We start from the raw sequence: 144,179 nt of genomic DNA, 5'->3' as shown, positions 1-144,179 counted from the left end.
CAATTTCTAAACGGATATCAAAGGCTATTGACTTTATAATATTTTGTTTGTGTGGTTGGAGGAATTCATGTTCCATGCATCTATTTAGCTTCTACAAAAGGGAAACGTCTTGATTAGTTTGTGTATAAAAATGCTTCATTGTAAGTTACATCACACAGGGCTATTAAGTCAATCTCAATCAATCATCCTTAGCCATCCGACTGCTTGCTGAGCAAGCAGTGGATCATGGTGCCCTCTGCTGCACAGCACACTACATCAAGCTAGCAGGTCACTATTGTAGATGTAGAAGACATAGCTGAAACAGGTCTAATTATTTGAATTCTAGATATTGAAATTGTATTGTCCAATGAGCCTCATAAGTGGTCTAAGTTTTAAATTGTTTTACAGGAATTTGGAGATTGCAATGATAAATGTTCCATATATTTGACTTTACAGAGCATGTCCAATCATTACAGCAAGGAAGCAAAGCAGCTCAGCAAATGTGTGTGCCGATTGCACTGTACCATAGTGCTCTAAATAACCCTTTACAAGACGTCACATAGAACACTGCCGGAGCACTTTATTCCAAAAGGCTGTTTTTGAAGCTTCCGTGATTTAGCTCCACATAATTACCAAGGTAAACACTTGTTCCAGATACGTGAATTATTGAAGTCTAAAATTGTTCACAGTGAAAACGGAGGCATAAACGAACATTGCTCCTTTTCCACCAAATCACTGCATTCCAAACCACTGCTCCTGATCTGCCCATTGAGCAGCTTCACTGTCACTGCCCTCCAGGTCGCCTTCTTCTCCACTTCCTTCCATATCATCCACATCTTCCTCCTGAGTGGCATCTGTCGGACTCTCCTCTTTCTCCATTTTCTGCATTCCTTCCAAGGACTTCTGATCATTAGGATCCAAGCTAAGAAAAACAAACAAACAATGAAACCGCTAAAACATGCAGGCCTTAGAAGATATCGATTGATTAAACTTCACTCATACACACTATTTAAAGGCCGTTAATGTAAAGGTCAAATACCAAATACCTTTCTGGCTTGCAAATAGTGAAATAAAGTGAATATTGGCCATCAGAGAGCAAATGTTGCTACAGAAGCAAAACAAACAAAGAACTTAAAAGTGGCTATGAAGGTTGTAAACGAGCCCTAGGATCATAGTCTGGCATTTCAGACAATAATTTAGGACAAAAGTCTCAAATTAATTTATCATTTAATATCAAGAATCCTTACTTTCTTTGCATAAACAAAAGAGTGTAATGCACACATTAAAAAAGTACTTTCTGCAGGGAGCTCCATGGAGGGAGGGCCAGTCCCTGAAGACGCCAAATGGAAGAAAAATAAATATTCAGGCACACCTAGGGTTCCTTCTAAAAGGGAGTCTTTTTACTTGAAACAAGGAAGTGGAGACAACATTTCAGCTCCTTTCTTGACAAAGGCTCAGAGAGGAGCCTAAATGTTGTCTCCACTTCCTTGTTTCAAATAAAATATAAAAAAAACCTGCCTTTTAGAAGAAACCTCAGGTGTGCCTGGATATTTCCTTTTCTGCCACTGATCCTTACTTTCTGGCAGACTTGCTGAATATAGAGTCAGAGAGTCAGGTTACAACACAGCACGTTTTCAATATTACATTGCTTTGGTGTCTGGTTTAGTCTTTTTCTTCATTTAAGTTTTACTGCTGTCATGGTAAAGGAGTTGTGGAAATAGAGGCCCCATGCAAGCAACCAATGAGTTAAGGAGACAAGTGTGGAGGACTGACTTACATGATGCAGAGCTTACGGTTTCATGAGATGCTGTGACTGGCAGCTAAGTATGTTGTCAAGTCGTTTTCCCTGACACTGTTTGCCCTGGTAACTAGTCAAACCGTTTGTGCAAACAGCAAACTGTAGTTATGGTGCTTGTACAGTCTTTTTAAAGCATCAGAAACCATCTTAACAAGTCCCGTGAGTAATGTTCTGTTAAAGGCAAAAGTACCTTAAGGCAATGCTATACTGATCCATTGCTTCTTGAAATTCATTCACAGCCACCAAGAAATCCCCCAACATGCGATGTAAGACACAGTCACTCTGGTTGGCGAGTGTATTCCTCAAAAGGGCAATACCTTCATCATACTTCTGTTCTCGACCTGAAACACATTAAATAAAAAAAAAAATACATGACTGTGTCTCATAAGAGACAAAAAAATATCTCTGTGCTTAAAGATTAACTATTTTGGGGGAGTTTACGTATAGATTCCTGTCCTGAAGGGAAATGCATTGGCTGCTTAGTTATCGTATTGAAATATGAATGGGATGTTTTGCTAGGCAGCTAAGGAAGGTGATTACGGTTACAGCACCCAAGAATGTCTAAAAAGACAATTAGAATGAAATGGTGGAGGTAGATAACCATGAAATCAAAATTTAGCAAAAATCCTTATGTCACACTTAAGGATGATGATGATGACGACGACCCTAATTGGATATAGGGACTATGGGTAGAAAAGTGGGAGGGGTTTCAACAAGGAGATGCTGAATAGTTATTTAGTAAATAGAAAAAGGAGGAATATAATTGTCAACAAGACGAATCACATTCATACAGCAATGTTTTATTGTGACTCCCCCATGTTTTATAGATTAGTGGAATATTTCTGTTATGGTATACTATTGGTCTTATTCTAAGGTCAGAGACACACATTTCCCCCGACAGACACCAAATAGGCTTGAGCTGACTGACAGAGGTTTTCATGGAAAGATTAACTGATCTGTACAATAAATAAATCCAAAAAATGAAGATTAGGCTTATTAAAAGCAGAGCTCCAGCCACATGCTACTATCTTGGTCAGCCATCATGCCCGCCCCCAGTTTTTTTATTTCTATCCTGCCTTCATCATCATGCAACTGGCATAGTAAGAAGGGCTACAAACATGGCACCATTAATGCCTGTTTGTCCACTAGCCTATCCAGCCTCAGCATCCCACAGAGCTTAGAATTTTAGGATAGTTGACCTTGAGTATAGGTCAACTATGCATGCAGCCAACACATGTTGTGGGAAGGCCACCTTAGAGGAGGAAGTAATCTGGAAGTAAGTATGTATATTTTGTTCACACTGTTCATAATGTATAGATACATGCGTTCCTAAACAGTGATGCAGATTAGCTGGATAAAGATTTAGAAATTAGCTTCTCTCAAACCAAGTAAGGAACCTCAACATGAAAATCCGGTATTTTGAATACATTCAGTAACGGAAAACGAAAGATTCCATTTACAGTAGATGACTGCCAAGTTCATGAAAACACAAATTAACTTACTGAGCAGTTCTGATTTCTTCACCACTGCCTTTATATAATCAGGTCTTTGTAACAGTGCCTTGTCTAAAAGGGTTTTTGCTTTCTCTTGGGTTACAGGATCTTCCAGACACACTGTTGCCAGCAGAGTTAACGTCTGTGCATTGGCTCCTAAGGTTTTGTAGACATTGTTGGCCATCACCATGGCTTCCCGTACGCTATTGGATGCCAGGTAGCATTCAATTAGACCTTGGAACACAAGAACAAAGGCAAACTGTTAACGAGAGAACAATTTCATCATGGCAGACTGGTACACTGGCATTGGGACAGAGTACGGCATTACAAACCTGAATGAAAAAAAAATTATATATGCAGAGCAGCTGCAACTCTGAGCAAAGGAAGAATTAGAAATACGAAGACTATAAAATACGTATTATTGTAAGGTTCTAATTAAATAGAGGCCTTTTTTTTTTTTTTATAGAAATTCTCCAGAAAAAAAAAAATTTTTTTTTTTTTAACTAAACAACTAAAATCCGACTTTTTCTGAACCTGTGCTGTCCAGAATCAAATAGCATGTGCCTTTTATCTTGATAAAAGGAAGCAAGGATAGTCCTAAAAATAAAATGCAACCAAATAATAGCACATATGTCCTAGAACAATTCAATATAACAAGACACATTTGACATATGGGGACAGCCCTGCCCAAACAAGCTTACCATTTAAAAAAAATATATATAAATCATCTAGCCCAGTGAGCGTTTGTTAACTTGAAATGGGTCAAGAGGAGGGCTGCTCCTTACCCTGAAAGAAAGAGAACTGGGAGACTGGTGGCGAAGAGGAGTGTACACCAGACATTTTTAAAAACTATGGCCACCTTGCAATCAATGCAGTGCCCCAAACATCTACATATAAGTTGCCATAATCTTTTCGGACCTGTAGCATTTCCCGGCATGCTTGCTAAACCCTCAGACCATTTGGATATTGATTAAGGGATGACTGCTATTTTTGGCCTTGTACAATGCATTTTTCTAATTCTAGACATAAAATCTCAAAGATTTTGTGCAAAACCAGTTAATCTAAATCAAGAGAGAAAATATACAATATTTCCAATTTAAATTTTTTTGCTTTAGTTACAAAAGTATAATATGACATAACTTACCTTCACAGCAGTCCAAGCGGCAAGGAGCTAGCCTGATTGCTTCTCGAAAGTGAATGATTGCTTCTTGCACTCTCCCCATGTTTCTTAGAGCTGCCCCTTTCAGAAGCAAAGCTTGAACACTGTTGCTGTTTAACTGAATAGCTTTAGCTCCCAAATACAGAGCTCTGGAATGTCTTTTGGTGTAAAAACTGTGGCAGCTTAAAAGAAGGGAAAGATTGTATTAGAGAGAAAAAAAAAAAAGGGTGCAACTACAGGGATACTAAAAGTGATACAAAAAAAAAAAAGTCTCAATAATTCTGCAATATACGGTCATACATCATCTGCACATTTCAAGGAAGACTGTATAGTCTGCCACAGCAGCTCTGAAACCTTGTATTCACATTCTCCCAGAATGCAAAGATAGGAATTAACTTAAAGCTTAAAATTGTTGGAGAGTTGCTTGGAGTATATGCAGTGCAGCTAACAGCAAATATCCCATGTTGGGATGGGAACATGTAGGTTAGCATCTAAACATTGGGTGACATTAAAGACAACGTGCCCGTACTACTAAATCCCTTTATTTTGTCAAGATTTTAAATAGCCCTAACAGATTGAAAAAGCATAATAGAGCCCTATCTTTTTAAATAACTCCACTAGTGAAAGCAAATTATATCCTAAAAACATTTGTTAATATAGTCCTCACCCTGACACCACCCATGGCTCTGCATGTTGATCAGATATATTGAACAATCGGCAACCAAGATTCTCTACATCCTCCAGCCGCCCTTCTCTGGCCAGCAAATATCCATAAATATCCATTCCTAACAATGGGAAAATTAAAGTCAGGCAAGGGTAAAAACAAAACACCCGTCTCTTTCTACAAATCTTGCCAGTATTAAGTCCTTGGACTGAGATCAGTCTGATATACAAATAGACCTAAGTGGGTTCTGTTCTCAGTGTTCACTTTCAACCTGGTTTTAGTTGTGTGTATTCACAAACGTGAATCTGGATTAATTTGGCAGATATCTGGATTACTGTGAACCTAACAAGTTCTATACAATATCTACTGTGAATAATAACGCACAGCTGCAGTTCAAGGGATGCTATAAGAACCAAAACAACTTTAGCTTAAAGGGAATCTCCAGTGCCAGGAAAACAATCAGTTTTCCTGGCACTGGAGGGTCCCTCTCCCTCCCACCCCCCAATCCCCAGTTACTGAAGGAGTGAAAACCTGAGGTTTACTTACCTGAGGCAGCGACGATGTCCCTCGTCGCTGTCTCCTCCTCCGCGCCGCTCCTCCTTCTGTCTCCGTTGGCCGGTGGGCGAGACTGATCCCGCCCACCGGCCGAGGAGAACTAATGCGCATGCACGGCAATGCCGCGCATGCGCATTAGCGCTCCCCAATAGGAAAGAATTGAAAAAGAATTTCAATGCTTTCCTATGGGGAAATGAGCGAAGCTGGAGGTCCTCACACAGCGTGAGGACGTCCAGCGACGCTCTAGCAAAGGAAATCTTTGCTAGAATCCAGGAAGTTCCCTCTAGTGGCTGTCTAGTAGACAGCCACTAGAGGAGGAGTTAACCCTGCAATGTAATTATTGCAGTTTATAGAAAACTGCAATAATTGCACTTGCAGGGTTAGGAGTAGTGGGAGTTGGCACCCAGACCACTCCAATGGGCAGAAGTGGTCTGGGTGCCTGGAGTGTCCCTTTAATGCAGCAGTTTTGGTGTATAGATCATGCCCCTGTAGTCTTACTGCCATTTAGGAGTTAAACTACTTTTGTTTCTGTTTATGCAGCCCTAGTCAAACTTCCCAATATGTGACTTGCACAGACTTCCTAAACACTTCCTGTAAAGAGAGATCCAGTGTTTAAACTTCCTTTCTAGCATATTCTGTTTAATGTAGAAAATTTTATCTCCTGCTTGTTTAATAGAATTCTAGACCGTGCAGGAGCCACCAGAGTATTTTTACAAGTTTATTTTACAGTACAGGAGGTAAAATCTTCTAAAGTAAGTTAACATCTGATTCGCAATAAAACCATTATTAATGCAGAGTCACATTTAGGGAAAGTATAGTTAGGGCTGCATAAACAGAAACAAAAGAAGTTGAACTCTTAAATGGCAGGTAATTTAGCAGTAAGGCTGCCTGAGCATGATCTCTAAAGCCAAACAGCTTCATCAAGCTAAAGTTGTTGTGTCTAGTGTTCAGCAGTAGAGTGGTTAGTGGAAACGGAAATTACAGAAATGGATTCTATTTGTAAAATTAGAGGTTTAATGAAGAGAATTCAAAATTGTGTACTAAACTGGCTTACCTTTGATGAGATATGGGTCCAGCATCTGAGCCTGTTCAAATTTCAGGATAGCATTTTTATTGTCGCCCACTCTGAAATAGAGATCTGCCAAGCTCCCAAGAAGATCAACATTGTCCCTAAGTAAAGATTTCTTTTCTAGAGAACTGGGAAGAATGATTATTGCATTACAGTGAAACTCTCATACACAAAAGATTTAAGGCATACAAATTTAACTCATACATTGGTGTCAGTGAAATTGTGAGCAAATGCATGGAAATACTGCAGAGAAATGTGTAATAGACAATACAAAATAATAAAATATAAAAACATACATCATACAGCTGGAAAAGAAGAAAGAATCGCATGTCTACGGAAAACCGTTAAGTACTGCATTATACAAGGTAGGTGTGGCTTTGTGTATACCCACCCTCTCGCAACCAGAGTGGATACAGGAGAGTGGCCAAAATATGTCCTTTCTTCCTTCATTCCTTTCTTACAGTGGGCGAGTTTGTATCTGCGTGTGTGACAGTGTGCATGTATGTATAAGTATTTATTGGGTCTGTGAGAACACTCCTGCATTCAAACTTAACGACTACTCTCAGACACACTGTTGCATTCACACAAACGTCATACTAAAAACACACTTACGTCTACATACACAGACACTGCACAAACACAACCATGCAAAAATGAGAAGATGGCAGATCCTCGTGTTACAAAGCATTGTGGGATCCGTACAGCAAAAAAAAAAAAAGAAAAAAAAAGAAGGCCCTGTCATAATTTAATAAAAAGATTGCAAAAGGGTGTAGTGGTTAGAGTATGTAATTATTTGGCTAGCACAGTGATTTACTTTTTTTGACAAGGATACAATTATATGCAGGTTATTACATTGATGCCCAAAATTAAAATAGAATTGGCTCAGTAACTCATTCTAAAATTGGAACAGAATATGTTATACAGATTCAATACACTAAACAATTGTGAGCATTTGGCTTGGACTGGACTAATATGTGCTTGCTTCAACCAGTGGCAATAATAAAATGACACTAGGCTTAATTCCTGACCTTAAAGGAATACTATAGGTGGAGAAACGTCTGCCAGGCAAATCAGCATCTCCTCATAGAGATGCATTAAATCAATGCATCTCTACAAGGAAAGTTCAGCATCTCCATGCAGAACGTGGAGACGCTGTGCAGCATTTCCCCCGGAAGCACCTCCCGTGGCCATTTGGGAAGTGGCCACTGGAGGTGTTCTTAGGCTTTAATGTAAACACTGCCTTCCCTCTGAAAAGACAGTGTTTGAATGAAGGTGCCTGCAATGACAGACTATACTCGCCAATGAGCTAATAAGTGACACCAAATCATATATCATGACAAGGGCAAAAGCTCAATATGTCGCTAATTTCTGAACAATTAGCTTTACGGACTGTATTTATAAAGCATCAACATGGGAGAGGGGGCAGATATGTGCATGTACGGATAGTGTAAAAGGAAAAAGAGGTCCCTGTTGTGAGCATAGGCCTATCATTTACAGCACTTTTACACAAACTTCTTGAACAGGGTGCTTGCAATCTAAATGTTACGGTGGGAAACTTTGAGTACCATGTATAATTTGTGAGGGGATTCTCCTTACCAGATGGTATTAATAGCCCTTGTGTTATCTCCACTGTGTACGAAAGCATATGCTTTGATCCATGCAGAAAGCCAATCCAGGTTGGGAATGCTCTGAATGACATTGAGCGTCATGGATGCCACTTCTGCGCCTTTCACAGACAGCGACAATAAGCCTGAAAGAAACAAAGACAAAGACTTCATCATATTCTGACGTTATCTAACAGGAAAACCAAAAATTAAAAGCACATTAGTTCTTCCGCACAAGAAAATTGAGCGAGAGGCTTGAATCTACTTGATCTACTCTCAGCAATAAAAATGGTGACACTGAATGCCTCCGATTTAAGTACTTTAGAGTGCTTGTTTCTCTCCCTATTGGATTACATTGCAATCATGTTACAATAAGCTGCTAGGACCAAATACTTTGCTTTTCTTTGAACCGAAACTGAAACATCCAGGATTTCTAATATTCTGTTTATTTATCCCTTATGTTTAGCAAGTATGTGTTTGTGTTGTCTGGAAAACAAAATAAAATGTATCCTGCCACGAGCATCTCCATCTTCACTTCCTGTCAATCATCAGTATAAATGTTGCTCATTTATGCCTCTAAACATTAAATGAAAGAGGATAAACAGAAACAATGCTTCTGCCCTCCTCATTTCCATTGTTTGTCTTAGCGGTGAAGTTACTTGCCAACTATTTAACAAACATTTAAAAAGAAAACATGACCGAAAGGCCAAAAGCATCTTCAATTTTTTAGTTTTCAGACAGTGGCACACACACGATACATGGGGCCCCGGTGCGAAAACTAATTCTCCCCCGGCGGTGATGGGCCCGGTTGCAGCTGTGACCCCTGTATGTACGCCACTGTACACACACACACACACACACACACCTAGATACAAACACACACACACACATATATACAAAATATTTTAGTCACCCTTCTGTTTCCTACTTTTTATATGCAGGAGGGGGACTTCCCTGGGGTCCAGTGGTGGCTCAGCCTGATGGGAGTTAGAGATCCCACTCTGACTCCCTGCTCTCTTCCTCATGCATTAAGCTGGGAGGAGTGACAGGACAGTCACTTCCTCCCAGCTGTGATGTCATCAAAAAGGGCCCGGTCGCGCTGACCAGGCCCCCTGGAAATCCATAGCTATCGGGTAGCCCTTACAGCATGTGCCACCCGATGCGCACCTTGACGTGCGGCCCCTGCGGTTATACCGCAACACATGGCGGCGGGGACCCGGTCGCAGGGGTCCGCAGGGCCCCACTGTTTCCAGAGGAGTGACAACTCTATTTGCAATTATGCTTACTTATCTGTATATTTAACAAATGTGTATTTGAGAGGTATGATAAATAAAAATGAAATTACCAAATAAAAACCTCTTTATCCATCTCAGCTCCCTGTCAGTCATTGTTATAAACTATTCTTTACTCCTGGCTTTCAGAAAGTATAACAATGTCTCTAATTCATTTGCAATATTTACCATGGTTTTGTATAGGAAGCTGTTACCACTGTCTAAATAAGATAAGTGTCTTTCATCTCCTTGTTTTATGTGCAAGGGTGATTGTTTTTGGCTCTATATATTTACCATGGTTTTCCCTAGTCTGAACTGGATTAAAGGACCACTATAGTGCCAGGAAAACACACTCGTTTTCCTGCCACTATAGTGCCCTGAGGGTGCTCCCACCCTCAGGGTCCCCCTCCCGCCGGGCTGGATGGAGAGGAAGGGGTTAAACTTACCTCTTTCTTCAGCGCCGGGCGGGGGACTCTCCTCCTCCTCTCCTCCCTCTTCTTCCGTCACCGGCTGAATGCGCATGCAGCCAGTCTTCAGCTGGCGTCTTCTCAATGTGAAAATCACAGTGAGAAGCGCGGAAGCCCTCTAGCGGCTCTAGCAGCCACTAGAGGCTGGATTAACCCATGGTAAACATGGCAGTTTCTATGAAACTGCTATGTTTACAGAAAAAATGGTTAATCCTAGCTGGACCTGGCAAACAGACCACTTCATTAAGCTGAAGTAGTCCTTTAATAGGTAATCTGCAAAATCTTTAATATAATGTTAAAAGAAAACGGATCATAAAAAATAAAAAAAAATAAAAAATAAAGAAAATTATTTAATACATTTTGCATTCCATGGTGTAAAGTCGAGAAAAAAGACCATTTGTTTCCCTTTAAGTGAATCCTTTCTTATTTGGTTTCTCACGTTCTTTTTACCCCAATTATACCCTTTTATCCCAGTACACAATATCCCACAGAGATTCCAGCTCTACATCCAACTTATATTTTACAGACTAAAAATACATTTTATTTTGATGCCCGCAGTGTACAGCAAATCATGGCAGGCTGCTGATCCCACATTTGAAATAAAAGAATAGCACAGCTTCTTTGCAAATTAGGTGGGAAAAAACAGAACTTTCTCCATTTTGTTTTCAATTATTTCACACCATAAACAACTTTATGTGGAGAGAATAAAACTTTTGTTAAACGTCGATTGAAGCATACTTGCTGAGAAGCAGGCATTAGGGTCATGCAGTGAAACAGAATTCTGCCAAAACAACAAGAATTACATCTATTTATATCCTCCAGAGGAATCTAAGCAAAAAAATGTTCATTCATAACAAAATAAATAGCTGGCCTATAACATCAATTTTAATGTTCGATGATGGATGAAACTAGAGGTATGGTATCCTACAATTTTACAGTGGCTCATAAACGGTAGTTTATTCTGCAATAATCTATGTACAAAACTTTGATTGGCTCATAAAACATGTACATGTGTAGGTGGATCCTAGGGTTTCTTACTGGCCCCAAGTGTGTCAAGTCTCATTGCAGGGAGTATACAGCTCTAGGCACAGTGTTATCCCATTTGAATGAGACCTGGAAATATTGTGTGCAGGGAGCATGCACAATGGAGAACACTTTAACTAGAAGCTGAGTGCAGGTGTATGCAGGTCAATAGTACAGTGATCTTCCAACCAAGCCTTTCCTTCCTTTTATCAGAATGTGGCTAGTATGTTCCCCATATCATGGCACAGATATTATATTAATATTAAATATACTTAAAAGCAGCACACTGCACCAAAACCCTTACATTAAAAGGAACACTATAGTGTCAGAACACAAATGTATTCCTGACCCTATAGTGTTAAAAACACCATTTATGATGAGCACTGAATTGGCCCGAGATAATTACCAATGATTTCAGAAGATGAGTGGCTGCAAAAGAGGGAGTGGAGCAGCAATAGATAAAAAGACAGTTTAAAGAAAAACTCCAAGTACCATCACAATTACAGCACACTGTAGTGGTTATGGTGTCAGGAGTGCCCTGGCATCTTCGAAATGCAAGGAGTCAAACATTTTAGAACAGTTTGACTTCTTACCTGGGATCTGCAATGAGTAGTATGATGCAGGTAGCACCAATGCACAGACCATTACTATTATCCAAACCTCTGGGCAACTATGGAGCCTTTAGGCATAATGCTTATAGTGCACTTTAAGATGGCAGATAAGCGACACCTTGGATTGTGCATATTTAATCTATCTAAAAAAACAAACAAAAAAAAAAACACACCAGCAGTAATTTATTCATACAAATAAACTCCAAAATAAAATTTGGAAAAGTTCACATTTTATATGCACAAACACATCCCAAGAACAAAACCATAGATTTAAGTAGTCAAAATTATAAAATAATAGATACAGAGCAGCCTTCCACTCTTCTATTAGACATCTATTTAAAAAACAAAACAAAACAAAAAGGAAATATTAACCAGGAAAGAATTGAAAAGAAGAAAAAAAAAAATCAAATAAAAAAAAATGTTTTGTTGGACATATGTACTTTAAATCCATATATTACATTGAAGTTGTACCTATGATAGCATCAAGTGCTAATGGGCACTGTCTCAGCACCTCCTTGTAGCTTGTCACAGCTGAACGCTCCTGTCCTGCTTTCTTGTACAAATTAGCCAACATCATATTAATCTACAAATAATAGAAAGTAAAAGCATATAATTTACCAAGAAACCAAAACCAATTGACCCTAAAATAAATTAAAACCAATTAAATCAGATTTTAAAATGATTTGTATAGTTCTGTTACCTTTGGTGTTCTTTGGCGTGAAGGGATTCCATCCAAAATGGCTATAGCATCCTTGTCCTGCTTCAACATGGTGTAACACTCAGCCATCTTGTATTTTACTTCAATTTCTGAAGGCAAAAACTAAGAACCAAGAAAAGAAATGCAATATATATTGCACATTACAAAATACAGTCTTGGTGTAACAAGCTCTATACCTGTAACAATGGACCACTCTTTCCCAAATAACCTTGAGCAGGAATTCCAACCCATTTCATCTGTATGGTATATGTAGCAGATGTTTTTATGCACTTTTAAAGTTAAATTGTTTAATGCTTTCCAATGTTTTTTTTTTATTTTAGTTTTTTTTTATTTATTTTTTACATATTTCTCTATTCATTGTCATATTCTAAAGTTGTGTCCCTCTTCCCCTCCCCACCTCCTTTTCATCCTTTTTAATTTAATTAAAAAATATATATTTTTAAATTAATATGACGCCATTAATATTGTACAGTTTTAGTTATTTAATCTATTTTTTGTAGTGTTCTGATGTTGTATTGCAAAGTTTTAAGTCCGTGATATTAGATTATCTGAGGTGTTAATGTTTAATTTCAATTAAGGAATGGACTATGGGGTATACAAGTCCCATGTCTGTGATACAATGTCAGCCACTGATGAAGTGAACCTGTGTTTACAGAACCCATTACGCAGGACATTTGAACGGAAGCAGCAGAGTTGGAAGCAATCCAACAATACAGAGTGGTCCGAGCCTCAGTGGGATTCATATTGACATTGCGACACTACACACTCCTGTGCCTGGTTACTTCCCGGATTATCACATTAAGAAGCGCCCACTTCTCCTCAAACCGGCATGTGGAGGTAAACTGGGAGTGACTGGCACTTTCTAGGGGCTGGGTTCCCCAAAATGCAATTCCGAATTCACGGTCTTCAGAGTGTTTTTAAATCTATTTTGCATTTATTAAATTATTTTTTAGCTCTGTGAATTTGTTCTTTTTTTCTCTCTAATATTCACTATACATGCAGTCTATGCATTGACACACACACACACACATATATATATATATATATGGTTTGGATTTCATTTAGAAAAGGGGATGACGTACTAAATGGTGTTTTATTGTAGTACTATATAAATTCAGCAGCTTAATCCTAGTGACCACTGTATGATTCATCCAGGGGTCTGTGGACCACATTACATCTATTCACTGGACACTGTATTAATACCAATATTGTTACTAAACTCTGTTGGCAAGTGACTCAACGTATTAATTTTTCACATTGCAGTTAACCAATTAACTTGTCACTTGGGACTCATAGGTAACTGGTGTTGACTGAAACAGTTTCTGAATTTTTAATTGTATATTTATTTTTGATTCATTGCCATTCACTTCGGTTTTTATGGTTTATATTTTGACTATTCTGCAACAATGAAGATAGGAGCCACACTCAATCCCAGCAGTCACCTGGTGCTCCAGAGCAGGATCAGCAATCCCACAACAATAAAGCAAAAAAAAAATAATAAAAATCCAGGCTCTCAAGGTATTTAAGCCGCAGACAGTTTTAATAGAACAGAAAAGCTTGACAAAGACCTCTTAGCAGGTCAAAACGTTGCTGCTCTTTTCTGTTCTATTAAAACTGGCTGCGGCTTAAACACCTTGATGTGTTAAAACATATATTTTTTTATTTTATAGTTTTCGTCTAATATGACTGATTGCACTGAAAATGACAGTTACTTGTACCCTTACCACAGTAAATACTATTGCATAGAGTGGGATAAAAAACAAACCATGTTGAGCCACAAGTATCTGTACAATAATGCCATGGCCATACGTGTAAATGTGCACTCTAACATTCCTTCAACATTGGCAATTCTGTGCATTCATTTCAGTCATGTTCATGTGGGTTCTTATCCTATAGTATTTTCTATAGCAGCGTTTCCCAATTGGTGTTCTATGGAACCCTGGGGTTCCGCAGAACACTAATTAGGGTTGTGCCAAAAGTTAAAAAAAATAAAATGACAGCGGGCGGTGAGGGAGCAGTGATCTCCCTGCTCAGCTCCCTCGCACAGCAGTGATGCTGGAGCCGGTGTTCCATCAAAATCCCCTACCCGTAAAAAATTCCTCACACTCGTCACTTCCGGTGAGGGAAATCAGCTGGATCCTGTGCTGCACATGCGTGCTAGCGCTCTTGCTACTCCTCCACAGCTCAGCACACCAGCAGCCCCACTGGACCCCACTTCTAAAGGTAGAGGGGCTGGGTGGAGTAAAATGTAAAAAATAAAAAATAAAAAAAATAATTGTATGTGTCTGTTAAGGAGTTTGTACGTGTTTGTATGTCTGTCAAAGAGTATATGTGTGCTTGTCAGTGAGTGTGTTTGTCTGTGAGAATATATCTGTTCTTGTCAGATATAGAGTGTATATGTGTTTGTATGTGTGTCTGTCAAAGAGTATGTGTGTGTGTGTGTGTGTGTAAAGATTTGTGTATGTGTCACTGTGTGTATCTAAGTGTGAGTATGCATATCTGAGTGTGTCAGTGTGTGTATGTGCCAATGAGTGTATATTTGTGAGTCAAGATGTGTGTGTCAGTGTGCATTGAGTGTCAAGGTGTGTGCCAGATACACACACACACACACACACACTGACGCATACAAACACCTTGACACACAGATACATACTGTGTGTCAAGGGGTGTGTATCTGTGTGCCAGTGTGTGAGTGTGTATCTGTGTGTCAGATATAAACACACAGAGACACACACTGGCACATACAAGCATGTTAATACAGTATGTCAAAGGGTTCCACAGGAAAAATTAATTGGGAACCCTTGTTCTATAGGAACCAAAAAGATTATCCGCTTCTTATAGAAATGTAATACTTCGTTCTTAAAGAGACACTATAGTCACCACAACAACTACAGCTTACTGTAATTATTCTAGTGAGTATAGTCAAAGATTGCAGGACTGATGTTCAGCATCGCCATGATCTACATGGAGACGCTGAACGCTCCCCATAGAGATGCATTGATTCAATGCATTTACATGGGGAGACGAATCATTGGATTGGCTGAGATTGTCAAGATTGATCTCAAACGGAGAGGCAGAGTGGCAGTACAGAGACCAGCAAGCTGCAGGATACAAGGCAAGTAAATATGTTTTTTTTTTTTTTTTTTAAACCCTCACCGTATTCCCAACGCTGTACTGTTAATTTAGCATTTTAGTGTAGTCTGGTTTTTGGTATAATACAGTCAATGGTTTAATGTAGATGAGAACTTGCTAAACAATATTGTAAAGCGCTACGGAATCTTTTGGCGCTATATAAATGGCAATAATAATAATAATAATAAACACACATCGATCCATTTATATCTTTCTATCGCTATATAATTTTATAATGAATGAAAATGTTGGTAACTACTTAATTACATATATTCTATAAATTCCAGCTGTAGTAACCCACGTTGCATAAGATGTTCTTTTTCTATTTTCTTTCCCCATCACTAGTCAGCCTCCATTTACTTTTGTGTAGTAATTAAAGATGTAAAAAAAATTCAAAAAACATTTAATTTTTTTGTAGATTTATTATTACAAATTGACTGCAATCTTCCAAAACGCAGCAGAATAAAAAGTATCACCATGAACACGTTACTAGAGTAAGACCAGCACCTACTTTTAAAACAATGGGAAAGTGTATGTAGCACACTTGTAGCAAAGTAGTGAGACACAAACAATAGCACATTCAATACATTGTTTACAATTTTATCACATCACACAATTGTTGCGTTACAAAATGGAACATACAAATAATAGCAATCGTCCATGCCTCCACATGCAAACACTGATACATACTGCCAAATACTTTTTATATAAAGGTTAGGTACACAGAATTATATATATTTTTTTTAATCAATAACAAACAGGTGTAACTATTTTTTCTGGCAAATATCATGTATCATTAGTAAACCTCACTTCAATCGTGCAACCTGCTTAGAGAGAGTCGAACCCTCGAATAACTGGACTCTTCTCACCTATTATTTTAAAAATAAATAGAGTGAGAGATAGACATAGATAGAGGAAAGAAAAAAAGATAGTAGATGGGGCAGAGCCTGACCACTAAGCTGATCAGACGTGTGTAGCTTGAGTTCCTGCATTTCTTGCTGAAAATTGGCTTTTTGAGCAAGATTCTGGGGATTATTTGCTGTCATTGATATATATGCACAAGCAGGGGAGCCTGGGCAAGCGGTCTCATACCTTTCTTGAACATTTTTACCAACGAGTGTCCGAGGATCCTGTTGCGGCCTACTGGGGCCTGGACTGAGGAGAAGCGGACGATCTCCTTGTGCCCTGGCCCTACACTTGGGCCCACTGCACTCCCTCCCCCGGGATATCCCGGTTCTCTCAGTGCTGACAGATCTGGCTTCCAAATACCTATCACACCATGTGAGCAACAGTAAACTGTGTGCAAACCCACAACATGGCAGTCGTTCCTCTCACAGACTCATGTTGCATTAGTCCCCTCCAGAAGGCACCCAGCGACGCTGTTGCAGAGTTTCAACTGCGGCTCGTCCGCCATTTCCAACGCTTCTGGCTCACACTCCAGCAACGTATGGCAACTACCAAAGCTGAACAAGAGGGCAGAGCCTTGGGAGACAAGCAGCCAGAGACAAAGGGGCCTACTCCCAGTGAAAAGCTTCGGGGAAAACCCATGTATCCTGTTCCTCACTCACCTAGGCGACCACATGGGGCTTGTATACACTGCATCAGCCACCAGGGCAGAGGACTACCCGCGTTAAGCAGCGCCTGTCACCCCGATCCTCCAACCAACCTCAAAAGGAGATAGTCTCGTACTGTAATGGTATATGACTCAATAAAACTTTAAAATGTAATGCCCCAAAAGTTTAAAAAGAAAAGTAGAGTACTATAAAAGTAAAGTGGGAGTACTATAAGTTGTCATTTTACCTGTGAATGGAGTGTCTTTTTTTAAAACACATTTGTTGGTACTCTATAAATACTCGATGATAATTGTGATAAAAAATACATTAAGGGAAAAGACAGGCTGTTTTCTAGTCACAATGGTTGAATGGCTACCTGATTTTGTGGAGTTGTTGCAGTGTTTCCAGTAGACGGTCTAACTTTAGAAGTTTTGGTTAAGGATTTTTTCTGTTGGAGAGCCATGGTGTACTTGCTCACAGCATTTCTATATTCCTTGTCATGAAACAGGGAATCTGCATGATACACCAGCAACTGGTACTTTTGGGACGGTGAAAACATTTCTCTGAGAAAATATGAAAATAAGATTATTAATGGAAGCAAGCTAAATCAACACATACAAGTTAATAGTTTGAACCACAAGGTAAGAGGCAATTACTTTTTTTGTTCAACTTAAAAAGTGAACCAGTTTTAAACTTACCTAAAATTGCTCCCATATACATTGAATACACCATATATCAAAACCATACATGGCGTTTTCAATGTAAACTATAAATATTTACTCGCCTTTTCGCTGTTCCAGCGCCGCTCTGTGGGTGTTACGCTTTGTGTAACATCCACCGCCTTCTAGCCGTCCTCTGCTTTGTCCGCGCTCCTCCCGAAGTCTTCTTTGATTTGCCCTGCTTGGGACACATTCCCAAGCAGGGCAAATCTCGCCAGTGACATTGGCACGCTGTGATGTCATATCATTCTGTTCCTATGCTCCCAAGTCAGTGTTAGAAGCTCTGGCTTGGGAGTTTCCATAGCAACCACAGCGCACGCATGTTATAGAAGTTGCAGTTCTATGTTGTGAAGGATCTACGGTTTGCCACTCCCCAACTAGAGTTTAAAAAATAAATAAAGTAAAAAAAAAAAGAGTAGAGTTGGGAAAAAACTTGTTTATTTCAGCCTAAAATATTGCATGCCAACCCTCAAAACTACAAGAACAAGGTTGTTTTACCCAAAGAATGATGGACTACCAAACCCCACAATGCAATGGGATGGGCAGATAATGTTATAGTTATTCAACAACATTCTGGAGAAGCAGAGTTTGACAACCCTTCACGAGAATAAACATTAACACCATAACATCTCACATGACTGTTGGATGATCAAATCTATCCAACAAAATATATACACATACAATACAGTAATATACTTAATTGACAAAGGAGAGGGCTAGGTTTTCTATTTTCATTGCATCTAATAAGTGGACATGCTCCACGTATTACTCTGTGCTCTCTCTCTCTATAATGGCCCATGCAGTGTCTCTGTGCTCTCTCTCTCTCTCTCTCTCTCTCCCTCTAATGGCCCATGCAGTATCTCTCTCTCATGACCCATGCAGTCTCTCTCTCTCTCTCTCTCATGGCCCATGCAGTCAGTCTCTCTCTCATGGTCCCATGCCGTCTCTCTCGCTCATAGTCCCATGCCGTCTCTCTCTCATAGTCCCATGCCGTCTCTCTCTCTCATGGTCCCATGCCGTCTCTCTCTCTCATGGTCCCATGCCGTCTCTCTCTCTCATGGTCCCATGCCGTCTCTCTCTCTCATGGTCCCATGCCGTCTCTCTCTCTCATGGTCCCATGCCGTCTCTCTCTCTCATGGTCCCATGCCGTCTCTCTCTCTTTCTCTCATGGTCCCATGCCGTCTCTCTCTCTCTCTCTCATGGTCCCATGCCGTCTCTCTCTCTCTCTCTCTCATGGTCCCATGCCGTCTCTCTCTCTCTCTCATGGTCCCATGCCGTCTCTCTCTCTCTCTCATGGTCCCATGCCGTCTCTCTCTCTCTCTCTCTCTCTCATGGTCCCATGCCGTCTCTCTCTCTCTCTCATGGTCCATGCCGTCTCTCTCTCTCTCTCATGGTCCATGCCGTCTCTCTCTCTCTCTCATGGTCCATGCCGTCTCTCTCTCTCTCTCATGGTCCATGCCGTCTCTCTCTCTCTCTCATGGTCCATGCCGTCTCTCTCTCTCTCTCATGGTCCATGCCGTCTCTCTCTCTCTCTCATGGTCCATGCCGTCTCTCTCTCTCTCTCATGGTCCATGCCGTCTCTCTCTCTCTCTCTCATGGTCCATGCCGTCTCTCTCTCTCTCATGGTCCATGCCGTCTCTCTCTCTCTCTCATGGTCCATGCCGTCTCTCTCTCTCTCTCATGGTCCATGCCGTCTCTCTCTCTCTCTCATGGTCCATGCCGTCTCTCTCTCTCTCTCATGGTCCATGCCGTCTCTCTCTCTCTCTCTCTCTCTCTCATGGTCCATGCCGTCTCTCTCTCTCTCTCTCATGGTCCATGCCGTCTCTCTCTCTCTCTCTCATGGTCCATGCCGTCTCTCTCTCTCTCTCTCATGGTCCATGCCGTCTCTCTCTCTCTCTCTCATGGTCCATGCCGTCTCTCTCTCTCTCTCTCATGGTCCATGCCGTCTCTCTCTCTCTCTCTCTCATGGTCCATGCCGTCTCTCTCTCTCTCTCTCTCATGGTCCATGCCGTCTCTCTCTCTCTCTCTCTCATGGTCCATGCCGTCTCTCTCTCTCTCTCTCTCTCATGGTCCATGTCGTCTCTCTCTCTCTCTCATGGTCCATGCCGTCTCTCTCTCTCTCTCATGGTCCATGCCGTCTCTCTCTCTCATGGTCCATGCCGTCTCTCTCTCTCTCTCTCATGGTCCATGCCGTCTCTCTCTCTCTCTCTCATGGTCCATGCCGTCTCTCTCTCTCTCTCTCATGGTCCATGCCGTCTCTCTCTCTCTCTCTCATGGTCCATGCCGTCTCTCTCTCTCTCTCTCATGGTCCATGCCGTCTCTCTCTCTCTCTCTCATGGTCCATGCCGTCTCTCTCTCTCTCATGGTCCATGCCGTCTCTCTCTCTCTCTCATGGTCCATGCCGTCTCTCTCTCTCTCTCATGGTCCATGCCGTCTCTCTCTCTCTCTCATGGTCCATGCCGTCTCTCTCTCTCTCTCATGGTCCATGCCGTCTCTCTCTCTCTCTCATGGTCCATGCCGTCTCTCTCTCTCTCTCATGGTCCATGCCGTCTCTCTCTCTCTCTCATGGTCCATGCCGTCTCTCTCTCTCTCTCTCTCTCATGGTCCATGCCGTCTCTCTCTCTCTCTCTCTCATGGTCCATGCCGTCTCTCTCTCTCATGGTCCATGCCGTCTCTCTCTCTCATGGTCCATGCCGTCTCTCTCTCTCATGGTCCATGCCGTCTCTCTCTCTCTCTCTCATGGTCCATGCCGTCTCTCTCTCTCTCATGGTCCATGCCGTCTCTCTCTCTCTCTCTCATGGTCCATGCCGTCTCTCTCTCTCTCTCTCATGGTCCATGCCGTCTCTCTCTCTCTCTCTCATGGTCCATGCCGTCTCTCTCTCTCTCTCTCATGGTCCATGCCGTCTCTCTCTCTCTCTCTCTCTCTCTCATGGTCCATGCCGTCTCTCTCTCTCTCTCTCATGGTCCATGCCGTCTCTCTCTCTCGCTCTCATGGTCCATGCCGTCTCTCTCTCTCGCTCTCATGGTCCATGCCGTCTCTCTCTCTCGCTCTCATGGTCCATGCCGTCTCTCTCTCTCGCTCTCATGGTCCATGCCGTCTCTCTCTCTCGCTCTCATGGTCCATGCCGTCTCTCTCTCTCTCATGGTCCATGCCGTCTCTCTCTCTCTCATGGTCCATGCCGTCTCTCTCTCTCTCATGGTCCATGCAGTCTCTCTCTCATGGTCCATGCAGTCTCTCTCTCATGGTCCATGCAGTCTCTCTCTCATGGTCCATGCAGTCTCTCTCTCTCTCTCATGGGCCATGCAGTCTCTCTCTCTCTCTCATGGTCCATGCAGTCTCTCTCTCTCTCTCATGGTCCATGCAGTCTCTCTCTCTCTCTCATGGTCCATGCAGTCTCTCTCTCTCTCATGGTCCATGCAGTCTCTCTCTCTCTCTCATGGTCCATGCAGTCTCTCTCTCTCATGGTCCATGCAGTCTCTCTCTCTCTCTCATGGTCCATGCAGTATCTCTCTCTCTCTCTCATGGTCCATGCAGTCTCTCTCTCTCTCTCATGGTCCATGCAGTCTCTCTCTCTCTCTCTCATGGTCCATGCAGTCTCCCTCTCTCTCTCTCATGGTCCATGCAGTCTCCCTCTCTCATGGTCCATGCAGTCTCTCTCTCTCTCTCATGGTCCATGCAGTCTCTCTCTCTCTCTCTCATGGTCCATGCAGTCTCTCTCTCTCTCTCATGGTCCATGCAGTCTCTCTCTCTCTCTCATGGTCCATGCAGTCTCTCTCTCTCTCTCTCTCTCTCATGGTCCATGCAGTCTCTCTCTCTCTCTCATGGTCCATGCAGTCTCTCTCTCTCTCTCTCTCTCTCATGGTCCATGCAGTCTCTCTCTCATGGTCCATGCAGTCTCTCTCTCTCATGGTCCATGCAGTCTCTCTCTCTCATGGTCCATGCAGTCTCTCTCTCTCATGGTCCATGCAGTCTCTCTCTCTCTCATGGTCCATGCAGTCTCTCTCTCTCATGGTCCATGCAGTCTCTCTCTCTCTCTCATGGTCCATGCCGTCTCTCTCTCTCTCTCATGGTCCATGCCGTCTCTCTCTCTCTCTCATGGTCCATGCAGTCTCTCTCTCTCTCTCATGGTCCATGCCGTCTCTCTCTCTCTCTCATGGTCCATGCAGTCTCTCTCTCATGGGCCATGCAGTCTCTCTCTCTCTCTCATGGGCCATGCAGTCTCTCTCTCTCTCTCATGGGCCATGCAGTCTCTCTCTCTCTCTCATGGGCCATGCAGTCTCTCTCTCTCTTTCATGGGCCATGCAGTCTCTCTCTCTCATGGTCCATGCAGTCTCTCTCTCTCTCTCATGGTCCATGCAGTCTCTCTCTCTCTCTCATGGTCCATGCAGTCTCTCTCTCTCTCTCATGGTCCATGCAGTCTCTCTCTCTCTCTCATGGTCCATGCAGTCTCTCTCTCTCTCTCATGGTCCATGCAGTCTCTCTCTCTCTCTCTCATGGTCCATGCAGTCTCTCTCTCTCTCTCATGGTCCATGCAGTCTCTCTTTCTCTCTCATGGTCCATGCAGTCTCTCTCTCTCATGGTCCATGCAGTCTCTCTCTCTCATGGTCCATGCAGTCTCTCTCTCTCTCTCATGGTCCATGCAGTCTCTCTCTCTCTCATGGTCCATGCAGTCTCTCTCTCTCTCATGGTCCATGCAGTCTCTCTCTCTCTCATGGTCCATGCAGTCTCTCTCTCTCTCTCATGGTCCATGCAGTCTCTCTCTCATGGTCCATGCAGTCTCTCTCTCATGGTCCATGCAGACTCTCTCTCATGGTCCATGCAGTCTCTCTCTCATGGTCCATGCAGTCTCTCTCTCATGGTCCATGCAGTCTCTCTCTCTCTCATGGTCCATGCAGTCTCTCTCTCTCTCATGGTCCATGCAGTCTCTCTCTCTCTCATGGTCCATGCAGTCTCTCTCTCTCTCATGGTCCATGCAGTCTCTCTCTCTCTCATGGTCCATGCAGTCTCTCTCTCTCTCATGGTCCATGCAGTCTCTCTCTCTCTCATGGTCCATGCAGTCTCTCTCTCTCTCATGGTCCATGCAGTCTCTCTCTCTCTCATGGTCCATGCAGTCTCTCTCTCTCTCATGGTCCATGCAGTCTCTCTCTCATGGTCCATGCAGTCTCTCTCTCTCTCATGGTCCATGCAGTCTCTCTCTCTCTCATGGTCCATGCAGTCTCTCTCTCTCTCATGGTCCATGCAGTCTCTCTCTCTCTCATGGTCCATGCAGTCTCTCTCTCTCTCATGGTCCATGCAGTCTCTCTCTCTCTCATGGTCCATGCAGTCTCTCTCTCTCTCATGGTCCATGCAGTCTCTCTCTCTCTCATGGTCCATGCAGTCTCTCTCTCTCTCATGGTCCATGCAGTCTCTCTCTCTCTCATGGTCCATGCAGACTCTCTCTCATGGTCCATGCAGACTCTCTCTCATGGTCCATGCAGACTCTCTCTCATGGTCCATGCAGACTCTCTCTCATGGTCCATGCAGACTCTCTCTCATGGTCCATGCAGACTCTCTCTCATGGTCCATGCAGACTCTCTCTCTCTCTCTCATGGTCCATGCAGTCTCTCTCTCTCTCTCTCTCTCATGGTCCATGCAGTCTCTCTCTCTCATGGTCCATGCAGTCTCTCTCTCTCTCATGGTCCATGCAGTCTCTCTCTCTCTCTCTCATGGTCCATGCAGTCTCTCTCTCTCTCTCATGGTCCATGCAGTCTCTCTCTCTCTCTCTCGGTCCATGCAGTCTCTCTCTCTCTCATGGTCCATGCAGTCTCTCTCTCTCTCTCATGGTCCATGCAGTCTCTCTCTCTCTCTCATGGTCCATGCAGTCTCTCTCTCTCTCTCTCTCATGGTCCATGCAGTCTCTCTCTCTCTCTCTCTCATGGTCCATGCAGTCTCTCTCTCTCTCTCTCTCATGGTCCATGCAGTCTCTCTCTCTCTCTCTCTCATGGTCCATGCAGTCTCTCTCTCTCTCATGGTCCATGCAGTCTCTCTCTCTCTCATGGTCCATGCAGTCTCTCTCTCTCTCTCTCTCTCTCTCTCATGGTCCATGCAGTCTCTCTCTCTCATGGTCCATGCAGTCTCTCTCTCTCTCTCTCATGGTCCATGCAGTCTCTCTCTCTCTCTCTCTCATGGTCCATGCAGTCTCTCTCTCTCTCTCTCATGGTCCATGCAGTCTCTCTCTCTCTCTCTCATGGTCCATGCAGTCTCTCTCTCTCTCTCTCATGGTCCATGCAGTCTCTCTCTCTCTCTCATGGTCCATGCAGTCTCTCTCTCTCTCTCATGGTCCATGCAGTCTCTCTCTCTCTCTCATGGTCCATGCAGTCTCTCTCTCTCTCTCTCTCTCATGGTCCATGCAGTCTCTCTCTCTCATGGTCCATGCAGTCTCTCTCTCTCATGGTCCATGCAGTCTCTCTCTCTCATGGTCCATGCAGTCTCTCTCTCTCATGGTCCATGCAGTCTCTCTCTCTCATGGTCCATGCAGTCTCTCTCTCTCATGGTCCATGCAGTCTCTCTCTCTCTCTCTCTCATGGTCCATGCAGTCTCTCTCTCTCTCTCTCATGGTCCATGCAGTCTCTCTCTCTCTCTCTCATGGTCCATGCAGTCTCTCTCTCTCATGGTCCATGCAGTCTCTCTCTCTCTCTCTCATGGTCCATGCAGTCTCTCTCTCTCTCTCTCATGGTCCATGCAGTCTCTCTCTCTCTCTCTCTCTCTCATGGTCCATGCAGTCTCTCTCTCTCTCTCTCTCATGGTCCATGCAGTCTCTCTCTCTCTCTCATGGTCCATGCAGTCTCTCTCTCTCTCTCTCATGGTCCATGCAGTCTCTCTCTCTCTCTCTCTCTCTCATGGTCCATGCAGTCTCTCTCTCTCATGGTCCATGCAGTCTCTCTCTCTCTCATGGTCCATGCAGTCTCTCTCTCTCTCATGGTCCATGCAGTCTCTCTCTCATGGTCCATGCAGTCTCTCTCTCATGGTCCATGCAGTCTCTCTCTCATGGTCCATGCAGTCTCTCTCTCATGGTCCATGCAGTCTCTCTCTCATGGTCCATGCAGTCTCTCTCTCATGGTCCATGCAGTCTCTCTCTCATGGTCCATGCAGTCTCTCTCTCATGGTCCATGCAGTCTCTCTCTCATGGTCCATGCAGTCTCTCTCTCTCTCTCTCTCATGGTCCATGCAGTCTCTCTCTCTCTCTCTCATGGTCCATGCAGTCTCTCTCTCTCTCTCATGGTCCATGCAGTCTCTCTCTCTCTCTCATGGTCCATGCAGTCTCTCTCTCATGGTCCATGCAGTCTCTCTCTCTCTCATGGTCCATGCAGTGTCTCTCTCTCATGGTCCATGCAGACTCTCTCTCATGGTCCATGCAGACTCTCTCTCATGGTCCATGCAGACTCTCTCTCATGGTCCATGCAGTCTCTCTCATGGCCCATGCAGTGTCCTAGCTGATACTCACGGGTTGTTGTTACTCATGGTCAGTAAGAGACTGCTCAGTAACCTGACATTAGAGTGCAGGCCGGCCGCGGCCATGTCCCGGACATGATCTATGACATTCATCTTTCTCAGCTTTCTGATCTCCACAACAATCCGGCTCCACCTAGTTCCACTGCCAGCAATAAATCATGGCGCCAGCGCTGAACTGCCCTGCCAGTACACATAGCTGCCCTCAGCGTGCCAGCTCACAGTCACACAGTCACTATAACCCAGGGCCAGGCCGGAGCGGGGACACTCACACAGGATGGGGTATACCAGCACCTCTCCGGGGCCATTATTAATTATTATACATTCACTGAGCACTGTATGGAGCCCGCTCTCAGGGGGGATTCTGGGTAGTTGTATGTGTCTTCTCCAGACAGCGCATTTCGTTGTATTGACACTGCTAGTTGTACACTCAGAAATGTCTGAGAGCAGGCACCGCCCGGGACTCCTAAATACAGCGCCCTCGCCATTCTACGGCGAAGTAAGGCGTCCATTTTTGTTACGGGCAACAGGTTCCGACTTACAAACAAGCGTCGGATCCTTAACATGGCGGTCAATGTGCAGCTACCGTGCGTTTTAGTAATGAGTAACTGCCCACATCAAAGATGGCGCTATAGTTAGTTACGTCATGCGTTCCAGCCGAGTTCAGCACCTCACGTGCTCTGTACGGAGGACTGAGAGGCTATAAGGGCGGAAGTGGTGGTGGGAAAGAGGCGACTGAGAAAGGTTTTTGGATGAAAAGTGCCTGTTTGGAGGTTTCCTGGTCTCCCCTCACACCATGTCAGAGCAATCAGTCCTCCTGCTCAGGAAGCAGCTGGCTGGTAAGAGAGCAGCCTGGGTGCAGGCCTGGCAGGGCGCTTTGTTCTGGGCTCCCATTGTGCTGCCCTGGAACCCATAGGAAGTGATAGCTGGAGTTAACTTCACTCCCTTTAGCAGAGATTCCCTTCTATTATGCTTTGTGCCTATATAACACTGGGAAGCCATGGGACTTACTGTTTGTGGTTAATTATTTTCCAGATTACTTTTTATATAATTAAAAAAAAAAGCTTGTTTTAGAAACAAAACTTTAGAACATTCTAAAACGTCTTTATGTAGCACCCAGTGTAAATACTTGTGTCTGACTTCTGAACTTTTACTGTTGCTATCATATCTTATATGGCCTTTTGCTGTTACCAAAAAGTTTTCAACTTGTTTAGTCTTAAGTGTAAGGTGAGAACAGCTGGGAAATACGTGTAGGGTGCTGGCCATCTTGCCATCTTTGTTTTTGTGTAGATGGGTGGTAAAAGGGTTTGATATATTCATCCAGCAGAACTAGGATTTCTGTATTTTTTTTCTAGTACACTCTGCAGTAAATCGTCTTTTGTTGGGGGGGTTTTTTTTTTTTTGTTTTTTTTTAATAAATAAAATGAACATGTCCTTATTGACAATTTGATTACTTGTTCGTTTTTGTTTTTTCCAGAACTGAACAAAAATCCAGTTGAAGGGTTTTCGGCTGGCTTAATCGATGACCATGATATATTCAAATGGGAAGTGTTGCTTATTGGACCTCAGGATACATTATTGTAAGTTCTGTTGGCGAAAGTCTTGTTTTAAGAACTGGCCCTCTACTTTGTTTTTGCATCACTTTAATTGTTGTGCTCTTGGACTCCTAGATGGGCATATTTTATTAAGAAACTGAGGTGCAGCCTTTAGAATGAAATCTTTACATCTTCATCCGAAATCCATATGGTGTTGAAAAGGCTATAGTCCTCACTCTGCTAATAGAACATCCTAAGTGTTTGGTAAAGGGTGGCCAGAGTCAACTAAATTTACCATGTTGTCTCCAAAGAACAATCTTCATATAACGTGGGTGTGTTGTCAATCCTTCCATTCCACATATAACTCTTGAAAATGTCAGCCTATATTGTCCTGTTCATTCCATGAACTGTATGCCTTTAAGATCTTCTCCTCTTCTGTCTGTTAGCGTAAGCTCATTTAAACTCTCTCCTCCTCCCACCCCCCCCCCCCCCCCAAAAAAAAATCTACAAAGTACTGCGGATTATTATTCACATTTATATTGTGCTAAAGTACTCTGCAGCACTTTACAATTTTAAAATGGGGATATTTGACAAGTTACTTACATGCAGTATATAACACAAGAGGTTAAGGTCCTGCTCAAACCAGCTTAAAATCTATTATAGATGATTCTACCAGCCCTAATTATGAAATGTACCGGAGTGAATGAAACAGGGTTTTGCATAACCACGAATAACTGGGGCAATCAATTAACCCATATACAAGGCGGATAAGTGGGTAAATACTGCTTGTAGATCAGGTGCACTTTTTTGTCCCTACAACTGGGGCAGCACATGAAAGATGTAAAAATATGTAAATTTACTATTTCTACTTTAACTTGGGATAAGGACTACTCAAGTACTTGTTCATTAACTATTAAGTGTAATCCTCTTTTATTTTATGGAGTTTGTATTCTTACTTTGACGTCTGACACGTAGGATTGCCTTTGATTTACAAATCCTGCTTGCTTTGTTTATAGTGAGGGTGGCTTCTTTAAAGTGCACCTTACATTCCCAAGTGACTATCCACTGAGGCCTCCAAAAATGAAATTTATAACAGAAATCTGGCATCCTAATGGTAAGTACTGTGCATTAACAATTTAGTGGGCTTTTGAGCCTTTGAGGGAAATGCTAGTAATGCTACAGCACATGTCTTAAACACCAGTTAATGTTTGTGTAGGGCTGATCTTGACGTTCTACACTCCTGGACAGCTGAACTTTGCTGTTAACTACCTAAACAGTTAAAGGGTTACTCCAACCACCATGACCATTTCAGTGAGCCTGTCTAATATCGATTTTGTGGTGGAAAAACTGCATCTCTTCTGTGTGCTCCCTCTCTTGCTAAAATCTATTTTATTGATCTGTTTTAAATACCCTGCCTTGCCGATTTCGAACATTTGTATGCACTCAGACAGTAAGACTGTCCAATCAAACTACTTTCTCCAGAGATGTAAGATGGAGAGGGTTTCCCCCCCTTACTTTTTTGTTTTTAAGGGGGACCTACGTACTAATGCTGAGTAGGATGGATGTAGTTAACAATGGTTTATATCAAATTAAGATGAATCTAAGGGCCAGATCTTAAAAGAAACATTTAAGGTAATGGAGTTGTTTGGGGGAGCTCTGATTGCAGTCCAATCTGACATGAGGATGAAAGAGCCAACAGAGTAATGGAAAGGGGAAAAAAAAAAAAAACAGGCAGGTTTCTGACAGTCTGATACAAAACAATTGTATCCAAACTCAGATTCTCAAAAATCTCTCAGGAATGCAACTTTTGTTTCTAGTAGAACTTTCTTCTTCTGGTTTGGTATGTTAAATGTCTATACAGATGAGGATTGCAATATTGTTTTTAATCATTTTATGCTGGATAAACTGGCTTAAAGAGGGACTCTGCCATGTGTAGTATGTATATATATATATATATATGTGTGTGTGTGTATATATGTGTATATATATATATATATATATATATATATATATATATATATATATATATATATATATATATATATATATATATATATATATACTTTATTTTTGCAGTGCATATCAAGTGAACAGACGCATGTGAGGTGCCCCAATGGCAATCCTCATGCGTTATTGAGACATGTGTAACAATGGGGTAGTCTAGTATACATGCACTTTTTTATGTTTAAACTAGTAGTATTCACAAGCAATAATCAACAGCTGTAGCCAGCATGAACTGCGGTGTGTAGGTTATCAAGCCTAAGACATTGTGCATTTTCAGGCAGCTACATACTGGAAAATATATTAAATTGCAAGGTCTATAGCTTAACAGACTCTCATTCACTTCCTATACCTCCAGGAGGAGCTTCATTTACTGAGCTGTGTTTATCAGTAGGGAGTGAACATATGCATATTTAACTGGTGGTGTGATGAATAGAATGTTAAACATGGTGGTCCTGAGCAGCTTGTCAGATTATTTTAATCACGTTAACAGGCTGGTTTACCCTCGCTAATGTTGCTCTCCACTTATGTGTAGCATTTAACTTTAATCAAGGCCCTTTGCATAAGAAGACTAATGGGCTGTGAGCCCGGCAGGGAACACATAGATATGTGACTTAAAGAAAAACAAAAAGGAAGCATATGGAAAGCGAACTAAAGAGCATATATACAAGCTTGTTCATAGATGTGTAACATGAGTGGGGTCACCTAGCCTAAAAAGTAGTCAGGTGAGGTACTCCTCTAGTAGTCAGGTGAGGTACTCCCTCGGGAACAGGCATAGTATCAGATCAGTATGCCTGCTTGTTGCAAATGTCCCCATTCACCCTATCCCAGAGGACGGCAGGCTTTCGGCATAGGTCTGAGAACAGTCCAAGACTTTCCGTGTGGGAGTTGTCTCCTGTGTTGTGACTGTGCAATTCCGTCTGTGAGTAGCCGCTTGAGCTGGCCTCCCTGCTTGTGTACGTGCATTGAGGCTTTGCTGGGGCTGGGCCTTTGATTTTCCAGAGGCTCTCTCTGCTGATTGTGGATGTTTGAAAGGGTGAGTGCTGGCGCCTGAGGGGCATGCAGTCGCTGCTTCGCTCTCTGGCTTTGTCCCCTTCTGAAGGCTGCCCTGGGGGCTCGTTGTGGATACTCACATAGCTGCTGTCGGGTAGCCGGTCGGACCCATGCTGCTACTGCTTGGACCGCCTGTTTGAAGGGCCGGTCTTTATAACTGAGTTTTGACCATAAGCTGGTGCAGAGTCGGTCAAAGAACGTCTGGGTGGAGTGGCAAGGGTGCTGCTTGCTCCAGGTTTCACCTTCCTTATCTCTTTCGCTGTGTGACGTTCTATGCTGTGTTGTGGCTGCATCAGGCCACATGTAGTGAGGCTCGGCTTGTCTGCCATCTTGGGCGCCGCCGCTTCCATTCTGCTTGGAAGTTCAGCGGCGTCTGCTATGCTGTCTCTGCTTGTGGTTTCCCGTACTGACGGGGACCAGGATATCCCCCGCCGGTCCATGGGGGGGGGGGGGCGGGTGCGCGCAACGGTTTGCGAGTGTCCCTTTAGCCTGAGAACCGGGAGAGCGGCCGTCTCTCCACGGCTCCCACCCGTGCAGGCTGCAGGTTGTGGTGTGGGCTGTTCAGCGTCGGGGAGCCTCGAATTGAGTATCCCCGGACTCAGCATCCCCTTCTGGATATGGGAATAGTTGTTTGCTGCAGGCTCAGTCTGGTGGTCGGGCATAATGCCCAGAATCAAGGCTTCAGATATGGGAGCTCTCGCCATGTGCCTCTAGCTCGCTCGGCTGGTAAGCTCTGCCCCCCTCTAGTAAGAATATTTTGACATGACTGCCTTACCTATACTTTGTCCTTACAATACACAGATGATCCAGTGTAGAACCTTTCTATATACCAGTCTCTTCCAATTCTTGTCCTTGCCGATCACCCAGCATGCTTTGCACAAATTACAAAGCATGTCAGGAACTGCTGTAGCAGAATTCAGTAACTGCCTTATTTGTAATGTTAATTAATACCAAATTTCCTGTTCTGCTTTGCTGTAGGAAACCTCTCCTTTCTGTAAGTGTGTATCCATAGCCTTCATACCAATATTTAAATGCTTTTGTAATATTCTATGTGTTGAAGCAAACATACCTTTTCCTGTTTCCTCAGTTGCAAAGAATGGTGATGTGTGTATCTCTATTCTTCACGAACCTGGAGAAGACAAGTTTGGCTATGAGAAGCCTGAGGAACGTTGGCTGCCCATCCACACAGTGGAGACTATCATGATCAGTGTTATTTCTATGTTGGCAGACCCGAACAGTGACTCTCCAGCTAACGTAGATGCTGCCGTAAGTACAATTTGAGGACTCTCAGGTGATGTGTAGTCAATATATAGACTGGGAACATATACACTTTCCATAACCCCATGTATGCTTTTCACTTGAAAATTTAGCGATAATCTGGCTCTCCTGTCTTCTGTGTGGCTCCCTCTGTAGCTTCAGCAGCTAGAGAAGGGGCAATATCCATCAGGAGGCCCTAAGTGGACTTCCTGATGGGCTGCTCACCCCCGTTGTGCAGGCATCGGCAGTAGTTCTGCTGCTGAGTGTTGGTGTAATGCAGGTCTAAAATAAACTGGAGCTAAAAATTAAGGCAGGACAGTTTAAGAAGCATGGTTAGGTGTACAGTAACTGGATTTGTGTTCATAGATTACAATGGCTTATCAACGGGACATAGTGCTGCATGGCTGACCAAAGTTCCCCCTTTCTCCTCTAACATACTTTTAAGCCATATTTACGGGACACATGTCCTTTGTTTCATTGTTGACTTTGTTAATGTTATCACAGGGCTGTTCATTTAACTAGTGAGTTCTGACTGTTAATCCTTTTTCCTACAGAAAGAGTGGAGGGAAGACCCAAATGGTGAATTCAAGAGAAAAGTTGCTCGATGTGTTAGGAAAAGTCAGGAAATGGCTTTTGAATGAAAAGGTGGGTTGAAATTGCTCTACTTCCAGATGGCATGTCGTTCTTGACGAACTCCCATACAAGCATCCCATATTGCTGAAAAAACTAGTTGATGCATTCAGTCTGAGTTAGTATGGTAAAGTAGGTCATACTTGCATATTACCCTAACTCCAATATAATGTACAGTTGGTGCATTATTCATTAGCTGAGTGACAAAACTTTGACAATTTGTCAAGACAATGTCCCAACTTAGTATGAACGGGTAAAGTAAAGGGTTTTCACACTTCTGCATTTTCATACCAATTCAAAACAGAAGCGTGTGACTGTCACTGTTAAGCCATTCTAAAATGGTAAGACAATTTACCACTTTAAGTAGCGTATTTCTTTAAATCCCACATCCTTTTCCCAGTGTTTTGTGCAGATGGCAGTTATGTGGCCATTTAAAACACTATATAGCTTAATTGTATAGTATAATAGATATGGTGTCACATCTTGTGTGCAGTCCCTCAATGCTTTGAGTAGTTGATAAACCTGGTTTGAACATCCAAAACCTGTCTGCAGAGAACACATGTATGCATTTTGATAATATATGTACACCTAAATAAGTGAACATGTGTATAATTCTTTTTTTTTAATTAAAATTAATTCTAAGGCATGGCATTTTCTTTATTATATTTAACAGATTTACATGAAAACTGATCTTGACTTCTGAATAATATCATTATTTTTGTCACTTGCAGTGTTTCAAGCAAGAAATTATCCTCTGTACGTTTGCACCTAATAAGCAATAGAATTCACAAGCTTATGGCTACTCTTATTGGAGCTTGTGCAGAGTTTCATGGACTTCTCTCCCCCGCCCTCAGCAGACCGTTTACCTTTTTTATAAATTATGATCTACTTCTGTTTTAACTGAAAATGTTGACTTGATTGGTTTGCAATCCCAACGGAGCTCCTTTATTTATTCAGATATATATTTTTTTGAAAATGTATTTTATAAAGCTCAAGTCGCTCTTGCATTTTTTTTTTTTTTTAACCCTGGAGACTGCATAATGGGCTGTTGCAGAAGCACTGTAATAGATGGTCACGGAGTACAAGCTTTCAAAGTGTCAAGCTTGCTTCCTGCAAAGCCACTTGCCTAGCAATCAAATTTTGACCATAGTTTTTACTTTTTGTAGTGTTTAAGTACTGTGCTTGAGGAATTTAAACAATGAGGCTAACCCCACTAATATCCTTGTTACACATTGCCTTTTTGCAGTATGGGTTAATTGGATACAGCAAGATTTCCTGGTCAATTTAGATATGTGCAGTTCTGATACTCAATTACCCTGTTCTTTTTTTTCTCTTGTTTATGCTAAAGCAAAAACAAGGTTTTGTTCCATTTTATTTTTTCCCCTCCCTTCTGATCTTCCCAGCCGTTTTTGTTTTGCTTTTTTAAATAAAACATTTGGTTACAGAATGCAACCTTTTTGAGATGTTTCAATAACTTATGAGTCATGTTTTGAATATATTAAAGTTAATTCAATACAATCCTATTTGAGTGTTTCTTTACAAATGTAAATCTAAGGCTGTTACAGTGAAACTTGTTTTAGTTTTTTTAGTGGTGGGGGGTGTTAAGATTTGTGCATTACGATCAGTAACTTCTGTATGTAGAACTTTAAGGCATGTTTAGTCAACTGATATGCAAAATACTCTTGAAGAGGGAAACTAGGAAGTGGACTTTGTTGTAAGAGGGGTTGAGACCATTGGCAGGACATTTAAATACAAGATTCCTGTTACACCTGCATAGCTTGCTTTCTTAATCTTACAATTGTGCAATAGTCAGCTTTTTTTTTTACTTGCACAAGCTGTCTCAATAAGATTTAGATTTTATTGTATTTTGCAGATGTCTAGTCCAATTTCTCCAGATAAATGGACAAATCCGTTATTACTCCTTCTCCAAAACCGAGGGTGTCCTTTAGATCGAAGCATCAAGCCTGTAGTGAATGTGCCACTCCTTTACATGACTGTTATAAAGTCTAGAGATTCTACATCTGTGCATGATAGATTATTTTAACACTCAAACTCCTGCGTGTTAAATCATATCAAACTGAAACACAAGATTTCTAGAAGTACCTTATGCCCAATTCTGTTTTACGCACTCTTGGGTAAAACGTAAGCTTCGCTTGCCGAATCTCTTGTGTTGTTGCAAAAAGAGAGCGCTTCTATTACTCTGGCTAAAACAAGACTTGGTCTTCCGTCCAGTCTTGGATATAAAGCAAGTGAACACATGCATTCAATATCAAAGATTCTTGATGGAGACTATCTGATCAGTTACGCAGATGGGAATATATGGCCACCTTAGATTTAAAGGAGGCATATCTTAAGGTTTCCATGGCATTAAGCTCAAGGAAATACTGGAGACTCAAAATTAAAGTTTTTCTTTATTTTTCTTGTGCTTATGGTAACATAACAGAGACCTGTAGCGCCACAACAGCGAGTACAGGCATTTCAATGGCATACATAGATAAACAGCACATTTTTTTTGTTTGAGAGAAATCAAGCTAGAAATACTTGTTTGGTAAGGAATGTGCGTCAGATTATTACATGCTGTAGTCATAGTTAGTGAATACATTGCACTTTTGCTTTCATATAGGGAAATTCACAGGATTGTTTTGTATGCTTTAAATTTAACGTTTGGTACGTCATAGTAGTTGCACTTCGTTAGAGGAAGAAAAGAAAAAGGGAAAACAGTGAGCAAAGCTTAGTAGTTTGGGCAGTCGTCAGCTTATGGTTAGTCTTGGGGGATAGATACACCTGTTTGCTGGAGTGGTAATGACTTGGATATGTCATTCAGGAAACCCCCTACTGTTGGGTCTAACTTGTCAGCTATGGTATTGTTTGGGGACATCCCTTTCCAACCATGAGAGTAATGTGTGATGCAGTCAAGGCTTATCTGTGTGGTATGACTCCCACACGTCTCTTGTGAAGTACAGGTTAGAGATTGGGGAGACTAGGTGTGGCTTGCGACAGGGCTACGATACCCTGCAGGTACATATCCCTATGCCTGTCCAGAGAAAAAGAGCCCAACGGTCGCTGACAGGCGATAATGCTTGGCCCCATATAGCGAGTAGCCCATGGGTGTAGGGGTGATTTCTAGCCCCTTATTAGCATGCGATGCAGTGCCCAGTGTGGAGAGAAAGGGAGAATAAAGAAAATAAGAACAGCATAAAGTAGGTGAAGAAAGCGTTACAATAGTATGGACTGTGGCTGGGATGTGCCACTGGAGTCTCCCAAGGCAGGCCGCGCAGCCCTCCTGGCTCAGCTCTCCGTGAGTGCTGTGGATGGCTTATAGACAGTCCCGCCAGATCTTACTGCTTCGTTCCCGTCTCTCCTTGTGTCCAACCTACAAGCCCTATGAAAGATTGGGAGGATGTCAGCCCCATGGTCTGAGCGCATATCACCTGTGCCTCCGTTTCCTCTGCCAGGGATGGTAGTGTACAGGATTCCCGGGTAAAGTGTAGTCAGGATGCGGTTCAGGGATCGTCATCAGGGTGCTCTAGGCCCCGGTGGACAGTCACTGGGACCGGGCTGGAGTGCTGTGAACGAGGGCCGGTCAGCCGAGGCAGCTCTGCTGCTTAGCAGGGTGAGGTGCAACGATAGTCCAGGGTTTGAGAGTTGTGGTGGTTTAATCCAGTAAGCCGCATGGTCGGGCCCAGCGTATGCCACGCGGCTGCCCTCTTGTTGGTCGGGCGTTTAGGCCCACTTGGTGTTCTTCCAGTGGGGGCCGGGATAACCCCTGCTGGCCCATGGGGGGGGGTGGGGCAGGGCATCACAAAGCCGCAGGGTGCTTGTCAGGCGTGTGAACAGGGCAGTGGCAGTCTGCCCCGCTCCTCTCCCTGGTAGGCCGCATTCTCCAAAGTCTGGTACCACCCGTAGGGCTCCCGATCTAGGAGTCACCAATGGCTTCTTGCACCCTTGGGTACCTTTCACAGCTAAATTAGTTGCAGTGAGTATATTAGTTTCGCTGAAAAAGCCAAGCTCAACAGGAGCCTCTGCAGCATGCAACCGGTCAGCATGACTGCCAGGCCCCGCCCCCCAGGAAAGGATTTTTACATGTTAAATTAAAAGCCTTTTCACAGCTCCAAGAACTTTTACAAAACTTCTACTCCCTCTGGCAGCCAATGTTCAAGAGATTACTACGATCGTCCATTATCTGGACGATTTGAAGTTTGACTTTAATTGGCTTTTAGAAACTTCAACCCCACTTCAAACATTACAGGAACATGGGGGGACTGTACTGGGAAAAATCCCATCCTACTCCCTCCACAAGAACTGGTTTCTAGGTCTAGAAGTAGACTGTCTCTCTCAAGCTTCTGCTTTGGAGGATGAATATCAGAATAGATATGTGGACAAGTACAACATGCTCAGACAGGCAATGAGCATACTGGGAACACTCACTTCATGTATTTCAACAGTAAAGTGGGCAAGGGCACAAATTAGATCTCTTCAATGGGAAATTCTTCAAGCTTGGTGAAGTGGATCTGGGATCTGAAATCCTTATTTCTAGAAAGGGTATGGAATGAGTTAAGATGGCATATTCATTCAGATTTCTGGTATCTGGGTCTATCCTCCCACCAAAAAGTATAGGTCACCATCACTACAGATGCTTCAAAAACCAATTGGACTGCTCATCTAAATACTTCATTCCATCAAGAGTGACTGCAGAAGAGGCAGAGCATTCATGCAACTTTAGAGAAATGAAAGGGGTACAGAAAACTTTACATGCCTTGTGTGTACTGGATTATAGGAAACCTGTAAGGATTCAGACATCACAATAGTCACTTACCTTAAACTAGGGGAAATACAAGTAGAATTGCTTCAGAAAAGACTAAGTTAATTCAGCTACTTATGTCAGATGCATAGACAAGATGACCTGCGCAAAGAACAGTGGATACAGAGGGGTTTCTAGAACAAGAGGCTTTCTGAAGAATCATGAAAAAACTTGGCATACCAGAGGTGAGTGTTACAAGAGTAGCACCTGCAAATAAATGGTGTTGGATTTCTTGAAAATGTACATTGAATACATCGTGTATCTTTGCTACATGAGTTCAATGTATTTGGGGCAGATTTTAAGCAACATATAATTAAAAAAAAAAAATTGTCTTGCAAGGATAATCTTAATGAATTTTAAAACCCTCACCTGCTTAAATCTACTTTCTCAGTCCAAATTATTGCAGAAAAAAAACTGGAAAATAAACCAGTTTTAGGAGGTTTGAATAATGTAACTAAGCAGCTGATACAGTGGCACATGGATTACGAAACACAACTTTGTTTACGCTGAAACCAGCTTTCAACAAGCCTTGTTCCAATGTAGCTTAACATGCAATAGATTGGCATTCTGTTTTATCACAGGTTTCATTTAAAGCTTAATTTATTTATAAAAATGTGCATGGTCTAGCCTACACAATTATCCTTGCAGCACTAAGTCACTCAAAGCTGTCAATAAGGCAGACAAGGACAAAGTTACAGTTGCCTGTCCTCTATTCAGAGGAGAACTGCAAATAGCCCAGTTAAAGGACCACTATAGGCACCCAGACCATTTAAGCTCAATGAAGTGGTCTGGGTGCCTGGTCCAGCTAGGATTAACCCTATTTTCTATAAACATAGCAGTTTCAGAGAAACTGCTATGTTTGTATTAGGGTTAATCCAGCCTCTAGCGGCTGTCTCATTGATAGCTGCTAGAGGCGCTTGCGTGCTTCTCACTGTGAAAAATCACAGTGAGAAGACTCCAGCGTCCATAGGAAAGCATTGTAAATGCTTTCCTATGAGACTGGCTGAATGAGCGCATGGCTCTTGCTGCGCATGCGCATTCAGCCGAGGAAGAGGAGAGCTCCCTGCCCGGCGCTGGAGAAAGAGATAAGTTTAACCCCTTCCTCTCCCCAGAGCCCGGGAGGAGGGGGACCCTGAGGGTGGGGGCAAGTTTTCCTGGCACTATAGTGGTGCTTTAACTAAAAGGCAAGCTGACAGCCATAATATGGTTTCTAGAGCATTTTCACTCATGCTACAACTGTATGGAAATACAAAAAAAAAAATACATTGTCTATGGCACTAAAGTGAGCAGCTGATTTAGATAATGAGTGTGTGAAAACTGATATAAGTGCAATACTAGCAATATGGGAGTCCTCTTCATATGATGAACTAGACCACAATTGTATCCATTTGCACTAGAGACTGCAAATATTCCAATGCATGTAACATTGCCACATATCTTGATACAGCCAAGCAGTTGGTGCTGCATCAGCTAATATTAAAGCCTGTGACGTGCCATATTGGTAATAGAGAGGCCTCTTCACAAGAGGATAATCCGTAGTCACACATTTACAACCAGCATTTGTCATATTCCTGCTAAATATGTGTTTAGTCTGCTGTACCTTGAGGCTATAAACAAGCAAACAGCACATCAAACATAGAAACTCCAGAAAAGGTTAACTGCATTGACCATTTCCTTCTCCATAGAAGAGTGGGCCAGACCTCCCTGGTCACTAAAAGGGTAGATAATTCAGGTGAGACACCTTATAAAAGGCTGTACACTGTTGCTTCAGGAACTAGAGGTTTAACTTTCCTGGCTGGGGATTTTTTTTTTTTTTTTAAAGGCCTAGTGAGCATAAAATAAAATGCTGCTTGGCTTCTGCTGTATGAAGGATGGGAGAAAAGAATGAGTGTCACATTCCTTTTATTGCCTGTCCCATCTGATTTGTAAGACGGAGCTAACACATTTGTATATGGAACACAGACTATACATACTGCTATGGTTAGCCAGGAAAGGGTTTTTATAACGATTCTAGGGGAGCATGTGGGAAACATTATTAGAGCATATGAGAGTCATTCCATACTAGAATATTTTACAAGAGTGCAAATTAAAGACTGTTTTTACAGTCTCAGGCAATACATACAGTGAAAAGTTCTCTGTGCATTAAATTAGGCTCGTAAAAGAAATAAAATTTCTGAAATGCCACTTTATGAGCTGCTACAACACTGTTGTGGAAGTAGGCATACACCCTCAAAGCCCTTAACAATATTCACTCACCCTTAAAATTGGGGGTATGTCAAATCCAGTTCACATATATGAAATAATAATAATAAATAAATAAAAAAAAAAGAATCTAATGGTGAAGTACAAATGATACAAGGATTAAACTGTATATAAATATATAGAAAATACACTCACAAATAGAGAGCCAAGTATGGGACTGGCTCAAATCACAATCGCTGTGGTGTATTTAGGGGACACCTTTCCTTCTTCTCGTTGGTTTCCTTGTGCTCAAAGAGAAAGCAGAGAAAGGGACTTCTAGTGTAGTAAAAAAGACACCATGTGTGAAGAGGTAAATATAATATATTGTTAAGCGCTCCACTTAAGGGCTTTGGGGGTGTATGCCACCTTTTCAAACACCTTACTTGCACTGTATACTACGTACAGTAAAAAAGACCTGTATGGGAGGTATATATCCTATATAGACCTATATTTGTATTTATATAGGACATACATCTCCTGTCTTGCTTATAATGAGCTTTTTTATTGTAAAAACCTTGGTACTTATGTGGATACCGTTCACCTATATAAAGCCTGGCAGAGTTATTCACAAAAAAATCGATTTTTCTGGAATTCAAAATGGATTTCACATTTAAGGACAAAATAACCAAACTGAAAATAGAACGGACTTGGAAAGTGTTTCGAATTTGATACATTTCGAAAATCACTTTCACGCTAGTGAATAACCCTGCCAGGTGGCCAGTATCTCCATTTAAGTAAACCTATTAGGGGTTTACAATTCTTGCTATATTTTCCACATTGCTGTTAAAATGCTGCCATTTTGCATCGAAAGGTCTATGTTACTTTATATATCACCCCCCCTCCTCCATATTTAAAATCATGTTTGTGCCATTACAAAAAAAACACCACTACCCAGTTTTATGTTAAACATATACCGTTTTTATTAGCACACAAGAGAAGGCTGCGTATGTTAGGAGCTCCCCCAAGCCAGTGGAGTTACAGTTCTTGTATACTGCTTCCCTATCGGTAGACACCTTATACCAATGACCTGTGCATAACTTCCTGCCCAAGTCCACAAAACAAGCTCTGTGATTAAGCAAGGTTTATTTCCCCCCGTTGCCTTCATTATGCACCCGATTAACATTCAATTGGAACTTTTTTATATTTGCAAATGGTCATTCACATAACAACAGTAAAAAATATTCTTTGAAACTTTGCAAAACTTGCTGCGATGTACTAAAGAACTGGTCTCTTCTTACATTCTGATCCCCAGTTTACTGGCCCGGTGCAGAGAGAGATTTGTTCATAAATTGCTTTTTCACAAAACACGTCCACCACTACAAATAAAAAAAAACATTAAACAGTGTGATACATTGGGGGAATCGATTTGCAAACATACTCTCTAGCAGTAAGGGCCAGGATTGCTAGATAATGCATTGCAAATGTAATAGCAATAGTTAACATGGACAACTGCCCTTTACATCTACTGATGAGGGTGAGTGTGTGTGTTTTGCTGTATCTTACATCAAGTGGATGTCAATTCATCAGGTTTTCCAGGTAGACATAAAAGGGATCAGGTTGTGAACCTGACATTTTTCAGATTTTTGAAACTCTCTGACATTATAATCAATGGAGTTTACGACAATGTACAAAACATGTAATTTTTTATCATACAATCCACTCAGACTTGTTTCTACATTGATGTTTTTGAATATATATTCAGTGTAGAGTTAGCATTACAAACAGGGTCATGTTTTATACATTTTCCTTTAAAATGCTTTATTGTAATGGAGTGTGCATACAGAAATCAGAGGAGTTCTACAAAAGATATTAAATTGTCAAGGGAAATGTAAAAAACGGAGATGAAAACCAAAATGGAATAAGTTGCATATTATATTCATATTATATTTTGCCCAAAGTTTGTCTAATGTATTCCAAGTCAGGAGGGAGACTTTACTGCTTACATTGGAGAACAAGTTTAGTCAAGACAGGGGTATGTCTAATATAAGTACATGGACTGAGAAGTATGTACGTAGAGATTCACATATTGCACCAAGGTGCACGGACTCCACTATGCATAACGTTTGGTCTTTTCAGCAGCACTTAAAGTATACACTTTCAGGTTAATGCATCCATGTCAAATATTGTATTTTGTGAAGGCAGTGGCGAGAGTGTAATTAGCAGGGAGACCCTGCTTAGAGCTTGACATTGGTAGTGTTACTCAGAATTTTCAAAGAAAAAAAATAAAAAGGATAGCAGATCTGGAAACGTTCTCCTATACTATGGTCACAACTGGCTATTTATGCCTCTTGCCATTAGGATCTAATTTGCGAACATTTCTGGTTTAGTGTCTCGTCCTCGTTCATCCCCCAGAGTGTGTGGGTTTTGTGTGTGTGTGTGTGTGTGTATATAATGTGTGAATGCTGGCTGCATGTAATGCATGTGTGTGTGTGTGAGCGCTGGCTGCGTGTAATGCGTGTGGTGTGCATGTGTGTGTGATGTGAACTGTCCGTATCTAGAGTGTGTATATGCTGTGAGCCGTCTGTATCTAGTGTGAGCTGGCTATATCTAGTGTTTTTGTTGGTGTGAGCTGGCTATATCTAGTGTTTTTGTTGGTGTGAGCTGGCTATATCTAGTGTTTTTGTTGGTGTGAGCTGGCTATATCTAGTGTTTTTGTTGGTGTGAGCTGGCTATATCTAGTGTTTTTGTTGGTGTGAGCTGGCTATATCTAGTGTTTTTGTTGGTGTGAGCTGGCTATATCTAGTGTTTTTGTTGGTGTGAGCTGGCTATATCTAGTGTTTTTGTTGGTGTGAGCTGGCTATATCTAGTGTTTTTGTTGGTGTGAGCTGGCTATATCTAGTGTTTTTGTTGGTGTGAGCTGGCTATATCTAGTGTTTTTGTTGGTGTGAGCTGGCTATATCTAGTGTTTTTGTTGGTGTGAGCTGGCTATATCTAGTGTTTTTGTTGGTGTGAGCTGGCGTTATCTAGTGTTTTTGTTGGTGTGAGCTGGCTATATCTAGTGTTTTTGTTGGTGTGAGCTGGCTATATCTAGTGTTTTTGTTGGTGTGAGCTGGCTATATCTAGTGTTTTTGTTGGTGTGAGCTGGCTATATCTAGTGTTTTTGTTGGTGTGAGCTGGCTATATCGAGTGTTTTTGTTGGTGTGAGCTGGCTACATCTAGTGTTTTTGTTGGGGTGAGCTGGCTACATCTAGTGTTTTTGTTGGGGTGAGCTGGCTACATCTAGTGTTTTTGTTGGGGTGAGCTGGCTATATCTAGTGTTTTTGTTGGGGTGAGCTGGCTATATCTAGTGTTTTTGTTGGGGTGAGCTGGCTATATCTAGTGTTTTTGTTGGTGTGAGCTGGCTATATCTAGTGTTTTTGTTGGTGTGAGCTGGCTATATCTAGTGTTTTTGTTGGTGTGAGCTGGCTTTATCTAGTGTTTTTGTTGGTGTGAGCTGGCTATATCTAGTGTTTTTGTTGGTGTGAGCTGGCTGTGTGGAGTGTGCTGCCTCTATGTAGTATGTGTATCTGTTGTGCATTTGTTGGTTGTATAATGTGTACTGTAATCTAGTTGTGACCTCCAGTTTATGAGATTTAGCGGGGATCACTGGTGGTCCAATGGTGGGTCCTGAATCCATGGTAATCTAGTATGTGTTTGTGAGGTTTGCAAGATTCTTGCCCGGTACCCAGAACTACATGTCCCGGACATTTGGCTATACGAATTATATATGCTTGTATCAACCTGCTTTTACCAATATTTATTATGTCATTGCCCCTTTTCCTAACTGCCTTGTATATCTTCAATATGGACAAAAGACAGAATGGATCCTCTCTGTCCAATCTGTTAATCAGATAAGTCTGCATATAATGTGCATGTTATGTAATTCTGGTTTAGTGAAATGTTTGTCTTACCTTGCTTGGCTTGTCAGTTTGAGGGTCGAACACCTTCTCACAAAGCCTCAGACCAGTTTCCTGCCGCAGTTGCTGTAAGTAGCCTCTCATCATCTCTAGAATAACAATCCAGAGTATGATATCAAAGCAGTGCAACAGGCTTATAAAAAGTCCTTGAAGTTCAGAGAACTAAGGTATTAGTTAAACATAAGGGTATGCGTTTTAAGTTTTAATGTTTCTTAAAATTGGTTCTGCCTCTTCAGAGTTTAAATAAAGTATATATTATTGATAGATTGCCTATTACAAATTGCCAGTTTTTTCAGTTATGCACAAATTAACAGAGGCACTCTGATGGCAGATGACATTTTTGCACAGATTTAAACATTAGGCAGCTCGAAACAGAGTTCCAAGCTTCCCACGTCATGTGTGCCATGGGTGCAACTAGCTCATGACACTAAAGGATAGATATCTTAGCATGTGCAGTGTTTCAAGCAGAAATGCTGCACATACAGACTTCTACCACGTTAACCAATTCTAAAAGCAAAAGTGGCCATGGTGGTTGGACAAACCATTTAGGAGATGGGCGCACACTCCCACTTGTACATGAGTATAGAAGGTTAACGGCACAAAACAGATCGGTTCTAGATTTTAAAATTAGGTAGACATGTGGGCTACACTGGTTAGATATAATATTTTTACAAACACATTTCTAAATCTGTTGATGTGTAGTGCACATTCTTACCATCTTCCTGTTTGCTAGAAGGTTTCAAATACATGGCATTAAGGGGGAATCCAGGTTCTCCAGGGATTGGGAAATTTGTAATTCCTAATGTGTACATTTCCTTCTCCCCCTGTCCTTTTGAATTGCACTGGTGAAAAGAGGAACATACATTATTATTATTATATGAGCAGTTCAGGCTCCATGTAAATATCACCTTCAAAGTTTCCAGAAGAATCACCATTTAGTGGATAGGAGTGTGTCATTTTGGTCACTGTGGTCTGTTGTTATTCCATAAACTCCAGTTTAGCAGGGGTTTTTCTCACCAACAGAAGTTCCACTCATCAGAATGAAAGAGTGCAACTGCTCTGTAAATGGACAGCAGCCATGCAGCCTACAGCTATCATAAGAGGCATGGTTTATAGAAAAAACATATAGTACATGGAAAACCACTAGAGAATCGCCTTTAGTGAATGGGGAAGAGAGATGGACACAGGGTAGAAAAGTTCAAAGTACATCATAGAGAGGATGGTACGGAGGGAACAGGAAAGCCAAATTCCCCTTTGTTTTCCAGCTACTAGTGTCCCTTTAAGTGTTAGTAGGGTGTTATCTACTCGCTCCACGGCTTTCTCAGCTTATCACCTCTATCAAGTACTTGATAGGCTAATGAAGACATTCACCTCCACATTAGGAGAGATGGAGGCACAATAGATTAAATAAAATTGTTCCTAATAAATTATCTACCTCTGCACTCTAATATGCAAACTACAGCTTCTGTAACGACCAGAGTAACAGTGTAAGCACTAGTGGTAAGAATGGTTCGTACAAGATTCCCAAGTTAAAGAGGACCTTCCATTTGAATATGTTTGGATGAAAGGGTCTAGGGTTTCTCATTAGACAAAGAATGTAACATTTTAGGCCAAAACAGCCAAACTGGGATCATTCTCACAACTCTTAACCAATGCCTGATAATAGGACAATCCTGATTGTTACATAGCTGAAAAGAGACTTACGTCCATCAAGTTCAGCCTTCCTCACATTTGTATTTTGCTGTTGATCCAAAAGCGTATGTGATGGTAGAAGGGTACTTACACTGAATGTTTGTTTCTGGTGTGAGCTGCTTATACATTTATGCCCTACCACATTTATGCCCTATGTGTAATTAGGAAGTTATGAAAGCTCATGGATGCCTGCACACTCACACAAAGTTACACTTTCAATTTATATACTAATGATACGGGGTGCAGGCATAAATCCTAGCAGAACAATAACATTTTATCTACACATCTGAATACACACTGTTGTACAAATTTGCTATGTGGTGGCTATGGTACCTTCAGATGCCGGCCATTGCTTTATGGCAAATCTGTTTTTGTGGTTTAACCAACAATCGAAGGTTCCTAAGGCACCAGCAGCCTGGCCACAGCTCGTCAGAACTGGGTATTAGCAGTAATAATAATTGCCTGAGAGCATCATGTAACCAAGAACTTAGGGACCACGTATGCAGCTTTATGACACCAGTACGTAATGGTTATAGGGCTTTAAATAATTTTTTTAAGAGGCTAATATAGGGCATCAAATATATTTACAGTGTGAATTCTCAATTATACCTAGAATTCATAGATCTTACCTTCTGCAGCTTCTTCAGACACTCAGATATGTAAAGAGTGATGTATATTAATGTGCGGTCAGCTTCATTCTGTAAGAAAACAACATTTTAAGACATAAATAATAGCAAAATACATTATGCAGAAAAAAATTAAAGGAACATGCCAAACCTCTAAAGTGCTCCTTTAATGTGGATAAATAATGTGGTATGTAACCAAGATTAGATGTGTTAGAAATGCCAACACACCTAATATAAAAAAATATATATTTTACACTTTTAGAAGATAACAAAAACAGGGAATCGTGCGCCAAGGGAGAAAACAAATAATATAATAATACAAGTTTGGACAATATATATATATATATATTTTGTCATCCACAATGAAGGCTGCACTCCGCAGTCTTCATTACAATCCAAAAAACTGGGATTTTAATGTAGACCGTGGAGTGCAGCCTTCATTGTGGATACTCTATGTGAACCAGCCAGCAGGCTTTGGCAGCCGGCATTTTATCAATAAAGCGTGAGTGCAAGGAATTGTTTGTTTATATATATATATATATATATATATATATATATATATCTCAATATCATACACATACACAATTTTACACAAAAATGGCAGATATATTTAGTATATACTAACAGATTATGTAGAGAAATATAAGATGGGTAGTGCGAGTAGTTAGAAGCAATAAGGAATTGAAGGTTAATTGCCAGCCATCACAGAGGAAGTCCAAGTGGGATTAGTCAAGGATTGTATCTTCAGATATTGAAAAGATAATTACTATCATATTCAAGAAATATTTGAGAAAGAAAAACATAAATGTTGCTGCTTACCTTGATTTCATAATTTTTGAAGAAAACATTAGCCTTGAAATAATAAATAGCTTCTTCAATAATATCCACGTCTTTTGCTAAAAATAAAATAAAATATTATTAAAAAAAAAAAAAACAAGCGAAGAAGTTAAATGGACAAAAAATATCAAAATTGGCTTATTAATCAGACATCATTGTCGTTTTATATCTATAAAATGAGATCCATTGTATAGCTATAGCATGATTGTTTATTTTAACTTGTTATGGCTCTGGCCGCAATGTGTTTAGTCACACAGCCATTGTGTGTGCCTAACATGCAGTCTGTCCCAGAATGCTGTGTGCTCAGAGCAGATTGCAAAGAAGAAGTGTGTGTGAGTGTGTATATATATATATATATATATATATATATATATATATATATACACATATACACACATACATATACATACACAGCATTGTATGCATGACAGAACCCCCGTAACACAACACACAGTACATTTGAGCCTCCTCTTGTTCATGTAAAAGTTTTCTTTTGCCACACATTTTATTATCATACAAAAAGTTTTTACATCAGTTTCAGACTAAAAGTATCCTCAGCCCATTTACAGCAGTGGTAGATAGTTAAAGGATCACTATAGGGTCAGGAACACAAACATGTATTCCTGACCCAATAGTGTTAAAACCCCCATCTATCCCCCCTGGGCCCCTCATGCCTCCATAAATATAGCAAAATCTTACTGTATTCAAGCCTGAAGTTGTAACTCTGCATGCTGTTTGCCTCAAAAAGAACAAGTTGTCTGCTGACATTATCAGAAGTGGTAGCCTGATCCAATCACAGTACTTCTCCATAGGATTGGCTGAGACTGACAAAGAGGCAGATCAGGAGCAGAGCCAGCATGATTCAAACACAGCCCTGGCCAATCAGCATCTCCACATATAGATGAATTGAATCAATTAATCTCTATGAGGAAAGTTCAGTGTCTGCATGCAGAGGGAGGAGATACTGAATGTTTGGATGCATTTTAGGCAGCCATGGCCCAGGAAGGATCTCTAACAGCTATCTGAGGAATGGCCAGTGAAGTTATCACTAGGCTGTAATGTAAACACTGCATTTTCTCTGAAAAGACAGTGTTTACAGCAAAAAGCCTGAAGGAAATGATTCTACTCACCAGAACAAATTCAATAAGCTGTAGTTGTTCTGGTGACCATAGTGTCCATTTAATAAGGGATTCAAAGACAGACGACTGTGTGTAAATAATTAGATAGAAGCAGTGGTAAGAGGGATTTCTGCAGGTCTAGATCTTGTATCTGCTGGGAGGGAGGAACAACTACAGCAGAGTAAAGGGAGATCAACACATGTGATTACCATAGGCAGAATTAGTAAATCCCCCTGCCCAAGCACAGTGCTTTCACATACTATAGATATTGCAAAGCGTGGCAAGTCCCAGCTTGCAGAATGATTTCATGCAGAAAGAAGGAATGTATCTTAAATACTATGAATGAGGCTTTGCATTACTTACTTTCTCTGGGGGCTGGTCCTTTGAACTGGGTTCTAATTGGCAGCATTGCCATATTACCGACTAACTTGGTGTCAGATTCCTGTAGAGTGGAATGGTAGGCCTGGAACACACAGAAAATAATAAACATGTATGTAAGTACAACCAATGAGTGATGTGGTGCTTTCAGTAAAAAATAATACTAAATTACATGAATCAAAATAAATACAGAAAAAATATACATCCAAGATAAATACACACAATAATACAAATTACTAGTAATAGTAACACAAAGTCTTGAACATTTTAGTCTGAAATACTCATATGTACACGAGCCATTACCAGGCTCCATAGGTAAGTGCACAAGGGTGCCTCATTACACTTACACATTCCACTCCATATTGGGGTATATAAACAAGGACTCTGATACAATGCTTTTCATCTGCTTCTTCCAATTGCACCTCCAGGTTTTGATTTGTTTAAACTCACAAATGACCAGACTACTAGTGAATACTTATACGGAGACAATTAAAGGTTTGTTAACTAAACATATGTACTGAATTGAAAACTGAATAGCAAAATTTAGCCCATAATAGCCCGGAGGAGTTAGAGAATTTTTGCCTATATTAAGCAATTCTGTTTCCAATTCACTACTACGGTTTAGTGAATGAACCTGAGCAATCAACGCACAAATCACAGTAATCAATCATATAAAATCAGAGTAATCAACAGAACAATGTAAAAATGTCCTGAGTCCCGATAGGTCTCTGCAGAGCATATATGCTCCTACTAATTGAAACATGGACAGATGGAAGAATATATTGTGGGATTATCATTATAGAGAATTCTACCATTATCTGCTGCTTTTGCAGCGAATGATGCGGAAACCAGAAAGTGCCCAAGGTACCGCAGCCAATATTTACATACCTATTGATTTTAACAAAGGGGTAGATACAGCATTCTGCCTTAGACACTGTTACATCTAACAAACATTCAAAGCTAAAACTGAGAATGTTATGGCCATAATGTTGCTGAATATTATTTAAAGAGACAGTAAGGCTTCAAAACCTTGGCTTGTACAATCAAACACAATGTTCCAAACTGAATACTAGTTCTATTAAGACATCTATCAGAATGTTGCTTTGTTTTCAGATTGGTTAGTGTTTAGACATCTGTTAAGCATGTTATTACATTTTTAAAATAATCAAACTGAATATTCTTAATCATCAGGGCTGGGTCAGGTGTTTCAATGCTTCCCGAAATGCTTGTTTTAATTTTCTATGGCACAGTCTGTGCTGTTGGCATGAACTAAAAGATACTACCTTGAAGGATGTATAGTTAATAGTTCATATGCTGGAAGAGGAAGGCAAAAATAATTAAGTTTCTCTAAAGAACTATCTTAAAGAAATGAGGCCCCCTTCAGCAAGTGAATTGTACATGCTACAGGGCAGCACATTTCATGCCCTGCCCATCATCAGGAAGGTGAGTCCAGAAAAATAAGGTTGGTCTGCAATCTACCTGAGCTAAACAGGATACCAAATTAGTATCAAATAAAAAAAAATTTTGTTAAACTCTATGTTCATTTCAAATACATAGAACATTTACCAGTTCAATTTTCTCAGGTATTTTCCTAACAAAGTATTCAGGTATTTTCCTAACAAGTATAATGAAAAGTATTTGTAAAGTTTAAAAAAAAAGTGTTTTTTTTTTAAGTTATTCAACATATTGGGATTATACCACTGTTTTAGTGTACTTTTCCCCCCCACACCCTCTCCCCTATACAACTATAATGAAGATTGTTACATATAAAAACCAAGACAGTTTTTGAGATTTAAAAAAAACCCACAACTTACAAATAGTTTAACTTCAGGGAAGCCTAGCTGAACAAGCTCGAAAAACCACTTCCTCTATGACAAACCATGTTCCCTATTCTGCAAATTCTAGTCTTATAAGGTAAATGTGGCTTTTAACTGCTAACATACCAGTAGGTCCTTCATTGCCCCTGTTAATATAATTGATCTAAGGGACACCATGACATACAGCTCCTCACATTCTCCTGCAATAGGACAGGGGTAGGCAACCTTTGGCACTCCGGGTGTTGTGGACAACATCTCCCATAATGCCCTTACTGCCTTATTGCTGGCAAGGCAATCAGGGGTGATGTAGTCTACATCTGGAGGTTCGAAGGTTGCCCATAGGATGAGGTATTGTGCCAAAAAAGCCATTTAACCATTAGGTGGCTACTGATTACAATATATCACACTTTACTGACAGAATTGGTCATCAGGTGAGTGGGAAAGGACCTGCCATTTATACAGTAACTGGGACAGCCAGGAGACATGTCACCATTATCACACAATCCTTGCCCTATACAGAGTATTCACACGTAATACAGTCTCGCTTGGGCCTAACAGGCCCCTTGCAGGATGCAGTGCCAGCAGTGCTACCCTCACCCCAAGCAGCATCCTGGCACACAGGGCATACTGCTGTCCGACACAGTGCTCACTCACCGGCATGATGAGGGACTTGCTAGCTGACAAACCAAGATGAATCTTACAGACAGGGAGCCAAAGCTGCTTCTCTACTTCCGCTGTCCCACCCTGCTCGTCTAAACCAGGAAGTGTGAGTTGTGCATTACCGGCAGCGGCCACAAGGTGCTGCGATTTTAAAACTAAACCTAAGTTAAAGAACGACTTGTGCATTACCACGAGCGGCCGCCAGAGGATGCAAGTTTAACTATTGATCATTTATTGTAGTTTGTCACAGCTAGCAATCCAAGTAGAGAATAGAACGTGACGAATGCTCGGGTTCTAGTACACAGAATCCTGGGGAACTCTATTCTCTTGCTATAGTTGCAGAGGGCACCGAGTTCCTTCACTTCTTACTGTGCACTGCTTACAGTACAGGAGCATTCATATAGAGGACTGGGCAATTTAAAATGAAAGAAAAGCAAATTGGGAAAACAGGCCTACCCTTTTCCCACTGCAACATTTCAATTCCTAGTCCTCTATATGAATGCTCCTGTACTGTACTGTAAATTCTTAAAGGGACACTCCAGGCACCCAGACCACTTCTGTCCATTGAAGTGGTCTGGGTGCCAACTCCCATCACACTTAACCCCGAATATTTTATAAACTGCAACAATTACCTTGCAGGGTTAAGTCCTCCTCTAGTGGCTATCAGACAGCCACTAGAGGGATTTCTGGACTTTTTGGACGCTTAAACGACACTTGACGTTCTCACGCTAAGCATGAGGACCTCCAGAGTCGCCAGAATCCCCATAGCGAAGCATTGAATAATGCTTTTCTATGGGAAGGTCAAATGTGAATGCGCGCCCATTGCCGTGCATTAGGTCTCCCTCGCTGGCGGACATCAGCGGGGGAGAAGCACGTGTGGAGCCTGACCCAGCGCCACATGGATGAGGGGCAGAAGAGAGGGGGGCACTGTAGTATTCTCTAGTGCCAGGAAAATGGGTTTGTTTTCCTTGCACTGGAGAGTCCCTTTAATAATTTTGACAGAATGACACACACAATACACAGGGATGACAAGGCTTAACAGACAATATTTATAGTTTTATGATTTAACTAGTAAAATGTTTGATTTGCATTGCATAACATTTCAACTATACAGAAAATGGTTATTATGTTTTTAGGCAATATATTGTATTTATACTTTATTCACAAGATACCCAAATGCAGGGGCAGTCATCTATTTACACACCTCCTGAGTGTCCATATTTAGGAGGGACAGAACCTATTTTTGGCTCAAATCCATCTGTCCCTCTTATCCATCTTAATCTTTTCTGGGAGCTCCATATTGTTGGAGTATCTGCAATATAACAGAGCTCTACAGCAGTTATGTCTTTAAACTGCAATAAATGTGTTTAGAAATCAGTCTGCATAAATAAGATACATTATTCATGTACATTAAATTACATTCTAGTTGCAGAAATTAGTAAAGCACCTAAAACCTCCCAAAACAACCCTGGCCACACTGCCAACACCTAAAATGAAAGAATCCCTCTTGGCCCACTTGAAATGTTGGGATGTATGTATAACGAAGAAAAATAAGCAAAAAGTGTTAAGTTGCAGTTTGACTAGGGTGCTTTAATTACAAGAAATTGACCTTTTGCCTGGCAACAGTGAGGAGAGGAACCTTTGACAGGAGGGTATTATATGTGAAGACACCATACAACGGTTTCTCAACTTTTTTTGTAGAAATATTTAACTGTACAATTAAGGTTCCTTTTGCATTATTAATCATATAGGTTTGTAAGGGCAAGGAGTCCCATGGTGGAATTAGTATAGCATTGTGCTAGTTAAAAGTAACTATTTCAGTGTCCGTGTTTCTGCGTGTGTGATGGCTCTGCGGACATTGGTTGTGTAGATGTGCTGCACAGAGGAATTGATGAGTGGAGATTTGCTGGCAAAGGAATGGCTGAGAGAAGGGGTGTAGTACAAATAACTGGTAAACATATTGAATGTTTGTTTACTAGATTATTGTAAAACTTTCCAACACCACCATACCAAAGCAATGACAAACGACACAGTTTGTTCGAAAAAAATGTTTATTAAATATTGAACTGCAGAAAAGCCACTGTTTGACTTAAATAATTGTCACAGCATTTTTATGTTCACACATCAGCATAAGGACGAGATCAAACTGCATTTTAAAGGCTTTACAGAAATATAGCCTTCTTGGCGTTAAGAATGTTTTTTAAAAACCTCATCTGTACATTGAAAACAAGTTTAACAGTTCTAACACTTGCTCAACATGCGAATATGTATTTCTTGTACTCTGATAAAAACAAATATCAAACACGTGAGGTTTTATACATACCAACAAGAATTTTTTTTTTTTAAATAGAGTAATGCTAGAAAGTACATAAAAATGGTTTCATTTTCTGATGATCTTAAAGTACTTTAGAAGTTTTTATCTTCTACTTTGTAAAGTGAACTTTAACCACACAGGAGACTCCCAAAGGCTATTAATAGTGCTGGAGATAAATTATAAATTAAAACAGACTGCTATATAACAGATTGTGTTTTCTTTGCCCACCCTCAATATTAATAGGGTGATGTGGTAGTTGTTTTTCATCTCTTTTTTTATTGGGTGGACATCATTTTTTTTTGGAGTGGGGTGGACAATAGCATCTAAACAGTATATTTAAATAGACCTCCAGCCGCCATACATGGGTTGTCATTTTGTTTTCTTTTAATTTTCCAACAAGCAATACAAATTTATTAAGGAAAAAATAAACAGAGAAGCAAAGATGTTAATCAAAATATTAAATAAAAATAAAAATTTTAGAGCAGCAAGAAAGCTTTGTTGACTAAATCTGTATGAGGACATTTCTGATAACTTTTGCACGTTTAGGAATGTAATGGTCTCTGCTCTCCTTTATTGTACATAGACCTCTAATTTGTTTGTATTATTGCATAATTGCATTGTCTCTGCTCTTTTACTGTACATAGACCTCTAATCAGTTTGTATTACTGTATAATTGCTACAATTCTAGCAAATAATGAACTAGAAGTAGCACAAATCCTTGCCAGACAAAATTAACGGAAGGGGCAAGCAAAGTATCAGATTCGCTTAGGTAGTGGGTGAAGGTGCAGTATGGACTACTCCTGTTCTAGCCTCTAACCAATATAAGGCATATGACGTGCAGGGTAACCTGCCATGCGTGTTGTACTAATGGATGAATTTAATCCCCTGAACTTGACTCATGTAGCAGGACGATGTAATGACTTTATTGAAACCTTATTGTGTATTCCCCACACTTATATGGAGTGAGAAAGTTATCTCCGTAGTTTTAAGAAATGTTCAATAACATCAGCAACATGATAATGTCTTTTCACCAAAGTAAAAGCTATATTAATGTGCCACACCTTTAAATTAACACACTCTTCAGATTTACGAGCAATTCAGAAAGCCACCCAGACATAACCAGTTTAAGTTAAATGATATTTGTGGATGGAGCTGGCAGTATTTGAAATGTCGCCTTTTCAGCTGGTGCAGACTGGGATCTTCACATCCAGGGAAGCAGGAAACATTTTACATCTCATATCTATCACCACTATAGCAGCCCAGCAGCATGACTGAACACATGTACCAGAAACTGACACAAACTGTGAATAAACTCCACTTCCCAACAGGCCAACAGTCGAGAGTGGCTTTTAAAACACTGAACACTAATTAGAAAAGGGCAGATAATCAGGGTGAAGACTTATGATCCCTCAGATGTTGATGAATGGCAACTAATATAATCCTTTCCCAGCTATAGGTTGGTAGAAATAAGGGAACTGTAGTTCTAGAACGCGGTGGAAATTTTTCTCCCAAGACGTAAAATGTGCATTAAGAAAAAAAATAATAAATGGACAATAGGTCTATAACCTTGCTGTGTGTTGTTACAGGCACCACCGATGACCATTCATGGAATTGCAAGGAGCAAAAGAAAATGTCTCTTTTGTAAGTCGAGCCCCTGTCTATCAGGCAATTTTAGTTCTTCACGTCCTATGTAGTTTCCTTCAGATCAGGAAGTATATGATGGAGAAAGCAGTAGTGGAAACTGGTACCCACTAGCATTCACTTTGAAACTTTTTTTTTTAACATGTAATGTGGGTTACAATGTACCCGTTCAGCTTATAACACCAGGCACTAAGTGACATGGCAGATGTGTAGGTAACTCAGTTAAAGCCAATTCTCTGGCAGACTTATTGGAGATGTTACACCTTGTATCCATTACACAGTGTGAATGAGATCTGCTTAGCGAACACTTTGCTCTCTATGAAGAACTACTACCAACTACTATTAAACAGCCACTATCACTGCTCGTCTGCTCGGTCCTGGAAGAATTCATCAAAGTTTGAGGATGTATCCTCTTCATTTTCCTGTTAGAAGAAACAGCATAAACATCATCAGAACAGTTATATGGGGAGAGGCAATGATTATGAACATGTAGCATATTTTAAAGCAAATTTTAGAATAAATGAAAAACCAACTATGACATGTAGAAACACACAGCCACAGATTAATACAGTTTTAATAAACACAAAAACTAAAAGCAAATGTAAATTGCAATAATTTCTATTAATGATTGGACATATAAACGTATGTTTAACGTTCCCATTTTCTATTATTCCCAAACTGATCTAGAGGGAGAGGTTGCCTTCTTTAGTAGTTTTACTCTATGATCCTACATTGGGTAGGAGGTTATTTTTAATTTAAGGACAAGATCCCTACCAGTATTTGGACCATTTGGATCATTGTGGATCCACAAGTCCACCATTACCTACCAACCATCACACCATTATACTTTGGCTGAAAGAAAATGTAGAGGCTATTTGCTGGGTCTATCCCCACCCCCATGTCATTCAACACGCAACTCACAGTTAATCTTCGGCTGCAGATCATCCCATGCTCTGTTAGCAGAAAAGGTGGGAGTCTCACAAAACCTTGCACTGCCCTCCACTGATTCATGACATGGTTTCAGTTTACCCTTGCTGCTATGTTACGCATTCACAGTTATTGATATATTGTGTATTGTTACGATATCATTAGCTTACCTTGGGCTCTTTAAACTCCAGGTCCTCTCCGTATTGAATAGCAAAATCGATGTGTTGGAGCACAATGTTTATGCATTCTTCATCAGAACGATCAAAAGGTAAAAATCGAACCATGCTGTAATCATCAATCTGGAAAAGACGCAGCATGTAAGTCAGTGGAATACTAAAAGCCAATATTGCCAGTTTTAAAAGGTGAAAGAATGACATTTGGTTAGCGTTGCTCATAAAAAGGACAGTTAAACAGGCACATTGCCAAAAGCAGAGCAGGCAGCACATGATCAATAGAGGTTTCCATAATACAAACAAAAAATACAAAAAAAATCATGAACTATGCAAGAAAAAAAAAAAAAGAAAAAAAAACCCACACTTTATATAAATAAAAATGGACAAAAAAAAAATACTAATAACCAAAAATAAAACAGAGCTAATAGCAAGCACTCACCAATCCACAAATGGCCTTGGTCAGCTTCTTGAACTTCTTGCTTTTAAATCGAGTGCATGAATCGTCAATCATGGAATACATATCTGGATCTAAAAACCTTTCAAAGAGAATGTCAGTCATGAAATGTGAGGAGAATCAAAGCACAATAGAAATTAAATTACGGGGTCCTAGATAAGCCATTCAAAGAACATATAGGACTATTCACAGCATCAGCAGCAAATAACAAATGCAGCATCTCTTGATGATGCCTGCGGATTCAAGGCAAGAGAACAAGACTTGCTTACTTTTCAATTTCTTTTTTAGCTTTCTTGCTTAGCAAATCCATCTTGGTCATAATGTTACACTGGGGAGTCTCCAGAGAGATCATAGCACTGAGTGCGGCCATAACTCCAGAAATGAACTGCAGGAAAGAGAACAGGCAGTGGCACTTTAAGGATACCAGTAGATTTAGTGAATAGAATACTAAAAAAAAAAAAAAGCAAACCATCCAAAATATAGTTTTGTCATAAATGTATTGATACATAGCTTTACATGAACATCATTTTATATTTTCTTTTAACAGGTGTATACGTGAATATTATATGTTTTTGAATGTTGCGCTATTAGACTAAAGTTAGCACTAAAATCCTAAAAGATCTGTCAACTGTCATCTCATTACACTGCAAAACAATAGGATTCTAGCTAACAAATTACAACGTAAAGGCAAAGTTTTCACACTTTACCAATGTAGGTGATAAATTGGGCACTAAGCAGAGTGAGTAAAAAACGTATTTCATGTGAAACTTTGTGTTCTCTTCAACTATGTAAATACCAGAATTTCAAATGTTGCCAATAATCTAAACAGAATTGTGTTTCATTGTTCTCTGCAAATTGATATAGTAGAATATAGTAGGTGGCATTTTACAAAGCAAATATTGAGCATTTCTAATCAGGTCATGTGTTTCTCTTGATAATTTTCCCCCCAGATTTCATATTGCTATGTATTTATAAATATGGTCACTTGTACTGTAAAAATGAGATAATCACATGCCCTGCCTTAAGGGGGCACTATATGCTAAACACTAATGTTGTATGCTAACTCACCCAACACTTTCCAGATGATAAACGTTCTGGTTGATAGAAAATTAAATTGCCTTAAAGTGTTACTTCTAGATTATCAATGTGGCCAAGATGGGTGTGGTCCCTGGATGCCATGTAGTGCTCCATTTTATTTCAAACTTTTAATAATAAACCAGGATACATGTTTTATATGCAACGTAGAGGTATTTTTTACCATACAAAAACAAAAATGAAATGTAGTTCAATAGAGTAGAAAGGTCACAAATCTCTAAAATCTTTTAGACAAAAAGGCAAGACAACATACCTTAAAAGATTCCACCATGAACTGTGAATCCACAAGGAAAACTCCACAGACTCTGAACTCCCACTGCTGGAGCTGCTCAACCAGGTACTTCATGACTGGCAGGTGAGTATATAGCTCGATCTGGCCTAGGAAACACATATAAAGAGTTTTGAATATGCAGGATTAATTGGCAGAAAACTTTTTATAGACAAGCTAACCTACTTCCTACAACATATGCTGCTGCATATAGTGGGCAACATCATGGGTTTTCTTTTTTTGTTTTGTTTGCGCACTGTAGTAGTTATGGTGCTCTGGGGTCTGACTCCCCATGGCAGAACTTTACAGCCTTTCCTACTTTTGTTTACATTCACAATCATGCAACGTACAAAATAAAAAAAATACAACGGAGACAGGAAATACACAAGACATACTTTGCACCTTAATAATGCCAAGAGTCCACTGCTATTACACTCAAAGTATAAGCTCAGTCAATACAGCATTGATAACAACCCTATTGTTTGTGTTCACCAGGCTGTATGGCATACACTTAGAATCCATGATATGTGCAAACAAATTCAACCAACACAGCTGAAATGCTTGTGTATTTGCATTGCGAATTAAGAAATCTTATTAAAGTCTGTGCATTTATTAAACTCTCACCTGGACAGTCAAATAGAATGTAATCATCTTCTGTGTGGCCCAGACAGCTTTCCAGCCAATCAAAGTTATTTGCTAAATATTCCATACAATATACTAGACCTCCATTAGGCCCAAATCTTAGGGAACTGTCTTCCATCACATCATCAACTTCAATGAGCTCTCGTATATCTAGAAGGAAATAAATTGTGAAGACTGCTCATAACTGTTGTATCACAGTGTCAACAACAAATGTTATGCGTATCTGTATAGTAAGATATACAATGTACAGGATGTTCTATAAACTTGCATCTAGTGTAGGACACATTAAAACAAACCACTTACCAGCCATGACAGGATAGTCAAAATGCTCAGCTGCCGGGTCCAAATTAACCACTTGCACAGATCTTTTCAGATTCTCACAGTGTTGGACCATAGTGGAGCAGTATGTACTCTGAAACATAAAACACATCACAAACTCAGTGATCTGAACTGCGTGATCACGAGCTTATTGCTATGGCCAAACAGACATTTGGTTTAAAAAAAGTTTCAAATTGTATCTAAAAGTCCATCTACCACTTGTTTAAGATCCCAAATTTAATGTGCTATTGGTTAGGGCTAAAGTTTATATATAATAATAAAAAAATAAAAAAAAGACACTCCAGGCCCCATAATATCTTCATCTAGAGATGCCAGGTGGAGAGGGGAACCGTATTTAATATGTAATGGCAGTGCACTGCCGTTCAAAATTTCTGGGAACAAGTCCACTCTATATTTCGGATAGTGGATGTCACGAACGCACCCTACTTCAAGAGTGTGCATGACATAGTTGTGGTGGTGAAAGGGTTAAACCCCACCCACACTTAAAGGAACACTATAGTCACCTAAATTACTTTAGCTAAATAAAGCAGTTTTAGTGTATAGATCATTCCCCTGCAATTTCACTGCTCAATTCACTGTCATTTAGGAGTTAAATCACTTTGTTTCGGTTTATGCAGCCCTAGCCACACCTCCCCTGGCTATGATTGACAGAGCCTGCATGAAAAAAAAAAAAACTGGTTTCACTTTCAAACAGATGCCTAAATAGGGAAAGCCTAAATAGGGCTCTCTTTACAGGAAGTGTTTATGGAAGGCTGTGCAAGTCACATGCAGGGAGGTGTGACTAGGGTTCATAAACAAAGGGATTTAACTCCTAAATGACAGAGGATTGAGCAGTGAGGCTGCAGGGGCATATTCTATACACCAAAACTGCTTCATTAAGCTAAAGTTGTTCAAGTGACTATAGTGTTCCTTTAACCATAATAATATAACTATTACTATTTTAACGCTGCCACCACCAAGACAATTTATAAATGGGGTGCCTTGGTCCCCCAGGTAAATCAATAATAAAAACCCACCAAATACAACTTAGCACAATATTTAAGGAATTAGTCTCTTCAGGTAACGTGATTCTTTACCAGACAAAGGCATAATTTTATAAAGGAATATTTATTATGAGCAAAAAAAAATTGTTTTTGCATACAAAAATATAGATGACAATCAAATTGTTTACACCAACAACAGATAAAACCAAAAGGGATAAAATAACAGAAGTCCTAATCACTTACGCAGGTTCTCAAAGTAAAACTTCTGTCCAGGGGGTCTCTGGTAAGAAAGGTGGTGACTCACTTAGAATTAGATTCTGCCCCCCAAGCAAGTATAATCCACACTTCAGTATCATTAGATATATACCCTGTGGATTACCAAGCCTCGCCCAGAGGTGGAGATAAGGCGTACCTATAGTAACTATAAGTGACCACCCCCTTTTGTTCCAGACCAACATCAATCCAAATGGAAACATTTGGTTCTATCTCCTCTTATGTACTTGCCACAGAAATAATAATAATTGCATCTATGAATTTGTTACCATTTTTCAAATCCATAGATATGTCACACTCCTTACTTGTGACCCAATATAGCGGACATCACAATCCCTCCCCTATGGTTAAGTTAAGCAAATCATGTTTGGGCTTGATTAGAAGATCCTGCCCGTCCAATTCTAAATATTATAAAAATGAGGCTCAATTATTAATCTGTGGGTAAATATTAATGTTTCTTTTGGATATGATACTGGAACACAAGGCTAATGGCCATTAACATATCAAAGGACCCCCTATCTAAGAGGGAATCTAGACATATGGCAAATTAGAGAGTTAGTTTATATGTAAACCAGACTTCCAGGTCACTTATGTGTGACTTCTCACATCTTGCAGAGCCTTTGATTAATCAAATGATCAATCCATATGGTAAACCATCTGACCCCTTACACATTCTTATGCAATTTACATTACCCCTTCTGTCATCTGATCTCTACCAAGTGGTACATTCATGTCTGCACTACACAAATTACATTAAATTGCAATATTCTATTGTGCAACAATGAATTATGCACCCTTGAAGTGACAGTGGGTGATAATCCTGTCCTCCGAATACTGCCTGGTGTTTTTCTCATCTGCCTACGAATGTCCATATCCTTCATATACTTATACTCATACAATTGTGCATAGAGAGAGCCTGGAATTCTGTTAAAGGAGCACTATATTGTCAGGAACACAAACATGTATTCCTGACCCTATAGGGTTAAAACATCATCTAGCCACCCTAGTCCCCTCATGCCTCCCTAAATATAGTAAAATCTTACTTGTATTCAAGTCTTCAGCTGCTTATGTTGTCCCTGTTTCATTTAGACCTGCCCACTGCCTGCTGACATCAGCAGAAGTGGTAGCCTGATCCAATCACAATGCTTCCCTATAGGATTGGCTGAGACTGACAAAGAGGGAGATCAGGAGCAGAGCCAGCACAATTCAAATACAGCCTTAGCCAATCAGCATCTGCTCATAGAGATGAATTGAATCTCTATGAGGAAAGTTCAGTGTCTGCATGCAGAGGGAGGAAACACAATGTTTGGATGCATTTTAGGCAGCAATGACCCAGGAACGATCTCTAACAGCCATCTGAGGAGTGGCCAGTGAAGTTAGGATGTAATGTAAACACTGCATTTTCTCTGAAAAGACAGTGTTTACAGCAAAAAGCCCGAAGGTAATGATTCTACTCACCAGAACAAATTCAATAAGCTGTAGTTATTCTGGTGACTATAGTGTCCCTTTAACTCTCCCTCTTTGAGGCAAGTTGTAGATGGAGCCAACAGGCAGGCAAGACATGGGACACCAGGCCTACCTATTTAACTACTTCCCTATACATTAATATTGCATGGGAGGTCTGGGAAGGGGGAGGCTTTCATTCTAGAACTGCAGCACAAGCACACTGGATATTAGATGTTCCAAATATTTTCCTTGTGTTGTATGAAGTTTAATGGCTATACTTGTGGCACTGAGCTATTTTAAGAGTAGTTTTGCGTGCCCATTTTAATGCACTTCTTCTTATGCGTCACCTGTATGTATCATTTGATGTAAATCTAATAAAATACAAGTGAAAAAAGCATGCCAGCAGGGCATCTGGAACTGTATATTACAGGTTCAGGCAATAGGAATTTCCCACCCCTGCATATTAAAGACCAGGGCCGGCGCGTCCATAAGGCGGCACAGGCGGCCGCCTTAGGGCGCACCGGCTCCGGGGGCGCAAGATTTCAGTGACCGGCAGGAGGGAAGCTCTCCCTCCTGCCGGCCACCATCTCCGCCCCCAGTGCGGCAGTGCTGCGATCAGGCGCTGCGAGGGAGCTCTAACCTCTCTGCTCTGCTCCCTCGCGCGCTGTCTAGTGATGCCTCGGGAGCCGGAATATGATGTCATATTCCGGCTCCCGCGGCATCAGCAGACAGCCCGCGAGGGAGCAGAGCAGAGAGGTTAGAGCTCCCTCGCAGCGCCTGATCGCAGCACTGCCGCACGCCGCCCAGCAGCCCCACTGGACCCCAGGGAATGATCCACACCAGCTCTCCAGGTAGGGAGGCTGGGTGGATATTATTTATTTATTAAAATAATTTGTGAATGTATGTGATGTGTCTGTGTGTGAGAGTGTCTGTGTGTGAGAGTGTCTGTGTGTGAGAGTGTCTGTGTGTGAGAGTGTCTGTGTGTGAGAGTGTCTGTGTGTGAGAGTGTCTGTGTGTGTGTGAGTGTGTGAGTGAGTGTGTGAATGTGTCTGTGAGTGAGTATGTGTATCTGTGTGAGAGTGTCTGTGAGTGAGTGTCTGTGTGTGAGTGAGTGTGTATGTGTCTCTGTGTGAGTGAGTGTCTGAGTGTGTATGTGTCTCTGTGTGAGTGAGTGTCTGAGTGTGTATGTGTCTCTGTGTGAGTGAGTGTCTGTGAGTATGTGTCCCTGTGTGTGTGCGTGAGTGAGTGTATGTTACTGTGAGTGACTGTGTGTCTGAGTGTGTGCGTGAGTGAGTGTATGTGTGTGCGTGAGTGAGTGTATGTGTGTGCATGAGTGAGTGTATGTGTGTGCATGAGTGAGTGTATGCGTGAGTGAGTGTATGTGTGTCTGTGAGTGATTGTATGAGTGTTGCAGGTGAGTGTGTCAGTGTATGTGTGTGTCTGTCAGTGTGTGTTTGTGAGTGTCTGTCAAATCAGTGAGCGTATCTTTGTCATTGAGTCTGTGTGTGACTATCAATCAGTGTGTGTGTGTCAGATCAGTGAGTCTCTGTGTTTGTCATTGAGTGTGTGTGACTGTCAGAAGAACACTAAGGGACAGGGAAGGGAGGGGACCAATAATGGACAGGGAGAGGGGCTGGTTAAGAGGCACATAGGTGAAGATGTTATTTTTGAATGGGGGGGGGGGGGGGGGGGAATACATCTTCGCCTATGTACCCAAAAATCCTTGCACCGGCCCTGTTAAAGACATGTCATTAGCGAGATTTCTGCATAACTAAAGAGCTTGCATTGGTTGTTTAAAAAAATAAAAAAACAAAAAGAAATCTCACAAGTTTTATTTTAATGTATATGCGAAGCAGAAAACAGAGTTTCTCTTTGGATGCACTATGTATGACATGCCTGAAGCTTCTTTGCGGCATGACTGTCGCGGACAGGGTGGGAGTGCAGCTGAAGTTAGTTGTTTTGACTTATTCCCACTGCTTTATTCTCCCCAGTAAACGGATCAAGGAACTTTCACTCTACTCTTAGTGATTCAAAATAAGAATATAAAAAAATGTGGGTATAGGTTATCTTTCAACTTTCTATTCACTACAATTTCCGGTTTCGTGAATAAGCCCCAAAGCATCTGCTAAATTGCACCAATTTGCCACTAAATTGATAACTAATAATATACTCAGGATTTAGTAAATACACTAGTGGAGAGTATTTTTTTGTTTTAAAGAAACACACACCCCCCCATTTTGCAACTTCTTTGAAATATCTCTAAAAGTCGCAGTTTAGTAAATAAAATCTATAAACGAACCGTCGAGAATGGGGGAGAAAGAACTATTAAAGTTGACATTTTAATAAAAACAGCCAAAAAGGGGTATTTCTCCAGTTCACTTTTCCAGCTGGGCTTTATAAATTCTCTAGTCAATGATCAGTTTGGAGAATGACACTGACTGGCCCTTTAGCAATGTGTGCTGGGTGACCCTGCCTGCAGATATGTGTACATTAGTTTCTATATGAGGAAATTATCTATAATATTGAGTATTAATCCAACCTTGCCACTGCCGGCCGGCCCCATCACCAGCTGCGCATAGCGAGGCATCCTGCCTGCAGTATAATCACACACTGCGCTCCGGGAAGCCTCCTCTCACTCACGTGTACTCACTCACTTCCGGGATAGATACGGCAACTCGGAGTGTCCAATCTAATAAACCATTTTATTGTGAATCCATTTGCTTGTATTTTTTTAATTTAGTGCAGTTTTTTTTTCTCCCCTTATAAAAACGTGTTTACTCAAATCCACATCCTCTTGAAATCTCAGCTACAAATTGCAACACACCATTATTTTAAATAGTCTATAACACCTAATGATAATGTTTTTGTTTAATGTAATCTAAATAAGAACACTCTATGATACTGTAACTGTTAAACACTTAATCCTCATGTTCCTCAGAATAATTCGAAAATGAGTCCAGAGCTGCAAGTGCCAAAGGTCAGAGAATACTTTGAATTATCATTTTATTTTTAGTTCTAATTGTTTTCCTTTCTCTGTGGGTGACTTGTTACATAGGTAAAAGAGAAGCTACCTGGTGTCAGAGAGAGGGAGATATAATCTGCGCATGTCATGGTTTGTGTAGTTACTAGCAGCCTGCTCTAGAGATAATCCCAGATCCCCAATGTGTAACCAAACACTGGCTGTGGATACAGGTTACTGCCAGGTGCTGTGTATCAGGTAGGGCGGTGGTTTGGGAAAATGAAGAGACAAGCCACTTATAGTGGTAAGAAAAATCTTTCTGAAAAGAAGTTTGTAACAAGGTGAGAACCTGGTTTTAGCCTCATTCTGTGTATATTTCTGGTATCTGTGTGTTTTCCTGGTATATGTGTGTGTTTATGGTATCTGTGTTTTTATTGGTTCTCTGTGTGTATATATTATAATTGTGTATTTATTGGTACTGTGTGTATGGTATATGTGTATGCATTATAATTATGTGTATTTATTGTATTTATGGTATCTTTGTGTACTGTATTTATTGTATCTGTGTGTATTTATGGTATCTGTGTGTATTTATCATGGTGTCTGACAGTGAATGCATGTTGTCTTTCATGGGAATAATTTATGCATGAAAGCCACTTTAAAACAGGCTCCTTTCAATGTTGCAATGTGACATAATTGATTCGTATTTCTACAAATGTCTGTTCTTCTTCTTTTTTTTTGGTTACTTATATTATTGTGTGTTTGTTTGGAAATTCTGCACAACACTTTTATTGTCCTATACCAAGGTCACTTAACTTCCCCTGAAATCTCTTACAAGAAGAACAACAACTGTCCCCTCAAAATTATCTCTTTATGTAATAATCCATTCATCTATTTTTGAAAAGTAATATATATATATATATATATTTAAGTATATGTAAAAAAATTTTGGGGGATAAACTCATCCCTACATTTCAGCATCATTTGGCCATATTATACGTGCACCTTGGGTCAGACTGAGTTTGAAAATACACCGGCTCTATAGCCTTCCCAGTTTTGTGCAGGCAATAAAACAGGGAAAACCACAGAGACTGTCAATTTTCAAACACACACTGACCCAAGGTGCATGTATATGGCTGAAAAAAGTATCTGATCCCCTGCTGATTTTGAACATTTGCCCACTGACAAAGAAATGATCAGTCTATAATTTTAATAGTAGATGTATTTTAACCGGGAGGTCCATGGATGTCAGGGATAAGATTGTAGACCTACACACGGCTGGAATGGGCTACAATCGGCCAAGCAGCTTGGTGAGAAGGTGACAACAGTTGGTGCGATTAATCGCAAATGGAAGAAACACAAAATAACTGTCAGGCTCCCTTGGTCTGTTGCTCCATGCAAGATCTCACCTCATGGAGTTTAAATGATCATGAGAACGGTGAAGAATCAGCCCAGAACTACACAGGAGGATCTTGTTATTGATTGCAAGGCAACTGGGACCCTAGTACTAAGAAAACAATTGGTAACACACTACGCTGTGAAGGACTGAAATCCTGCAGCGCCCGCAAGGTCCCCTTGCTCAAAAAAACATGTGTACAGGCCGTCTGAAGTTTGCCAATGAACATCTGAATGATTCAGAGGAGAACTAAGTGAAAGTGTTGTGGTCAGATAAGATCAAAATTGAGCTCTTTGGCATCAACTCAACTCGCCATGTTTGGAGGAAGACAAATGCTGCCTATAACCCCAAGAACATCATCCCCACTGTCAAACATGGAGGTGGAAACATTATGCTTTGGGGGTGTTTTTCTGCTAAGGGGACAGGACAACTGCACCGCATCAGAGGGACGATCGACAGGGTCATGTACCGTCAAATCTTGGGTAAGAACCTCCTTCCCTCAGCCAGGGCATTGAAAATGGGTCGTGGATGGGTATTCCAAAATGACAATGACCCAAAAAACACAGCTAAGGTAATAAAGTAGTGGCTCAAGAAGAAGCACATTAACCTCCCTGGCGGTATTCCCGAGCGTGACTCGGGGTTAATTTTCGCTGTCAGAAGCGGTAACCCCGAGTCACGCTCGGGGTAGATAACAGAGCCCCCGTTGGTAAGATGTACTTACCTCCGCCGCGATCCGCTTCGGGAGGACTGCCTCACAGCCCAGGCAGCCCTCCCACGGCAAATCAGGCCCCCGGGGGGCCATGTGATCGCTCTCAAAGAGCGATCACATGGCCCTCTATAGCTGGCTGTGGATCTGCCAGCAGGGGGACTGTTTGAAATATCAGACAGTCCCCCTGCTGGTGGGAAGTATAAAAAAATAAATAAAAGACAAGTGTAAAAATAAATTAAATATATATATACATACATATGTAACGTCATACAAAGTGTATTTTAATATTAATATAAGTATATATATTAATATTAAAATACACTTAGAATGACGTTACATATATATAATATGTATATATATAATAGATGTACATATATATATATATTATATATAAATACGTATAATTAAAATAATAAATAAATAAAATAATAAAATAAAATATTGAAACAAAATTTAATATAAATTATATATGCATATGTAATTTCATTCTAACTGTATTTTGTTATTAATATATATATATATATATATATATATATATATATATATATATATATCTCGGTAACAAAATACACTTAGAATGACATTCTATATATATATATATATATAACCGCAAATATATATATATATATATACCGTATTTTTCGCTCCATAAGACGCACCTCACCATAAGACGCACCTAGTTTTTAGAGGAAGAAACCCAGAAAAAAAATATTCTGAACAAACTGTCCCATAGTGTTTCTTGCTATGGGACAGTTTGTACAGAATATTTTTTTTCTCCCCTCTCCCATAGTGTCCCCCCCTCCCATAGTCTTCTCCTCTCTCCCATAGTCTTCACTCACCCCCTCCCCATGGTCTTCACCCACCCCCTCCCCATAGACTTCACCCACCTCCTCCCCATAGACTTCACCCACCCCCTCCCCATAGACTTCATCCCCCCCTCCCCATAGACTTCATCCCCCCCTCCCCATAGACTTCATCCCCCCCTCCCCATAGACTTCATCCCCCCCCCTCCCCATAGACTTCATCCCCCCCCTCCCCATAGACTTCATCCCCCCCCTCCCCATAGACTTCATCCCCCCCCTCCCCATAGACTTCATCCCCCCCTCCCCATAGACTTCATTCCCCCCCTCCCCATAGACTTCATTCCCCCCCTCCCCATAGACTTCATCCACCCCCCCACCCCCCCATAGACTTCATCCCCCTCCCCACCCCCCCATAGACTTCATCCCCCTCCCCATATTCTTCTCTCCCATACTGTCCCCCTCCCCTTGTCCCATAATTACTTACCTGTCTTGCAGCGTTGGCCGGCAGCACAGGGCGCACCGCGGTAGTGGAACTTGAATTTCATGTTCCGGTTTCCGGCGGGACTGAAAGGAAGTGCGCACTCAGCTTGTGCACACTTCCTTTCAGTCCCGCCGGAAACCGGAACATGAAATTCAAGTTCCACTACCGCGGTGCGCCCTGTGCTGCCGGCCAACGCTGCAAGACAGGTAAGTAAAGCTTCATATTCGCTCCATAAGACGCGCAGACATTTCCCCTCACTTTTGCGTCTTATGGAGCGAAAAATACGGTATATATATATAATTACATAAAAGATTACATTAGTATACACGTAGAATTTAAATACCTATAAATGCATATATATATTAAAATTCTACATGTATATTTAAATAATCTTTTAACGTAATTATGTGATTTGATTAATTAAAATTTGATTGACATGGGGGCGGAACTGGGCGGGTAATTCAAATGCAAAAAATGGTACCGCTTTTGGTACAAAATTCCTGACATAATCATACCGCCAGGGAGGTTAAGGTCCTGGAGTGGCCTAGCCAGTCTCCAGACCTTAATCCCATAGAAAATCTGTGGAGGGAGCTGAAGGATCGAGTTGCCAAACGTCCGCCTCGAAACCTTAATGACTTGGAAAGGGATCTGCAAAGAGGAGTGGGACAAAATCCCTCCTGAGATGTGTGCAAACCTGGTGGCAGACTACAAGAAACGTTTCACCTTTTGTGATTGCCAACAAGGGTTTTGCCACCAAGTGCTAAGTCGAAGGGGTCAAATACTTATTTCACTCATTGACATGCAATCAATTTATAACTTTTTTGACATGCATTTTTCTGGATTTTTGTTTGTTATTCTGTCTCTCACTGTTAAAATACACCTACTATCAAAATTATAGACTGATAATTTCTTTGTCAGTGGGCAAATGTTCAAAATCAGCATGGGATCAAATATTTTTTTCCCTCACTGTACCTGTGTTTCAGTGCAAAATGGCTTCAATCAAAAGGTGGAGAGGAAAGTACAAGTAAAAAAAATAAAAAAAATATTTATATATAATATTTGTTGTTGTTATTATTGTTCTCTGTACTAACATATAATTTGGTTTTAAATCTGTTTTTACAGATCGTCTGCTTGGGATCATAAAAAGCAAACATGTGGTAAGTAAATAATCAAATCTAAATAATAATTACCTGGTGCTTCACTGGGACGAGGGCTGAGAAGCTCCAACAGGTTTGGGGGGGGGGGGGGGGGGGTGAGGTGGTGAGGTGGTGGGGGGGGGGGGGGTGAGGGGGGGTAAGAGGGGGGTGGCAGGAGCCCAGGATGTGAAAACCAGAGAATCAACAATCTGAGCAAGACACACAGGGGCAATCCAATACTGAAATCAGGTCAGGCCAGGGGTCAGAATCCAGAGAGATCTAAATGTAATATTTTATACAATAGTCTGAGGAAAAAAATGTAGGAAATTTTTATTAAGAGCACAGAACAACTGAGCAACAGTGCTCAGTGCATGACAGAACATATCCCCTGCCGACTCTTTTATGTTATTGCTTAGTCTGGATAGTGTTTCATATTGGCAACCACAAACCGGTGCTGCACAGCAAATCCAAGCACGGGTCCTGGCCATGCCCCAATGTGAACACCGGGACCCGCTGGACACTGCCTCAGATTCAGTGGAATGCGTCTCCAATTGTGGGCAGACCATGCAGGACCTTGGACCTTGTGAGGTGTTGCTGTTCATGCACCTGGGGTTTTAATGTCTGTGACTTTTAGTAACGTAGGAGTTGGATCCAACAGTGGTACTAAATTGTACTAATTGATTTACAGTGAATGCTCTTTAGAAGGAAAAATCCGTAAAATAAATATTCTTTTTAATCCACTAAAATAACCTGAGAGCGAATCAGGAAAAAACATGAATTTGGAGAAAAAGTTATTCATCTGTTTTACATTTAACCAAGTTGAGTCTCCATAGTTCTGGGTTTTGATAACCGTTTGCATGAGACGTTTGCTACTATGATGCACTCTCTTCATTGTTTTGTTTTTAATTGTTGCCCACTTGGTACAGGTTTAGCTAATACACCAAGATACATTAGCAAGGTTTGTGGACCGCCTTACAGCACAATATTAAATATATTATATAACTATATATTTCTTTATTATTGCAGTATTCATATTAGAGAAAATGTATTCATACTTACCGTAATTTTCTTTTCCTGGCTATTATTACTTGGCAGCATTTAACATATGGGTTTAGCTCCTCCCTCTAACCCTCAGGACAGGAAACACAATCAATTAAACAATTAAGCATACCTTCTCCCAGTATAATAGGGACCCCAGTAGCATCCACACCTCAGTCCAGTAACAAGACGAATATACCAAGAGAGGGTGGGAAACCAAATGCTGCCATGAATAATAGCCAGGAAAAGAAAATTACGGTAAGTACAAATTATAGTTGAACTCGGTAGCTTAATCTGCGTGTTTTATGAAAAATATACAAGCTAGACAAGAGCAGTGCCAGAGGGTTAACTGTGTGGAACATGAGTTGAAAACATCGATTTGAAAAGTAAGTTATAAGTAAAACCCCCTAGCTACATTAGCATCTTAGCTTAATAGCCTCCGTTTTGGCTGCGCGTGATGGGATATGTAGGAAAACAAGGCTGAACATAATAAGAATCATAAAATAAATGATATACGTCAGCAGACATTCGTGTGAGTTCTAGAGGGGCAAAGAAAGTCAAATGTCTGATGATACTATGCCTGAGGTAGAGTTTCAGTCCCTGTGGGGTCAGCCGATGCCTTGACGGGACTGGGTGAGTATTCTCTGCGGTAGGTGGTGCGTCTGCACAAAGTCCCGCTGTGAAGGTCTCATTGTTGGCACCTCTCTCCCAATCTTCCATGCTTTCTCTCTTGCGGTCTGTGTGGGGGATCTCCGTCTGTGTGCCCTGCTGGTGTGGTGCTGTGCTGTCTCCTGGTCAATATCGTGGTCGGCACCGTGTGAGCTCGTGTGTGGAGCCGTGCACTGCATGCTAAGAGTTGTTGGAGTCGCTGAGGTGCGAGCAGAACTTGCTCGTTGGTAAGTCGCCTGCTGGGGCATGAGGGTATGGGTGCCCTCCGTGCCGGTTTGTGGATTCTGCTTTGTCGAGGGACTGCTGTGGAGGTATGGGGGGGATTCCCGCCTATTTGGCGTCGTGTCGCCGGGCGGATCAAGCTTCATGCCCGCTTGAATGTCTGTCCCCGGGCGTGAAGCTTGGTCCACAGATTGGCACATAGCCGGTTATAGAATTCTCTCGTGCACTTGGGGGGGCTTGCTGAGTGTGCGGTTCTGTATGGACTGAGTGCGTGCCGCCATTTTGTTTGTGCCTGGGTCGCTTCGGCTCGCATGGGGTCTTGTCTCCTGTGCTGGTCGTGGCTTGGGGGTGATCGTCCCCAGCGAGGACCGGGATGACCCCCGCCGGTTCAGAGGGGGGGGGGGGGGGTTAGAGGTGATTACGTCGAGGTTGTCATCTGCAGGGTTACCAACGAGGAGAGCGGCCGCCTCTCCCTGGCTTGTTTGCAGGTAGGCCTCAAGCTGGATTCGAGGGGACCCGGTGAATCGCGGGATCATGTGTGGTATCACTACGTTTGCCTGGGTCTCCCCCACTCTGTAGTCACCTTCCCAGCAGTGTGTGTGCAATAATTCGAGGTATATCCCCCGTTGTTGCGGCTAGTTTGCAGGAGCTATCGTGTAGCACGTCCACCCTGCTAGGAAGCCAGGCTCCGCCCCCCCCACCTTGATGATTTATGTAGGCAGTAGCCACTTTGTTGTCCACTCTCAACTTAATCCAGGAATGCCGGATGATGTTTTGAAAATGAAGAAGTGCCAGAAAGGTAGCTCTCAGTTCCCTGATGTTGGAAGGCAAGCATTGGGTTCTTGGAGGCCATTTTGCTTGAAAAAATAGATTCCCTAAATGTGCCCCCCATCTGGTCTGACTGGCATCCGTCGTAATGACCACCCAATCTATTTCCATCAAGGGGAACCCTAGGGAGATGTTTTCCCATGACATCCACCAAAGGAGCTTCTGTTTTAGAACAAAAGGAATGCGGATCAATCTCTCCCAATCCCTCGAGCAGGTCCTGAAATTATTCAGAAAATATTGTTGAAGAGGGCGAAGGTTCCACTGTGCCCATGTGACAAGCTCTATTTTGGAGGAAAGAGTCCCCAGAAGTCTCATAAACTCTCTCGCCGAGGCTGAAATTTTCAGTCTGAAGCCACGGGCGTAGGAACCGGGGGGATGTGGGGGAGGCATCCCCCCCAGGAAATCATCCGGGGGGGACAGATAATGCAAAAATCCCCCCCAGGTCCTCCGGGCTGGTGCGTCCATGAGGGCGCACCGCCCGAGCGCAGCATGAGGAGAGGGGCTGACAGGAGAGAAGCGCTCGGCGCTCCCTCCTGTCACTCCCTCACTGTAGCGTGGCCGAGCCCTGTATGGTCCGCGGGTACTGGGAGCATCTGTCTCCTGTACCCGGCCGGACTAACGGCCGGACTGACAGGCAGGATGGGGGGAATAAATTGACAGGGAGGGGAACGAAATTGACAGGGTGGGGGGGGAAGAAATTGACAGGGAGGGGAATTGACGGGGTTGGGAGGGGAGAAGAGAGTGACAACGGGGGAGATGAGAGTGACAAGGGAGGGGGGGAGAAGAGAGGGACAAGGGGGAGAAGAGAGTGACAAGGGAGGGGGTGAAGAGAGTGACAAGGGAGGGGGGACATCCATCACACACACACAATGCACCCCTTGCACACAGAAAAACACAATGCATTACACACACAGACACACACACACACAAGCAATGCACACCTTACAGACGCACACACTGCATCCCGTACATACACAGAAACACACCTTGCAGCCCTTACACATACAAACACAGATTCACACAATGCATTCCTTACACACTGAGTGTGCACTTCCTTTTAGTCCGGCCGGGTACAGGAAACAAAAGCTCCCGCGGATCATACAGAGCTCGGCCACGCTACAACAGAGGTGGGGGAGGGAGGAGAAGGAAATTGGTTGGGGAGGGGGGAGAAGGAAATTGGTAGGGGAGGGGGGAGAAGGAAATTGGTAGGGGAGGGGGGAGAAGGAAATTGGTAGGGGAGGGGGGAGAAGGAAATTGGTAGGGGAGGGGGGAGAAGGAAATTGGTAGGGGAGGGGGGAGAAGGAAATTGGTAGGGGAGGGGGGAGAAGGAAATTGACAGGGAGGTGAGAGTGACATCCATGTCACACACAATGCACCCCTTACACACAGAAAAAACACACAATGTATTACAGACACACACACACACACACGCAATGCAACCCTTACACATAATGCATCCCTTACACACACAGAAACACACAATGCATTCCTTACACACACTCAATGCACCCCTTACACACACTCAATGCACCCCTTACAGACGCATACACTGCATCCCGTACATACACAGAAACACCTTGCAGCCCTTACACATACAAACACAGATTCACACAATGCATTCCTTACACACATATCAGGACATCCCCTACACACTCCACCCCCTGTGCCAGGGCCGGTGCAAGGATTTTTGCCGCCCTAGGCAAAAGTAAAGATTGCCGCCCCGCCCCCCCCCCCCCATATGACATCACAATGCCCCACACATATGATCTGCCATGTTAACTAACGCAAGTGCTGCAGTGCCGCCGTGTTTACATTAAAAGGCCTGCAGGGACAGGCTATAGACACCAGAACCACTACATTAAGCTGAAGTGGTTCTGGGGACTATAGTGTTTCTTTAATGTGAGGTAAATTAGAGATTAGTGCCACGAATAATCTACTAGATTGCCTACTTACAACCAGATGAGGATGATGATGGGTTCTAGCTGCAGTCTGGCTCCACTGGTCTGGTGTAGAACAGGCTCTCTGGAGGCTGTTTGTAACTGTGGTCACAAAAATCAATGTTCTGGGAGAACGGGAAGCAGCTCCATTTTTTTTAACGCCCTTTACACAGCTCAAGGTCTGGGTCCCAGGGTCCACCTTCATGTTCCACCAATGAGTTTGTTCACAGGAGGTGGAGGAATGCACTGTGTGAATCTGTGTTTGTATGTGTAAGGGCTGCAAGGTGTGTTTCTGTGTATGTACGGGATGCAGTGTGTGCGTCTGTAAGGGGTGCATTGAGTATGTGTAAGTGTTGCATTGCTTGTGTGTGTGTGTCTGTGTGTGTAATGCATTGTGTTTTTCTATGTGCAAGGGGTGCATTGTCTTTGTGTGTAAGGGGTGCATTGTGTGTGTGTGTGTGTGATGGATGTCAATCTCTCCCCCCTCCCTTGTCACTCTCTTCTCCCCCTCTCCCTCCCTTGTCACTCTCTTCTCCCCCCGCTTGTCCCTCTCTTCTCCCCCCTCCCTTGTCACTCTCTTCTCCCCTGCTTGTCCCTTGTCACTCTCTTCTCCCCTCCCAACCCCGTCAATTCCCCTCCCTGTCAATTTCTTCCCCCCACCCTGTCAATTTCTTCCCCCCACCCTGTCAATTTCTTCCCCCCACCCTGTCAATTTCTTCCCCCCACCCTGTCAATTTCTTCCCCCCACCCTGTCAATTTCTTCCCCCTCCCTTTCAATTTATTCCCCTCCCTTTCAATTTATTCCCCTCCCTTTCAATTTATTCCCCTCCCTGTCAATTTATTCCCCCCACCCTCCCTTTCAATTTATTCCCCTCCCTGTCAATTTATTCCCCCCACCCTCCCTGTCAATTTATCCCCCCACCCTCCCTGTCAATTTATCCCCCCACCCTGCCTGTCAATTTATCCCCCCTGTCCATTTATTACCCCCCTCCCTGTCAATTTATTCCCCCCACCCTGCCTGTCAATTTATCCCCCCTGTCCATTTATTACCCCCCTCCCTGTCCATTTATTACCCCCCTCCCTGTCAATTTATTCCCCCCACCCTCCCTGTCAATTTATTCCCCCCACCCTCCCTGTCAATTTATTCCCCCCACCCTCCCTGTCAATTTATTCCCCCCACCCTCCCTGTCAATTTATTCCCCCCACCCTCCCTGTCAATTTATCCCCCCACCCTGCTTGTCAATTTATCCCCCCACCCTGCTTGTCAATTTATCCCCCCACCCTGCTTGTCAATTTATCCCCCCACCCTGCTTGTCAATTTATCCCCCCACCCTGCTTGTCAATTTATCCCCCCACCCTGCTTGTCAATTTATCCCCCCACCCTGCTTGCCAATTTATCCCCCCACCCTGCCTGTCAATTTATCCCCCACCCCTGTCAATTTATTCCCCTCCCTCCCTGTCAATTTATTCCCCCCCCCTCCCTGTCCATTTATTACCGCCGTCAATTTATTACTTCCCCCTCCCTCCATTTATCCCCCCCACCCTCCCCTACCTCTATTGTAGCGTCGCCGAGCCCTGTATGGTCCGCGGGTACAGGGAGCTTTTGTTTCCTGTACCCGGCCGGACTAACAGGAAGTGCACACTCAGTGTGCACTTCCTGTTAGTCCGGCCGGGTACAGGAGACAGATGCTCCCTGTAACCGCGGACCATACAGGGCTCGGCCACGCTACAGTGAGGGAGTGACAGGAGGGAGCGCTGAGCGCTTCCCTCCTGTCAGCCCCTCTCCTCAAGCTGCGCCCTTGCGGTGCGCCCTCATGGACGCACCAGCCCGGGCAAAGCTGCAGCCGCCTGAGGCTCTCTGCAGAGCGCTCGGGCGGCTGCAGCATGAGGGGGGCCGGCGCTCCTGGCGGCGCCCCTTCCCAAGGGGCGCCCTAGGCGGCTGCCTAGATCACCTTACAGGTAGCGCCGGCCCTGCTTGCACCTCACACATTACTGTCAGTTGTATTGCTGTGGAGCTATGCGATACACTGATATGCTTCACATTATATTATTTCACACACACACTTAAAATTTAACATTATGGGGCGTGGCCCACTGCCGAGAGATCAGGACGCGAGTGTGTGGAGCTCCGCACCAGCATACAATAAAGTAAGCACTTACCCGACAACCGGCTCCCAAACTCGGCCACACACACGCCTCCCGCACAGAGACACTAATGGGGCGCAAAAACAAGAAGGGTCGCCAGCCAGAGACACCCAAAATGTCCGATATTAGGATCTCATTTTCAAGGCCTACTCCACAGGCAGCCGCCAAGATGGCGGCCACAGTTAGCAGCGAGGAGGAGGATTCCCAGGATGAAAGGGAAAGCCTTACCTCACCCACAGCAGAGTCTGAATCCCCATGTCCTGACACAGAATCAGAGGCAGAATCATCCCCTGTCACGAAAAAAGACAGAAGGGACCTCTTAAAAGAAATGAGAGAGATGTGGAGGGCTGATATATTAAGTACACAGAAAGAGGTGGGGGACATCCAGCAAAGGCTCACAGCACTGGAAACTAGAGAAAGTGCAAGGGACCACCAGATACAGAACTCCCAAGACACAATGCTGACCCTCTCCTCACAAGTCCAGAAACGTACCCGGACTATCACCACTATGGAAGCTCGGCACAGAAGGCGGAATATACGCCTCATGGGGATACCGGAAAATGTAGAAGGAGAGCAATTACTACCCTACATCCACCGCCTATTGTCTACAATGGGCCTTAAAGGAGGCACTGACCCCACCGCAATATTATCAGCATTTCGTATCCGGAAAGCTGCAACAGCTCCGGAAAACGCAACCAGAGACACTATAGTGGTCACAAAGGACATGGCAACTTGCTCCGCTATTATGTCCCGCTCAAGAGACCTGGGCACTGTGCAAATGGAGGGTAGCACGGTGGCCCTTTATGGGGACTTACCATTCGCAGCACTTGCGGAACGGAGGCAACTTGCACCAGCTGCCAAACAACTACGGGGAGCAGGAGTCAGATACAGGTGGGGAGCAGATGGATCCCTGGAGGTACCACGGGGAAACCAGACGCTCACCCTGACATCTAAGGACGACCAAAAGGAGTTCCTCCGCCAGCTGCACCTCCCAGAGCCCGGCGGGCCAGACTCCAAAGAAGAAGACACCGCGTCACAGCGTACGCCCAATAGTAATCTGGGTCCGACGAAACACATGTACATATCGAAAATGTCCAAGAGACACTCACAAGCCTCACCACATAGTGGCTGCACGCACACCCTCGGACCCCGCATAGCTGACCAGCTGGGGCGCAAGTAGCACAAGAGCCGCCACCGCCTGAAAACTCACCTAAATTTCACTTAAACTCTACCAATTGCAGCCCCAACAGACGACTGCTATTATTATAACCAGCCCTTAAATGTAGACTCAGTCATGTTGACACCTGTCATACTACAGCAAAGTGAACTTTGAGATGATGTTATAATCTTATTGTTGCCTAAATCTTGATATTACCTGCATATTATGGCAAAGTTATTTCATGAGTATCCAAACTCTAATAAAAACATAAATTGAAAAAAAATTTTTAACATTATTATTATTATTTTATTATTTACATAGCGCCATCAAATTCCGTAGCGCTGTACAATGGGATAAACAACTCCCAGTTTACTGAATAAGAATATACCCGGCGAGTAAGAATGCTATCCCCCCCAGATTTGTGGGGGTTCCTACGCCCATGTCTGAAGCTCCTTATACGATCTTGAAGTATGAGCTTTCTGTCGTGTGCGAGGGATACAATCGCTGTGTCGGTATTGAAATTTGCTCCCAGGAATACCAGTTCTCTTGAAGGATGCAAATTACTCTTTTCGTGATTGATGAGCCAACCGAAATGAGAGAGAGTGTCGAGGACTAGTTGTCTGTGTTGGAACATGGATTTTAAGTCCGGGGCCACTACCAGGATGTCGTCCAGGTAGTGAAACACCGCTACACCTTCTTTTCTGAGAAGAGCAATGCTGATGACCAAAATCTTCGAGAAGGTCCTCGGGGCTGTACTTATCCCAAAGGGAAGAGCCTGAAATTGAAAGTGTTCCTTCCGGACACAAAACCTGAGAAACGTCTGGTGATAGGGACAAGAAAATATGCATCCCTGAGGTCTACCGAGATCAACCAATCCTTGTGATGAACAACAGGAAAAAACATTTAATAAAACAATTAGGAAAGGGAGTTGAGTGTGGTAAAATTAGGATTGGCCTAAAATTAGGCTGCCTGTCTGTGTAGTTTTCTCCCCAGGCCAAATGTAGTCTGCCATCTGCTGTTCCAATGACACCTAAATCTGACAAGATACACCTAAATTATGTTTGATCAGGCAAATGAGGATATAGTACATTCATGGGCGTAGGAACCCCCACAAATCTGGGGGGGGATAGCATTCTTACTCGCCGGGTATATTCTTATTCAGTAAACTGGGAGTTGTTTATCCCATTGTACAGCGCTACGGAATTTGATGGCGCTATGTAAATAATAAAAAATTAATAATAATAATGTTACATTTTAAGTGTGTGTGTGTGTGTGTGAAATAATATAATGTGAAGCATATCAGTGTATCGCATAGCTCCACAGCAATACAACTGACGGTAATGTGTGAGGTGCAAGCAGGGCCGGCGCTACCTGTAAGGTGATCTAGGGTGCCCCTTGGGAAGGGGTGCCGCCAGGAGCGCCGGCCCCCCTCATGCTGCAGCCGCCCGAGTGCTCTGCAGAGAGCCTCAGGCGGCTGCAGCTTTGCCCGGGCTGGTGCGTCCATGAGGGCGCACTGCCCGGGCACAGCATGAGGAGAGGGGCTGACAGGAGGGAAGCGCTCAGCGCTCCCTCCTGTCACTACCTCACTGTAGCGTGGCTGAGCCCTGTATGGTCCGCGGGTACAGGGAGCATCTGTCTCCTGTACCCGGCCAGACTAACAGGAAGTGCACACTGAGTGTGCACTTCCTGTTAGTCTGGCCGGGTACAGGAAACAAAAGCTCCCTGTACCCGCGGACCATACAGGGCTCGGCGACGCTACAATAGAGGTAGGGGAGGGGGGGGGGGAATAAATGGAGGGAGGGGGAAGTAATAAATTGACAGGGGGGTAATAAATGGACAGGGAGGGGGGAATAAATGGACGGGGGGGATAAATTGACAGGCAGGTGGTGGGATAAATTGACAAGCAGGGTGGTGGGATAAATTGACAGGGAGGGTGGGGGGAATAAATTGACAGGGAGGGAGGGGGAAGTAATACATTGACAGGGAGGGGAACGAAATTGATAGGGTGGGGGGAAGAAATTGACTGGGAGGGGAGAAGAGAGTGACAACGGGGGAGATGAGAGTGACAAGGGAGGGGGGGAGAAGAGAGGGACAGGGGGGAGAAGAGAGGGACAAGGGGGGAGAAGAGAGTGACAAGGGAGGGGGAGAAGAGAGTGACAAGGGAGGGGGAGAAGAGAGTGACAAGGGAGGGGAAGAAGAGAGTGACAAGGGAGGGGGGAGAGATTGACATCCATCACACACACACAATGCACCCCTTGACTGTCCCTGAATACCTCAGCACAGTGGATAAACCACTTGTGCTTACCAAGTTCCAAGTCCCTACCCAGTCCCTGCCTATCTCAATAACTTAAGTTAAATTAAACAAAAATCATTATAAGTGCTACCTATAAAGTGCAGAGTAATTAAATAAAGAGGCTAGCTCGACGCGCGTTTCGGCGTTACAGCACGCCGTCGTCAGGAGCAGTAAGCTTATGGTGTCCCCTGAACCTGTTTAAATACCTTCACATATCAGCTTAGTTGGTGCCGGCTGTGTGCGGTCACGTGAGTATGTGCGTCATCCTAAGCTCCTCCCCACGAGTCGCGTCATGTGACGCGGACCAGGAAGTAATGTCCTGGGTGGGGAGAGTGTGTGGACGTCATCCGACACTCCTCCCCGTGGCCGCGTCACATGACGCGGACCGGGAGGCAGTGTCCTAGATAGTACGAGCGTGTCTCCAAACACGCCCCCGGCCAATCACCAGCATGGGTGGGGAGGTATACCCGCCCACTATTGCGGAGAAAGTGTCCGCCCCCCTTAGAGAGGCGAAAACGGGCTCGGTCCCATAGGATTCCAGGCAGGGACCCGTTCTAAATGAGAAATATCCCTATGTTGTGCGGAGATATGACCATTAATGTTAAAGGGTCCAATTACAATGCAAACCAAAATGATGAGTATGAAATACTGCATAACGAAGGAGCAGGATTTTGTCCTTACTAATGGCAATAAAGAAAAAGAGAAAACCCCATGTTTTACTGTATATTGCCCCAATCTCATAGGGGGACATAAATCATCAGTATAAATAGGTATGTTTGTTGGTCCTTATATGACCGCAAGGGCAGGACCATCTATACCTAAAATGAGTGTATCTTGTTCAATGCCATTAGAGGACAGAAGCCCATATTATGAGGGGACATATTCATCAATATTAATGGGTATGCTGATAATGCCTGTTAATTGAAGGGTATGCGTCCCGTGTGTAAGGGAATGAAGGAAAGGAGGGGGGACAAATTCACACAACTGTCACCAAGAGGCCTGAGATTAATCTATAGTGTACCCAATGTCATTAAAAACATGGGCATCAATAGTGCCAGGTATACTCATGGTGCCAATTGGTCTGGAAACCACAAGGACATGCAGCCCCAATATACGGTTCTGATAATGTTATTTTAGTCGCGTAGTACCTACTTAAAGGTAAAACCTTGCGAGCAGACATTACAAAACATAAATATATACATAAACATAAGTGCAAAAAGTAGTGTATTTACAGTGTAATATATTCATATTACAGGACTAGTAAGGGCGTCCCTCAATTTTATGAACATCCTAAGTGAGTGTAGAGCAGTTAAATTAAATTAAAGCACTTTTTAAAGAAAGGCTGAAAAGGAAAAGCCCTCATTAAGGCCTGCAGGAGATAGGGTTTTAAGTTTGTAAATCCAATACGATTCACGTTGTCTTAATTTTTTTATCCCAATCTCCCCTCCGTGTAGTTTGTGGGATATATTCAATCCCTATGAATCTTAATTTATCCGCAGAATTTTGATGATGAATTTTGAGATGGCGCGAGATCGGAGTCTCTAGAGGTCTCCTGACCGAGTTGACATGTTCTCTTATTCGTAGTTTAAAAGGTCTGAAGGTTTTACCCACATATTTTTGGCCACAAGAGCAGGTGAGTAGATATATTACGCCCTCTGTCCTACAGTTAAAAAAGGAACGTATCGGGGGCGTGGCCAGCGGAGCAACTGACCAGACGCATGTATGCAGAGCTCCGGCTCCATAGACTATATCCACAGACAAAAAGCCACGAATCCGGCCAAAAACAAGAGCCAAATTGTGCCTACTACCTCCACAATCGAGATGGGGCGCAAAAACAGAAAATCAGCCTACTCAGCCTTTACCAACCTGACATCCGAAGATCCTTCGACGGACAGAGGCCTCAGGCCCAATCCAAGATGGCCCCCAGCAGACCACGAGACTCCAGCACTTCGGAGGGCTCCGAGGGGGAAGATGGATCCGTGGCCTCACAGGCGAACAGCGGAGTGCACTGCAGGGCGGACTCGGACGCCGACACAACCCCAGCCACTAAAGGGGACATTAAGAGGCTGTTACTGGACCTCCGAGCAGTGTGGAAAACAGACCTAACTGGAGTGCAGGCGGAGGTCGGTGCACTAAGTCGCCGTATGGATGAAGTAGAAACAAGAGAGGGAGACAGGGACAGCCGGCAACTTGGGACCCAAGCACAGCTGGAAACTATGGCCCAACAGGTCCGAAGCCTGACCAGGACAGTCACCGCTCTCGAGGCCCGGCACCGCAAGAGAAACGTGCGGATGCGAGGGATTCCGGAGACTGTGAACCCGGAGGCCCTAATGGACTTCACCGATAAGGTTGCCAGGGCTCTGGGCGTGCGGGGGGACAACAAAACACCTCCACTGATAACAGCATTCAGGGTGCGGAAAGCTCCCACCGCCCCTGCTGACGCACCACGAGATACAATAGTGGTGACGAGAGACAGAAGGATCCTCACCCGATCCAGAAGCCAAGCCTCAGTGACCGTGGACAACTGCCAGATTAAAATATTTGAAGACCTACCTTTCGCAATACTGGCAGAACGGCGCCGGTTCCAGCCGGTCACCAGAACACTACGAGACCATAATATCAGATACAGGTGGGGAGCATCTGGAACCCTAGTAGTGCCCCACGAAGACACAGTGCTGATCCTGTCTGCAGGGGAAGACCCTGCAAAGCTCCTCAACACGTTACAGCTACCGCCTGCAGCGCTGCCAACACAGGGAACAGCCGAAGCTGCCAACGCTAAGACCCTGATACCGAGAAGGGTGACCCAGAACAGAGCTCACAACTTGCCACAGAATGGTCCGACAGACGGAGAACAACCCCCGTGAATAAGAGAGGGGCCCCGCATCCCGCACAGGTACCGCACGGACAGCATGAGAACTCTGGTACCTACCTTGTGGCCCACTGGGACTTGACTCTTTTGTCCGAGGCCCTAACCCCTGAAGACTCACCCGCCAAGCTGTTAAATATGAGCAAAGTAAACTTTGCAAAGAGACAGACTAGCTATAAAGGCAACACATAACTGCCCATTACTGTTTTAGAATAATGATCATCACTTATCGATTGCTCTAAACGATGGTTGCTGTTTTTTCCTGTTTTTTCCTTTACTTTCCCTTTTTCTTTTGTTACTCATATATGTATATCTAGCATTATATATGATGTTGGTCATGCAGATGCAAGGGGGGGGGGGACAGAACACGTAGCAACACACATTGAGATGCCCAGTACCCCCCAAATAGCACACCAAGGCACACGTCCTCACGCCCGCTGAACATAGCCGGGCTCAAGCCGACGATCACACCATGGATATTCCACATAGCGAGGGCAAGCCTTAAACTGGTGGGATCACCCGCACTACAGGGTAACGCTTTATACATCAAATTTTTATTTTTAAACCCGTAACTACAGGCACGCAGAGCAGTCTTTACGATGTCACTGCAGCCAGACTGCTAAATATAGGAACCACTACCCGAGACAGGTCCTCCTAGACGCCACACTATGTTTGCTTTGCTGTAAATAGGCTTAATCTGCAATATAATTTAATATAATTTAAAGTAATTTCATTTAAGAAGACAACATACCAATGGCCACAAGAGATGTATGTGGCCCCCAGTTGAAAGCAGGCCTATAGCCCTTATTAGATAGCCGTAGGCATCGTACTGTGCCCACCTACAAGCCATGATTAGTCTATCGTGACCGACCTTAATACTATTGCATTTTACACACTTGAGGTCATTAAGAGTACATATTATCTATCCTAACTGGTGACAACATAATTAGACGTACAACCAGAAATACGAACTGAAAATGTTTTTCAATGTGTATAACGTTTAGAAAGATTCGAGCTTTCCGTGCTTACAATGATGTCGATACTTCATAAGATACATATATATACCTAGTCAACATTTATTTTATCCTATGCATTGTCATTACTCACCATTTAAAATGTCTGACAATTTTGCTTATATCCATTTATAGTTCACTTTTTAAAAAAAATGTGCACAGCTATCTTTATAACATGTTATGTACTGTTATCCAATGGCTTACTGCAACTGTTGTGGTTCAGAAAGCCTAAATGTTATATCATGCACTAACAAAAATAAAGAATTAAAAAAAAAAAAAAAAAAAGGAACGTATCAGGAAGGATTCTTTATTCTCGCCGTCAGTGAATTCCTTCGTTTTTTGATCTATGAACTCACAAGCGCTACAGTGTCCACACTTAAATGTCCCCTTTGGTAGATAATCTTTGCCACCTCTTTTAAGGGGAGCTAGGTGACTGTGAACCAAGGTGTCACGCAGGTTCTTACCTCTCCGTGCAGTCACGGAGGGGAATGTAGTGACTACTTGTTTAATCTCAGGGTCCGATGTCAAAATCGGCCAGTAGCGTTTGAGAGTTCCCATCATGAAGTTCCAACCTGCATCGAAAGTGGCAATGCACCGAATTAGTTTCTCATCTTGTTTCTTTGCTGTATCTTCAGTAAGGAGACATTCTCGCTCAGTGCTAATTGCTCTGGTGTAGGCTCTCCTTAAGACCCTATTGGGGTAGCCCTTATCCTTAAAGGCGCGTCTAAGTTCCCATGCTTTGACTTTAAAGTCCTCTAAGGAGGAACAGTTGCGTCTTAACCTTAGATACTGTCCTATTGGTATGCCAGCTTTTAAGGGGTGAGGGTGCCAGTTTAAAAGGCTATTCGTGGCCGTTTGTTTCCTAAAGAGGGTTGTAGAGACACCTCCTTCCGGCTGGATGGTTATTGAAATATCCAAAAAATTAAGTTTTAAATTATACCACACGTGCCGCCTGCGGCATCATATGCTACTGGGGCTGGTACTGCACTGCTCTCGCTTCTTATCCAGCTACATGCTACATTGCTTGGTGCCGCACGTGGCGACCCCCCCCCCCCCTTACTGCCATAACCCACCTGAGCGCCCTATACACTTGTGTCGCGCCCCATTTCCAGGTTCCCGCTATGCCTCAGGCACGCGCAGCAGGGCCCTAATGGGATGCAAGGCACACCGTCTACTATAGGTACTGTGGGCCAACACTCATATAGTTATTCTCCGTACAACTAGTACCATACGCACACCCAAGAGATCCATACCCTGTGCCTGTTATATTTGTGTAGAAAAATGTTTGTGGTTTCCCGAACCCTGTTATGGTTTTGCTGATGACTTGGGCTACAAGGCCGATGATGAGAATATAACGTTCTGTTCACATGTGTTGTCCTACATTGTATTGTATTACACTGTGCTGTATTAACCGTATCTTTGAATGACACATGGCTCTGACTACCACTCCCCGCAGGCCTGCCCTGGGGGCCAGCCCCCTCCCCCCCCCCCCACCCCCACTTTGCCTTCCCCCTCCGCCCGCCCTCTGGACAGGGACGTAAACCCACGGTGCTGACAGATGCCCCTACGTTACCGACGGACTTGCAACCCCCCCTTCTTCTCCCCTCCCCCGGACACGCAAAGATCTAGACAGCCATCTCCCGCGGCGGATTGGGAGCCGAGGGACATGGGTGCCGATTATATCCCCTCACGTGACACAGACTCCGTGGGTGGCCTTCCCCGCACCTCACGCAACTGAACTTTTTTGTAAATAAGACCGTAGTTCTACGAGACTTTCCAGACCCACAGTCTCCCGAACGCTGTCAACCGGTCAAGGTTCACACGTTGCATTTACTCTCCCTCCCCCCCCCCCTCCCCCCCCCCTTACTAGATGGCGAACTCCCATCCCCCAGGCGTCCACCGTGCGGGGGCCGGAGCGGGATTCGGCCCGGCCCTGCTTAAATACTGGTCCAATAATACTGGGGGCCTCAACCAGCCGGAGAAACGTTCGCACCTGCTCCGCCGTCTTTGGGCGGAGAGGGTGTCCGTGGCGTTCCTGCAGGAGACGCACTTTCGGGGTCCTAATGCTCCCAAACTGGAAAACAAACGTTTCCCCCTGGCTTACTATGCCAACCACCCTGATTCTAAGAGAGCAGGCGTAGCAATATTGTTCGCACACAACACACCCTTCTGCCACGTAGAGACCCAAAGAGATCCGGGAGGCAGGTACATTTTTATCAAGGGTACGATAGCTGACCACACGTACACATTCGCTTGCTTATACTCCCCTAACCGCGGCCAGCACACCTTTCTTTCCCGCACCTTAAACAGGCTGAACAGGTTCAGGGAGGGGCTTCTTTTGGTGGCTGGTGACCTGAACATGCCACTTGACCCACTCCTGGACACGTCACGGGGAACATGCACGCACCCGCCGCACTGCTTGCGGACAGCTACTAGGGCTCTGACTAACTTAGGACTAGTAGACTGCTGGAGAACCGCACACCCCGATGACAGAGACTACACACACTTCTCACACGTCCACCGCCATTATAGCCGTATTGACTATATTTTCATGCCCCAGGAATACCTCTCCCTCCTACGCGACGCGCACATTGGAATCACGACCCACTCGGACCACGCCCCGGTTACAGTCTGCACGAGCTCCCCACTTTACAAACCAAAGGACAGGCAATGGAAACTGAACGCATCCCTACTCACTGACCCTGTCACCCGCGCATCCATACATCAGACGCTCACACAATACTTCGACACTAACGAAAACCCGGACACACCACCCCTGACGGTCTGGGAGGCACACAAATGTGTTGTGAGGGGCCACTACATCGCCATTTGCACTCAACGTAAGAGAGAGAGACTCAAGCATTTCACCAATCTCACCACCAGGGTTACTGACTTGGAGAACAAGCACAAACAGACATTAGATGACGACACCTACCTACAACTGACTGAAGCTAGGAGGGATCTTAGGGACCACCTTTCGCAGGGACTGCTGCACACCCTGTCGAAGTCGGCCAGATACTTTTATGAACACTCTAATAAGAGTGGTCGACTTTTAGCACGGATGCTCCAGACAAAAAGACGGACGCAACACATTCATAAAATAAACACACCTGGCCAACGTAGCACACGACTCCCAGGAGGCATTCTTGAAGCCTTTCAGACCTACTACGCTGACTTATACAACCAGACACAGACCGCTCACGGACAAACATCTCAGACACACCAACGTCAAATCACCGACTACCTCTCCCAGCACATAGCCAAAACGCTCACCCAGGAACAATCGGAGGACCTAGAACTACCCCTGACACTTGACGAACTTAAAGGCGCTCTAAAGTGCATGAAGCCTCACAAAGCACCGGGCCCGGACGGATTACCGGTCTCATACCTTCGCACTTTTAGTGACACACTCTTGCCTAAACTCCTATCTGGTCTGAACTCGATTCGCGAAGGAGGGCAGTTCCCGACAGACCCACTAGCCGCCACCATCACAATAATCCCCAAGGAAGGTAAAGACCCGTCTAATTGCTCGAGTTACCGCCCGATCTCGCTCCTAAACTCGGACCTTAAGCTCTTTGCTAAAGCGCTAGCACTGCGGATCTCCCCGCTCCTCCCGGATCTGATTCACCCAGACCAGGTCGGGTTTATCCCGGGCAGGGAAGCCCGTGACGACACGATCCGGGCCCTTAACGTCATCCATATCGCTAAATCCAAGAAACGCGAGGTTGTCCTGTTATCGACGGATGCCGAAAAGGCGTTCGACCGGGTAGATTGGTCATACCTCGCGTCCACTCTCCACCACTTCAGATTTGGCCCACAGCTGCGCAACTGGGTGGCGGCTTTGTACACGACCCCGACAGCACGCATTCGCGTCAATGGTGCACTGACGAAACCTTTCCCCATCAGCAATGGCACGCGGCAAGGTTGTCCCCTGTCCCCCCTCCTGTTTGCCCTCTCTCTAGAGCCTTTCCTGGAGGCGGTCAGACGGGACGGGGGTATTACGGGGGTGACTCTGGAAGCGGAGGAACACAAACTTGCCGCCTATGCTGATGACATGTTGTTCTTCCTGGAGCAACCCTTAATTTCCATCCCTAACCTCCTCAAAGCGTTCCGCGACTTTCATCGAGTTTCCAACTTGAAATTAAATATGTCCAAGTCGGAGGCCCTGCCTCTCCTCGATAACACCGAGCTGGTTGATCGGTTGAGCTCAGAGTTCGCCTTCTCTTGGCGACCAGATAGACTACGGTACCTGGGCACTTGGCTGCCGAGGGATCTCGCACAACTCTACCCGATGAACTTTCCCCCCCTACTCGCTACTATCCAAAAGGACCTATTGCGTTGGTCCCCAATGTATCTCACCTGGTTCGGCCGCATACAAGCCCTGAAAATGAATGTCCTCCCCAGACTACTATATCTTTTCACGACACTACCTGTCGCGATCCCACAAACGTTCTTCCGTGCACTGGCCAGAGACATCCGTAGCTTTGTATGGAACCGCTCCGCTTCCCGCATTCGCAGAGCCACCCTGGAACGCCCAAAGTCAGCAGGGGGGGCCGGACTACCTTCCGTGCAACGAAACTACCAGGCCACACATCTACAAAGGGTGGTGGACTGGCACGCGAACACGGGTGCCAGGAGATGGGTGTCTATGGAGGTACAGCAATCTCGCGGTACGATCCCTGCTAGACTCTGGCTTGGCTCCCTTACGTATTCCGAGCTCCGACTCCACAATCCCCTCATAGACGCCACCCTTAGGGTATGGTGTTCACTACGCTTCACGCACAGGCTCACCACATCACCTAACCCACTGACCCCGATCACACATAACCCGTCTCTCGCGGACGGTCTCACCCCCGCGGCAATGCGAAATTTTCACCAGACGGACTGGCTCTACCTGCATCAGTGGATCGCAGACAGGGCCCTTAAACCGTTACCCGATGTCATATCGATTCAGCAACCGACCCTGATAGACGCGTTCCACTATCACCAGGTGAAGACATACTACACAAACATTCAAGGCAAAGACCACATTCACAGACAACTGACCGACTTCGAACAATTGTGCACTGACAGAAAACACCTTGATCACGCTGTATCCCACCTCTACGTACGCCTACTGACTCCGGACAATGAGGGCACACTGGGGTTCACGGACAGGTGGGAGCGGGAGACGGGCGTGCACTTGACTGCCCAGGAGTGGGGCAAAGTCTTTCTCCTAACCCACAAATGCTCCATTAGCTCCAAATACCAGGAGATGAGCTACAAATTACTCACGCGCTGGTATAGAACCCCTGAGGTGCTCAGACACATGCATGGTACAACCTCTGGCGACTGCTGGAGATGTCACTCCGCTCTGGGCACCACCCTTCATATTTGGTGGTCTTGCCCACGCATAGCATAATACTGGCACATGATACACGACAAAATTAAAGAAATCACGGACACAGACCTCCCATTCTTGCCTCTGGCAATGCTCCACCACCACACATCCATGCCCATTCAACAGTACAAAAAATCCCTCACAATACACCTGCTCTCTGCTGCGAAAAGCCTTATCCCGCTGCTTTGGAAAAGCCAGGCGGCACCCACTTACAAGCAATGGGTAGACAAGGTTGAGGAGATCCGTGGAATGGAAATGCTAACTGCGTCCCTGCGGGAGCGCTCGGACAAGTGCGCCCTTCAATGGTACCCCTGGACGTCCTATACTGCACGGGGACGGGCCTGACCTCGTACTCCGGGCCCCCCAGGAGACGCCTGATACCCTCGCCTGCTACCCCGATCCATATCCCTATGACGGAGATTAGTTCCCAGACTTAGCCACCCCCCCTCCTATACCCAACCTTTGACTCATCTGACAGCTATAGACGCGCCTGTAATACATTTTACACCTGAGGAAGGTGCCCCATATTACTAACTATAACCCGCTTAGGCGGACACGCTGTACACTGATTGTGACTTTATCATTGCTGAAACATTATACTCGATTATGTATCCATGCCGGGCTCGATATTCTGAGCCGATGTATGTCATCCTTTGCAATTTGATGTTTGTTTCCCCTGCCCCTCCCCTCCCTTTTCTTTTTTCTGTACCCCTTCCTTACTTGAAAAATCTCTCATAAATAAAGAATGTCTAAAAAAAAAAAAAAATTAAGTTTTTTGCCACCCATCTCACTCGTGAATCTTAGATTCAGATCATTTATATTGAGAAGATTTACAAAAGTCTCAAAATCTTTTTCGTTGCCGGTCCAGATGATCAGTACATCATCTATGTACCGTTTCCAACAGAAAATCATCCCCATATAGTGACTCAAATGGGGGGCTGATCTAATATATTTCTCCCAAGTACCCAGATACAGGTTTGCATAGGATGGGGCACACGATGTCCCCATCGCAGTCCCCCTGATTTGCTGGTATAGAGTGCCATTAAAGAGGAAGATATTTTTAGTCAGGACAGTTCTAAGGACATTAGAGACGAATTCCGTATATGCAGTTGGGAACTGTAATTCTTGTTCCAATATAGTCTTAATGTTATTAATTCCCTGTGTGTGGGGTATAGAACTATAAAGGGACTCCACATCTAAACTACATAGTGATGCCTGATCTGGTGTGGAAATATCCTTCAAGAAATTGAGCATTTGTTTCGTGTCTCTTATGTACGATGGTAACTTAGAGACAATGGGTGCCAGGATCTTATCCAGAAAAATACTCAAATTCTGGGTCAGGTTTCCACATCCCGATACAATCGGTCTACCTGATGGTTGGTCAAGAGACTTGTGAACTTTCGGTAATCCATAAAAGGTGGAAAGTATAGGCTGTCTTACCAGCATGAAATCAAATTCATTTTTAGTGATCAAGTTGTCAGATAGGGCTTGACTCAACATAGCTTTAATTTCAGTAAGGAATTGCATGGTAGGGTCATGTTTGCGTGCTCGATAGGTTTCTGTGTCACTTAATAAATTCTGTACCATCTGGATGTAATTAGAGTGATCCATAAGGACCACATTACCGCCTTTATCTGAAGGTTTGATCACTAATTGATCATTCGTTTTCAATTCCTCTAGTGCTAATTTTTCTGTTCTAGTAAGGTTACCATTGGATACAATATTTACAGTCCTTGGTTCAACTTTTTCGATTTCCTTACAGACCATTTCCAGAAAGACCACAATATTCTTGTAATCTTTCAGGTGTGGTGTAAAGCGGCTTTTTGGTGCAAGATTTGTGATTGGGGTATTAGTGACACGGGGATTATTACAGTCAAGGAGTTCCACAAGAGTCTCCAGGCAGTCCATGTCTCTAATTGTTAACCCCAAGCTAGATGCTTTTTGTGCTCTCTTATGCATATGGAATTTGTATAGGGCTAGCTTACGGGCGAACAAGTGCAAGTCCTTAGTCCAGAGGAATTTATTAAATGGAGGTGTGGGTACAAAGGATAGACCTTTAGAGAGTGTTGTAAGTTGTATTGTGGACAGTACAGTTGAGGATAGATTAATTATCCTAAGATCCTGACTATTCAACGTCGTGATCTTCTCTGACCCCTGCCTCTTAGTGCTTGCCTTGTTCTGGGACGTTGTAGTTCGTCTGCCTGGCGTAGCCCTAAAAAATCGACACCTTTCCTTAATATACTTTTGGGTTCAATTTGTGTTGGGTTTGTCACTGGAGGTTCACCCTCATTATCTGTAGATTCGTATTCTGAAGTGCTAAAATGATCAGAGTCGATTCTTATTCTCCTTTTAGTTTGACGGTACACTCTTCCTGTCTCAAAATCAGTGGTGTCTCGTATGAATTTATGGTGTTTCTTAATTTTAATTTGATAGGAAAACCTATCCAGGTTACTCTTCAATTTCACTTCTAGATTTTGGAATTCTTTAAACTTTTGGATATTTTCGATCTCTGTGTCTAAACTCTTTTGAATGTTTGAGAGATGTATAGTCTCATATTTACACACTATCGACATGAAGGTGGAGGAGCAGTTAGCTGCCGCATTCTCCCATTCTTGTGTGAATCCTTCAATGTCGATATTTCTGGATTGGGGAACCAAAACTCTGAGTCCCCTAGGGATGATCTTTTTAGATAAGTATGTCTCAAGGGTGGAAATTTCCCAGCTAGTCTTAATTAGCTGTTTGAAGATCTTAGTTAGCTTATTAAAACCACTTAATATATCGACAGGAGGAAGGGTCTGTGGCGCAGAGCTAGTAGAAAATATAGTGTCAGCATCCGAACACCATTGCTTATGGTCTATTTTGTTTGTAAGGAAACCGGCCATTGATACGAAAGGGACTATTTTAATCCTAGATTAAAGTGCTCACTTTTAATAGGATGTATGAAAGGCACAAATGGTGCATAACACCTAAATATAAATATCTCTTTTTCTTTATTGCCATTAGTAAGGACAAAATCCTGCTCCTTCGTTATGCAGTATTTCATACTCATCATTTTGGTTTGCATTGTAATTGGACCCTTTAACATTAATGGTCATATCTCCGCACAACATAGGGATATTTCTCATTTAGAACGGGTCCCTGCCTGGAATCCTATGGGACCGAGCCCGTTTTCGCCTCTCTAAGGGGGGCGGACACTTTCTCCGCAATAGTGGGCGGGTATACCTCCCCACCCATGCTGGTGATTGGCCGGGGGCGTGTTTGGAGACACGCTCGTACTATCTAGGACACTGCCTCCCGGTCCGCGTCATGTGACACGGCCACGGGGAGGAGTGTCGGATGACGTCCACACACTCTCCCCACCCAGGACATTACTTCCTGGTCCGCGTCACATGACGCGACTCGTGGGGAGGAGCTTAGGATGACGCACATACTCACGTGACCGCACACAGCCGGCACCAACTAAGCTGATATGTGAAGGTATTTAAACAGGTTCAGGGGACACCATAAGCTTACTGCTCCTGACGACGGCGTGCTGTAACGCCGAAACGCGCGTCGAGCTAGCCTCTTTATTTAATTACTCTGCACTTTATAGGTAGCACTTATAATGATTTTTGTTTAATTTAACTTAAGTTATTGAGATAGGCAGGGACTGGGTAGGGACTTGGAACTTGGTAAGCACAAGTGGTTTATCCACTGTGCTGAGGTATTCAGGGACAGTCTACTCACTATAGGAGTCCTTGCTTTGGACTCAGTACCAGTGGGGGTTGAGTGGGGTTTTTTTCCTTACAGTGCTGTCTCCTTTTTAGCCCTATTTTTCCAAGTCCACTTTACTACTCTGTTTTAAGTTACTGTGAGTCTCTCAAACCGGACGGGGGATTCTTTGAAATAGGACAAAGACTAGCTTGTCTCCTTGTACAGTGAGCAGCTGTCTTAGTATTATCCCCCCAGGCTTGGTCCAGTACTACTCCCCTTCCTATCTATTTTATTTACTTCGTGTTTCCCTTTAGGATTATTAAAAGGTAGGGACTTCCCTCCCCTATTACTCTCCATTTGGGCTTATTTTTGGCCCTTTCTCTTTTCTTTATTTAACTTTTGTTTCCTGTACCCGGCCGGACTAACAGGAAGTGCACACTCAGTGTGCACTTCCTGTTAGTCCGGCCGGGTACAGGATACAGATGCTCCCTGTACCCACGGACCATACAGGGCTCGGCCACGCTACAGTGAGGGAGTGACAGGAGGGAGCGCCGAGCGCTTCCCTCCTGTCAGCCCCTCTCCTCATGCTGCGCCCGGGCGGTGCGCCCTTATGGACGCACCAGCCCGGCGGACCTGGGGGGGATTTTTGCATTATCTGTCCCCCCCGGATGATTTCCTGGGGGGGATGCGTTACCCCCCATCCCCCCCGGTTCTTACGCCCGTGAGTACATTACGTTACACCTCCTCTAACTTTTGTGAAAGATCTTATTGGAAGCAGACCTGCTGCAGGAGCATACCTTTCAACATTTCAAATGGACGAAGAGGGACACTTTAATTTTAGGGTTGTGAGTGGTGGTATGGCCAAGGGCGGGGCTGATCTGAAAAATTTGAGGTTATTTACTAAAATATAGTTAGCACAAAACCAATGTGTCTTATTTACACAGACTTACTTCTAAACAAAGACACATTACTGTGAGTGTTACTGCTGTGGAGCTCTGTAATACATTAAGACACAACTTTATGAAGATCCTAGAAAAGGGAAACATTAGGATAGAAAAGAGGGACGGGCAGATTTGGTAACAAAATAGGGAAATCTTGGAGGTATGCAGGAGCCATATTTGTTAAACTGTTGCTTCTATAATATTCTTATCTTTAGGGAAGGGAGTATTTGCTAAGGCTTACACCCAGCGTTTCATTTTGCTGCCCAGCTATTGATAAAATATATATCCTTTCTTCTGCAGAGGTGCCAGGTAGTGTTTGTGAAACAAACAATGTTAACCAAGAGAATTCTGGATCCAAGAATGTAAATGAAAGTCCAACCGTCAAAACAGTCCACATTCCAAAATCTATGTCAAATGAAGCATTTCTTAAGGTATATTTTCCATAACTTTTTTCTCTAAATGAAAAATATTAAAATACTTACTGCCATACACCGAATTTAATTGTAATGCTAGCTGGAATGCAGCATGTGTTTTTCTTGTATTATTATTTTTATTATTATTGTTATTTGTGATGGAGCTCCTGTACTCCGACTGAGTACCTCCACCCAATCAGCATCTTAACCACTTGCATTGTAGTAGACAGTTGGCAGCCTGGGGCCTAAAGAATATGATGCGTCTCTTTCAATCATTCAAATAGCATGGGGGACTCAATTTGAAATACCAACACACTGCTTTAACCCCTTAATGACTGGTGACTGTCTCACATATCATCAGTTAAATATTGGTGACTACCACGCAGAGGCGGCTCTCTAATTAGGCGGTCACCCCCTAACCCAGTCACACCACCTGCCACCCCACCTATCACACTGTCACCTCCCTCCGCCTGCCACCCACCTGTCACCCCCCTCACCCTGTCAACACCTCTGCCACTCTGCCACCCCACCTGTCACCCCCCTCACCCAGTCACCCCATCTGCCATGTCACCCCCTCACCATGTCACCCCATCTGCCACCCCCTCACTCTGTCACCCCATCTGCCCCCCCTTCTGCCACCCCCTCACCCAGTCACCACATTTGTCACCCTGTCACCCCATCTGCCACCCTCCTCACCCAGTCACCCCACCTGTCACCCTGCCACCCCACCTGTTACCCCATCTGTCACCCTGCCACCCCACATGTCACCCCACCTGTCACCCCCTCACCCTGTCAACCCCTCTGCCACCCCACCTGTCACCCCATCTGTCACCCTGCCACCCCACATGTCACCCCCTCACCATGTCACCCCATCTGCCACCCCCTCACTCTGTCACCCCATCTGCCGCCCCCCTTCTGCCACCCCCTCACCCAGTCACCACATTTGTCACCCTGTCACCCCACCTGCCACCCCTCTCACCCAGTCACCCCATCTGTCACCCTGCCACCCCACATGTCACCCCCTCACCATGTCACCCCATCTGCCACCCCCTCACTCTGTCACCCCATCTACCCCCCCCTTCTGCCACCCCCTCACCCAGTCACCACATTTGTCACCCCACCTGCCACCCCTCTCACCCTGTCACCCCATCTGCCACCCTCCTCACCCAGTCACCCCATCTGTCACCCTGCCACCCCACCTGCCACCCACCTGTCACCCCTCTCTCACCCTGCCACCCCACCTGTCACCCCCTAACCCAGTCACACCACCTGCCACCCCACCTATCACACTGTCACCTCCCCCCCCTTCCACCCACCGGTCACCCCTCTCTCACCCTGCCACCCCACCTGTCACCCCCTCACTTTCTCACCCCCATCACCCTGCCACCCCACCTATCACCCCACCTGTCACCTCCCTCTCACCACCCCCTCTCTTACTCTGTCACCCACCCTGTGACCCCCCACTGTCACCCCCTTACTCTGTCACCCCCCTCACCCGTCACCCCCCCTCACCCTGTCTCACCCTGCAACCACCCCACCTGTCACCCTTCTCTCACCCGGTCACCCCACCTGTCACCCCCTCTCACCCTGCCACCCCACCTGTCACCCCTCTCTCACCCTGCCACCCCACCTGTCACCCAGCAAACCCATCTGTCACCCCCTCTCACCCTGCCACCTCCCTCTCACCCTGCCACCTCACCTGTCACCCCTTTCTCACCCCACCTGTCACCCTCTCACACTGTCACCCCACCTCTTACTCTGTCACCCACCCTGTGACCCCCCACACTATGTCAACCCCCTTACTCTGTCACCTCACCCTGCCACTCCCCAAACAATATGTCACCCCCTCTCAGCCTGTCACCCCACCTCACATTGTCAGCCCCTAACACTGTCATCCCATCTCACCCTGTCACTCCACCTCACATTGTAAGCCCCTAACACTATGTCATCCCCTCTCACCATGTCACCCCACCTCACATTATGTCACCCTCTCTCACCCTGTCACCCCACCTCACATTGTCAGCCCCTAACACTGTCACCCCACCTCACACTGTCAGCCCTTAACACTATGTCAACCCACCTCACACTGTCAGCCCCGTCACACTGTGGATATGAAATTTTGCATGAGTGTCTGAGTGTGTGTATGTGTTAGTGTGCCAGTATGTCTGTCAGTGTATCTGTATGTCTGTGTGTGTGAGTCTGTCAGTGTCTGTGTGCTTCAGTATGTATGTCTGTCAGTGTATGTGTGTATGTCTGTCAGTGTGTCAGTATGTCTGAGTGTGTGTATGTGTTAGTGTGCCAGTATGTCTGTCAGTGTATCTGTATGTCTGTGTGTGTGAGTCCGTCAGTGTCTGTGTGGTTCAGTATGTCTTTGTGTATGTGTGTTTCAGTATGGCTGTCTGTGTCAGTACGTCTGTCAGAATGTGTATCTGTATGTTGTCCATTTGTGTTTGTATCTGTATGTGTCAGTGTTTGTATCTGTATATCTGCATGTGTGTCAGGTTGTGTATCTGTGTGTCTGTATGTGTGTCGGTGTATCTATATGAAGTCAGTGTGTGTACCTTTGTATCTGCATGTATGCCAGTGTTTGTATCTGTGTGTGTGTTAGTGTATCTATATGTAGTCTGTGTGTATCTGTATGTTCTTGTGTGTATCTATATGCGGTCAGTGTGTATCTGCGTATGTGTGTCAGGTAGTGTATTTGTGCGTATCTATATGTAGTCAGGGGGGCCCAAGTAAATGCTTGCCCAGGGTCCAATCAAAATTAAAGACGGCCCTGTATACACACAAATCAACTGCTATTTTTTCAATAATGGTGTTAGTGGGGGCCTCATGTATGAGTCTCGCCTAAGGCCTCGCCAAGTCTAGAGCCGCCACTTACCACGTCATGTCGATAAATGACTCTAATATCGCTGTGAGTACTGTGATTGTGGCAATATCACAGCTAGTGATATTATTGCGAGAGATATATATATATATATATATATATATATATATAGCGAGTCATCACAGAAAGGCAATGTAATTGCTGGAACAGCTGTCACTAACATCAGCAAGAGAGTCAACATTATCAGTGAACCAGGTTTTTTAACACATCCAGGACTTTCAGGGCTATTCACTAAAGTTAGAATTGTCAGCAATGCAAAGTAAATAGCAAATTTAAGGCCAAAATAGTTGAACTGGAAAAGTTATGTCATCTTTGTTCCAGTTTGGCTATTTTGGCCTTAAATTAGAAATTTCACTTTATTGAATAATCCTGTTAGTATTCAAAACTGATGATTGGTCTCATTTCAGCATCATTGTGGCATATGTTCTCACAGGCAAGATTTAATTTGGTCTCTCTCCCGCAGGGATGTGGACTTGAGTCGCATGACTCGCACTTGACTTGGACTCAAATCACAAATTTAATGACTTGCGACTCAGTTGAATATAATCAAAGAAGACTTATGACTTGACTTAGACTTTGACAGCGATGACTCGAGACTTGACTTGGACTTGAGCCCTGTGACCTGGAAAGTATTTATACCTACTGAAACTAAGCATCAGAGTTGTGATCAATCTAGCCTGGACTGTGGAGAATGACAAACAATCCAATATATTTAAAATACCTAACTAATATCTTTTTTTTTTACACCAGATATTTATTTTTGGTCAAATGATAAAATCTTATAAAATGTCATGTCAGTATTTAACAAATTGAGACATTACTAGAAAATAAAATACTTGGGGTCTCTTTTACCAAGTGCTGTGTTTAAAATGCTAGTGCACAGTGCACATTTGAATACACTTTTGAAACATCCAATACATGTTTATTACTAATATGTGACTATTCAGAGATGTAATTCACTTATATACAATAACATTTCGACTGAAAGTCCATTTAAGCCTGTTCCTTGTTCAATTTAGCTTGTATTGAGTTTACTAATATTGTGTGCAGTGCAGTGCAGTACTCCTACCACAGAGGTCGTTGAGGCTTTTAATTTTTAGTCTACTGTCAGCATGTGTTTGTTTGTTTTTTGGGGGGGGGGGGGGTTGTTTGTGATTTTCAGTTACATTGAAGGTTAGCAGTATGTGATCAGATAAGGTGAAGGAAACCTCAAACACCCTGTGTGTCCAATTCGTCCTGTTCTCTTGAGTTAGCACACAAATAGTTTAGTCCTTCTTAAGTATGTATTTATTTGTTAAGACTTTGTGTCCACTCTGGCAGTCAAAACTATATTTAGTTTTTGTGTTGTTTTTGTTTGTTTCCTGTATGTATCTTCTGATGCATTTTTTACTATAAATTTTTTCAGAATAAATAGTATGAAAAAAAAAAAAAATACAATAAAAAAAAGTGTCAAGATACCCTATAGTCACCACAGTAGCGGATCCAGAAGCTAATCTCGGCAGATCATTTTAAGAAACAATCCAGGCACAATAACCACTACAGCTCTCTGTAGTGGTTTTGGTGCCAGGATTTGCTGTGGTGCCCTCCTAGTGTAAGTAGTCAAACCGTTTAAAAAAAAAAATGTTTGATAACTTACCCAGGGTCTGCTGGGAAAGTGGCTGTAGTGTGTGTGTGGTGCAGTGTATGTGAGGGTCGCAGTATGTGTATGGAGGGGTAGTGCGTGTGTGAGAGGGGTGCAGTGTATGGGGTAGCAATTTGTATATTGGGAGCAGTGTGTTTGTGTTAAGGGTGCAGTGTGTGTGTGTGTGAGTATGTATGGGGGGCTGTGTGTGTATTGGGGCAGTGTATGTATGGGGGGCTGTGTGTGTATTGGGGCAGTGTATGTATGGGGGGCTGTGTGTGTATTGGGGGCAGTGTGTGTAAGGGGAGGGCTGTGTGTGTAGGGGGGCTGTGTGTCTAAGGGGGGGCTGTGTGTGTAAGAGGGGGGCTGTGTGTGTAAGAGGGGGCTGTGTGTGTAAGAGGGGGACTGTGTGTGTAAGAGGGGGGCTGTGTGTGTAAGAGGGGGGCTGTGTGTGTAAGAGGGGGGCTGTGTGTGTAAGAGGGGGGCTGTGTGTGTAATGGCGGGCTGTGTGTGTAATGGCGGGCTGTGTGTGTAATGGGGGGCTGTGTATGTAAGGAGGGGCTGTGTATGTAAGGGGGAGGCTGTGTATGTAAGGGGGAGGCTGTGTATGTAAGGGGGGGAGGCTGTGTATGTAAGGGGGGGAGGCTGTGTATGTAAGGGGTGGCTGTGTATGTAAGGGGGGGAGGCGTATGTAAGGGGGGGCTGTGTATGTAAGGGGGCTGTGTATGTAAGGGGGCTGTGTATGTAAGGGGGCTGTGTATGTAAGGGGGCTGTGTGTGTAAGGGGGGGCTGTGTATGTAAGGGGGGCTGTGTAGGTAAGGGGGGCTCAGTGTGGTGCAGTGTGTGAGGGGATAGGGGGGCAGATTAAAGATAATCTTTTTTGTTTGAATTATTAAATAATAACTAACTAAATATAGCTAATGTCCCCCCTCCCTACTTACCTGTGCTGAGGGAGGAGGAGACATTGCTTTCCATCCCTGGTGGTTCTAGTGGAGAGAGTGAACTCTAACCTGCAGTTCAGGGTAGAGTTCACTCTCGCGAGAACGGAGCATTGCCATGGTAATGCTCCGTGCTCGCGAGAGGAGAACCCGGCGGAGCTGCAGGTAAGAGCTCCCCCGCGTTCTCTCTCTCACTCCCTTCCCTGCCGGCCGCCCAGCAATTTGCCTGTGGGCCGGGGAGGGAGATCACTGATCAGGGCCGGCCTTAGGCCTTTAGGTGCCCTGTGCGAAAAATCTTCACAGAACCCCCCCCCTCATCCATGTATGATGTAATGTTTGTTGTCTGTGTATGTGATAGTTGTGTTGGATGTGTGTGATACTTGTAATGGGTGTATTTACAGTGTGTGATATGCATGTTTTAGTTGTATGTGATATTTGTGCTGGGTTTATTGCCTGTGTGTGATGGTTATTTAATTGAGATAAAAACATGCATTTAGGCCTGTATGTGAACGCAGGTGTATATTTTTGCAGAGTTATGTGCACACAGTCCCACAGTCAGATGCACACAGCTATACATATACACTATCAAATCCACCACATGCACATAGTCACAGGCAGATAGTCACATACACAGGATTAGGCAGAAACACACAGGTAGTAACACACATATAGTTACAGGTAGATAAACACAATTACAGGCAGACAGCCACACCCACACATACAGTCTTACACACACATACTTATATGCAGACAGTCATGCACACAGACACACAGGCAGTCACACACACGCACAGGCAGACAGTCATATACACACACACAGACACACACACAGGCAGACAGACATATACACACGCACAGACACACACACACACAGGCAGACAGTCATACACAGACACACACACACAGGCAGACAGTCATACACACACAGGCAGACAGTCATACACACACAGGCAGACAGTCACACACACACAGGCAGACAGTCATACACACACAGGCAGACAGTCACACACACACAGGCAGACAGTCACACACACACAGGCAGACAGTCACACACACACAGGCAGACAGTCACACACACACAGGCAGACAGTCACACACACACAGGCAGACAGTCACACACACACAGGCAGACAGTCACACACACACAGGCAGACAGTCACACACACACAGGCAGACAGTCATACACAGACACACACACACACACACACAGGCAGACAGTCATACACACAGACTCAAACACACACAGGCAGACAGTCACACACACACACACAGGCAGACAGTCACACACACACACACAGGCAGACAGTCACACACACACACACAGGCAGACAGTCACACACACACACACAGGCAGACAGTCACACACACACACACAGGCAGACAGTCACACACACACACACAGGCAGACAGTCACACACACACAGGCAGACAGTCACACACACACAGGCAGACAGTCACACACACACACACAGGCAGACAGTCACACACACACAGTCACACTCACACTGACAATCACACATAGATACCTCTGTTCATTGTGGAGGCAGACAGGCAGTGCAGCTCCCGGAGACTGTTTGTTGGGGAAGCAGGGACTCCTTCCTGCTTCCCCTGCAGCAGTTATCCAGCACATTAAGCTCAGCCCCTGCCCACAGAAGCTCCGCCCCCACCGCACGGGAAGCTCTGCACCCTGCCACAAATTTTTTAATTTTTAAATTCCGTCCGGCCATGTGTGAGATATGTCGGCCACACGGCGCCCCCTGCTCCATGGCACCCTGTGCGGCCGCACAGCTCGCACACCCCTAAGGCCGGCCCTGTCACTGATCTCCCCTCTGGTCCATGATGGCAATCAGCAGGGCTGGTGCTTGGATAGCACCAGCCCTGCAAGGACCGGCAGGGGAGAGCCTTGGGCAGCAATATTTTCTCGGGGTGGGCAATTGCCCCGTTGCCCCCCCCCCCCCCCCTGGATCCACCAATGAGTCACCAGAACAACTACAGCTTATTGTATTTGTTCTGGTGAGTAGAATTATTTCCTTCAGGGCTTTTGCAGTAAACACTGCATTTTCTGATAAAATGCAGTGTTTACATAACTCCATTGTCCACTCCTCAGATGGCTACTAAATGTGCTTCCTAGGGCAGTACTGCCATCATAACAGATCAGCATCTCCACCCTCTTTATGCAGACTCTATGAGGAGATGCTGATTGGCCAGGGCTGTGTTTGGCTTGTGCTGGCTCTGCCCCTGATCTGCCTCCTTGATAGTCTCAGCCAGTCTGATGGGAACACATTGTCATTGGCTCAGAGAATCACTTCTCATGATGTCAGACAAGCAGGCAGATCAGAGGCAGAGCCAGCAGCTGCAGACTTGACTAAAAGTATTATTTAACTATATATTTACAATATTATTTTACATCTAGGGGGGCTAGATGGTAGATTTAACACTATAGGGTCAGAAATACATGTCTGTGTTACTGACCCTATAGTGTTCCTCTAATAAGTAACACTGATAGATTACAGTAGCAGCACTGCCTTCCCCATTGCAGTGGTATATAGTATGCTGAAGGTTTTGCCAAGCTGATTATGCTGTAATCATTTACTGAGCTAATTTTAAAATAAAATAAAAATAGTTCCCGGTCAAAAAAGGTTTACTCTGGCTTCTGGGAAGCAATACACAGGCTAATACAGAACATTACACACACACACAGGGGCCTCTTACACCATTGGCGTGACAAAAAAACTAGCCTTCCACATCCTCCTGACAGCACAGAAGGCAATAGCTCGAATGTGGAAAGCCAAGAGGCCTGCAGGTCACAGAAGTGTGTACAGAGCTAGACACCCAATGGAAATATGAGACATGCTATCGAAGTGTCTTCCCTATGACAAAGCTGGCAACAGAGGCTTGGGAGCTCTGGGGCTCCTGGAGAGCAGACAACCCGCTGACAACAGACTGAAACTTAGACAACCGAGACGAGTACAACAATATACTTCTATATGTACCAGTATGTTCAAGATGTGTAAATATGCCTCAGTATGATGCACCACAAACACCACCAGGACCAGACGGGACACATTAGGGTTAGGAATGGGAGAGGTAGGCAACAAAGACTGCTAGAAGGGATTACGGCCAAACACCAAGTGCCAAGTAATGAGTTTACTATGTCCAATGTAAGCCCATGTGTGAGAGGAACTCTTATGCCTAGAAAACGTAGTAAATTGTACTGTACCTAACTACTGCAAAAGAAATCTTTTTACTGTAATAACGTGGCACTGGAAATGCTGTATGCTCCCCCACCCCCACCCCTTTCTTTTTTCTGTACCCCACCCGTTAAGTTGATGACAAAACTCAATAAAAAACTTTAAATGGAAGGAAAAAAAAAAGGTTTACTCTTTATCTATCTATCAAAATATTGATGAAAATCATCTATACTAGAATTGAATTGTAGCTGTGTGACTTTTGTTAAGCTTTGTCAAATGGAGTTAAAACACTGAAACAAAGTAATCCCTGTATTATATCAGTGAAATTCCAAAAGTCATTCTGATTATTTCTTAAAGATTCTACCTTTGTGAAATATGAATTTTCGATGTGGGGATGACAGAGGTGCTTTAAATTCCTTGTCTCTGAAAATGCAACTTTCAGAAGGGAGGTCCTTCAAGCAGTAGTTACAGATTAATCTCACCCTGGGTTTTCACTTGCTACATCCCATTCATTATGTCTACAGCAAGAGACACCAAGTAAAACAAGATATTGCTTACGATTAATATCTTTTCCATTCGTCTTTCCAGCAGCCAGTTTGTCTCTTTTTTCTTTTTTTGTAATAAAGCAATCTTTGACATGGTTATTTGTCTCATTGGCTCACTACTTCACAGTTAGAAGGGAGAGGATATCCTAATTTATTATAGGTTTTGGAAGAAAGTTATTTTGAAGACAGATCACTACTTGACTGTCCGGGGGTATTTAAAATAAATTAACTAATTTGTTATGGCTGGCCCTTGAACTAATGTAAACAAGGTTTACAGTAAGCAACATTTTTTTTTTATAAATAGCTTTCAACATGATTAGCTTTTTACTTGATAAAGGGATTGGCATATAAAAACAGTCCAATAATAAAATATAAAAAAAGTGCTGCAATATTTTATCTGTATCATTGCACAAATAGGTCTACTTAAAAGTACCTGAATTTGTATATAGTTATCAAAAAAGATAATGGAAGTTTTAGCAAAAAATAAAAATTGAAAAAAAGTTTGTTTTTTTTGTTTTTTTTTCAGCATCCAGACCTTACCACAGGTCAGAAGCGATACTTATGTAGCATTGCAAAAGTCTACAGCGTGAGCCAAATGAAAGCAATGGTTCATCGTCCGCTCGCTTCACACATAAAATGTGGTAAGATGTGTTAGAAATCAAATCAATGTGTTTATACACTCGCCTTCCAATATCCTCATAATAATCCCAAAATCAACATACCTCTCTCAGCCTATGTAGGGAGGTGTGCAAAAAAGCTGTAAGTGGGCTGGGCAAGGTATGCAACCTATGACGTTACAGCTTAATGTTGACTGGTCCCATTAAGTGCCATTAAGTAATATCAAAGCTATCATATTGTACATGTATTGGATAAATCATCTACAATATAAAGATATGTGTTTAGAATTATAGAACAGAAGTGATCATCGGTCTGTACCACTGATTTGTGTGGTATATTCATTCTCTGGGCAAATTAGAAGTGCTTGGGAAGAGGAATAACAGCTTTACGAAAGGCACTGTTTAACGTGTGTGAAATATGTACACATAATAAATAGATGAAATTGGATGATGCTGGTGGCAAAGTTTTCAGAAACGTTGGGGTTCTTCATTCTAGCAGGAAGTGAGAACAATTGAGAATGCAATTGCACATTTTAAGGGGAAAGTTGCCATATTGGAAACGTTCTCCACTTCACTCTGATACAAACTTTGCAGTTACTTTGTCAGTTCTCCAGCATTTCCAGTTCAAATAGATGTCCATAATTTCACCACCTGCAAATGACTCGGTTTCTTATTTTATTGATGTTATTATTTCTAATCAAAGATTTGCGGGGTCTCCGGCAATGTCTACGTCTATATAGGCAAATATACTGTCCACTGCACAGATCCATTCTTAGCCTACAACAAATGAACAGGTGCGTGTAGATGTTTACAAATAATATCAGTTTCCTTATTTCCAATTTATTTTTAGGTTCTTCAGACAAAGCTGGAAAATATGAGCTGAATGAAAAAGAGAAGAAGAGGTGTAAATAAAATGTTCAGATATGTCCAGAGGATATAAAATCCAATGGGCACAACATGGTTCCTTGTAAAATATAGAACTGACATAATATTAGAAAGATATAAACAATTAGATAAATTGTATTAAATATTTAGAGAAAAGACATTGAACATAGACCCATAAAAAAGAGCCACAGGAAATAAAAGCTCTGTATAATGACCAGTAGAGGAAGACTCTATAGTAGACTAGATGGGATTTTGGCTGGGGATAATAGGAATGTGAGTTTGAGAACCAATACAGTTTGTGTATCAACTGCAGTGAACCTCTTGTGGCTATAATCAAATGCAACAAAGAGCCCTATTAATCAACCCCACTGTTATGGGTAAACTGTATTAAATCAAATGTGTCCAATGTAATAGTGTCTCAACACCAACTGCTACCTGAAAAGATATTACAAAGATTGGGTTATCAATGGCATCTTGAAAGAAAGATATATATATATATATATATATATATGCAACAGCCTTCAATAAACTGGCTGAATAAAAATCCGACTTCAAGGTCGCTGACTGAAAAAAAAAATAGCAAAAGGCTTGATGCTACCAAACACAGAGACTTAGGTTACTACAAGGTTCTCCTTGTAACTCCCCCAATGCAACAGCTGAATTCCCTCCAATTGCATCCACACAACTACGAGTCTAGAGTTCTTAATATTCTCCCATAAAGACTTGCTAACTAAATCACCATAGTGCAAAAAAACATGCTATGTTAGATTTAAAGAAAAAAGAAAATAACAGTAAGCCTACTGTTATATCCTCTGGACATTTATGCATTTCTTTAATTGTTACAAGTAAGGGTTACCCCCTTTTTAGGTTCACTTTTTAAGTGTCTTTCTTGGACACTTTGTTTCTTCCTGTTATCTAAGATATCAACATTGTCAAAAAGATTTCAGGATATTAATAAAACTAAATATATCGCTTGGTTAGGAGCTAGATTTAGGATTCCATGAGAAACCTAACCCAAGTCGAATGGTTGAGTGTCATGTCTATACCCATTAAATTGCCAAGAGACGTTTAACTATCTTTATATTTGAGAGAAGACAAATGTGAGGATGTAGCAGGACTACGAGGGCCATGATGTAAATGACCAGTTGTTGCAAAACTACACTTATCATAACATTTTACTTTACCTTTAAAGGGGCACTCCACTGCTCAAATACACATAATTTTATATATATATATGTGTGTGTAAATAATATTACTATTAGTATTAATATAACTATTTAATATATATACTCCCAGTGAAAATATGCATGCCTTTAATTATGCATTTTTCCACTGGGGATGTAACTAAAAACTGCTTCTCATCTGCAGCCTTTACAAACCCTCCCCTTCTAGCCCCACTCTGACTTTCTGTGTCTGTCCAATCACAGTCTTCCCAATGCAGCTCAATGAGAAGTCTTTGCAAGGCAGGTGCTCTGTGCAGTTGCTGCCTCTTGAGTTTATCTCCACTGAGCTGAACAAATATGGAAGTAACAGTACTGGTTGTCTGATTCACAGCCAATATGTTGTCAAGTGTTTCTCAAACAGGCCCTCTGTTATGCTGTTATAAGTTCCAAGCTGTATGCAGTTTGTTATTGCACTCTCCAGTTATTTGAAGTATGAAGGAGGAAGATTTCTTCTCTTAATATTCATAAACACTTTGGAATTTGTTTAGCAGGGCATGTAAGACCATTATTATTTTGCAATTATTACTCAGTAATATCACAAGAGAATGGTATGGTCCTTGGCTTTGTATGACCATGCAAATAATTCACCAGACTGAATGGCTGCCGCCATTGTCATTACAGAAGTATTCTTGGTATGAAGCATCCCCCTTTGTGTTTTTTTTTTTTTGTGTGTTTTTTTTTTTAACATAAACCAATCCACATTTAGGAAGTTAGGTACATGATAAATCCATTCATATTTCCCCACATTGCTTGTGGTCAATTTTGTGGGATTTTACTACTGTCAGTCAGTCTCTACCGATAGCCTCCGGTCTCCTCTGCCAGTGAGTGTGTGTATAATACACTGGCAAGTACATTTATAATTATATATTTGTAGTCGGGGACAATAAGCTGAGTCACGATATATGAATATGGGATAGGTTGGGTATATGTAAGTAGGTTGTGGTGTGCCAGGACTGACGTTCGGGTAGGCCTGTAAATAAAGAGGGCCTACCAAAATGATTCGTTTGAAAAAGGGGAGCGGTGGGTGGGCTGAACCAGGCGTGAACGGCCCAGTGAGAGGGGTGGCCCGAGTTTATATAGCTGGGTAACCCCTCCCACAATTACAGGCTACGCCTTTCTATTTGTAGGCCTGTAAATAAAGAGGGCAAAAAGTTTGATAGATAAACACATAGATACAACTTGATCAACGCTTGATATGTCTGCCTCATATCCTTCTCTGGTAGAGAGATATCTGGTTTATGTAGAGGATTGAAGATTTCAATACTAGGGCGATTTTCCCCTGTCTTTCTCTCTCTCTTTTGAGGAAAATTTCACTTGGAGAGTAAGGTGTGTGTCACCTAAAAGGACACAAGGCGAAAGTGATCAGAGCCAATCCTCAATAGGCTCTAAACCACGTGAGTGTGTCCTTTATCGTGTGGTGTATAAATACTACGTTTCACACAGAGTGCACTATATTTTTCTCTATTTGTTTAAATAGATTATCAACCCTTCATACTCTGAGGGATCTCCTGTGGAGTAAGTTCACAAAATCAAGCGCTACACACTCTCACTATTTCATACGGTGTATGTAAATTAGTGTATTATTTCACATTGAATTACGACAGGATTGGAGAGTTCCTGGTTTTTGTGTGGGAGCAGCTGTCATATTAGAGCACTTGATATAATTTATGCAAAGCGCCTGAAAACACAGAACACTTTTGTTATACTGTAAATAAAGAGGGCAAAAAGTTTGATAGATAAACACATAGATACAACTTGATCAACGCTTGATATGTCTGCCTCATATCCTTCTCTGGTAGAGAGATATCTGGTTTATGTAGAGGATTTATGTTCAAGTGCTTGAAGAGGTGTACTGGGGTATAATAGAGGCTATGAATTAGCGCCTATACTACTCGTATTCTAGAATACCAGTATAACCTGAAAATGTTAAGGGTCGTATACTAGTTACTGACTAGTCGTAACAAACGTAATGCAATAGAAGAGTGTGCTTACACATGTGATCTTTGGAGAGGCGTATGTCTGTGTAGCCCTGCGCGTGATGGATAATTGTTCTATTAGGAAGGCTGGGCATCATTCTGTAATGGTAAACTGGGATAAGTTTAACTTTGTAAGTAGGTATGAGGTAGTATGTGGTGTTTGTAAGCTTAATCTTCCCAATGAGGTGGCAAAAAGGTGAACCGAAGTGTAACTTGTCAGAAATGGCAAAAGCTCCGAAAAATGAAATGGCGATTATAGACTGTGTCATGAGGTTGCTGTGTTGCGAGTCCCGGAGCATCGCTAGTAACAGCTGACCTGTGAGTGAGGAAGAAGTTCCATTATTCCTGATACGTGGACTGGGATAGCAGCGACGGGCTAATTGATGAGGGAATAACCGGATGTAGGAAATGGAAATGCTTCCTGCTCCTGTGAGGAATGGTAGAACGGGCATGATGAATGTCGCAGCGTAATAGTGGTAGGTGACCTGGGGGTGGTTGAGTGGTCTGATTCAGTCGTGACCTTACTGTATGACATGCATGACAAGGGTTATAGAACCTAAGCGATACCTAAAATACCAGGCCATTCCAAAACGGACTTTACACTCCATGGCACGCCTTACCCTGCCTTCAAGTAGGCAGTATGTATCAAAGTGAGTCCAGTTGTCTACTCAGCAGTCAGATTGCTAGAGGAGATTACCGAATAGACTTGGGACAACGCAATGCCGAGGAATGAAAGCAGGGTCACGTACTTCCAAGGTAAGTTGTGTATTGTAGCCTTGGAAAGGAGGATATAGGGCATGGTTAGGCATGTCCCGAAAACAGAGAGCCAGTGTTGCATAATTTGTAAGCCAAACTGTAATATCCAAGTGGGTAATTGTCCAGATATGTTATATGCTGTATGAGCCTAGTTTGTGAAAGAAATCCAGGGTTCCCTATGGTGTGGAGACGTATGTGATAGGCTTATTAAATGGACCAAGCCCAGCACGAATCTGGGTATAACTGGCAGTATGGTCAGGGGTTTTTCGTTTCAGAACCTACTGACTAGTGTAGCGTGCCTAGGTCATTATGGGGCCTTAGTAGGAATTAACAAGAACCCCACTGAAGTCTCTGCTTTGTTAAGTGTAGAGAAGGAACACGTGCCAGTGTATTGACGTAAGAAGGGGGAACAGGGGTTGGATCGTAACAGGTGATGTTACATTGAGAGGTTGGAAGTAAGGAATACACGTAAGGTGCTCCGAGTGTGGGTTAGTACCAGTTTAGAAGATCCCAGTTATTCTAGTCAGTCATCGTTTTATGAGGGGAAATTTGTGTATTTGCAGCGTGCATCTCTGCCATGCTATCTACATAGATCAGGGTTGGTAAACATGAATCTATGCCATAAGCTGCTGTGCTGTAGTTGTGAATAATTATTTATTTCCTGTTTGTTGTGCAGTAGCATTTTTGACTGATCCAGGATCGCAATGTACTGGGCTAGCGGAGTTGTGTTATAGCCATAGTGCTCATTATGTTTGTAGAGGGCCTGTCGGGGAGTTTGGGGTGAAATTCCTTCTGTGACAAGTAATATGATGAAAGAAATAAAGCATAATGTGGCAGCCGTGCAGTAGGAGTGTAACCCTGCATCAACTGGCAGCTTCCTTTTTTTTTTTTTTTTAAATTCTTTATTTTGGTGTGCATGGAAAATATAACAAGTGAGCTTGACATGCCCCAACGGCTTTGACAAGCTTATTACTAAACATATTTTAACATTTGGATAGCATGTGTTACAGTCTGCACATTTTTGTTAAATTAGTAACCTTACAGGATAACATCGTGTGTTCAGCATAAAAAGTTGTACATAATGGCATTTGCAATAGACATGTGAATGAAAGAACTTAACGGCTGAAACTTTATCTTAATAAACAATAGGGTAACTTAGTCAGAGTATTGTTCAGTTGACAGTGCTTGGAGCGCTCGGTAGGCAGTGAGTAGGTAAGTAGAGTAGAAAATAAAATGAAAAAGGAGGGGGGGTTGGAAGGGCAGCTGAGATGGTCAAGTGGTAGGTAAATGTAAATATAGGCTTGCTGCCCTAACGAGCTGCCTAATCGAGCTTTTAGTGAGTACCTACGGTCGTAACCTCGTGAGTGTAACCCTTGGGTCGCCCCTTGTTGGTGGTGCCTGAGGGTATGAAAGTGTAAGCCCGTGTCCAAGCGGTGAAGTCGTAAACGTCGTATGTACCCCGTGTGTGTTGTCTGGACATTATTATCCGGAGCATGTGCCTGATCTACGGTCGGGGGGGGGGGGGGGGGTATTCAGTGGGGAAGAATTGCTACGTGGTCTGAGAAAGGTCTAGGTAAGCTGCAAGCTGCAAGCTGTGTGTGGAGGGTATGGGGTTTTGTGCCCTGTGCGGGTCGGGCTATATTGTTGTATGAGTCCGACATCGGAAGAGGCAGTCCCTTGTAGTTTCAGGTTGTGGGTCTGGCTTTGGCGCCCACATCGGTCTGTCTGGGTACGAAGTCCGCCGTGGTTCCTGGGTCCCATCTGTGGGCTGGCTGGGTAGCCGGAGGTGGAGTGTCCATGTTAGGAGAGTGTTGGGGTAGTCCCATGCGCTGCAGAATCGGTGCGGCTTCTTGGAGGTTGCGTATGGTATAAGTAGAGGTTCCGTGGAGGATGGATAGGGACCTGGATGGGCGCCACCTGTAGTCGATTTTGTGTTGTTGTAACAGGCTAGTGAGCGGTTTTAGGTCTCGGCGCCATGCCAATGTGCTGCCACTGAGGTCTGCATAAAATGACAATGACATGTTCTCGAAGTTGTATGGTGTAATGCCCCTTAGTGCAGTCAGGAGCGCGGTTTTGTCCCTTCCGTGTTGAAATTGAATAATTACGTCCCTTGATGCTGTGGGTGGTGCCTTAGTGGGTTTAGGCACCCGAAATATGCTTTCTATCACCATCGTTTTGGAGATTTTGGGTGTCAGTAGGACCGCTAGCAGTCTCCTTACTGCGTGTGGGAGCTCAGCTTCAGGCATGAGTTCAGGGATTCCCCTAACTTTCAGGTTGTTTTTGCGACGGGAATCTTCCAGTGCGGCAAAGCGGCATTCATAGGAGTAATTCTGTGTTTGCAGGTCTCTCACCTCTTGTTGGAGGGTCGTGAGCTGCTGCTTGCAGGAGAGGGAGGTGTTTTCCAGGGTTCCTATGCGGCCTGTCAGACCTTTCAGATCCTGGCGTAACGTTGCCATGTCTGCCTGCAGGGTTGTTTGTAATTCCCCCAGTAGCTCTTTTAGGAGTGTGGCTGTCACCGGGGCTGTGTCTGGCTTCGCAGATGGGATCGGCGGTGGTGGAAGCGCCGGTATCGGTGTGTAGCCCTCCTCCGTTCCACATGAGAAGTCGTCGGAGAGATCCGAGCAATCCCCTGTGATGGTCGCCATTTTGGGCCCATGTGCGCCTTGGGCCTGCCGCCATAAATCCCCTATGTTCATGCTCGACCGGGGAGCATCTTGCCGTAATTTCTTTGTTTTCTTCCCCATTTGGAAATAGGTATGCTAGGGGATGTTCAGGGTACGAGAAAGCTGGTCTGGGCGCCAGAAAATAGGTGAAAATTACCCTCGTTGGTCGGAGCTCCACACACATGCGACCGTCCGCTTAGGCTGTCAGACTCCCAGCCAACTGGCAGCTTTCTTAATACCGAATGGCGAAGGAATTAACTGAATCAGGGGAAGGTGAGGCCCTACTAATTGCCAAGTGGCTATGAGAGGCTCTAGCTATGAATTTGGCCGGGGGACTGAGGCCACCGAACAAAGTGGCGGATATGTAGGCCTCTCGGTGACAAGTAAGAGATTCAAAACGAGTGGCCGTGACGGGTGAGGCCCTATCTAATAACCTGAAGAGGTTTAAGTAAGACTCTAGCTATGAGTTGGGCCGATGGGCGAATACCTCCGTGTGAGGATGGGAGTTGGCCTTGCAGGACAGAACTATGATTAAACTAGAATATGGCCAGCACCAAACCCTTTACAGCCAGTTGATCTATCCCTAAGGAATGTAGGGAAATAAGAACGTAGTGATTTGGGAAGTATGAGGAACGTGTGTACCTAATATGTGATAGTGGCAGGAATCTTTTAGAGAGGAACCTAAGTACCCAATGGGACTGTTAATGGGAATACATCCAGTAAGGTATAAGTGCTAGTGGAGATAATGGGATAATGTACCTGTGTCATAGGTAACGATTACATTTCCACAGGATGAAAAGTAGAGATGGTCAACTAGATACAAAGGGGCAATAACCTATTAATTGACATATATATGTATAGGGAAGAGACACCTAATTGACTTACCTAGGTGAGTTCCTGCTGTCGACCATTCACTAGAAGAACCTGAAATATGTATGAAGTATGTGGGACACAACTAGGTTACTAGCAGGAACTAATGTTGGAGATCCAGTATGAGTCTGTGACTGGAGTTGTAAATGCGGGGAAAGGGCCATATAGGGAGGATTTAAGTGGTTCCACGTGACCGTGGTCCTATGTAATTGCCCAAATGAGGGGCCGAAATTGATTCGTAGTGGATTGCCCGCTGTGGGCCATATGTAACAGGAGAGTGATGGCCTAGTGAGGGCCATACGTAGAGGAATGGCTGTGGTAGGCTGTAACAAAGCAAACGTATGTAAAAATTTAATTCTTATGTCGTATGTAATAGCCCAAATGAGGGGCTTAAATTATGAGATAGTGGATATCCCTTGTCGGGTCGTATGTAACGTATTTAAGAGTGCGGTTGTGAATAAAAGTTGGCCGTGGTATGATAGGGTAGTAGTTGATCCTGTAAGCTGAAATGACGTAAAAGCCGAGATCCTGAGTAAGGCTGTACAATAGGCATAAAACGTACATGCTAATGTGGTAACTCGTACCGTTGTTGCCAGAGCAGTCAAATAGCCAGGGAAGCAGGAAGGACAGAATAAATATCATGTATATGAACTGGTCTAATATGCAGCGGTGAGGTGGGAATAGTCCATTATGGCATTGGCTATGTAAGTGTCACGATTCTGGAACCAAACACGCTAACAGGTCACAGAGAGGAAGGGTGCTATACCGGTCCTTAGAGTGGCCGGGCTAAGCACACTAAGAATGGTCAGGAGACAAGCCAAGTAAAGGGAGCCAGAAAACGGGAGAACGAGAAACAAGCCGAGGTCAAAGGAGAGGAGAAGACAGGATAATCGGAATAACGAGCAAAACAATCGGTAACCAGAGAGAAACACGAGAAAACTGCACTACAGGTATCACAAGACCACAACAGGGCACTGAGAGACAGGAAAGGTAAGTATAAATACCCTAGGTTTAATTCTGATTGGATAACTTCCAATCAGAATTAACAATCACACGTGGGAGATATCTAAGCCTCCCACTGTGATTGTGGTACTGTTGCTTTAACGCCGGGTCACTCACGTGACCTCGGCGTTTGCATAAGTTAACGACCTTCCAGCGTGCAGCGTTATACATGCTGCCGCTGGGAGGCGTGGAGGATGCGAGCGGCGGCGCCGCTTGCCGACAGGTAGGAGGAGGAGAGGGCGATGGACTGAGGGTGAGTGCTGCAAGTTGCGTGCAGCCTCCCCTCTTAGCTGACCCCTGACAGTAAGCACCATGCGGCTGACTAGTAAGGCCGAACTTGGGGAACTTAAATGACCCACATGATAAATTCAGTACGTATCATAATGTATGTGGCATGTTTGCAGGCATCGTAATTGACATTATGCTTGACTGAAGTAGTAAAATAAGAGAGGTAAGGAGAACGTCTGTTATGAGGGAATCATTCAACACTGTGAGGCCACGTGTAGGCCGTATAGGTAGGGTCGTGAGGAGAGGCACTGTGTGGCCGTATGTTGACAGTGCAAGATATAGCAGATGTATAATACTGTAAGACGTGTTGGATTACAGGATACAGGATACATTTCTGTCCAGATGATATGTGAACTTAGTGCCCTAATGAGTGGTTGCAAATAAGATTTAGTTGTCCACTAAGGTTACCTGAAGTGTGTTGCAAAGGCCAATAGAGGGCCTTGTGTAAGGAATATGCATAAGAGGTTGAGAGAGGCCCAATGTAGTTCTTGTGGTACTAGGAGGTAACATAAGTCTGAATGGAATTATATGGGGTGGGGTGGGTGTTTTTTTAAGTATTAGAACAGTATTAGTTACTGGTTGTGAAAGCGTAGCTATAATTGAAATATGGTGGTACTGATACAGTAAAGTAACATGCAGCGTAACATATGATCGTTGTAGGGTCAATGACCTAAGGGCAGATGTACAGGACTCAATTGCCAGGAATATAGGCTGAGACCTGTGCAATGCAGTAGTGTCTGTACTGACACAAGACCATACTAAGACTATACTAAGTAATGTCAAACATTGTATGTAGAAGGAGACATGTTTCCAATAGATCTTGGAACAAGACATACTGAAGAAATGTATTTGTCAGTTGATTAATACTTCACATATGCATTTGGCAAGAAAAAATAACATGTATATTAATTGCCAGTGCCAGAGTACGTATAGAATACAATAAGAAATAACATTATACATGACTACAATGCTTGACTGAACTTTACTACTAAGGCATCTATCTTAAATACAAAGACCCTCCTTTGGTTGGGAACATACAAACAATGTAGAAGAGGTGGCCACATGTGGGCAGGAGCAATTTAGACAGAATAGGGACGAGACCGTATCGTCTGTACGTTCGGTTGAATGAGGGTCGTGCTAACAAGGGACTGGGGAATCAAGGAAGTGTGGCATTCGTGTACCGAATGCTTGGTTACATGCCAAAGGACCGCGGGCCTGAACTCACGGTTTTGCAGCCGAAACTGGCCGAATGGAAGGACCCCGAAATACTGGCTGCCGACCCGGAAGAGTATTCGTCACCTGTCAGATGGAGCCAGCCTGGGGGTGATTTGCTGGGGAGCCGGAAGCGGAAGGCCTCGGCTGATGCCTTCCGCAGGTAAAAATAGAGCCCGCGGCTGGATGTGGTACCGGGGAGCAGGCGGGAGAAGACCTCGGTTCGGGCCCTGCTAGTTGTAGGGAGCTAGCCGCGGTAAGTAGTGCCATGGGATTAGGCTCCGCCGGTCAGGGGTAGTCAGAGGCGGGATAATGTATGAGGCTTGCGGTCCAAAGTTGGTGAAGTTGGGGGAGAAGCAGCAGCCTTTGCGACCCGACGTCCCAGCTGACAGAGGGGAGTGTTCTCTGAACCAGGCGTGAACGGCCCAGTGAGAGGGGTGGCCCGAGTTTATATAGCCTGGTAACCCCTCCCACAATTACAGGCTATGCCTTTCTATCTCTCTCTCTCTGTCGTCTTGCTCAGAAATGCTTTAGACTTGAGAAAGGGAGGTTTTCCCAAAAGCTTGTCATTAAAACATTGTTAGTCCAATAAAAAAGGTATTACAAGATATGAATTTTCAGATTTTTTTTACATAAATATAAAATTATAAATGTACTTGTTTTTAGATTGTTGCCTTAGATCCATCATATAATTCCCAAGAGTTTAGGCAGCGACCCTTTGAGGTTCTTACAATTTGCTTTGAAACAGATTTACATAGGCTGAAAAAAAGATATGCATCCAAATTCAGCCTCTCACATCTGTTTTTGTTGTTTAACCCCTTAAGGACACATGACATGTGTGACATGTCGTGATTCCCTTTTATTCCAGAAGTTTGGTCCTTAAGGGGTTAAGCAAAAGAGTATGAAAAGAAAAAAAAAGTGTAAAGTGCTTTTCAATTTTGCAGCAAACTAGGAAAACATATTCCTTCTCAACCTCAGAATGGCAGTCAAATCTCTCTTTGGATAAAGAAGCTGTTACACAAAATTATATCCCTGAACATTGTTATGGCATGTAACAAGACAGACCTTTGCCAATGCATTTGTGATTTAGTTACTTTAGCAATAATAATCTATTGTGTGGGTTTTTGTTATTTCATCTATACCATCCATCTATTATATAGATATATCTAATATATTATATAACACAGATTTGTGGGGCTTGTCTTTGCTGAATTCATCACAAAATTACACCTGTTATTTTCAAATTACATCTGTAGCTGAAAAGGGAATCTATAGTGCCAGGAAAGCAAACTGGTGGACAGCCATTAATAGTGGAGTTTACCCTAACAGGTAATTATTGCAATCATTACCTGCTCAGGGTTAAGTTACCTGGGAAACTGCATGTAGACCACTTCAATGAGCTGTCCCTTTAAAGAAAATGCAATTTTAGAGTGTGGGCTAATGACAGTCCTGGTTGTACTATGAGCGTCATACCAGATCTTTGATCTAAGGACACTTGAGGGGGTATAAAAGGACTGGGGAGGGTTAGCATTTACGTTTGGATGGTTACCTGACACTGACAAGTCCCTGAGAAAGTCCTTCACACAGACGAAACGCGTAGGACGCCTAGTGGTGACTTTTATTCACTACATCCACTGTTTTAAATCTATGTAAGTTAATACATAGTTGTTTTGTTACACACTCAGATTTACACTACAATTTTATTTTCTTCTCTTGAGCATATGTTCCCCAACCTACACATGGTGATTTGAATATATCCAGAAGATTCAACCTCTGAAGGGAAATATAAACAAGGCTTTATTACTTCATTGGAAGTGTATGTGTATGAGTGGCCATTTGGGATTGCAATAGATAGGCACTTTATCCACACAGTTATATGCTATGTTGTTTTATTTTCTATTGACTTAGCAGATACTTCCCATTTTTGTATACATATTTTGTGGAAGACAAGAGGAAGTCTTTGGGGTCACCTTCAAGCTTCACCTTATACAGGCAAGTTTCTTTCTGCTAATATTTTGATTTGCGCTAAATGCACTTTGGTTTGTGAAAACAAATATCTTTTGGCATTTGCACAAATACAACATATCTTGATTTTCCTGATATTTCCTAGGCAGTATTTTATATGCAGTGCATGTTACATTTATAGAATACCATTTCATCCCCTAAAAATGTCAAGTTTACCACCCTTTGCACTAAGCAAACTATATCTAACGCTAGTGTTTAGTACTCTTTCAGTATCTGCTGACATATGCAAAATGTACACCCCCCCCCCTTACGCTTCATTTTAAATAATAATTTTTCAAATCACTGCTATAGTTGTAGATCAACCCAGGTGTAACGATAGTGGATGACATTCAAAACATACCAAACAGCTTAGATATATGGACATTCAAAACAGTAGAATATCTAAAAAAAAAAAAAGTTATGGCTTTTTTGAATTGGTCTACATAGACACTGCACATTTTACAGTGTTAATCGTCCTTTTAGTGCAGGAGGAGTAAGGAATGGGTTATAAATTCCCACCCTTTTGACACTGTAATGATGAAATCTTAATGAACACAGTATAAAAACAAGGTGTCTCCAAGGTTTTAATTTGTATTGTAAAGTTGGAACATACTTCAGTGAATGTTAATGCTTAATGTTAAGATATTTACAAGACTAATTTTATACATAAGTATTTAATTTTTCACACATTCAGTACACAAAGTAAATTTCATTATCATATATAATTGTTTACCACAAGCCTACTGTTGCAGCATATTCAATGTTATCTTACAATGCAAACATCATTAAGGATATTACAATAGACTGCCTATAACTGCTGCAGTATATGTGTCATAACTGGTTGAAGAATGAATGGGAATGGAAATTAAAGGCCATGAAAAGTTCAAGGGATTCGGCTTAGGATTTCTTGTACTCAATTCTTTCTACTTTCACGTCATCTCCAATTAACTGGTACACATAGGTAACAACGGTGGAAGCTTGGATATCCATCAGTACAAAGGAAGGAATGATGTTACTGCAAAGACAAAATTTGAATAGAAATTCAATAACTTCACTACAGCACATGTACTATGCACATGCTTTGAAAATAGTTATTTTTACATTCCTTCTTATTAGTTTATGTAGTACTGCCCAGCTGTATTGTGTATTCAGATAAGTTAATCCTTTTATTCAGCAAATGTAAAGATTTTCTGGAACTCAACCAGCTTTACATTACGTGAAATGAACACCTACCAATTACCAACAAAATAAAAATCCCCCCAAATGTTAATATAAATAAAACTCACATAGCTTTGCTGGAGTTACTTATTGCAATAATTTAGGTTATAACAAAAATAACTAGGAAGGTTATAATAATAATAATAATAATAAAAAGAGCACTCTGCTATCTTACCATTTTTAAAAAAAATTTTTTTAGAGTAGAACACAGCTGGATATAAACAAAAATAAGGATCCAGTAACCTGCTGGTAATATTTACATTTTTCCTACAATTAATGTTTCCTTGAAAGATTTTTTTCAATTCAAGTAAACATTTTTGTTATGATATCATTAACTTCTAACACATGACCAGTTAATTTTACATTACTCACATGTACAATTAATTTAAAACAAGACACAAATGACTGTAACGAGCTGGACTTTAAAAGGACACTCTCATCCCATAGCTTTTTAAACTCATTAAGCTGTTATGGGCTAGAAGTGTCCAGTTACTTTCTTATCTTCACGGGTTAAACTGTTTGGCAATGGTTATCCCCTAAGTTGCGACACCTGTGCCTAGCACCTCTTCCTCTGCCTTCTGCTCTGCTCTCTAGTATGAGGACTTGTTAACCAGGCAGTTAGTAACAGGCTGAGATTATTAGGCGATGTTCTCAGCCTATAACGGAGTGTCTACTGAGAAAGATAGTATGTGTTCTTCTTTTAGGGAACAGATTCTGAAGATCACAAAGAATAAACTTTGCCAATAAAAGGATTAACTTATCTGAATACACAATACAGCTAGGCAGTACTACCGAAACTAATAAGGAATGTGTGATCCATTTATTTTGGGCAATGTAGAATAAAATTACTTGGGAACATAATAGAAAAACATTTTATACTCTAGCAATGTCTTCCCAAAGGCAAGTAAAAAAAAAAAAAGTGTTGCCTATACAAGCTGATTCATCAAAACTTTATCCTCCCATGTGGTATAAATAGGTGTGCCTTGGCGACTGATCATCTATGTGTCCTCATGTCAGTTAATATGCTTGTGTGAAGACTGAGCACTTTGGAAGCCCTATAGTGTTTTTGCTGTTAAAACTACATTGTGAGGCGTGGCCTAACCACGGTAGCGGATGGTCGCAGGGTTGCTGAGCTCCGAGCCAGACAACGGGAAAAACCCACTTAAAAACCTTAAAATCAGGCAGAACTTGACCCGAATAGCCTCAGCTGCTCACCCCAACGAGATGGGGCGTAAAACGAAAAAAATGAAGCCTGAAAAAACCAACCCGGGCACGGATATTGGTGAGCTGTGGCGGAGGGCCCGAGAAGCCTCAACTCCTAACATGGCGTCCCTCCATGGGGGTTGTTCGGATTTTTACAGCGAATCGTCAGATGAAGCGGAAGGGGAGCTTATGCAGGCCGCCCTCAAGTCTCCACCGACCCGACCGCAGCCCCCTCCTCCAGCTGCAGCCCTCACGCCGGTGAGCATGGAGGCCATCAGTGCATTAATGGCGGACCACCATAAAAAAATATCGGCAGAGGTGGCCTCGATTCGGGACACCTTAACAGGCCTCAATGGACGCATAGGGGCTGTAGAACACTCTACGCAAACCCAAGCAAGACAACTTAAAGACTTACAGCAGGAGGTTAGAGAGCTGAGGAACTTATCTAAGCAGCAGGACCTGCGGTATGCTGAGATGGAGGACAAGCGTCGAATGAAGCATCTCAAGATCAGAGGCGTAACAGATGCCGTAACGGAATCTGAACTACCCCATTTTGTGAGACGGCTCCTCACGGTAATGCTCACTCCAAAGCATGCCAAAGCGGCGACGCTGGACGACATGTTCCGCATCCCAAAACCGGCTAAGGCCCCTGAATCGGCCACCCGGGATATCATCCTGCAGTTTCAAACCCAGAGGGACAGAACCGCAGTCCTGACAGCAGCTAGGGCCCAGCCGACCTACCCTTTCGAGGGCATGAACTTATCGTTCTATGCGGACCTTTCGGGGGCTACGTTGGCCTGGAGGAGATCCCTGCAGCAGCTCACATCAATCCTACGGGAGCAACGCGTCCAATATCGCTGGGGCCCAGCTCACACTCTGTTGATAACAAAGGGCGATAACACACATAAGCTACACAGCATGCAGGAAGCACCGGAGATCTTGCGGATGCTCGGCCTCCCTCAGACTACACTGCCCCAACTAGCACCCAAGGGAAATCACCCGAACCCCCCAAGCTGGGAAAATGCAAGCGCGGCCGAATTCGTACCAAGAGGACAAGCCGGAACATCCACCATCCCTGCTACAACCTGAAGGCCTCTGCGAATTTTTCTTTTCTTTCCCCCTTTTTCTTTGGGACTTCACCCCACGGTGAGGGACTTTAACTACAGAGACTGTTACACAATATCTTAAACCCCAGACGACCAACCAGCTACACATACCGAGCCTGCCGATGAACTCGACCCACGCCTCACCCCGGAGACTTGAGGATCCAACTCGCCCCAGAACACGATTGGAGACATCCCACTGACTGTTATGGCACACCTGACCCGACCTTACCCCGCTAAGGTCTATGACTCTTTAATATCGACAATCTGGACGATGCTCCAGGCACGTTCGACTTAACAGCCTGCATACATGTTTTTCTTTTTTTTTTTCCTTCTTTGTTTGGTTTATGTTTAGGCTAACTTGTTTATTTCATGTCAATTGCTCTGAAATAAGGACCGCCAAGGAGTACAATGTCCTTTTCATTAGCTGCAGATAAGGTCATGGCCACATAGGTTATCCCTTTCTCCCCCACTACCGTGCATCGCACGAGCAATTGATTGTTTACCTTAATTTTTTTTTTTTTTTTTTTTGATTACTAACCCTAAGTTACAGCGGGTGGTCTACAGGCTATTCTTTGTCTTTGAGGCAAGCAACAGTGCCCCGTATATAACGCATAGCCAGCACAGCCTACACACAGCCTCAGGAACCGTACACTGTGAGTAAACTGAAGGGAGAGTCGATTCGGAGCATTTCAGACCCCAACGGCTTCTCCCATAAACGCTAACTAGCGGGACACAGCGCCTTACCTCACAACCTGGCACACAAAACGATGACACTCTATTAAAGGCTTCTGATAGCCTATGTTTAGACGAGCACACCAGGAAACAATAAACGCGAGCACAATACGTGCAAATACACACTCCTTCAGACCAGAGTACACTCACGAAGATACCATTCCCACACGCTCCCCACTAGCCCTCAGACACGACGCTCTTGTAGACCCTGCAGGCACTTACCACAGGCGCAACATCACCGAGCATTTAAACAGAGCTAACCGATTATACGCACAATATAATGCGACGAACTGTTTAACCTATTGTTTTAAAATCCTCAGACACATGCAATAAGCAATATCCTGTACGTTGCATCCCCGGTTGATCATACCAAATACACTTGTTATAGCCTAGGTGTAAATGTAACACTATATTATAGCCTTAGCTAGCGATTCACAAGCCTGTGAAAACCCCACTGTATTATAGCATTGAAAAGTTCGTATTATAATTCCTAAAAAATGTGCACTGTCATATTTGCCATATGTTATTGTATGTTGGAAACCGAGAACCTGAGCTGTTGTGGCTTAGATAACAACATTGTTAATCACTTGCACGCAAAAATAAAGAATTCAAAAAAAAAAAAAAAAACTACATTGTGAGTACTAAATACAAAAGCATTTGCATGGTATGAACTCACTTTTCTAATGCATTATAGGCCCCTGTTGCAGATCCTGGATTGATGTAGAACTTGTTCTCATGTTCAAATGCCTCAAACTTTTGCGTATGTCCTGAAATCAGAATGTCTACATCAAGCTGTCTCTGTAGTAAAGCCAGGCTCGCCATATCACCCCATGGAATTACTTGGTGTCCATGGATCAAGCCAATCTTAAACTGACCAACAGTCACAACCTTCTGTTCAGGGTAATTGAGGTTCTGTAAAAGAAATGGAGATATGACTAATAAATACGGTTAACTGGCGCAAACAAAGGGTCACATGACTGCTAAACTGAATAGAATTCCAGGTCATAGTAATCAAATGGTGATATCCATTGTCTTACTGTAATTGTATGACGAAAAGAAAAGCCAGTGGCCAAAGGCAACCCGCTTGTAGTGTGTCAGGGGAATCCTAAAAGGGGGTAACCCTTACATACGTGTAGAGAGAGAAAGGAAAATCCAAAGAGTAGAGGAGTAAACTCCACACCCTTATGTTGGATAAACCTATCAAGGAAACCCCATCCTAGATGTAATGCTTAAAACTTAACCTTTAATGATAATAGTATAAAATAATGTGAATACAAAATTAAAAAATTATATTAAACAAGAAAATAGGAGTGCTACCACAAAAATAGTGTGGATATGGACAGTAAAAATAATAGCAAAATGTGCACAAAACTGTCCAGTAGAACCACCTATATATATATAGAGATCAAAAAAACGTCAGACCTGGTGACTAGATGGGGAGGGGAAAAGAGGAAACAGCCTGAGTAATCCTCAAGGTCCCTGAAAACAAATCCTAGGCTGACAGCCTAGAGGTTACAGAGTGTCTGGTGCATAGGTTAACAAAGTTGCACTTGTAACTGGATGCATTCCAATACTGAAATAGTACAGCAAGCAACCCCCCCAGTGGAATGAATGGAGGAGACCACCCACATAGAACTGTATCTGTATAGAACCAGCTTCGGCTAAAACCTTCGCCCAGACTGCTGAATAAATCAGAGTAACCCCTTCTAATAAACCCACAGAGTGCCAGAACTAGTAGAAGGAACTAGACTGACTAAAGATCTCCACGAGTGGAGCAACACCTAGCTAGACTTCCTAACGCGCGTTTCAGCGCTAGATTGCGCCTTCGTCAGAGGTCCTCAGAGGTCTAGCTAGGTGTTGCTCCACTCGTGGAGATCTTTAGTCAGTCTACTTCCTTCTACTAGTTCTGGGACTCTGTGGGTTTATTAGAAGGGGTTACTCTGATTTATTCAGCAGTCTGGGCGAAGGTTTTAGCCGAAGCTGGTTCTATACAGATACAGTTCTATGTGGGTGGTCTCCTCCATTCATTCCACTGGGGGGGTTGCTTGCTGTACTATTCCAGTATTGGAATGCATCCAGTTACAAGTGCAACTTTGTTAACCTATGCACCAGACACTCTGTAACCTCTAGGCTGTCAGCCTAGGATTTGTTTTCAGGGACCTTGAGGATTACTCAGGCTGTTTCCTCTTTTCCCCTCCCCATCTAGTCACCAGGTCTGACGTTTTTTTGATCTCTATATATAGGTGGTTCTACTGGACAGTTTTGTGCACATTTTGCTATTATTTTCACTGTCCATATCCACACTATTTTTGTGGTAGCACTCCTATTTTCTTGTTTAATATAATTTTTTAATTTTGTATTCACATTATTTTATACTATTATCATTAAAGGTTAAGTTTTAAGCATTACATCTAGGATGGGGTTTCCTTGATAGGTTTATCCAACATAAATAAGGGTGTGGAGTTTACTCCTCTACTCTTTGGATTTTCCTTTTTTCTTTGTCTTACTGTAATTGTAACATGCTATAAAGACCCAATCTTTGTAATAAAGTGCCATGGAAAGCAGCTATGGTGATAAATGCATAGCAGCGAGAGGTGGATCACCCATAATAGATGCACAGTACACCGAGCCATATTTCACCGAAATTCCAACTCAATCAAAATATATACACAAGATAAACTAGGACTACATTGTTTTACGTACACTTTGGATTATGGAAAAGGGAGGAGCTTAAATACATTTATGCTAATCATACCCTGCCTATGACACCTTCCTGTGCAAGCAAAATCTGCAGGGAAACCTGCATATTTATAGACTCATGGCTATCAGAAAAGGCTCCTGGTCTTTTTTTTCTGCTACAATCTGAAGAAAAAACTCAGGCTGTGCCACTTTTTCTACCTGGTGCCACTTGGAAACAGTTTTGCAAAAACAGCAGCAATTCACTCTGACAGAGTGAATGCAGTAAATGGAATGATGCCATAAACACTTTTTAGGTTTGCATACAGATATAAAAAGATCATGAAAATAAGTACATAAAAATGCATTTTCAGATACACTCTTGCTTTACATAAATGGCAGAAGCAGTATTTAAGAGAAACTCCAGATTAAAAGTGGTCAGTAATTTAGTTTCTCTTGGCTGCACTTCACCATTATCAAGTGCAGATCCACCTAACCTCTGACAGCACTAGCAGGCTGAGATTGCTGGGTTATCTCCTCCCCACAGCCTATCATTGGCATCCAGGTTTGGAAGGATAACATGGAAATGAATATTCCATATTGTATAAGGTGCATGAGAAAAAGCTCTCTGTTCTTTGTCAAAACTATTGAAAATGGTTTCACAGAAAACCAGAGAACACTACTCTGACTTCCTACATCACACAAATTACTACACAGTAAGTTGTAGTATGAGTGCCCACTTAATGTTCTAGCTTATTATGGCCAACTGTAAAGAATTAGTCATAACCTCATCAAAGTCTCCACGGACAATGTGAACATCCCCAGCCAGGGTCTTGAGGTAGTCATAGCTCTCTTTTGTGCAGAGGTTCCCGGTGCACAGAATGTGTTGGATCTTCCCTGGAACTAGAAGCTTCTTGAACTTTGCAGGCAGGCTGTTACAACGGTGTGGAATATGCAGGTCACCTAATACTAAGACCAACTTAAAGAGAGATTTAGCAAACATAAGATTAGAAGCATCTCTATCATAATATGTGAAAAAAATACAAATATCCAAACTAAAAGAATTAAGGTGTAGAATATTACATCTGTTATTAGGATTAGTGAATTCAATATAAATGTTTGAAAACAATGAAATTGCACAATAACAGTATGATCTTGGCTTGCTTGTAGGAATCAGTATTATGTGTTTTAGGCACTTTGGGCCAGTCTTCACAAGCTTATACTGGTGTTGCAAAAATGTCAGCATTATTGCACAGTGCATGGCCCTTTTAACTTAACACTGCTGCATATGAAGCTGATCTCATAGTTCCTAAAGGGAATTGCCTTTATTGTAACACTAAAGATGATACAGACTGCCTCACTAAAGCTATAGTTTCTAAGTTATACCCAAGATTTAATACAATGATTATCCCAAAGCACTGGTTTTTAAATGATGTGCCATTTCTAATCAAATAAATAAGTAAATCTAGGATAAGGCAACTTAAAAAAAAACATTGTAAACCAGGCACTTCACACTGTAGTTTTGTTCTTTACTTACAGGGTTATTCACTCAAGTGAGTATTGCTGGCAACTCAAAGTGAAATTAAATTTTAAGGCCAAAACAGAAAACAGAAATGACTTGAATGTTTTCATATTCAGCTATGTTGGCCTACATTTTGAAATGTAACTTTGAATTCCTGGTAATACTCACTTTAGTAAATAACCCTGCTAGTTTTAGCCCATGCAACAGTACAAAAGAGAAACTAACCTAAAATTGGATACATATAAAGACTTCTGAGAAGAATTATAAAATGCCAATATCTGGTACATGAGAAATTCAAAAATTACATTAATTAGAGCAGCATTGTCACTTGTAGGTGCTTTTCATTTTATGAAAAGACTGCTTATGGTGATATGTCCACTTCTAAAGTGATGGCCAGGAAGGAAGAGTAGTTAGTTTATATACTTGTAGTTAGTTTATATACAGTTCTCGCTGCAGTCCGGATCATTATGTTTCTTCAGCTCCAGGCAGGTTCGCCTTGTCAAATCTACCCTCTTACACATGCGCGAAAGTACTAAAGAGAATCTATGAAAGATCTCGAAAGTTAATGGATCGCCCATAAAATATCTAATATTTGCAGAATAACGTGCTAAAGGCGTCTATTTCACATCACTCATGATGAGGTCTGTCTACTTCTTCTTCATGGGAAATGCCAGTAAGTGGCAGATGAAGCTTTGCCCGTTGCCACGTTTTGCCAAAGAATGTGTCATACAAAGTTGTACCCCAAAAATGACAGTGCTGCTTTAATTAACTAGACTTGAAACAAACCATAAAATGGTTATTACACACAAACTTCCCATGACCAGTTGAAATTAAGATATAACTTAAAAAATCTATAATTTGTACTAGCAAACCCAAATAATTAGCAGAATAGAGCCAGAGGGGTGACAGTGGCATTATAAAACAGATTTAAAATTTATATTTAAAAAAATAACAATGAAAACTTTAAAATTGTTTTGGAACATGACTTTTCACAATTGTTTGTTTACGGAGTGGAATGTGGTTTGAAAACCTTATTGCAAAATTTAAAATTAAATTAATAGAAGTGTAGATTTATCTGAAAGCACCTTTATTGGTCTGACTTTTGCAACTGTGAGCTAATTTCATGAGGGAAATAGGGGAAATATTAATCCTATACAAGAGGCAGCAGTTAATAAAGGGAAGTAATATAGATACTGTTTGCAAATAACAGACTAGAGGCGCTAAAATACCAGTAGCACAAAATATAACAATGTTGCAAAAGAATTGCAAAGATGGCTGAAACACAAAAAACATGCAAAGGGATGCATTCACTAAATTTGGAATTGTGGAGAACAGATTATGGAAGTGCAAATTTTAGATAATTTCCAACTAAGCTATTCTCCAGTTCCACTGGCTTACTTTATGAAATTCTCTTGTCAATGAGTGGCAATACGTGATTCAGTAAATAAACCCAGCAACTATACAATAATGTCTTCCATTCCGTACCCTCTCAAATCTAAGTCACTGCTAGTATTTGTTATACAATATCAAAATATTTCATGCACCAAAACTGACATAATACAAGAGGCCCAAAACAAAGCAGTGAAGAAATTGTGAAAATGCATTCCAATAAAACATAATGTAAATCCCACCTCCTATAGACTGTGAGCTCGTTGTAAAGCGCTACGGAATCTGTTGGCGCTATATAAATGGCAATAATAATAATATTAATGTTCCGTTGCCACTGAAAATTTGACATGTATTTATTATAAATCCAAGATTGTATCAATAACCACAGGTGAATTCCGAAGACCTTGCCTTTTTAAACATATCTTTAGGTTTTTCCTAAAACCGGATGCAATAATTTGGGTTGTTAGTAGTAACTGGTTAGTTAAAGAAAAAGAAGCATTCTCAGCAGTAGAAACGAAACAGAAATTTCAAATCATCGATCCCTCACCAAAGTTAGTGCACTATTAGTGGAAACTTACTCTGTGCCCAGGCTTATGGAGGAGTTGATTGCAGACAGGGGAGTGTGAAAGGGTGAAACATGAGTGATGTTAAATAAAAGAAAGCAAAAGAAAATGGGTAACAAATTAGGGAAATGAATACAAAAATAATTTTGATTTAGGATGTTATGAGAGTAAAAGTAATGTGATTACAACAAATGAACAAATGAAAATGAATAGGATTTGAATAGTTTAAATGTAAAATATTGTGTTTAATACAGAAATCAAATGTATGATGTTGTGGACAAATAAACAAACTATTTAAAGCACTTGTCTTGAAATATGTTACTCACTGAAGATGGCGGTGTCCACAAGGAACAGTGTCAGATAACAAACTCACATTTTCCTGCTCTTCCTGGTCAACGGATCCCCAGCGGCGATGTCACAGTCAGTAGTCTTTGCAAATTATGCAAAGTCCGCAGACGGTGACAAGTGCCACACTTTAATTGTTATTGGTAAATCAGGTAAATGATGTGCATAGCAATATTTGTGTCTGTTTGTCAATACAAGCTCTGTAATTCCTACACTTCAATTTCACATTTTATACTGTTCCTCAAGATCACTGGCCACGTGATATGTCTAGTTTAAAAAAAAAAAACAACACCTTAAGATTGTGCAATTGCACTGTATTTTTAGGTTTGAAAAACACAACATGGGGTTTAGAGCAGAGTTGAAATTAGACTTCTACGTTCCAGAGAGAACCATTTAAGAAAGATAGTAAAACATTGTAGCTGCAAAATTGGCAATGCACCCTATTACACATGTAGTATTGTGTTTAACTAAGGAAGGAATAGGCAACCTTCAGCACTTCAGATGTTTTGGAATACACCCCCCATGATGCTTTGCCAACGTTATGGGTGTAAGAGCATTATGGGGGATGTAGTCTACAACATCTGGAGTGCCGAAGGTTGCCTATCCCTTACTAAGGCATTCAGCCTTACCCAAATATTCTTGCTTTTTCTGCCCTGGTTCTTTTAACCCTAACAATCACTAATCCATATTTACTTTTTACAGTGTTATTGTTGCCATGTATACATTTTTGTATAATAAAACTACCCCCTCTCCCCCCAAAGAAGTCTGATCTAACAATAGTTTAACTGTGATGACAACTGCTTATCTAAGATATATTGCCATTCTTAATCACAATGCCATACAAGCTTAGTTATGAAGTTACAAAATGCGTAATGACAAATTAATTTTAGTTTCTTGATTTCTTAGCAATTTCATCTTCCCTCGGTCTAGTTTTTTCGCAATCTATTTTACAATATTGTATCCCAATCGTTTTATTATTTTATACTAATGCAAATACTCTTTAAAACACATTATAAAAATAAAATATTTGGATACGGTAACATTTTGGAACTAAAGTTAGGTTTTTTGTACAATGTACATAAGGGATTACTAAAATGTGTACTTAACGTTAAATAGTAAAAGAATGCTTTTGAAATATATTTATCTGATTCAGTCTTACAAATATAGCAGTTTAAATTACCACTAAAGTCACCCAAACCACTTCATCCCAATGAAATAGTGCGGGTGGGGTGTTCCTGTAGTTTTAAACCTGCAATGCATAACCTTACTAGATATGCATGCGTAAAACTTAAGTAGAAACTTAATTGTTTACTTTGCAGAGTTAAAGGAACACTATAGTCACCTAAATTACTTTAGCTAAATAAAGCAGTTTTAGTGTATAGATCATTCCCCTGCAATTTCACTGCTCAATTCACTGTCATTTAAGAGTGAAATCACTTTGTTTCTGTTTATGCAGCCCTAGCCACACCTCCCCTGGCTATGATTGACAGAGCCTGCATGAAAAAAAAAACTGGTTTCACTTTCAAACAGATGTAATTTACCTTAAATAATTGTATCTCAATCTCTAAATTGAACTTTAATCACATACAGGAGGCACTTGCAGGGTCTAGCAAGCTATTAACATAGAAGGGGATAAGAAAATCTTAATTAAAGAGAACTTGCAATAGGGAAAGCCTAAATAGGGCTCTCTTTACAGGAAGTGTTTATGGAAGGCTGTGCAAGTCACATGCAGGGAGGTGTGACTAGGGTTCATAAACAAAGGGATTTAACTCCTAAATGGCAGAGGATTGAGCAGTGAGGCTGCAGGGGCATGTTCTATACTCCAAAACTGCTTCATTAAGCTAAAGTTGTTCAGGTGACTATAGTGTCCCTTTAAATAAACCTCCAAATGCACATCCTACTCCAGAACCAAGTGAAACTCGGGCCTGGAATCAAATGCTGCTGATAGGAGCATTTGATTGGAGGAGGAGACTGCATTGGGAAGCATAGGCCTAGCTCCAATCAGTTGCTACTCTTTGAGAAAAAGTGGATTGGAGGAGATTGCAAGCTTGCAGTCATCACTGGCGGAGGAGGTCGAGGGTACAGCAGAGAAGTCTGTTGCTAGAAATGAGGTGGGGGATCTTTATTAAACTTAAATGTTACTAGGAAAAAAGGGTGGTGAGTGCTGAGGAGAGAAAAAACGATCAGGAAAACTATGGTTCCAAAATAATGTTTCCCTTTTAAGGTTTTGTCAACCAGTTCTTTCTTTAAATAAAAGATCTATATTCTGCAAGTTCCATTTTCTTTTCGCAGTCTCACGATTCTTTAAAAGATGAAATTATAAAATGTGTATGATTAACAGTGTGTGCAGTATGGCTATTGCTAAACACCATCATAATACTGGTAATAGATACACGCTCGTTCTCTTGACATGCTTCATGTTACTACGTTGCCAATTACAGTTTATTTACTATAACGTTAATTGCCAGTAAACTAAAAAAGTAAATTCAGTAAACTACGAATCGAAGAGATTTGAAAACTAAATGTCAAAATTTAGACTACAGTGTGAAAATAGCCAAGTAGGCAATTGTTCTAAATCAGCTATTGTGTGTTTTTGTGATTTTCATTCGGTACAATACAGAGTTGAATGAAAAAGCTAAAAGTGAATTTAAAATTTGATGCCAAACACCTTAGCTATGTGCATGTTTTAGTGCCATCCTGTCACCTTGTCCTACCTCTTTCTGACGACACAAACGGCACTTGTTTTTTCTTTTTCTCTCTTTCTGCCCTTCTACGCTTTCCTACGGTTTTCCTCTTCTTCATTCTTTTTTTGTTCTCCTGACAGGAGATCTTTCTATATAAAAATATAAACCCTTGCATAGCGGGATAAGCCTTAGTTTCATCTTATCACCTGACAGTTGAGGCTATGCACTTGTTTTTATACTAAATACTGTAACAACGTTCATGTTTTGTTTTGTACCTTTACGGTTTGAAGCTAAATATGCACCCTGCTATAATGACCAAAAGATGGTCGCGTCGCATATTTTTAAGACCTAACTTTCTACCATATGACCATCCCTAAATAAGACTTTAAGGGAGCAATTACTGATATTCTTAAGCTCCGATATCTATACTGTACTGTTGTATTATGTACTAATATAAACTGCTCATTCATCTGCATTAACTACTGTGTAAATTTAAATAAAGAATTAAAAAAATATATACAAATTCTGAAACAAAATAGACTAATTTGGAAAGAAACCCCCCAAATTAGCTATGTTTCAGTTTATCTAATGAGGCCTTCGATTTCTGACAATTCACATTTTAATGAATAACCCTGCTATGTCGTGATTTAGAGTTACACTGTCAGGCTCAGATCATATGACAGGCAGCAGCAACACCCATGTCATCCAGTGTGAGCTGCACAGGCCCCAAACCTCACACTGGGCCCTGCCAGGGTGCCTACACCCACAAACTGCAGCCAGGGCACCAGCTTAACACGGGGACACCTGAGCAAACCGAGTACCGAATCCCAGCTAGCTGAAGGTTTCTATGAAAGTCTTACCATCCTGCACCCCGGAGCCGTTCACACAGGAAGGAAACAGGCAGTGAGCGCAGCCACCAATTAGAACGCATCTACATCTGCCAACCGCAAGATGGCGCAGGCAGCCAATTAGAACGCATCTACATCTGCCAGCCGCAAGATGGCGCAGACAGCCAATTAGAACACATCTACATCTGCCAACCGCAAGATGGCGCAGGCAGCCAATTAGAACGCATCTACATCTGCCAACCGCAAGATGGCGCAGGCAGCCAATTAGAACGAATCTACATCTACCAACCGCAAGATGGCGCATCAGCCAATTAGCATCCGAAAAGCAACTCGGGGCGTGATAACAGAAAGCGGCGACAAAGCCTACTACGGATGGAGGTAAAGACCAAACTATTATTTTAGGCGAATCAAAAAAGAAAAGCGCGTTACGTCACTACCGACGCGGAGGGTAGTCTGTTAGTGCCAGAGTGTGCCTCAGCTTTCCCGCGCATTTCTTTCGGTTCGCGTTAGAAATATATCTGCAGTGCTGCCTGTCCGTTTACATGTATTCGGTGTTTACCATGAATTGTGTAATTCCCGGAGCACATTTAAAAGGTACATTGTTTATAAACCTGCAAGGCTTTGGGCCATGTTTTCCATTCCTCACCAGTCATTGTGCTACATATCCAGAATCCAGACTGTAGTGTTTGGACCATGTCACAGAGTCTCATTATCTCCTACCAATATTTACACAACCACGAGCTGCTGTAAGCACCATCATCACTTCATGTTCCCTGCCAGCCTCAGCCCCTGGGCAACTCGGGCAACTACCCAGTTCTACTAAGAACTGCATTAAATGGGACCTGTTACTTCCCGTAAATTTACACCATGGAATAAAACTCTGAAAATCACATATTACTTATTTAAAATATAAGTTGACCTACCCAGAAAAGAGGTGGGTCTACCATCAACATATGTGACTTACAGACTCCAGGTACTTGCACTGTGCTGCCTGGGCACAGTTCCATGGTATCCCCAGATGCAGGACACCAGGGTACAAAATAAGGATGGCGGGCCAGGGCTCTAAAATAAAGACTTCTCTCTCTAAAATCAGGAATTGTGAGGCCTGTCTTAAGCATCAAGGCTAAACATTCTATTCACTTGACCAAACACCTAGCTTATTGAAAAAGTAATCCGTGATCTGTCTCCTCTACTCATGCTACTAATGCTGGAGAGCCGGAAGCTCCTAAGCAGAAGCTTCTGTTAGCGTTCCTGAGCTAAACCCAGCAGTGTGGTCAACCCTGATATACCCAGCTAATGAGCTAGTTCCAGCGCTCCGGCATTTGTTGTTGAGACAGTGAGCAGTACCCTGCACCGTTGGTAAGAAATCAATCTGTTTAAAATGGTTTGGCTGATTACAAAGAGGGTATGCCAGTGCAATCCTTGCCACTGCAAGCTTGGATGGTTTATGACACACTTTCCAGGGCTGAATTTGCTATTCGTCAGGGTGGAATTTTCATTACCCAATGGCTATTGGTGGGTGGACATTTTGAGGCCTCTGTGCTGGAGTATGAGGAAGAAATATGATGCTCTCAACCTACCACTGGCCTCTCATTAAAATAAATAATACAGACTATTTCTCTCATTGGGAGGTCAATGATTTGAGGAGGGTGTCAGATCAGCGTGATAATGATAGGCTGACGCTTTCATAATATCACTGGCCGTCTCAGGGCCGCCATCAGGGGGTGACAACCATGACGGTTGTCACGGGCCCGCGGCCCTGGGGGGCCCGGACTGCTCTGGCAGTCCTGGGCCCCACTTTCTTTCTCTGCACACATAGATAGCGAATATCGCTATCTGGGCCCCACTTTCTTTCTCTGCACACATAGATAGCGAATATCGCTATCTGGGCCCCACTTTCTTTCTCTGCACACATAGATAGCGAATATCGCTATCTATGTGTGCAGCCGCGGGCCCCCGGCTCCCTGTTACCGCAGAGGGGGCACAGGCAGCACACAGCTTCTCCTCTCTGCTAATAACTCTCGCGAGACCCGGTTGCCATGGCAACGCTCCGCGGGTCTCGCGAGAGTTATTGGAACAGAGGAGAGAAGAGAAGCTGTGTGCTGCCTGGGCCCCCTCTGCGGTAACAGGGAGCCATGGGCCCCCCACCGGACCACCAGGGATGGAATCTCTACAAAGGTTAGCAGGGAGGGGAAAGAAGCAATTTTAATTAAATGTAATTTAAAAAAAAAAAAATTATGTGAAAATGCCCCTTCCTCCCTATCCCCCTCCCCCCAGATTGCATATTTACACACACACACCATACACTGACACAACACACACACTACATACACTAACACAACACACACACACTACATACACTGACACAACACACACACTGCATACACTGACACAACACACACACTGCATACACTGACACAACACACACTACATACACTGACACAACATAAACACACTGCATACACTAACACAACACACACTCTGCATACACTGACACAACACACACACACTGCATACACTGACACAACACACACTACATACACTGACACAACATAAACACACTGCATACACTAACACAACACACACTCTGCATACACTAACACAACACACACTCTGCATACACTAACACAACACACACTCTGCATACACTAACACAACACACACTCTGCATACACTGACACAACACACTCTGCATACACTAACACACACACTGCATACACTAATACAATACACACACTGCATTCACTAATACAACATGCACTCTGCATACACTACACACTAACACACTCACTGCATCCACTATACTGACACACACTCTGCATTCGCTACACATTAACACACTCTGCATTCACTACACTAACACACTCTCTGCATTCACTACACACTAACACACTCTCTGCATTCACTACACACTAACACACTCTCTGCATTCACTACACATTAACACTCTACATTCACTACACATTAACACTGCATTCACTACACTAACACACACTGCATCCGCTACACACTAACACACTCTCTGCATTCACTACACATTAACACACTCTCTGCATTCACTACACTAACACACTCTCTGCATTCACTACACTAACACACTCTGCATTCACTACACTAACACACACTGCATCCGCTACACACTAACACACTCTCTGCATTCACTACACACTAACACACTCTCTGCATTTTCTACACGAACACACTCTCTGCATTTTCTACACGAACACACTCTCTGCATTTTCTACACGAACACACTCTCTGCATTCACTACACTAACACACTCTCTGCATTCACTACACTAACACACTCTCTGCATTCACTACACTAACACACTCTCTGCATTCACTACACTAACACACTCTCTGCATTCACTACACATTAACACACTCTGCATTCATTACAAATTTACACACACACTACATTCATTACACTGACACACTCTGCATTTATTACACACTAACACACACTTGCATTCACTATACTGACACACTCTGCATTCACTACACTAACATACACTCTGCATGAACTGTACACACAGCATCCACTACACAAACATCCTGTATTCACAGTACACATACTACATCCACCACAAATTGAAACACTCTGCATTCACATACACAGACACTGCGTCTAATACACACACTACATCCACTACAGACACTGCATCCACTAAACAAATTTTATCTAGTACATACAAACACTACATCCACTACACAAACACACACTACATCACTGTACACACACTACATCCACTACTCAAACACTCTCTGCATTCACTACACATTAACACTCTGCATTCACTACACTAACACACACTCTGCATCCGCTACACATTAACACACCCTCTGCATTCACTACACATTAACACACTGCATTCACTACACTAACACACACTCTGCATTCGCTACACACTCTCTGCATTCACTACACATTAACACACACTCTGCATTCACTACACATTTACATACACTGCATTCACTGCACTAACACACACACTACATTCATTACACTGACACACTCTGCATTCACTACACACACTCTGCATTCATTACACACTAACACACTCTGCATTCATTAAACTATGCACACACTCTGGATTCACTATATTGACACACACTCTGCATTAACTGTACACACAGCATCCACTACACAAACATCCTGTATTCACAGTACACACACTACATCCACCACAAATTGAAACACTCTGCATTCACTATACACAGACACTGTGTCTAATACACACACTACATCCACTACAGGCACTGCATCCACTAAACACATTTCATCTAGTTACCAAAGAAAGCGCGCTAAATTAATCTGCAAACATAAAAAGCAAATAATAGTGCAGACCATCTGAATATAATCATATACATTGAAAAAATTCTTAGGGAAAAAAACTCACATGTCCCAGAGCCCTATCACCCCTGGCTCTGGGTTTATAAGACTCCTTTGGAGAGGGGGTGTCCCCACACTGTTAGATTTTCCAGAGGATATGTCCACTGATGATTCTTGTTGTACTGTGTGTAAAAAGAAGGGCCTGGACCTCCAATTGAATAGTATCACAGGTAAGTTTATTACATAAAAAAGTTAAAACCCTTACTTGGGATGTGGTGGGTATAGACTCACAGAGTTACCCACATAAAAGCACGAACAAATATTATCAAACGCTTCCTGATCGCGGTCCGATCACGTGACTGCTTCCGGGTCCGCCCCTCCAGTGACGTCCGTGTGACGCGTTTCGCCCGCCTCCACAGGCTTCCTCCGACGACGTCAGTGAGTTCCAGACATCCTTTTAAGTCCATAGAGCCACCCCCCTCTCACCCCATTGGTCGGGGGGGGGGGGGGGGGGCGTGGTTTACGATCTTATTCAATAGGCAATCAATCTTTCATATGCGGACTTGAATTAATTCTAACAAGCTGAACTCCTTATACCAACCGAAAAAAACTAATTCTAAATCTAAAGTAAAATCCTATTATTCACTAGGTTACACACAATGTTTAAAAGCCAGTAATATAAGTAACTTAGCAAGACTCCTCACTTCAAATGTATATATATAGCCCTTCAAAAATTTGATCTTAAAAGAGGGTCTTATTGTTTAATTATACTTTATCATGGTTCTCCTAGAATTCTACCGCTATACAAAATGAACATCATATAGGGTTAATCAATCCTAAATATAAAATGAACATCAGATAGGGTTAATCAATCCTGAGTATAAAGGGATAACATTTTTCTCCATTTACTATTACAATAATATCTAGAGCAGACAATATAGATCTTTTGATTCTTTTATAAACATTTATCCGAGAAACCTACTCGAAAGGAGAGGAAGATTACAAAGCAGATTAAAGAGAAAGACATAAAGATAAATTCATAAAAAATGACAAACTTCAAATTCCCCGTTTAAGCCTCTAGGGAACAACAATTTTAATTTAAACACCCACCTCATTTCTTGTTTTGCCAATTTATTGTCCAGATTCTCACCCCTCCAATTTCTACTAACTCTTTCTATCCCAATGAATTTTAACTTGGTGACATCTCCCTGGTGTTTTTTTTTTTTTACACATTACTCATAGGGTTGCCACCTGGCTGGTATTTTATGGTATTTGAGGCTGCCTGGCCAGTGCCAGTATTGCAGTAAAACCGGTGTTCTATCAAATTCCCCTACCTTGTGAAAATCCCCTACCCTTGTCACTTCCGGTGAGGGGAATCAGCTGGATCCTGTGCTGCACATGCGTGCTAGCACTCCTGCTACGCCTCCACAGCAAGGTCCTGGAAGGTAAGTAAAACTACTTTTACACTTTCATTAAAGTTAGTGCATTCACTAAGCTTAAGCACACGGGACATTTAGGGTTAAGTGAGGGTTCAAATTAGGGTTAGGTAAATTATTTTAACCTCTCTCCCACTCTATTCTTACCCTAACCCTTGGGGTGAGGGTTAAAATAGAGTGTGAGAAATCACTATTTATAGATATTCCCCTAATATGAAATATCACTAAATATGAACAAGTCCCTATTCCTAACCCTAATTTGAACCCTTACATTAACCCTAAATGTCCCATGTCCTAAACTTAGTAAATGCACTGACTATAATGAAAGTGTAAAACTAGTTTTACTTACCTTCCAGTACCTTGCTGTGGAGGAGTAGCAGGAGTGCTAGCACGCATGTGCAGCACAGGATCCGGCTGATTCCCCTCACCGGAAGTGACGAGGGTAGAGGATTTTCACAGGTAGGGAAATTTGATAGAACACCAGCAATACAAATGCCGGCATATTTCTATGTATAAACAGAGATTACTCTGCAATACCTGTGCTGGCCAGTAGTGGTCACTGTGTGTGGAGAGAGGCAGGGAGTTACAGCATATCCCTGCCTCTCTCTACTCACTGATCCGCGGGGGAGCATCTACACAGCACAGAGAGTTCAGACAGCAGCTCCCAGCCTGCAGAGAGCCTAGAGCTCAGGGAAGTGAGGGATGGGGTAAAAGCTGCTGGGAGACATGGGGACACTGGGAGGCACTAGGGGACACTGGGTGACTTGGGGACACTGGAAGATCAGGGGACACTGAGACACTAGGGGACGCTGTGAGACACTAGGCACTTGGGGACACTGGGAGACATGGGGACACTGAGGCACTGTGTCCCTAGTGTCTATGTCCCCAAGTCTCTGTGTCTCCATATCTCCCAGTCAGTGTCCCTAGTGTCTCAGTGTCCGTATGTCTACCAGTGTCCCTATGTCTCAGTGTCTCCTAGTGTCCCAATGTCTCACAGTGTTTCCATGGTACTTAAGTGTCCCCTAGTGTCCAAGTGACACTGGGCAACATGGGGCACTGAGACACATGGGGCACTGAGACATTGTGATACATAGGGACACTGTGATACATAGAAGACACTGAGACATGGGGACATGAGGGGACACATGGTGCACTGAAAAACTGTGATACATAGGGGACTCAGACACTAGAGGATACTGGGAGACTAGGGGACACTAAGACACTGGGAGACAGGGAGACACAAATGTAAGTCGTTTTTTGGTGATTTTACAGAATTATCTCTCAAGTCACTCCTTGTGATTTACAAGCATACATAATTAATTATGCAAATTAGTAAGGCCGGTATTTTTTTACATGAAAGGTGGCAACACTAACTATCCTTCACATACTCTTGCTTAAGTATGGAAACTTTAGAGGAATGTATGGGAAAAAAACTGTCAGTCAGTGTGGATTGACTGACAATTAAATTAGTTAAGGTAATGCTGACTTTGTGCACAATGCAAATGATCTTGCTGCTTCAGTCTCTCTAACACTGTGGCATATTCCCGTTTGTGAAGAAAATGGACTTTATTTTGACATTTTCTTTTTTTTATTCGTGTGTTTTCCCCATTTACTGTCTGAATACTGGATATTAGTTCGGCAGTTTGAAACTACCGAACACCGACCACCCTCCTGGCTCGTTAAGTTCAAAAGAACCGTCGATTAAGTGTTCCCTGGGTGGCCGCTGTTCGTATAGCCGAACGCCGCGTGGAAAATAAAACAGCGGCCATCTTGTTCGCATAAGGGGAGTCAGCGGGACTTGGTCGTCGAGTGTCTGGAACTAAAATCGGACACTCAAACTCACGAACCACCGCTGAGAACTACCGAACGCCGGCTTCTCCCACTTACCGAACAGCCAGAAGAGCGGCATTCTGTAGTTATGTTCGTGCAGACAAAGGGAACAATCGCTACTATGAGCCAGGAGGATCTATTCGGTATTTTGACCGTTCGCCTTTTTCCTAATTGACCAACCGCACACGCTGAATTCGTGGAACTGTTGACTTCCACACTTTTTAAGAACCCCTGAACCGATCTGGGTGAAATTTGGATATGTTTGTCCCCCAGATCGGGGCTATCAGGGGATATGTATTGTGGAGATACCTTGTGGGGAAAGGGGTGTTCTAACTTTTGGGGAAAATGTGTGCCCTTTGCCTGGAGATAATTGATTTATTCCTTAACTTATCTCAATATCTCCCAGGCAGAGGGAGGGTTTGTATTAGAGCATAACTGTATAATGAATGGTTAATGTATTTGTTTGCTGTGGGAGGTCCTCTTGCAGGAGGATTTCTCATAAAATCCAGTGTGTTTTCAATAAAGATCATTCCTGTTACACCCTTCATGAAGTCTAGGCTCATGTTTGGGGAATATTCTATTTGCTGGGGAGAATCGTCTTGGAAGCTGTATTCATCTCTACTATTCCTCTACTCCCTGCTGCAGCTATAATCACTTAGGCTCAGCTGTTGGGAAAGGAATAGAAGACCGCAGTACCATAACCACTGCAGGTCTTAACACCGTTCTTCTACACTCACTTCATACAGCTTTTCTCTGTCCCAGATTGTATACCAGGAGCTTCTGCCTGCTCGTAAGGAGGTTAGGAGAGGAATGGACCAGCGAGTGCTGGGGACAGTCCTTATAAAGTGTGGAGCGAACTCATCATTAGACGCATTTATGCCACACTCAGGGTGCTGTCTGCATAGTATGCCCTTAATTGGCCAGCTTGGGTGATGGGCAGGCAGCCTGACATGCATTCATGCCAGGTTGGCCTTCCAATTCTTTAGGCAGACTTGCCCTCTTTTTAAGGCATGTTCGCCTCTTTCGGCAGTTCTGATTACATAATGTGCATCAGTGGCCCACCCTTTTACCCCACCCAATGACTGCCTGCTTCACTGGACACTACTGTTAGGGGTATGGTTTTACTTGAAGGATGAAAGCATAAATTAGAGAGAGATTAGCATAGAGTGTTTTTTTCTCATAGCTGCATCCTATGAGTTTCCCTTCAGCACCACTTCCGCCAGATACATGACGATTGGTAGGTATGACTGTTTTCGTTTTTTGGTCGATAAGATTCTGTTATTAGGCCCATCATAATTGTCAGCACCAGGCCCACAGGGCTCTTAATCTGGCCCTGTCTGTAGGTAGATTTATCCCCATTTAATTTTGTAAGGTGATAAACAGTAGGTTCAGTTTGATAGGATATGGAATGCATTTGTATGTTATCGACTTGGACTTGTAAATCATTTCGTTTTATATGGAATTCTTGTATAGATTGAGTGAGTAATTCAACTCTCGATTGCAATGTTTGAAAAGCATGTATTAAAGTAGCAGTCTCCATTTAAACAGTTTGACAAAAGGCACAATTAGTCTGTTATGAAACAATATTTTTAATTGTCAAGCTATATTCAAATAAAGACTACTTACCCGTTTAAGACGTTTTCTCTACTTCACAGGATAAGGAAAGCACCATAGGTAATCTAACTGTCATATACGAAAATAAATGAGGACTTGATTTGTAATTCAAAAGAAAGAGAAGAAATATTCGAAATAAGTAATCAAACTGTATCAATATGGGTAATCCGGGAGAAGTGTTGGTTGACAGTCCAGGGTCGGCAACGAGATTTCTATCAGTAACAATAAGGGAGATCGGGGAGAGCAGTTATTGGGCAGTCCTGGTTCAGCAACAAGATTTCAATAAGAAAAAATAAGGGAGATGTGAGAGAGCAGTTATTAGGCAGTCCGGGTTCAGTAATAAGGAATTGATTAATAGGAGGAAGGTATTCAGGGGAGCGCTGGAGAGTCTTTTGGTCTCAAATAGATGGAACCTAAATAAGGAAAAAGATTGTACCGTACTGAAGTATAAATACATTAACCCCTTAAGGACGGAGCCAAATGTACAAGTTGTGATCAAAACAAAACGTAAACAAACCACAGAATTTGGCTCTATGTCTGTTCAACTATAATTTACCTCTTTCATACTAAGTGCACCCACACTTATTATATATCGTTTTGTTCAGGGGAAACAGGGCTTTCATTCCATATCAAACATTCATATATAGAACTCCACTTTATATGAATAAAATCTAAAAAAGTTTGAAAAATTAAGAAATTTTGATATTTTTCAGTTTCTGCATGTCAATTTAACTGTTAATGTCACAATACTGTTTGGTTTTACTGCAATAAAACATACATATTTGTATTCAGAAATGTCTCATGAGTAAAACAGTAACCCCCATGTATAGGTTTTATGGTGTTTTGGAAAGTTACAGGGTCAAATATATGTCTTGTCTATTTATTTATTTTTTACATAGAAGTTTCACAGATTGGTTTGCTGGGCCTAGGTTGCCTTTGAGACCGTATGGCAGCCAAGAAATGTAAGTTACCCCATCATGGCATACCATTTGAAAAAGTAGACATCCCAGGGTATTCAAAATGGGGTATGCCCAGTCTTTTGTAGTAGCCACTTGGGCATAAACGCTAGCCAAAGTTAGTGTTATTTTTTTTTTTTTTAATTTTTCAAATAAAAACTGTACTTTTACTGAGAATATTATTGTCAGTATAGTTTACTGCCCTGAAACACTCCTAGTTCTTTTCAGGGATGTCTCACGAGCGCCATGGTACCCCCCATGTATAGGTTGTATGTTTTTTTTTAAAGTTACAGGGTCATATATACGGCTTATCCATTTATGCTTTTTCACAATGGAATTTGTCAGATTAGTTTGCTGTGTCTAGGCTGCCTTTGAGGCTGTATGGCAGCCAAGAAATAAAAATTACCCCTTAATGGCATACCATTTGAAAAAGTAGACATCCCAGGGTATTCAAAATTGGGTATGGACAGTCTTTTGTAGTAGCCATTTGGGCACAAATGCTAGCCAAAGTTAGTGTTCCGTTTTTTTTTTTGCGTTTTTCACATAAAAACTGTACTTTTACTGATAATATTAACGCCAGTATGTAGTTTACTGCCCCGAAACACTCTCAGTTCTGTTCAGTGATGTCTCACGAGCGCCAAGGTACCCCCCATGTATAGGTTGTATGTTTTTTTTTAAAGTTACAGGGTCATATATACGGCTTATCCATTTATGCTTTTTCAAAATGGAATTTGTCAGATTAGTTTGCTGTGTCTAGGCTGCCTTTGAGGCTGTATGGCAGCCAAGAAATGAAAATTACCCCTTAATGGCATACCATTTGAAAAAGTAGACATCCCAGGGTATTCAAAATTGGGTATGGACAGTCTTTTGTAGTAGCCATTTGGGCACAAATGCTAGCCAAAGTTAGTGTTCCGGTTTTTTTTTTGCGTTTTTCACATAAAAACTGTACTTTTACTGATAATATTAACGCCAGTATGTAGTTTACTGCCCCGAAACACTCTCAGTTCTGTTCAGTGATGTCTCACGAGCGCCAAGGTACCCCCCATGTATAGGTTGTATGTTTTTTTTTTAAGTTACAGGGTCATATATACGGCTTATCCATTTATGCTTTTTCACAATGGAATTTGTCAGATTAGTTTGCTGTGTCTAGGCTGCCTTTGAGGCTGTATGGCAGCCAAGAAATGAAAATTACCCCTTAATGGCATACCATTTGAAAAAGTAGACATCCCAGGGTATTCAAAATTGGGTATGGACAGTCTTTTGTAGTAGCCATTTGGGCACAAATGCTAGCCAAAGTTAGTGTTCCGTTTTTTTTTTTGCGTTTTTCACATAAAAACTGTACTTTTACTGATAATATTAACGTCAGTATGTAGTTTACTGCCCTGAAACACTCTCAGTTCTGTTCAGTGATGTCTCACGAGCGCCAAGGTACCCCCCATGTATAGGTTGTATGTTTTTTTTTAAAGTTACAGGGTCATATATACGGCTTATCCATTTATGCTTTTTCACAATGGAATTTGTCAGATTAGTTTGCTGTGTCTAGGCTGCCTTTGAGGCCGTATGGCAGCCAAGAAATGAAAATTACCCCTTAATGGCATACCATTTGAAAAAGTAGACATCCCAGGGTATTCAAAATTGGGTATGGACAGTCTTTTGTAGTAGCCATTTGGGCACAAATGCTAGCCAAAGTTAGTGTTCCGGGTTTTTTTTTGCGTTTTTCACATAAAAACTGTACTTTTACTGATAATATTAACGTCAGTATGTAGTTTACTGCCCTGAAACACTCTCAGTTCTGTTCAGTGATGTCTCACGAGCGCCATGGTACCCCCCATGTATAGGTTGTATGTTTTTTTTTTAAAGTTACAGGGTCATATATACGGCTTATCCATTTATGCTTTTTCACAATGGAATTTGTCAGATTAGTTTGCTGTGTCTAGGCTGCCTTTGAGGCCGTATGGCAGCCAAGAAATGAAAATTACCCCTTAATGGCATACCATTTGAAAAAGTAGACATCCCAGGGTATTCAAAATTGGGTATGGACAGTCTTTTGTAGTAGCCATTTGGGCACAAATGCTAGCCAAAGTTAGTGTTCCATTTTTTTGTGTGCGTTTTTCACATAAAAACTGTACTTTTACTGATAATATTAACGTCAGTATGTAGTTTACTGCCCTGAAACACTCCTATTTCTGTTCAGTGATGTCTCACGAGCGCCATGGTACCCCCCATGTATAGGTTTTATGGGGTTTTGGAAAGTTACAGGGTCAAATATACACTTGTCCATTTTTGGTTTTACACATTGAAAATTGGCAAAGCGATTTTCTGGGCCTATCTTGCCTTTGAGAGAGCATGGCAGCCTGGGTAATAACATTTCCACTATTATGGCATACCATTTTCAAAAGTAGGCAACCCAGAGTATTTCAAATGGTGCATTTTATGATGTTTGGTCGAACCACTTTATCAGAAATGAAGGCCCCACATAGCGGTAATAGTTTTATTTGTGCTTTTTTCCACACTTGAACTCACTTTTCACAGGACATTTCTTATTCCTGGTATGAGTTATTGCAACAAAGCCTCACTATTTTCTTTTAACATTGTCTCCTGAATATAACAGTACCCCCATGTACCGGATTTTCTGTTTTTTGGGGGGAAGTCACAGGGACAAATATATTAGATGTCCATTTCAAAGTTGGAAATTTGACAAGGTGATTTCCTGGGCCTATTTCGCCTTTGAGAGAGCATGGCAGCCTGGGTAATAACATTTCCACTATTATGGCATACCATTTTCAAAAGTAGGCAACCCAGAGTATTTCAAATGGTGCATTTTATGATGTTTGGTCGAACCACTTTATCAGAAATGAAGGCCCCACATAGCGGTAATAGTTTTATTTGTGCTTTTTTCCACACATGAACTCACTTTTCACAGGACATTTCTTATTCCTGGTATGAGTTATTGCAACAAAGCCTCACTATTTTCTTTTTTTTTTCCATATATAGTCTTTATTTTGCCAACAACATGAACAAACATACATTGCAGACAAGGATGATTATATCACGTTTACATGTCAGTTTGATATCGGCAATGTTGTCATTTATACAATGCATTTTATACAACAAGAACAATGGATACCTGCTCGTTACATACAAAGATTGGTTAATTATTTGCTCTTGAACCAGTGCAGCCTCATCTTTAGGCTCGGACTTTATGCATTTGGAGTTTTGTTGGCAGGATTTGGGGGGAACAGGGACATGTGGAAGGGAAGGGTGAGATGAACTTGGAGTGGGGACTGAAAGTCCCTAGCCTTGCTACCCTGTGCCTACACGGTCTAGTTATCGTTCTCATAAGCTTTCTTACTTTTTCTTTAGGTGCTATGTCATCAGTTTGCCGGGTCCGGTTCGTGGCTGGTAGTACCCGAATCATGGGGCACTCTCTTAGTCATGAGAAATCATGGTTTGAGATTCCAGCTTGCCCAGTCTTTTTCGTATTTATTTCCCTGATCCCAGATCCTACTGGCCATGCGTTCATAGGAGCTTATAGCATTCATTCTCTCTGTGATTGCTACTAGGGTGGGTACCACTTTACTCTTCCAGTTTTGGGCTATTAGAATTTTTGCCACCGTAAGTATGGTTATTAGTACTTTCTTATGGGGGTGTAGTGAAAGCCCGGGTATTATGTGTAATAGGTAATGTTCTGGTTTCAGCTGAATCTGGAGGCCGGTAGTATCTACAATAAGGCCTTGTAACTGTTTCCAGAACGTTCCTAAAGCCTGGCAGTCCCAGAACATGTGTAGCATGGTGCCCGCTTCCCCCTCACAGCGCCAGCAGAGCCCAGAGGAACCCTTATAGATGCGTGCCAGTCTGTGTGGTACTAAGTACCATCTCATGGCAATTTTGCAGTATGCCTCCCACAGCGAGAGGCTCTTGGAAGCTTTTTTCGTGTTTGTCAGTGCCTCATACCATTGTTCCAATGGCAGTTGGTAGCCTATCTCTCCCTCCCATTGCCTCATATAGGATCTTTTTTCACCTGTTTGACCCTCTAGGAGGGCGTTATAGCACATGGATAGGGGTTTCCCTATTTTAGTGGAGAGGACCTGAGTGGGAATCAGTGGCAGATCTTTGGGCATCTCGTTTTTTTTGCCTGTATGGAGTAGCAGGATGTTTTTCATTCTAAGGTAGAGGTACATGTCCCTTTGGGGTAGGGAAAATTTGTGCTGTAGATCCGGGAATGTTTGGATCACGCCCCCCTCCAGTAGGTCTTTTATTTTATTTATGCCCTTGGCCATCCAGCTCGCTGTGGGTAGATCTGGGGAGAAAATGGTCATGGTTTCTAGCGGCGCTTCCCTGAAGAGCAAGTGTGGGTCCACAATCAGGTGGCTCCAAGTCCGCCATGAGCTCAACAGGAAGCGAGAACATTTGGACAGGTACACTCCCTCAGGATCGGTAGGGGCATTGGACCATAACATGCGGGACGTGTTGTGTGGTTGTAGGTGGGCATCTTCCAGTGTGAGCCACAGAGGCCTGTGAGAGGTTTCCTTGAGTCTCAGGATGTGTACACCTTGTGCTAG

The 144,179-nt window shown here is 42.8% G+C and overlaps 6 protein-coding genes across 9 annotated transcripts in view; 2 read left to right on the top strand and 4 right to left on the bottom strand.

The window, feature by feature from the left end:
- Positions 1-25,500, bottom strand: part of ANAPC7 (anaphase promoting complex subunit 7) — a 25,741-nt gene extending 241 nt beyond the window's left edge. Inside the window, exons 1-11 of the mRNA XM_063454246.1 lie at positions 25,300-25,500; positions 17,473-17,659; positions 12,394-12,513; positions 12,165-12,276; positions 8,314-8,467; positions 6,703-6,845; positions 5,097-5,214; positions 4,415-4,611; positions 3,280-3,504; positions 1,968-2,118; positions 1-901 (exon numbers count right to left, since the gene is read on the bottom strand). The exon at positions 1-901 is cut by the window's left edge and continues 241 nt beyond it. Of these exons, the coding sequence (XP_063310316.1) occupies positions 712-901; positions 1,968-2,118; positions 3,280-3,504; positions 4,415-4,611; positions 5,097-5,214; positions 6,703-6,845; positions 8,314-8,467; positions 12,165-12,276; positions 12,394-12,513; positions 17,473-17,659; positions 25,300-25,400 (1,698 nt within the window). The 5' untranslated portion in view covers positions 25,401-25,500 and the 3' untranslated portion in view covers positions 1-711. The remainder of the gene's footprint in view (positions 902-1,967; positions 2,119-3,279; positions 3,505-4,414; positions 4,612-5,096; positions 5,215-6,702; positions 6,846-8,313; positions 8,468-12,164; positions 12,277-12,393; positions 12,514-17,472; positions 17,660-25,299) is intronic.
- A 484-nt stretch (positions 25,501-25,984) lies between these two features.
- LOC134612590 (ubiquitin-conjugating enzyme E2 G1-like) lies at positions 25,985-33,298 on the top strand. Its single transcript, XM_063456981.1, has 6 exons — positions 25,985-26,143; positions 26,782-26,884; positions 27,856-27,953; positions 30,981-31,159; positions 31,705-31,795; positions 32,512-33,298. The coding sequence occupies exons 1-5, from the start codon at positions 26,101-26,103 to the stop codon at positions 31,789-31,791; spliced, it is 510 nt and encodes a 169-aa protein (XP_063313051.1). The 5' UTR covers positions 25,985-26,100; the 3' UTR covers positions 31,792-31,795; positions 32,512-33,298.
- Positions 33,299-39,717: 6,419 nt separating this feature from the next.
- ARPC3 (actin related protein 2/3 complex subunit 3) lies at positions 39,718-49,957 on the bottom strand. The gene is made up of 7 exons (XM_063454245.1): positions 49,841-49,957; positions 47,355-47,454; positions 45,856-45,932; positions 45,040-45,108; positions 43,434-43,560; positions 42,713-42,807; positions 39,718-40,138 (listed from the first exon to the last, which is right to left on the bottom strand). Exons 1-7 carry the CDS (start codon positions 49,844-49,846, stop codon positions 40,076-40,078), a joined length of 537 nt encoding a protein of 178 aa, XP_063310315.1. The 5' UTR covers positions 49,847-49,957; the 3' UTR covers positions 39,718-40,075.
- A 2,239-nt stretch (positions 49,958-52,196) lies between these two features.
- Positions 52,197-63,050, bottom strand: GPN3 (GPN-loop GTPase 3). Of its 4 annotated transcripts, none has more exons than XR_010090942.1 (10): positions 62,941-63,050; positions 57,664-57,772; positions 57,343-57,510; positions 56,704-56,828; positions 55,625-55,740; positions 55,341-55,437; positions 54,899-55,027; positions 53,745-54,223; positions 52,807-53,665; positions 52,197-52,745 (listed from the first exon to the last, which is right to left on the bottom strand). XR_010090942.1 is itself a non-coding variant. In XM_063456980.1 (8 exons), exons 1-8 carry the CDS (start codon positions 62,986-62,988, stop codon positions 54,158-54,160), a joined length of 858 nt encoding a protein of 285 aa, XP_063313050.1. In that variant the 5' UTR covers positions 62,989-63,050; the 3' UTR covers positions 52,197-54,157. The 4 variants fall into 4 exon arrangements, 1 of the variants encoding a protein (XP_063313050.1); XR_010090940.1 differs by having other exon boundaries at positions 52,197-53,665; positions 53,745-54,083; positions 54,152-54,223; XR_010090941.1 differs by having other exon boundaries at positions 52,197-53,665.
- Positions 63,051-63,617: 567 nt separating this feature from the next.
- FAM216A (family with sequence similarity 216 member A) lies at positions 63,618-103,643 on the top strand. Its single transcript, XM_063456979.1, has 5 exons — positions 63,618-63,701; positions 67,872-67,906; positions 92,370-92,500; positions 102,191-102,305; positions 103,132-103,643. The coding sequence occupies exons 1-5, from the start codon at positions 63,640-63,642 to the stop codon at positions 103,191-103,193; spliced, it is 405 nt and encodes a 134-aa protein (XP_063313049.1). The 5' UTR covers positions 63,618-63,639; the 3' UTR covers positions 103,194-103,643.
- A 12,088-nt stretch (positions 103,644-115,731) lies between these two features.
- On the bottom strand, positions 115,732-129,550 carry VPS29 (VPS29 retromer complex component). The gene is made up of 4 exons (XM_063454259.1): positions 129,459-129,550; positions 122,883-123,074; positions 120,096-120,331; positions 115,732-116,175 (listed from the first exon to the last, which is right to left on the bottom strand). Exons 1-4 carry the CDS (start codon positions 129,459-129,461, stop codon positions 116,058-116,060), a joined length of 549 nt encoding a protein of 182 aa, XP_063310329.1. The 5' UTR covers positions 129,462-129,550; the 3' UTR covers positions 115,732-116,057.
- Between the last annotated feature and the right edge of the window lie 14,629 nt (positions 129,551-144,179).

This window comes from Pelobates fuscus, chromosome 5, assembly GCF_036172605.1.
Source record: "Pelobates fuscus isolate aPelFus1 chromosome 5, aPelFus1.pri, whole genome shotgun sequence".
In the NCBI taxonomy this organism is placed as follows: domain Eukaryota; kingdom Metazoa; phylum Chordata; class Amphibia; order Anura; family Pelobatidae; genus Pelobates; species Pelobates fuscus.
Note: the sequence above shows the minus strand (reverse complement) of the source record. Positions and strands in the feature narration are given on the sequence as shown.

What these genes read in the sequence shown, in the direction of transcription:
- LOC134612590 (XM_063456981.1), top strand. Translation starts at nt 26,101, where the DNA reads ATGTCAGAGCAATCAGTCCTCCTGCTCAGGAAGCAGCTGGCTG. An exon ending in GGACCTCAGGATACATTATT is followed by an intron (nt 26,885 to 27,855) that starts GTAAGTTCTGTT and finishes CTTTGTTTATAG; the next exon opens with TGAGGGTGGCTTCTTTAAAG. An exon ending in CAGCTAACGTAGATGCTGCC is followed by an intron (nt 31,160 to 31,704) that starts GTAAGTACAATT and finishes TTTTTCCTACAG; the next exon opens with AAAGAGTGGAGGGAAGACCC.
- FAM216A (XM_063456979.1), top strand. Translation starts at nt 63,640, where the DNA reads ATGAAGAGACAAGCCACTTATAGTGGTAAGAAAAATCTTTCTGAAAAG. An exon ending in GAAAAGAAGTTTGTAACAAG is followed by an intron (nt 63,702 to 67,871) that starts GTGAGAACCTGG and finishes CTGTTTTTACAG; the next exon opens with ATCGTCTGCTTGGGATCATA. An exon ending in CGCTTCACACATAAAATGTG is followed by an intron (nt 102,306 to 103,131) that starts GTAAGATGTGTT and finishes ATTTATTTTTAG; the next exon opens with GTTCTTCAGACAAAGCTGGA.
- ARPC3 (XM_063454245.1), bottom strand. An exon ending in AGGACCAGCCCCCAGAGAAA is followed by an intron (nt 45,933 to 47,354) that starts GTAAGTAATGCA and finishes TTTTATTTTTAG; the next exon opens with CAAAAGACGTGGATATTATT. An exon ending in TTCTAGCAAACAGGAAGATG is followed by an intron (nt 42,808 to 43,433) that starts GTAAGAATGTGC and finishes TTGTTATTCTAG; the next exon opens with AGATGATGAGAGGCTACTTA.
- GPN3 (XM_063456980.1), bottom strand. Translation starts at nt 62,988, where the DNA reads ATGCCTCGCTATGCGCAGCTGGTGATGGGGCCGGCCGGCAGTGGCAAG. An exon ending in GCTAAAAAAGAAATTGAAAA is followed by an intron (nt 55,438 to 55,624) that starts GTAAGCAAGTCT and finishes TCTCTTTGAAAG; the next exon opens with GTTTTTAGATCCAGATATGT. An exon ending in CCAAGGCCATTTGTGGATTG is followed by an intron (nt 55,028 to 55,340) that starts GTGAGTGCTTGC and finishes CGTCTTTTCCAG; the next exon opens with ATTGATGATTACAGCATGGT.
- VPS29 (XM_063454259.1), bottom strand. An exon ending in TCCGTGGAGACTTTGATGAG is followed by an intron (nt 120,332 to 122,882) that starts GTTATGACTAAT and finishes TTTCTTTTACAG; the next exon opens with AACCTCAATTACCCTGAACA. An exon ending in GCCTATAATGCATTAGAAAA is followed by an intron (nt 116,176 to 120,095) that starts GTGAGTTCATAC and finishes TTGTCTTTGCAG; the next exon opens with TAACATCATTCCTTCCTTTG.